The sequence below is a fragment of the Megascapheus bottae genome, chromosome 2 (genome assembly GCF_031878675.1).
Source record: "Megascapheus bottae isolate mThoBot1 chromosome 2, mThoBot2.hap1, whole genome shotgun sequence".
NCBI lineage: Eukaryota > Metazoa > Chordata > Mammalia > Rodentia > Geomyidae > Megascapheus > Megascapheus bottae.
In genome coordinates this window covers 88,013,484-88,148,328 of record NC_143510.1, presented here as the reverse complement: position 1 = coordinate 88,148,328, position 134,845 = coordinate 88,013,484, and the positions used below count along the sequence as shown (strand labels likewise).

Genomic DNA, 134,845 nt, shown 5'->3' with positions numbered 1-134,845 from the left:
TCTATGTATGTGGTACCAAGGAATCGAACCTGGGTCTTCGTGCATGCTAGGCAGGTACTCTACTACTAGGCCAAACTCCCAGCCCCATGACCCTTTCTTATTGAACATGGGGAACAGGGAACCCAAGATATGGGAACTGGCCCTGGGTTGTGCCCCCATTGAAGACAAAGCCTTCAGTGACCCTGGGGTTCCCTGGGATGGCCCAGAGTCTGCTAGAATCAAGGCCATGAGGAGAACTCTGGCGTAGAGGGGCCCAGGACGGGATGTTCCAGCTTCGTCCTCTGCCTGCCCTATGCTGAGCTGTGGCCCTCGCCAGAGCTGACTCAGCATCTCCACTTCCCTTTCCTCAAGTACTGGAATAATCCAGATGTCCGTCTTTCTCCAGCTGTGGTAGACTGAATATTAGACACTCAGATCCACTCCTGATCCCCCAGACCAGTGAACAGCTTTTCTTACATAGCAAGAGAACCTCAAGTTGAAGTGATGATCTTGGAATATCCTTGATGGACCCAGAGTTATCACAAAGTTCCTCATAAGAAGGGGGGAGCTGGGCGCTGGTGGCTCATGCCTGTAATCCTAGCTACTCAGGAAGCTGAAATCTGAGGATCACGTTCAAAGCCAGCCCAGCATGAAAGTCTGTGAGACTCTTTATCTCCAATTAACCACCAGAAAACCGGAAGTGGTGCTGTGGCTCAAGTGGTAGAGTACTAGCCTTGAGCTAAAGAGCTTGGGGACAGTGCCCAGGCCCAGAGTTCACGTTCCATGACTAACCAAATAAATAAATAAAGAGAGGGAGGGAGGCTGGATGGTTACAGACAAAGGAGGCAGAGTGGCAAGCTCTCTTGGGAAGGCCAGAAGAGATTAAAATATATTGGGCTTTGAAGATAGAGGCTACCCTAGGGAAGGCAAGCAGTCTCTAGAAGGTAGAAAAGGTGACAGAAGGAAAGGAACTTTTCCTGGAGTGACAGGAGAAGTTAGTCCAGATAACACTGGAGGCCTTGGGGGACTTTTGACCTTCAGAACCCCTAGAGAATAAATCTATGCTATTTTAAACCACAATGGCTCTGGTCCTTTGCTACTGTCAGCCTTCCACATACCTGACAGATTCTCCACTTTGGGAAGCAAGAAAGGGGACAGCCAGGGCCCCTGGGGACACTGGGGAGGGGGGAGGATATAGTACTATGTCCCAACAAGTTGCCTGGTGCTCCCCCATGGACGCTTCTCTGAATTGGTAACTAACTTTCCTCTTTGTTCCAGCACAGTGGTGTTGGAGATAGGTACAAAGATGGACAGGATAGGAGCCCGTGATGGCACAAGCATGCTGGCCTGAGGTCCTAATGGAGAAAGTCTGTCTGAGACACAGGGGAAGGACCCAGAAGCCGGCAGGGTGTTAGGAAACAAATTGAGGGCCAATTCTCCATCACAGGGCACAGAAGACAAATGGGTTACAGGGACTGGAGAGACGCCTTGTCTCTCCAGGACCAAGGTCCTCAGGCAGCCCTGACTGCGCCACACCAGCTCCTTAACTTGTCCTCCATAGCCAGGAGGTAGGGTTTGATCCAAGGTGGCAAGGATGCCCACGTCTGTTAAGACGTACACAATCACAGCTAGTTTATAAGCACAGGCATCAAGACTTTCAGAACAGAGCTGGATGCCAGTGGCTCCGGCACGTTAACCCAGCTACACAAGAGGCTGAGACCAAGGGTGACAGTTTGAAGCCAGCCCGGGCAGAAAAGGCCTTAAAACTCTCATTTCCAATTAACCACCAGAATCCTAGCCTTGAGTGAAAAGAGCTTGAGGACAGCGCCCAGGCCCTGAGTTTAAGCCCCCTGTTTAGGAAAGTTTCAAAACAGGAAAGATGGGGGGAAAGTCAAAGATAACTCCCCAGATTTTGATCTAAGTGACAGGAAAGATGGAGCCAGTGGTCTTTGTCTGGAAGTGTGGGAAACAGAGCTTTCTTTGCAAGCAAGGTACAAAGATTTAGAAATCAACCAGAGGCTTCTGACTTGTTCTAGAAGCCCCGCTTCCTGCTGCCTGAGGTTACAACTGCCCTTCCTCCTCACCCCCCTTCCCCATGGCAGCCGGGCGGGGTGAGGACGCCTGGGGTGACTCAGCACAATCTGCCTTCCTCCAACCATGACACAGCAGAAACGAGGCCTGGGGAGCCAGAGGAAAAGCCAGTCAGCATTCCAAAGGCACAGCCTGGCCTGGGAGCCACAGGGCTGCGGGGAGAGGCGGGTGGGGTGGGTGTAGCCCGGCTCCTGAGTCTGTGAAAGAGAAGAAGGGCCAAAGTCCAGAAAAACCAAGTCACAAGCCCCAGGAGAGTAGAAGGGGTCGGGGAAGGGGGTCTTTGGTCCCAGTTGAAGGGCAGCAGAATGGGGTGATCAGGGGTCGTTCCAGAGAGGACATTTCTGCAGGGCAGGGGGCCAGTGTAACTCCACACCGCCATCACAAACACACCCATGGCCCACACCCTCAGCTTCTGCTCCCCTTGGATGGCGAGAGACCCCCACAAACAAGGTGGACAACAAACTGCAGCAAACCACATCAGCAACGGTCAGATGATGAACATGGAGCAGGGAGACAGGACAGGACAGATGAGCCACAGTCACAGGAAAGAAAGCTGGGTCCTCCGGGCACAGCTGCAAACCCTCTCACACAGATACCAGAAGCAAGCAGGCACCTGTTCACACCTTTTTTCCTCCTGCCCGCTGACTTTGCAGGGAGGGCAGCTGCGGTGACTGGCCAGTCTTCTGGGTAACACCTTTCCATGCTGCCTGCTGCTCTGTATCCTGGCACAGCTGGCTTGCTAGGTCTCTCACACTTGTGCTTGGTGCTGTGGTCTCAGGGAATATCCACCAGGCCAGGCCATTGTCTCTGCAGGCTTTACTTGGGGTTCTCATAGGCTTGACTGCCCTCACGGTGTTTGCCTTTCAAAACTCAGGCCAGAAAACAAATCCTGTGCCCAAGAGGAAAAGCTAACCCAAAACTTAGCATTGGTGGCTCACGCCTGTAATCCTAGCTATTTAAGAGGCTGAAGTCAAGAACTGCAGTTCAGAGCTAGGCCAGGCATAAAAGTCCCTAAGAATCTTATCTCCAATGAGCCACTAAAAAGCCAGAAGTAGACCTGTGGCTCAAGCAGTAGAGTGCCAGCCTTGAGCAAAAAAAAAAAAGCTCAGGAACAGCACCCAGGCACTGAGTTCAAGTCCCAGTACCTCCACATTAACAACAAAAACAAAACTCCTGTATGTCCAGTATAGGGTGAATAAATCTCGAAAATGGACACTAGACAATTAAAGAAAGATATTATGAAGTAAACCTCTCTCAAAATGGTTATGCTGAATGAAACAAAACCACGGACACTTACTATCCATTTCCATTTGTGTAACATGACATATATAGAACATAAGCAGTCATGTGGATATCTACTAGAAGGTTTACCAAGGATCCTGAGAACACTTTTGGGATTTGTGATTAAGCTCATGACTTTGACTGACGGTGGAGATGGTATCATGGACCGCGAGGTATTTCAAAACTCACCAGGCAGGCTGAGAGCCATTGGTTCATGCCTGTAATCCTAGCTACTCAGGAGGCTGAGATCAGACAACCCTGATGCAAAGCCAGCTAGGGCAGAAAAACCTGAGAGATACTTATCTCCGAATAACCAGCAAAAAGCTCTAAGTGGAGGTATTGCTCAAGAGTGCCAGCCTTGAGCAAAGAAGCTAAGCAATAGCACAGGCTCTGAGTTCAAGCCCCAGACCCAGCGCACATTGTAGGCTTCAAGTGTGCAGTCTCTCGTATGTCAGTTCTATCACCATGCTCCTGTTTTCTGTTCACCTTTGGGGTCCTCCTCTGAGCTCCTGGTGTTCTGCTAGCCTGCAGTCCCCTGACTGGGAACACCTTGAAGGCAGGCAAGGTCGATCCTGTTGGTTCGTTCTCCTTGTTATGCCAGAGCAAACAGCAGGCACACATTCTCCACATACTTAATGGCTGAGGCCTGACAGGCAGAGGTAAATTCCCTGCCTGAGGTCACTGCTCACCTGGGACTTGAGGTGACTTGGATACACTCATATTCTAAACAAGGTTAACAGCCCTCGGCCTGGGCCTGGAACAGCATAATGAGCAATGGTGACTTCAAACATCATCCAGCCTCATTCAGCCAAGATCCAGGCATAAAAAGCCTACAGACTCTAGGATGAGGAGGAGATGGTGGCCCAGTCTTTGGGAATTACAGACTCCTGGCCAGATGGTCAATGTGGAGCCTGACTTCAGCGATAAGAATGGGGTGCCACCTGGTTTTTGTGCAGTTCAATCTAGGCTCAGGACTTGACAGCTGTGGACCTCGAAGCTTCTATTTTTACATTTGCAATTTTTTTTTTCCAGTCTTGGAGCTTGAACTCAGGGCCTGGGCACTGTGTCTTTGTGCTCAAGGCTAGTGCTATACCACTTTGAATCACACTACACTTCCAGTTTTCTGGTGGTTAATTGGAGAGTTTCATAGTCTTTTCTGCCCAGGCTGGCTTTGCACCATGGCCCTCAGATCTCAGCCTCCTGAGTAGGTAGAGTTACAGGGGTGAGTCACCCACACCCAGAGTTGTCTCCTCACACCCCTGCCTTAAAAACCAAGCTTCTTTTCTGAAATGATTTCAAATGCTCAGAGAAGGGCAGATAACTCCTGTACACTTCCATCCATTTTAAGCATTTGTCATGTGTTTTGTCATCTTCATTCTATATATTCCTACCCCCACTCACTTAAGTTTCAAAGCCAGGCATTTGAGGCTCAAGCCTATAATCCTGCCCAGGACAATGAGATCGGAAGATCTGATCCAGCCCAGGCAGGAAAGTCCATGAGACTCTTCATCTCCAATTAAACATCAAAAATCCAGAAGTAGACCTGTGACTCTACTGGTACAGGGCTATCTTTGAACTAAAAAGTGTTGCTGAATTCAAACCCCAGCACTGGCAAATGAAAGAAGGAAATAAAAGAAAGGAAGGAAGGAAAGAGAAAGAAGAAAAAGATTACCTGAAAACACAAACATTAGACACATATTTAACAAAACTATCCATCATTCAAAGAAATAGTTAGAAACTTAGAAGAGTAGTACACAGGAAAATGGACCAGGCCTGGGACATGGGCTAAATGGTGACATAGATGAGAAGCTGAGAGAAGAGGGGAGGTTTCACAAGGTTGTAGTACAGATGTGTCCAGGCTGCAACTTCCTGTGGCTGAGAAAAATGGTACCATATTTTTATCCAAGTTGAAGATGACGTCCTCCCTGTGGAAACTTGATTTCCTGCTTTTAATAAGAGAAAGAGAAAGGCCAGAACCACCTTTTTGTACTCAGTTTCTTTTATCTTTTTCTTTTTTTTTTTTTTTTTTTGCCAGTCCTGGGCTTGAGCTCAGGGCCTGAGCACTGTCCTTGGATTTTTCTCAAGGCTAGAGCTCTACCGCTTCAGCCTCAGCACCACTTCCAGCTTTTTTCTATGTATGTGGTACCGAGGAATAGAACCCGGGTCTTTGTGCATGCTAGGCAAGCACTTTAACCACTAGGCCAAACTCCCGGCCCTGTACTCGGTTTCTTAAAAATGCCTTTAGCTCAAAATCAACCTATGACAAGTTGTATATTTAGGATGATTGTTTCAAATGTATTTAGCTTAGTGGCAGAGGGCTTACCTAGCATGTGAGACACCCCTAGTTTAATGCCCACCACTGTAGGAAACACACACACGCACACACACTTTCAATTACCCACAAACAAACAGCCTTTGTGGCTGATTCCCCATTCCTAGCTGCAGTCTGAGACTCAACATTACGTTTAGCTGCCCTGTCTTGGTAGTCTTGTCTTGGAAGAAAAACCACACCGGTCCTTGAGATCCACTCGTGGAAACCATTTCAGGGAATCTCACAAACAGGAGAGCCATACAAGGTGAGAGTTTTAGGAAGGATTTAGTTTGGTTTAGAGAGTTAACTAGGGAGAGATGGGGAAAAGAAACATTTGCTGCTCTTCATATGGAAATGGGAGTTTAGGTCTCAAAAAATGTGTTTTTTTATTCTTTGTGAGCTGGGTGAGTGTGGCCAGTCTAAACGCTGGGAGGGTAAAATGGGTGAGGATCACCCTCAGGCCCTCGTAACCTTCAAGGACTTCTTGTGCCCAACAGGCCTTCTAGTCTTTTATGAAGAGTTCCCAGCTCTATCACTTCAAAGGGGGCAGACATAGAATCCTTTCTGTTAGGACGACCATGGACAGTCAGCTGTTCAGAAATGCTAGAGCAAGGCTTTATTCAGGCGGGCTAGCTCCGGGGCTTCCACACACAGCAGAGTCTAGGAGGAAGCCCTGAACAGAATTTCCACAGCGCTTTTAAAGGCAAAGACTACAGATTTACATCAACACAGCAATCAACTGTTGGAGTGAGATAAGGTAGGGGTTAAGGACACTTCAGGGCAGTAGAGTCCTCATTAGCTGTCTGAGGGTAGTTTTATGGCCTTAGAAAACAAATGCCATCCCTTGAATTTACAGGAGCTCTGCTTTAGAAAACAAATGCCATCCCTTGAATTTACAGGAGCTCTGCTTTAGAAAACAAATGCCATCCCTTGAATTTTGAGTTCTGGTTAATTTTAACACAGACAGGTCTGTTCCTGGGACTTAATGGCACCACAATTCTGTTTCTTTAATTTATGTGCACTTTTGGGTCACTCACCATTTACACAAACAACAAGACGGGTTGCTGCTTCAGAATGGGGGCGCTTTTTTTTTTTTTTAGCTCTTTACTGTCTTTTTTAAATTGTATTTTATTGTCGGGTAACGTATAGAAGGGGTTACAGTTACATTCATCAATTCATCAGGTAGTGGGTACATCATTTCCTGAACATTGATGCCCCTTCTCATGGTTTTGTCCCTCTTTCCCTCTCCCCACCCCCTCCCAATCATCTTGTTTTTCCCCTTCCCTATTTCAAACAAAGAAACGTATATACAATACACCAGGTAAACCAAGTCAGACACAGTAACAATCATCCTTCCTGTATATTTTATGGCAGATTTAAATAACCTCCTAACTCTCCTAATCTTATAACTTACCCTTAAAAAGAGAGCAAGGTGGGAAGAGGAGCCTATGTTTTTTGTTTTTGTTTGCTTCCTGGGTTTAACTTCTGAGTCTGGTCCTTTTGATATTGAATTGATATCTAATATATATATAAATGTATATATAATGTCTCTGTTTCATCACCTACGTATTCTCACTCTGTCTCAACCTGCCTCCTGAGCAGCTGACTCGCAGGTGACCCTCCTTTCAGGGGCACCCCACTTTTCAGGGGTGCTTGCTAACCGCCCTCCCCTGGGCCCTGGGATTTCAGATGTGGATTCCCTGAGGCTGGGGCAGGGGAGAAGGCCTGGGGGGGCCGGGGCAGCCTCCTCCCCACATCCTCCCTGCTGGACCTTGGCCCCGGGAAGGGACCTGCTGGGCCTGGAGGCCTCGCTGAGGCAGCAGGTCTGGGGACGAGGAGACCCGCATGTCTACCCGCCCCCCCTCACCGCCTGCACTTCGCCCCAGGGAGCTCCACCGGGGACGTGACTCAGCGAAATCAGAGCTGGGGACAGTGACTGAGCGAAACTCAACCCGGGACCGTGACTCAGCAAAAACGGAACCCGGGACCGTGACTCAGCAGAATGCCGCTCGGGGTGGGGTGGGGTAGGGGGGCTGCTGGGCCGCAGCAACCTGTGGTCAGCATCTGAAAAGACAGCCGGTGTGAAGAATAACTTAAAACCACCCCCAGCGTGAGTTCCTGGGGAGAACAGAGGACTCTGAGACGCTGTCCCTGTTTTCAAGGCCATCTCAAGGTTGCTGTTATAATCAGTATTTCAGGGGAAAATGGCCTCAGAAATTGCCCATCTACTTTGTAACCTCTCAGATTTCTGTGATCCTTGAATCCCCCCCCCACACACACACCAGTTCCCGGAATTCATTTTGCTAAATATTATTTAAGTGTTCAGAGGCATTGGGGTCCCTCCTCTAAGAGTCTCCTTACTTAGTCTCCCTGTGTGTATATATCCTTGACTTTTAAATGGAATTTAAAATATCACATGTTACTCACATTTACTTTTGTGCCATTGCTAGGGCTGGAACTGGCTTGGGCACTGCCCCTGAGCTTTCGTGCTTCAGGCAAAAGTGCTCTTTATCACTTGAGGCACAGCTCTACTTCTGGAACTTTGGGGTGGAGATGAGTCACAGATTTTTCTGATCAGACTGGCTTTGAATCACAGCTCTCACGTCTCAGCCTCTTGAGTAGCTAGGATTACAGGCATGAGCCGCCAGCACCCAGCAAACTGATGCATTTTATTTTATTTATTTATTTTTTTGCCAGTCCTGGGCTTGAGCTCAGGGCTCGATCACTGTCCTTGGACTTTCTCAAGGCTAGAGCTCTACTACTTGAGTCTCAGTACTATTTCCAGCTTTTTTTTTTTATGTATGTGGTACTGAGAAATGGAACCCAGGTTTTCATGCATGCTAGGCAAGCACTCTACCACTAGGCCAAACTCCCGGCCCAAACTAATACATTTTAAATCCATCAGTAAGGAAAGTCCTTAATACAACATTAAAATCTGAGATTCCAGCAGACAACATTATATGTAGTCTTTGCATTAAAAGATGGTAAGATTTACGGGGCCCAGAGTTTGGCCTACTAGTGGTGGAGTGCTTGCCTAGCACGCACCAAGACCCAGGTTCCATTCCTCACTACCACATATATAGAAAAGCTGGAAGTGGTGCTATGGCTCAAGTGGTAGAGCTCTAGCATTGAGAAAGCCCAAGGACAGTGCTCAGGCCCTGAGTTCAAGCCCAGGACTGGCAAAAGAAAAGAAAAGATGATAAGATTTTGACTAGGTGCCTGTGGCTCATAATTATAATCTCAGTTATACCTGCTCAGAAGTCTGGTATCTGAGGGTTGTGGTTCAAAGCCACTTTGGGCAGAAAAGTCCATAAGACTCTTAGCTCCAAATAAAAGCCCACACACATACTCACACAAAACTGGAGGTAGAGCTGTGGTTCAGGTAGTAATACAGTGCTAAAAAAGTGGTGCTGAGGGAAAAAGCTTAGGGACAGCACCCATCCCTGAGCACAAGGTCCAAGACAGGCAAAAACAAGCCAGGTTCTGGTGGCTCACACTTGTAATTCCAGCTACTCAGGGGGCTGAAACCTTGAGGATTGCAACCCAAAACAAGCCCTGGCAGAAAAAGCAACCAGACTATCTCCAAAATAACCAGCAAGAAGCCAGTACGAAATGGAGACCCTGAGTTCAAATGCCAGTACAGGTCAGTGCTTATGCCTCACAGTTGTAATCCTAGCTACTCTGTAGATTAAGATCTGAGGACCGCAGGTCAAAGGCAGACTAGGCAGACAAATTTGAAAGAATTTCAGCAAGAAGCTGGAGATGTGGCTCAAATGGGAAAGCACAGGCTTGTGGGAGAGCAACTAAACAAGAGGTAGAGACCCTGAGTTCAAGCTCCAACACCAGTAAGTACACAAAAACAATTCTAAACAACCCAGTATTATAAGAAAGGAATAATGATAAGAGATAGGTTGCTAAGCTCTGCATTGTTGCAATCATAATGTCTACATAGTATCCTTTTTTTCCATTAACAGAAATGTTTTCTCAAATTATTAAAGGCTCTTTTGTTTAAAATGTTTTTTTTTTTTGGCTTATGTGGTATGAAATGATCAAACTCAGAGCCTCTTGCATGGTAAGCAAGCATTCTACCACAAAGCCACACTCTTAGCCCTATTAAAGGCTCTTTGTAAACACTGTTTTGCATTCTAATAAATTACTTTGGGGTACAGAGATCCACTCAGTAGCCACAGTCCCTCATTCAGTGTACAGTGAACACTGCCCCAGCCCCGTCATTAAACCTTTGGATGAGCGGTGTGCTGGTATCTCATACCTGTAATTCTAGCTATTTAGAAGGCTGAGATCTGAGGATCATGAGTCAAAGCCAGCCTGGGCAGGGAAGTTTGTGAGGTTGTTTTTTGTTTTGTTTTGTTTTGCTCCATAGTGGGGCTTGAGCCTGGGCTTCGTCCCTTAGAGAGAGAGGCTGGCAGAAGAAGAGCTGGATTGGAGAGGCTCTGTGGAAGGGGTAGGGGAAGTAGTCCAAGGGTTTGTCTTAATTGATGATTAGCTTTTTAAAAGTAGCCTGCCTAGGGTTACATAGCGGCACAACTTGATATTCAGAGGTGTGGTGTGTGTGTGTGTGTGTGTGTGTGTGTGTGTTTTGTTTTGGGGGTACTAGGATTTGTGCTTACTAGGCAGATACTTCACTGTTGAGCCACACTTCCAGAGATTTTTTTGCATGGATTATTTTTGTGATCCTTTTTTGGTTTTGTTTTCTTTGGTTCCAGTACTGGGGCTTGAAGCTAGGACCTTGAGCTTTTCATTTGCTATTTTGCTCAGTCCTGGTACTCTCTAATACTTTAACCATGCCTCCACTTCTGGCTTTTTGTTGGTTAATTGGAGATAAGAGTCTTATGTAGGGCTGGGAGTTTGGCCTAGTGGTAGAGTGCTTGCTTAACATGCACGAAGACTGGGGTTCGATTCCTTGGTACCACATACATAGAAAAAAAGTCAGAAGTGGTGCTGAGGCTCAAGTGGTAGAGCTCTAGCCTTGAGAGAGAAAGTCCGAGGACAGTGCTCAGGCCCTGAGCTCAACCACAGGACTGGAAAAAACAAAAACAAAACCAGGAAGAGTCTTATGGACTTCACTGCCTGGGCTGGCTTTGAACTGCCATCCTCAGATCTCAGCCTCCTGAATAGCTCGGATTACAGATGTGAGCCACTGGACCTGGCTATGCAAGAGGATCTTGCCTTTTTCTTTGGTGCATGCCTGGACCTCACTCAGCCTATTTTATATTTCCTACCATAGCTGAGATGACAGTCAAAAGGCATCACTACATATAGCTACTTCTGTTGAAGTGGAGTCTAGAAGACATTTCTCCTTGGGCCGGCCTAAAGATCCTCCCCATCTGGGCTTGGATGATCGTCCTGTACTACTAGAACCTGATTTAAACATGCTTTCTTTTCTTTTCTCTTTCTTTTCTTTTTTGGCCATTTTGATTATTATAAGCATGTAGTTCAGTGCTGTTGAGTACATTCACATGGTTGTACAGCTACCATCCCATGTCCAGAACATCTTCTCACTTGAAACTCTCATCTACTGAACAACGGAACAATTAGATTTCTGACTCAGTTTGTAGGTGAGTGAGGGGAGGTACTGGGTGCCCATTACTGAAAGCATGAACAAGGACAGACCTGTAACCCAGGTCTAATTAGAATGGCCCCCGGTCTGAGGCCTTGCTCGTCTCCAGAACACACACTGTTGCTGTGGGCTGTGTTCTGAATGCCCTATGGACATGCCGTGACCTGCGGCTTCCTGCCTGGCAAAGGAGCTGTCCACTGATGCGGCCCATCATACCCTGTGTATCAGGCCAGTCTGGGTCTGGCGCCCACACTGGACGAGTTCATTCTCGCTCCTGCTTGTATACTATTACTTCCTAGAAATATCAAAGAGCCCCTTGCGTCAGCAAGGGAAGGTGAGCTGAAGGTTGTACACACACTGGAGGTTTGTCTGATCTGCTCACAGCCGTGCCCTTCCCTCTTCTTGACATCAGGCCCCCAATTTATATCTAGACCGAGGCACAGACCCAGACGAGGTGTGTGCTTGGCAGGAATGAGTCACGGCTGTGGAAGGCAAAGACTCAAAGCCATCCCATGATTATTCCATTGCTGCCGATGTGATCACCCGAGATGGATGAATGACGGATGGGAGGCTCTGAGTGACCTATTTTAGGTGACACTTCTGCTGTGCACAGGAAGATTAGTGAGTTAACTAGGGCAGGGAAGGCATGTACTAGAAGTAGGCATGTACAAAGGCCCTGTGCTCAGGGCCTGAGACTTCTGAGGTATGAAAGACATCCCAGGTGTTCAGATGGCATCAGGGGCCTTGGCCAGGAGGTAAAAGTAGGTAGACGGGTATATTAGGATTTGGAGTGTGAATATTGTAAAGCATGGTCAGATATGCTTTTTTTCTTTTTTTCCCTGTGTAGTGGTTCTGAGCTTTGAACTCTGATCTCAGCCTCCTGAGTAGATAGGATTACTGACCCTCTCTTGTTATTCTTGAGATAATGTGTCACCTTTTTTTCTCCCCTGGGCTGTCCTGGACTGCTGTTCTCCTGTGTATGCTTCCTTGTCAGAGCTGGGATGACAGGCCAGCTATGTTATGCTATGCACAGCTGCGCCCAGCTGTTGTCTGACATGAGCTGTTGCCTGGGCTAGCCTGGAATGTCAGTCCTGCTCTTTGTCTTATGAGTAGTTAAGATCACGGGGTAAGTCATGGTATCTGGCCTATAGCAAAATGTTTTGTAGACAATAACCAAACTGAAGTCTTCTAAATCCAGTGCCACCAGAAAACCATGCTATAGGAGTCCCTCAGGGACAGGCATGTGACCCGCTGGTGAACCATCCATGGGCATCCAGAGCAGAGGAATGGTACAGTAGGGGACATTGTGCAGAGAGATGCACTGTGTCCTATCATGTCCCACTCTAGCTCAGCAGCCTCAGCAGAAGTCCCCGTCTGTCACAGCTTGTTGGGTGGCCTTCAGCAAGTCTCTGCACTGAGGGAATCCTGCTCTTGGTGTTACCATCTGCCCACCTCCTGTGCCTGAATGGATTCCCAGTGTCTGTGTACTCAATGGAGCCAGCCAACCCAGCACACTTATTAAGTCCTCTTACAGGTATGTGCCTCCTCCCCACTTTCTCTTTCTGGCTTTTCTAGCCTTGGGATATCTCTATGCACACCCTTAGCCTCAAAATCAAATGCATTGTGTTCACCTCCCCTCCAGGGCCCCTTCTCTAGAAAAGAGGACTCAGTGATTCCACTTCCCAGCTTGGTGGCCTTGGCTTAATTGTCCCTTCTGACTTCATGTCTCTTAAAAATGGAACTGCCAAAGGCCCCAGTGAGGGGTCAGCCAACTAGCCCCTCCTCCACAGTCCTCTGCCAGCTTCCCCTTTCTGGGAGGGCCCTCAGGTCTTGGGACAAGGATGTGTCTCAGCCTGGGTTTCACTTCCTTCTGAGGCTCCCTGGCTCTTCACTCCAAAACCCCCCTGAGCCACGGCAGGAGTCCCCCCACTACCCCCTTGCCCCAATCCTGGCTGGTCTTGAGGTGGAGACAACCCCAGGCTCTGCTCCCCAGCCCTGCTGCTATTTGGGTTTCTGTCTTTGCCTTTGCATTGTGTTCTTTTCTGGAGGGGGTGTTATGGAGCAGGCATCACAGCAGAGCAAGTATGGACCTTCATCACTGAATTCACTTCCTTGCGTCAACAAATGGGGAAGCTGAGGCCTAGAGAAAGGGCCCCAAATCAAACAGTATGCAGGTGGCTGCCTGGACTTAAAGCTGGGTCTGTTGATCACCTCACAGGTGATCCTGCCTTTTTCGTGCTCATGGGATGGGGTGTGGGGGGAGGCAAGCTGTCACCTGGTGCCTCTAGAAACCCTGTGCTGGATCAGGAGATGGCACACTAGCCAAAAGCCCCTTGCTTCCCGGGCTGTGTCTGTCCATCTGTGTGCATTCCCTGCTTGCCTGTGACCCATCCGCAGGAGCTCAGGCTGGGGGAACGTGGGTCCTCCCCTCTGCTGGCCAATGCTGGAGATGCAGCTTCAGCATGGAGCTAGCATGGGCTGTGAGGCCCTGAGTACCAGCTGGCCTGGAGCAGGAGCAGAAGTGGCTTCCAGAGACCTGAGTTGGAGGTGAAGGGGAGGACGGGGTCCACCTCACGAGGCTGCTCCCTCTGGCGTTGCGCTTGGATGGGCAGAGGTGAAGCCTACCAGGTCAGGGCTACTTTAAAACATAGGTGGCAGTTATGGGAACTGGGGCGGGGGCCAGGGCCCAGCCTGTTACTTGGGCTGCTCTCCTCCACCATCTCCTCTGCTTCTGATCCCACCGTGGATCCTTCATATCCCATCCATAGCTAGGGAACTGGGCCAGCAAGCCACTTGCAAATGGGCTGCAAATGCACCCAGAAGGCTGGGTTCAGCATGGCAGAGCTATGATTTCCACAGAGCAGAACACATGAGCCTGGGAGAAAGGCTGAAGCCTAGAGGCTCAGTACATCTGCCCACCCACAGCCTGTGTTTCCCCAAACTCATGCCTAAGCCTTGACCACTAGGATCTCACAATGTGACTGGAGACAGAGCCTCCAACATTATGACTACGGTACAATGTGGCAATGATACCCTGAATAGAGGTTAGTGTCCCTCCAAGGAGAAACAGGTCACTGCCGTGCAGAAGGTGGCCATGCAGAGATGCAGGGCAATGATGATCCTCTGCAACCCCGTCACAGCTTTAGTGTGACCCCTAGCCTCCTGAAGGTGAGAGAAGCTTCTGCTGCCCAAGCTCACAGCACGGGGGTCTGAACTCAGCACCTTCTGCCTTCTAAGCTGGTGCAATACCAGTGAGCCATGTCTCCAGCCCCCTTCTCTCACACTGAGGATTGAATTTACAGCCTTGTGCATGTCAGGCAAGCCTTCTATCATGAGTGACACCTCTAGTCCTTTTATTTGCATTTTTTCCCCCTTCAAGTCAGCATGTTTCTACGTACTTTAGGCTGGCTTTGAACTCACAATCCTCCCACTTTTACCTCCTAAATCGCTGAGATTGCACGCATGCACCATCACTCCCAGTATCTGTGACATTCTGCCATATAAAAAGTGAACAGGTTGTTTGGAGGTACAAGTCCTAGTTTGCACATATGTGTGGATTGTTAGAAACTTGCACATCACTTTGGAGACTTACTCTAACACATTTAGTCAAAATAAAACCTCCCCCTTCTTTTCTTCTTTCTTCCCGTCCCACCTTGAAGCATTGAGATAAACGGCCTCATGAGGGGGGGATGAAGCCCTGTGGCCCAGAGGGTGTAGGACCTGAGCTGGGTCAGCAGTGATACCCAGCAAAGAACTAGTTGGTTCAGTGGAGGATGGTAGGGAGGGGAGGGACAATGATACCAAAAGACTGGTCATGATTGAGATTGAATGAGAATGAAGGAAGGACAGCAGTGGAGTTAGGGTTTAAATGACAGAGTTCAAATCCTAATATTATGCTTATAATGCTGGTAATTTCTGCATCCAGCACCCAGGAGGCAGGCTTTTGGGTTGTAGGCTAGCTTAGGTCAGGTATCAGTTAATACCCTGACTCAAAAAAGAAACTGGGTGGGGCATGCTGGTACACATCTGTAATCCCAGGCACTTGGGAAGCAGAGGTAGGAAGACTATGGTCTGAGATTATCCCCAGGGCCCAGCTCCAGCATGTCTGCCTGAACCCTCATCACAGCTAGAGTCTGAAATATGGAGGTACAAGACCTGGAACTGTCAGAGAGCAAGTCCTTCCTCCAGTCTCAGTGGAGTCGGGCTATGGAACAGGGTTAGTCCAGGCTCCCGTTCTCAGCCTCTAGGCCAATCACTCTGCATCAGCCTCTGTAATCCACTGATGTCCTGCATCACGCAGCACTGCTGCCACCGCGTGGTCACCCAGTCACTGGCCTTGAGCCCTGGCCAGAGGAAGGGCTGGACCAACCTCTCTCCACCTGGAGAAGAGTAAGGGTTCTGAAAGCCCCCACTTCCCGGCGGTAGAGCCTGATTCATCCAGCACTGCTCCCCTGGCTAGGCTCAAGGCAGCCATGACCACTTAAGAGGCAGCAGCCAAGCTTGGGAGATGAGTTCTGTCCCCTGGATAGTGTGCGGGGGGGGGGGGGTGGGGGGGCGGAGGCTGTGCAAATGGTATCCTGGAGGGGGACATGAAAGGCAGTAAGGAGGCCGAGGTCCCTAGAGACAGCCCAGGAGTTAGAGGGGCAGTACACTGACACGTGTCTACAGCAGAGGACACTCTGGACTAGACAGCAGTAACATGGTGTGTGTGTGTATGTGTGTGCCCCTCCTGGGGTTTGAACTCAGGCCTTGCCTGCCCCCTTAGCCTTTTCACTCGGGACAGAACTTGACCATTTAAGCCACAGTTCCAATTCCTGATTTCTGCTGGTTAACTGGAGATCAGAGGCTCAAGGACTTGTCTTCCTGGGCTGGCGATAAGCCTCGATCCTCAGATCTCAGCTCTGGGTAGTACCCAGAGTGACCTCAGCTCCTGGGTGGTGCCCAGTAGAGAAGTATTTTCTGTGTGGCAGGTGTTGTGCCGATTGTCTTCATAACATTCATAAAAAGATTACCAAGGAAATGGAGGCACAGAGAGATGAAGTAATTAACAGCTCAAAGGGGCTGCCCAGAAGGTGCTACACCACCCCTGAAAGGTCCCATTGCTGGGTACTGACGACAGACTGCCAGGAACTCTGGTCAGAGCTTTCCTGCAGGCCCTGGCCTTTCCTCCTGGGAGCTCCCCTCTACGTGCCTGGCAAGAGGCTGTTGGAAGACTCTGAACTAGGCTTGGATGAGGCCTGGATGGCTGATGGCATAGTGTCTGCAGGCTAGGCCTGGATGGCTGGTGAAGTGGCATGGCTGTAGACTCTGAGGCTGGCGGGGGTGTGTCATCTTGGGGCAGTGCTCCTCCCCTGATGGGATCAGCCTAAGGTGCTTGCTTTGGTGCCTCCCTAAGCTGCCTCCTATACCCAACTGTATTTGGAGGATGAAGCTCCACCTGGCCTATTACCGCCCCCCCTCACCCCCTCCCGAACGACAGATGGAGAGGGAGCTGCTCGCGCAGACCCTCCTTCACACCCAGGAGCTCAGGCCAGAGTGGGGCATGATGTTGCACACTGCTCTTCTTGGCCTGAACTTTAGGGCAGGCAAACTGCTCCAGCCCCAGGCTTCTGCTTTCAACACTCAGGTCTGGGTAAGGAGGTACCCAGAGCAGAGCCTCCTGGGGGCCTGGTATGCAGAGTACAGATCCAGAAAGGCGGTACCCCAAGCCCTAGGATCTCTGCAGGGGCCCAGAATCATAGGCTGTGTGCCAGGGAAGCCAAACTGAGCTTCACTGTTGTCGTCTACAAAGCAGGGACTGTGTAGTTATGCTTTTATGAGCTGGGCAGTTCATGGAACTGGCCAAGTCAAACCTCAGACGCCACACACTGCTGCCAGGATGGTTTTCTACCTTTATTTGCTGGTACCAAAGGCAGCTCTCTTGTATAAGAGGACCAATCAACAGCTGGGCCCCAGTGGGTGGAGCCCTGAGGAAGGACTGCGGTGGGCCTGGGCTCTCAGCATCCTCTAGGCCACACCTTGCTGCCTGGGCTCCTGAGGTCTGGCCTCACCACTCGCAGCTTTGCAGCTTCGTACCTGGACAGTGAGCAGCTCAGCAGGGGCCACCCCACCCTCAACAGCCAGCCAAAGCCTTTGGGCCCCATGAAGCAGGGGCTGGAGAGGGTGGGGCTGTAGCATGAGCTCCCTGTCACCAGCCACTAGCTGGCCTACCAGCAATGTGGACTCTGAAAAGCTCCTCTGAGGCAGGGTCTACCAGCGGAGACCCAGTGGGCCAACTAAGCGGCCAGGCTGTTGGGGCCTCCAGTTCTCAGCAAAGTCTTAGTGGTTGGCAGGGTGGCGAGGGAGGTAGGAGCAGCCATGATTCTGATGGAGGCTGACCTGTGTCCTCTGTTAATCTTCTTGCCCCCAAGGCCCCAGGCAGCATGGCCCAGCCATAGCTGGATCTGCTCCATCCTAAGGAGGAGAGAATGGGGTAACAGAATACCCCCAAAGCAGCCTTAATACCAAGGGAGGGGAAGAGGCCCCAGCTGGGGTATGGGAGCAATGGGGCCCATGGGTTGAGGGTACCAGGCCCCACAATCATAAGGCAAACAGCATGTCATCATCCTTCTCCTGGGTCTTCCTCCGAGGGGCTGCACCAGGACGGGGCCCCGGGGGCCCCTCAGTGGAGGGGCTGGCCAGATTGGGCAGCCGGTCAGCGGCTTTGGCGCGTTCTTCCAGGAACTTGTCAAATTCTGTGGGAAGATGGGGAGGGTAGGTCTGGTGCACAGAGCCTGGGGAGTGGTGGGGGCCAGGGTGGGGGTTCTACTACCTTCACTGGTGACACCTGTGGGCTCTTCTGTATCATGCCCCTAAGGATTCAGAAAGAAAGGAGCAGAGATTAGTAGTTACTGGACTGCTCCTGCAGTCCAAGAGGAAGCTAGGTCCTAAGCCTTGACTCACCCCCTCTTTGAGCTACAAGACCTGGGGTGTCTCTTCATCCTTTAAAATTGGGAGGCTCATGGTTCAAAGCCAGCCTGTGCAGAGAATCCTTGGAGACATTCCTCCAATTAACTAGCAAAATGCTGGACTGAAGGCATAGCTCAGATACAGAACCAGATGTGACAAAGAAAGTAGAGTGAGTACAAGACCTGCCTTGAGTTCAAACCCCACAATCGGGACAATAGCAACAAGAAAATTTAAAAGTGAAGTAAAATGGGAAGTCTCAGGCTAACTTGGTGGTGTTGGAAGCTAAAATGGGTCTACAGACTGACAAGTGCAGGGCACAGGTGCTAGTGGTCTCCAGTGCCCAATTCCTTTCCACTCAGTGTCCAGAGGGGTAGACCATCTGGCTCTGCGGAGGAAAAGATGACACCGACAGAGGCCTGGAGCTATTGAAGCTAAAGCTAGGGAGCAGAGATAGAGTAAGGTTTCTGACCCAGAAAGGTCCAGCTTCTGGGCCCTGCCTGACTTTGCCAGTAGAGGAATGCAGCCTCTGGGCATAGCAGGCCCAGTCTCCTTTGCTACTCCGTACCTGGGTGGGAAGGTGGGGGCAGAGAAAGAGCCCTCAGCATCAAAGCCGAGTCTGCCTCCACCTCTTCTGCTCCCTGGGGTCAGCAGTAGTGGGGTTGGAGGTCTTTGGGTACTGCCCTCCTCTGGGATGTAGCTGGGGGAGTACTGAGCTTGGGAGGGATGAGGACACTGACATACGCCCCTTCTCAGCAGCTGTTCACCTGGCCCAGGGGACTGTACCACTCTATTCTGGCCTAGTGGCCGTTCATTCTCCATGATAAAATGAAATCCCCAGACAGGCCCAGTGGCTCATGCCTGTAAAGCCTAGCTACTCAGAAGGCCAAGATCTGAGGATCGAGGTTCAAATCTAGTTCGGGCACTAAAGACCATGAGACTCTTTTCTCCAATTAATAACTAGAAAATGGGGCAGGGGTGGAGAGGAGGGAGGGCGTGAAGCCTTGAGCTGAAGAGCACAGGGACAGCACGCAGGTCCAGAGCATGCAGGTCCAGAGCATGCAGGTCCAGAGTTTAAGTCCCATGACCCACACACAAAAAAATGAGACCCCTATGTGAGGAAAGGGTGAGCTGGAACGTACCACATCCGTGGACAGCCACTGCTCAATGTCCTCCATGATTCGAGCCTGGGTGGCAGGGGTCTGGAAGGCAAGGGGCATGTTAGTCAAGGGTAGAAGCCCCCAGCTGGGCAGGCTGGGACAGCTGCCCACCCCTTGTCTTGAGCATCATTTTCTTTGCTTAGATGGCCATGTGTCCTGCTAGATTGAAGATCCTTGGATTCCCATCTTTGGCTGTCCAGAACCCACTGTTCTGTTCACTGTGTCAGCCTATTGATGAAGGGAGGCATGTGTGTGCAGGGCCAGGAGATCAGGCAGGAGTGAGGCTCTTAGCAGCTGGAGAAAGGGCAAGCATCCATGGGGGCCCTTAACTTTCAAAGAGGGTCTGCCCAGTTCTGACATATTGGGACAGAAGCCATAGACCTCTCAGCCTCCCCGAGGTCTCTGGCTCCCTATCATCTCACACTTCCTCTCTCATCCCCAGCCCACCTAGCCTTAGAATCCATCTACCATACCCTGCTTCCTCAGCATCTTCCAGCTCCCCTGCCAGCCACCTCCCACAGAGCTGCTCTGCTCACTGAAGCATCAGCTCTCACACCACCAGGTGCATGCTCAAAGGTGCAAGCGTTGTGCTTGCATTCTTGCAGTGCAGCAAACACGTGGCTGTGTTAGGCCTCTCACTGCCCTCCACTTGTGCTCTTACAGGTGGCAGGTCTCTGGAGAGCATTGAGGGGGCTGTGACAGGCACTGGACGCTGACGCTGGCTGAGTGCAGATGCGCATGCTCCCACACCGCCCACTGAATGCACAATGGCTGCAGCTGCTAGAGGCTCCAGGTGGAGAGGAAGAACCATGTTTGGAAGGATGGAAAATCTGCCTGAGGACCCACAGCTGGTATGTGACAGCAAGGGATGTAACCAGGGCTGCAGGATGCCAGCTCCTTGTAGCCTTGGGTCTGAGGCTGGCTGGCTAAGCATGGACTACATGACAACCTCTCCAGCCATCTCCTTGACTGTCAATTTGGAACTGACGCATTAGCCACAAGGGCCAACTTACAAAGGCTTGGCCTTTTGCATCTGTATGTGGTGGGTCAGGGTTGGGACCAGCCAGCATTGGGCTTCCCCCATTTCTTTCTGGAAGATCTGGGTGAGCCTGGACACTTCTGCTTACCGCACTGGTGCTCTGTTGTCGTGCGTCGAGGGCTCCAGCCAGGCCATCTGTGGCTTGGAGGGCTTCGTATTTCACCCTGAAACAGACAACCAGGGTATCAGATGCTGCTTAGGCTCAGCAGACCACCTGCCAGAGAGTGTGAGGACTGAGGGGACTATGTAGACCTTGGGGGGGGGGGGCAGGCAGAGAGGGATGGCTCAGGTCATATAATGACATAGGCTGGGCCCAGCTCTCCTGGGAATGGAAGGAAGGTTCTCATTTTCTGCCTCAGGAGTTAGGCTCAGGCATGCAATCTATGTGACAGGCATCAGCAAAAGCTAGTGAATTTAGGGAGAGTGGCCAAAGATCAGGAATAAGACCTGATGACTGTAACCACGTTTGGCCAAGTTAAGGGGCTGGAAATAGCTCCAGTGGCCAATGCACATGGGGCATTATCTATGGACCCTTCCAGCTCAGTGTAACACTTGTGGTTGCATTCAGCTGTGTCTGAATTGGGGAGTCCTGCTGCTGACAGTGAGGGTGCAAACTTCTGGGGGAGGGACCATCTGGCACTAGTTTGCCAGCAGGAAGATGGCTGCTTCTTACTGATCCACCTTCATAGCAGGGTGGCCTGGGAAGTGTATTCCTGGCTAAGTCTGGGAATGAGAAACTGGAGGGAAGTGATGCCACAGACTGAGGGTATTCTGTTCTCTGGTCTGTGAGGTCATGGCATGCAAGTGGCCACACTGCTGTCTCTAATAGGTTGGCATGTGTAGGAAGACATGGAAAGTATGACCAGTTCATACACTCAGAAGCCATCGGCAATAGCTAGACACTGGAGGATTTAATCTTACCTACTTAGTAGACTGAGATCTGCAGATCACGGTTTAAAGCCAGCCTGAGTAGACAAATCTATGAGACTCCAATTAACTAACAAAAGGCCACAAGTAGGCCAGGAATTGATGGCTCACACCTGTAAGCCTAGCTACTTAGGAGGCTGAGATCAAAGAATTGAAGCCAAGCCTGGGCAAGAAAGTCCTTGAAATTTTTTTTTTTTTTTCCAGTCTTGGGCTTGAGCTCAGGGGCTAAGCATTGTCTTTGGGCTTCCTCAAGGTTAGAGCTCTACCACCTGAGCCACAACACCACTTTTGGCCTTTTCTATATATGTGGTACCAGGGAATGGAACCTGGGTCTTTGTGCATGCTAGGCAAGCACTCTACCACTAGGCCAACCTCCTGGCCCAACTTGAGACTTTTTTTGTGTGAGTCATGGGGCTTGAACTCTGGGCCTGGGTGCTGTCCCTGAGCTCTTCAGCTCAAGGCTACCACCCCCACTCTTCCTTGAGCCTCAGTTCCACTTCTAGGTTTCTAGTGATTAATAGGAGATGAGTCTCATGGTTTTTTAGTGCCTGGGCTGGCTCTGAACCATGATCCTCAGATCTCAGCCTCTTGAGTAGCTAGGATTACAGATGTGAGCCACCCTGCCCTCCTTGAGACTTTTTTTTTTTTTTTTGCCAGTCTTGGGGCTTGAATTCAGGGCTTTGGCTTTCCTCAAGGCTATTGCTCTACCACTTGAGCCACAGCATCACTTCTGGCTTTCCTATGTATGTGGTACTGAGGAATCAAACCTGGATCTTGGTGCATGCTAAGGCTAGTACTCTACCACTAGGCCAAACTCTCAGACCTCCTTGAGACTTTTATCTCTAGTTAAACATCCAAAACCTGGATGAGCAAAAAAAGCTCAAGGACAATGTCCAGGTCCTGAGTTCAGGTCCAAGGGTGGGGGGAAGGCAAAAGTGGAGTTATGGCTTAAGTGGTAAAGTGCCAGCCTTGAATGAAAAGGCTAAATGAGAGTATAAGGCCCTAGTTCAAGTTCTAGTACATCACACACACACACACACACACACACACACAACTACCTGTCCTTCACTCTGGAAGAAGCCCACCTGACTTAGCACTGCAGACCCTACACAGAGTGGGGAGGGGGGAAGCACTTTCTTTCCTCAGATGGTTTCAGCGACGCTGCTGAGCAAGGCTACTTGTCTAAGTGATTCTTGGGAAAGAGGCTCCCCAGGGGGATGGTGGGAAAAAGGCGAGGAGGAAAGTCCTGCCTCTGGAAGACCTGCCTGAGGTACCCTAACAGCATGAGCGGGCCACCAGTATCCCAAATGGAAGGGCTTTGTCAGCATGATGGGCTATGATGCTGTCAGCTGTGGCTGCAGCAGGAGCAGAACTAGAAATCTCCAAGGTAAAGGCAGGGCCAGTTGTAAGCTAGAGTAAAGCAGGGACCAGGCTTTTTATTTTTTGGCCACTCCAGAGTGAAACCTTTTAATGCTATCTCTCCATATTCTGTGGGTCTTTCCAGGTTTTTTTCTCTGTTGCTTACTGTTTTATTCTTATGTCCCTGCTGACTTTAGTTTTTCACATGTAGTCAGATAATCAGAGATAGAAGGTCCAAAAGAAGTTTAAGGGTGGGCCAGCCAGGCAAGTAGGAGGTCAGAGGGAAGAGGCACTGGGGCTAGGGCACAGTCTTTTCCCTGGTGTTTTCTGTTAAGGCGCAGCCCAATTCTGAGGCAGGGCCTACAAGAGAACCAAAGGCCAGAGAAGGTTCTGGATATTATTTCAGGTGTGCACAGCTAAAGGGAATTTTAAAGATGCGATATGCTTCCTACTGATTACTACAAAATCTAGCTGCTGTGATGTGGCCTGCCTGGCTCCAGCTATCCTCTCAGCGTTCGTTCCCTTCTGTCTATTTGTGACCTGGGCAGAAGCCAGTGCAAATCTGAAACTCTGTACATGCTGTTCCAGTGGCTGAAATGCTTCCTGACCACCCACCCCTTCCATGCCTACCCCACCCTGTAGTCTGTGGAGCTGCTTGCCCCAGCTCTGTGTCCATGATGCTTGCACTGAGCACGTGTGTGTGATTACAGCCTCTGGAGAGCCAGCTCATCAACTGGAGCTTCCCCAGGGAAGCAACAGTGCAAGAGTGTTCCTCTGTCAGTTGCTCTCTAGTATGGCCAGTAGTGCTGCCCTGGGGGCCCATGCCAATGGCTGCTTTCTTGGCTGCAGATCCCCCCAGCTCATTAGGCTCCATGTGCACAGGAGTGTCAGCAGTGTCCCTAACTCCAGGACAGCCGTGGCCTGTTGGACCTGGGCTTGCAAGTACTGACTGATCAGCATGCGACATCTCTGGCTCATGGCCCAGACTGGTTCTGATAAGAGGGCAGGGCCACGCGCAGCCCCACTGACCCATGCCAGCCGCAGGCATGTGTGGACTCACGCTTGGGGAGCTGGGGCCAGTGCAGGGCGTTTCAGGCTGCTGAGTTTGTCCCCAAGAACAGACAGCGTCGAGGAAGGCTACAGTTCTGCCTTGTTGTGCACAAGGTTTCCCCTCTGGAAACTAAGAGAGGCTCCAGGACAGAAGTGAGGTGAAAGTCCCTGAGGATTCGCTACCCTTTGGGGTGGATATGGGCAGTAGGGTGCTGGGTAGTGGTGGTAGAGTGGGGAGGTGGACATACTATGTTTTGAAATCACACAGCCCTGAATTCTGAACTGTACCAGGGGTACAGACATGGTCTCCCAGTGCCTCAGTTGCCTGCTCTGTCCGTGCACAGAGACTGTGACATGCTGTTACCATGGACTTGCAGGCATTCCTGTCCCATCCCTGCCTATGGAGTATACAGTCTGTTCTCTGGCCACAAGGCTCTCCTGGCCACACTGGGCTGGATTAGGGGATGTGTGCCTTCCTCCCTGGTGTGTTCACCAGCAGGCCAGGAACAGGGGTCCCGAAAGGGGCTCTTTCCTCAATGGAAAGCCAGTACCTGCAGGACCAAGTCACTCACCCTTTCCGTTGGTCAGCCAGAGAGCTGCCCCGGGTAAGTGCAAACATGTCAAACTCATCTTCCAAGCGTCCAGAAGCCTCCAGAGACTGCAGACCAGCCCTCACACTGCTGGAGCCCAGGTCTACAGGGGCAGAAAAGACATGTGAAAGATTCTCCTACTGCCCAGTGGCTCCTGCTGAGCCCAGGGCTTGGTGCTAGAAGAGCAACAGGCCTGTGAGTATGTGGCAGAGGGAACGTGCCTGTGGGCAGAGGGTAACCCCTTCCATTCTTCTCCCCATGGCTGTTTTATCTGCTGGGAAAGCAGCAGAGACTTAACTTGTAGTCTCAGTGGGACTTAAAGTGGGATCTGAATGATTTCCTAGGTTTGCATGAAACAGGGAATCATTGATATTAAAACCAATTCCCGTGACAATGCTAACTACTATCATGTATCAAGAGTATAGGTGGCTGTAGTTGTGCATGCTTGTAATCGCAGCACTTGGGAAATGAAGGCAGAACTGTGGATTTTAGGCCAGCCTGGGATACATAGAGAGGCCTCATCTCAAACCACATTCTCTACCCCAACCCACAGGCACCAAAGAGGCTAGCGAAGTAGTTCAGGAATAGAGTGCTGACCTATCTTAGGCATGGCCTTGGATGGGTTCAATCCCTAGCATCCTCTGTCCCAGCCCTGCTCTCAGCCTGTTGCTGGGCTTAGCTTGCTCAGTGTTCCTGACCCAGGAGCATGCAGGAGGGCCCATTCCATTACTGAGTTTCAGTGACGTGCCCAGACTTGCCCAGATGATCTGAGTCATGGAGAATCAGTGGGGAGGGACAGTGGGATTTGTGGGGTCAGTGGATTCAGGGCCCGGATCCTTAGGGGTAGAACAATGTGCTTTCTTCTAATGATCAACCCTTAGAAAAGATTCCACTGCGGTGGGGTCTGGACTAGTGCTCCGCTACTGGTGAGGAATGGGAAAACCCCTGCAGGTGGGCGCTGCTCAAGCACTGGAAGGCGCCATTAGCTGAGCCCACACTTACTCATTCCTGCCAGTTGGGATGAGAGGTTGCTTGTGGTCGCCAGGTCAGGGCCCATGTCGATGAGGTCAGCTGCTGGCTCGGTCTCACGTGTGGCCTAGGAGAAGGGAGATGTCCTACTGCAGCCTCCTTCCTTCCCTTCTTCCAGAAGCACTAAGGCCCGTGTTCTCTGCCCCAGGATCTGTCTCTGGGGCCCAAGCAGTTCTGACTGGGAGTTAGGGAGTTGTTCCCTTGCCATTCTAGACCCAGCTCAGCCACAGCCCCCGGGAGGCTGGGAAGGCCCTGAGGTTCTAGCTGCTGGCAGAGCCTGTCTCTCTTAAAGGAGCAGTGGCGTAAGGAGTCAGAAGGAGACTGGGTGGGAAGAAGCACCACCATGTGCAGGGCATCAGGGAGAGGGGTAAGAACAATACCATTGCTTCTCCTCATCAACACTGACTTACAGACTGCCCCTTACCTTGGCAGTCTGGCCTGTTCGGAACCGTTCAAACCTACAAGACGAAAGACTCCAGTCAGAGAGAAAAGCGGGGGATGTAGGAAGGATAAAAGAAAAAAAAAAAAGAAGACCCCAGTCAAAGGGACAGAGGCCCCCAGGTAGAGCCCCACAGCTAAGCTTTTCACACTGCCTGTCTCAAAAGTCAACACAGTGGGTCACCGTGAGGGTGACAAGGCATCCTGGTCTGGCCTGGACAAATCCAGTGCACATCCACTGTCCCAAAGGATTGCGGAGAAGGATTTCAATCTAAATGATATCCACAGGAAGGCATAACACAAAAAGAACAAAAAGTATCCTCTGCTACAGACTTCCACACCTGGGGGGTGTGGTGGCTCTCCTAGGCACAGTAGGACACATCTCCTGCCTTATGGAACCAAAGTGCTGGGGAGGTAGGAGGAGCAGAGCAAGGGCTGGTCTTGGTGTCATCCATCACTTTTTTTTTTTTTTTTTTTTTTTTGCCAGGTCCAGGGCTTGAACTCAGGTCCTGGGCATTGTCCTTGGGCACTTTTTGCACAAGGACAGTGCTTTGTCACTTGAGCCACAGCACCACTTCCAGTTTTTCCTATGTATGCAGTACCAAGGAATCAGACTCAGGACTTTGTGCATGCTAGGTGAACATTCTACCACTAGGCCATGCTCCAGCCCTATCCATCACTGTTGTTTGTTCTGTGCCACGACTGGGCCTTGAACTCAGGGCCTTGCACACTCACTTGGCATACTTGCTTAAGGCTGGTGCTAGACCACTCCACTTGAGCTACAGCTGTCTAGGTCTGAGTAGCAGTGGCTAGGACCCAGAAAGCACTGGCAAACTGGGGGACGATCACATGGCTGCCTGTCTGAAACCACAAAGAGGGGACCTTTTTCTACTGGGCCAACAAGCAGGAGAGGCTGGGGAGATGTGACTTGGCAGGGTTCCATCCCAATCTGCTGATGAGTGAAGACAAGAGAAAGGCACCAAGGGCTGACAGTGGCCAGCAGAACTAGCACTGTTACCAGGTACACTGAGCACTTTACAGACTTTTCTCCACAACTTCTACTGGACCAGCTCTGTCACAGCACAGGGAGTGTGACAACCACAGCTTGTGGGGCCTAGCAGCCCTCCTCCCTCCCTGGCAACACACCTGAGTGTGCCTCTGGGGAGCTGCGCCTCCTGGCTACACCATCCTGGTGGGACAGTCATGGAGGGCACAGTGGAACGAAGCCACCAGTCCCTGCTGGGGCCCTGACTCTTGCACAGGAAGACAAGCCGGTCAAGTGTTTGGGGTGGATCCACTCGAAGGCAGCACCCTGGGGACACAGTCCAGTCCAGGAGGTTCTTGGCTTGCTCTGAGGACTTGCTTTGCTTGTGAGGAGGCTTTACTGTCCTGCTTTTCTTCGGGTTCTGAAAGCTACCTGTTTGTTAATAAAGGCTGTTCTCCTAATAAATTCTCCCCTGCCTAACTTGGGCAGGACGGGTATATGTAGCTTGCAGTCATAAAACTCTTGTCCAGGCACTGATGGTTCACAATTGTAATCTACCTACACAGAAGACTGAGATCTGAGGATCAAATACAATGTGGGAAGGAGTCTGTGGGATTCTTATCTCCAATTAACCAGTAAAAAATCAGAAGTAGAGCTGGGCTCCATTGAAGTAGTAGAGTACTAGCCTTGAGTGAAAAAGCTAAGGGACAGCTTAGACACTGAGGTCAAGCCTCAGTCCCACACTAATTAAAAAAAAAAAAAGAAACGAATGCCCTAATTAAGTAATTTGACTACACCATGTATGGGTACAGAGCTAACTCCAGGAAGGGATCACAGGAGTGCTCGAAGGAGATGGTCCATGCTATGTGCCCTCTGTGGCCCGCCTTGTGTTTGAGAGGGAGATGAGGAAAAGCTACAGCGGTGAGGAGGCCAGAGCGACAAGAACACGGGAGTGGAGGGCTACCGTTCGTGGCGCAGAAACACGTTGTTGAGGTTGTCATTGACCATGAGCAGCTCCTCTGTCAGCTGCTCGTTAGAGATGCGTGGGATGAGCTCTAGGACCCGCTGCTGCATGGCTCGGCATGTGCGGTTCAGCTCCTGCAGGGGAAAAGGTGAGACACTGCTCACACAGCCTACCAAGGGGGCTTTAGCCTAGGCCTGCTCTGGAGGATGGCCAGTTTCTAAACTGGTCTTTGGGAGTCCATGGAATGGCTCTGGGGGTTCTACAAATATGATCTGAATTTCACTTCCCAATAGCATACACAAAATTAAGGGAACCAATTAATTTGAGGTGGTGTTTCATTAGGCTGTCCAGGCTGGCTTCGAGCCACATGTCCTGCCTCAGTCTCCCCAGGAGCTGAGTTGAGCAGCACTGCACCTGGCTCTATGCTCAAATCTTAACCAAAATGCTAGTTTGTTCTTCTGGCTTAAGTTGGCTTTCTGAAAGTTCCAGAATAAAGTTTCTGCTGCCAACATTTTGCACTTGAACACCCTGATACTGTAGGGCTGGCTAAGCGAACTGTAACATGTTCTCTAGTGTATTAGAAACAAGCTAGATGACTCCAATTACTACTTATATACGCTGGTTTTGAATTTTTTCCTTGTCATTTCCTTCCTTCCTTTCTTCTCTCTCTCTCTCTCTGGCCTGAGCTCTGCCCTATGTGTCCTTTTGCTCAAGGCTAGCACTCTACTGCTCGAGTCACACTGCCACTTTCCTTTTTGGGCTGGCTTTGAGGCACAATCTTCATAGCTTAGTCTCCTGAGTAGCTAGGATCACAGATGTAAGCCACCAGTGCCCAACTACTTTCATTTAATAAGCTTGTTATTTTGGAATAATTTTAGACTGACAGAAAGGGTTCAGTGATAACATACAGAGTTTCCATGTACCCTTCACCCAGTCTGACACTTGTAAAAACTAAATAATAACACAGGCACAATACTATTAACCAAACTATGCACACTTTATTTGGGTTCCACCAGTTTCCCCAAAACTGTCTTTCTTCTGTTCCAGGATCCTGCTCTGCCTTTAGATACCATGTTACTGGCCTTTGACCATTTAAAGTTGTTTGGGAGAAAGAGGAAGAAACTGGAAGCCACAGCCTTAGAAGGTGACTTTCCTCAGGCACCTGCTGCTGAACAGGTGCCGGGTCCTGACTGCTGGCTTGGCTGTAGCGTACTTTTCTCCTGTAGAGATCACTGGGACTAGGCTAGGCTCCAGTATTTGCTTTGGCTAACTGTGAACCCTGCTGATCTTCCCCTCTCAGGGCATTCAGGATGTCGTCATCTGCTATAGTACCAGAGCAGGACAGTGCAGGATGGCTTTCAACATCCTGGGGCCTCCCCGTTTTTCCTCCCATGACCATTTTCTTTCCGCTTTCATGATGGCGACTGGCAAGAACACAAGGGCAGTATTTGAAGCTAGGCCCCCTGGATTAACTCCAGCTCTGGCTGTTTGCCAGTGACACGGCCTTTGGCATGTCATTTTGCTTCGCTTTGCCTTAGCTTCCTGACTTGGAGACTAGGCATAGTAAAAGGGTCAACTGAATGTACATCAAGTATGTAGAAAGAGCCTGGCACCTGGGAAGAATCCATTACATTGGAGCTGTCACCATGCCAACTTTGCCAGTTGGCTTCAGTCTCTGAGTCCCCAAGACCACTCATATTGCATGGCCTTGGCTAGGGAAAGGAAATGAGTTGCACAGTAGTAATTCTGATTTAAAACCTTTTCTTTTCTTTCTTTCTTTTTTTTTTTTTTTTTTTGTGGGTCATGGGGCTTGAACTTGGCCTGAGCGCTGTCTCTGAGCTCTTCCACTTAAGGCTACCACCCTACCCTTGAGCCAAGCCCCACTTCCTGTTTTCTAGAGGTTCATTGGAGATTAGAGTCTCAGGTCCTTTTGTGCCTGGGCTGGCTTTGAACCTTGATCCTCAGATCTGAGCCTCCTCAGTAGCTACGATTACAGGAGTGAACCACTGTGCCCAGCCAGATTTACAACCTTTTCTAGTCCTCAAATGCATGAGTCCTTCAACCTGACATTCCTGCTTTACCTCCTATCCCCTGTGTGGGCACCCCTGAGCAAGTCAGCTGCTAGACCAGTATAGCATGTAAGTCACAGTGACACGGAGACCTGCTCCTGAGGTCTCAGGCCTAGTGGGAGGGCATCAAGCACTCTGCCCCCTCAGGGATTCTGGTGGCTCTGGGCCTTGGTGGGCAGGTGGTTTCTAGTTTTCTCCATGACTTCCCTACAAACACATTCTTTTCTGCTCTACTGGCCCCTCAGCTGGGTACTGGATCATGAGAATAACGTAACACACAGGAATGAAAACCAACAGCTCCACCTGACTTAGCTAGATACCTGCTTATCAAAACTCATACCAGCAGGCGAGGTGACTCACACCTATAATCCTACTTTTCAGGAGGCTGAGATCTGAGGATCATGGTTCATATCCAGCCCAGGACTAAAGTCCATGAGACTCTTGTCTCTAATTAACCACTAGAAAACCAGAAGTGACACTGTGGCTCAAGGGGTAGGGCAGTAGCCTTAAGCTGAAGAACTCAGGGATAGCACCCGGGCCCAGAGTTCAAGTCCCATGACTGACAAAAACAAAACAAAACAGCAACAACAAGAAAAAACAAACAAAAAAATCCTAAAACCTCACACTGCTGGGCACAGGTGCCTCATACCTATAATCCCAGCTACTCACAAAACATATCTGAGGATTGTAGTTCAAAGTCTGCCCAGAAAGACAAATCTCTCAGATTCTTTTCTCCAACTGGCCAGCAAAATCCAAAACTGGAGGTGCTGGCCTTAAGCAAAAAACGAAAGAAGAAAAAAAAAAGTGTAAGGTGCTAGCCGAGCATGGGGAGCTCATGCCTGTAATCTTAGTTATTCAGAGGCTGAGATTTGAGGATTGTGGTTCAAAGCCAGCCTGAAAGTCCATGAGACTCTTATCTCCAATTAACCACCAGAAAATCAGAAGTGGTGCTGTGGCTCAAAGTGGTAGAATACTAGCCTTGAGTTAAAGAGCTCAGGGATAGTGCCCAGGCCCAGAGTTCAAGTCCTCCACTGATGGAAAAAAAAAAAGGGGCCGAGACTTTGGCCTAGTGGTAGAGTACTTGCTTAGCATGCCTGAAGACCTGGGTTCGATTCCTCAGTACCGCATACATAGACATAGAAAAAGCTGGAAGTGGTGCTGTGGCTCAAGTGGTAGAGCGCTAGCCTTGAGAAAGCCCAAGTACAGTATTCAGGCCCTGAGTTTGAAGCCCAAGACTGGCAAAAAGAAAAGTGTAAGCCCTAAATTCAGGCTCTAGTTCTAGTATAACACAACACAACAAAACAGGACAAAATGAAAGAAACACCCCATACTACTCCACCCTGCCTGCTGCTTACCTGCAGGTTCTAAGGGGGTAGAAATCTCACCATCTAGCTTTACCAGGCACAGGATGAGGTGGTCTACCTACATGCAAAACCTCACTCAAGAATCAAGTCCAGAATTCATACACACGAGGAACTTAGAGCACAAGGGGCTACTTGGTTCAAGCCAGCAAGTAGTATAGCTGAGATCTGAATTCTAATCAATTTGAAATAGTCCACAGTCCCCGTTTCCAACACCTTCCACTGCCCCCAGGAATTCCAAGTGAGCTCCGAAGATGCCTGTGGGCTGGGGAGAATTCATGTGTGGGCAGGTAGGGAGGGAGCAGTGGAGCCTGATGGGACGCTTCTAACTCACCTGTAGCAGCTCCAGGTCTGAGGGCTCTGCCTGGGTGGGTACCAGCTCTGTCAGCATCTCTGACATCACCCTCACATTCCCGCTCACCATCTCCAGCTCACTGCGTAGCTTCCCGATCTGAAACACACCATGGTGAGGAGAGAGAAGCCAGGATCTGGAGCCCTTGCTGCTCCCAGGAACACAGCTTGGTTCTATGGTCAGGTAGAGCCCTCAGGAGCCTCCCCATCAGCACCCTCTCCAAGCGGCCTCCCTCCTGGCTCCCAGGCACATCCAGCACTGGGCTTGCCATGCCCTACCGCCCCTCATAGAGATTCTACCAACCAAGGCCATCTCCAAACCAGGAGCTGGATGCAGGGAGAAGCTAAAGACTGTGACAAGCTGAGGGGAGTGTGGCTTCTCCTGGGGCCAGGGTAGCAGCTAATGAGGCCCTGGGGGTGAAGGGTCCACTGAGGGAGGAAGGTGGCTGCAGGTACCTGGTCTCTCCTCCCTCTCTCTCCTAGGAGGACTGAGATTCAGTTTTACTTCTGGATTTAGTGTCTCAGGCTCACCCAAGGAGGGTCCTAAGCCTGCCAACCTGCCCTGCGTAGGAAAGCTATTCACTTGCTCCAATAGTCAAAAGCCACCCAAGTCCATGGCCTGGGGAAAGACTGCCACGGAGGAGCTGCGTGGTGTCCTCAATCAGTGAGCTTGGAAAGGTCACTGTGTGGTGTCTACAGGGTGAGCCCTGTGGGCACGACTCTGGTAGGAGGTTCCCAATACTTCGGTCAAGTTGTTTCCTGAACCCCCCCCCCTTTTTTTTTTTTTTTAAAAATCAAGTTGGCTCATGGGTCTAGGAGCTAGAAAATGACATTTTGGGAAGTGCCAATATATTCTACAATGTGTGACCAAGTTATGATTGATTTTAGATTATGATTATCACTATACAAAGGCATCATTGTGATCCATTGACTTTTTTTCCTTTTTTTTGTGGGTCACAGGGCTTGTACTTGGCCTGGGCGCTGACCCTAGCTCTTCAGCTCAAGGCTACTGCCCTACCCCTAGAGCCACAGCCCCACTTCCCATTTTCTAGAGGTTAATTAGAGATAAGAGTCTCAGGTTTTTGTGCCCAGGCTGGCTTTGAACCTGATCCTCAGATCTCAGCCTCCTGAGTAGCTAGGATTACAGGCATGAGCCACCGTGCCTGCCTGCCAGCTTTGACTTTTTTTTTTTAGTGACAGTCTAGGGCTTGAACTTAGGGCCTGGGTGCTAGGATCATTTTTGCTCAATGGTAGAGGCTAGCTCTCTACCATTTGAGCTCTACTTCTGGCTTTTCACTGGTTAACTGAAATAAGAGTCTTATGGATTTTCCTGTCCAGGCTGGCTTCAAACCCTGATCTTCAGATATCAGCCTCCTGAGTAGCTAGGATTACAGGTATGAGCCACCACTGCCCAACTCAATGATCTCTTAGCAAACACTGAACACAAAACACGTACTGCCAACTTAACCTTTGCCACAGGTAGCTTTCGTTATTCCTTCTCCCTCACGTTAGCTGTTACAGAGGATGAAGTGGGATGCACACAACACTATGCCCGCCTCATGTCATTGACATCCACTTCCTGTTGGTATCCGTAGTTTGTTTAAGGAATACTCGTGTGAGGAAAAGTCCCTGATCCCCAACCTGCTACATCCAGACCTGATGGGACCCAACTACAGAGGAGTCTGAAGTTACAGTACCACTCACCTGACCATTCTAACATGTCCTAGGAAACAAAAGGGGACTGGGAAATGAAACAAAGATACTCTAGAACCTCTCTAGCAGCCAGGTGCTATTGGCTCACAAGCTATAATCCTAGCTACTCAAGAGGTTGGGATCTGAGGATCATGGTTCAAAGCCAGCCTGAACAGGAAAGTCCATGAGACTCTTATTCCTAATTAGCTCCTTGAAAAAAAAGTCAGAAGTGGAGCTATTACACAAGGGGTAGAGCACTAGCCTTGAGCATAAAAGCTCATGGACAGTGACCACGCCCTGAGTTCAAGCCCCTGTTCAGGCACGTGCGTGCGTGTGTGTGTGTGTGTGTGTGTGTGTGTGTGTGTGTGTGTGTGTGTGTGTGTGTGCATACCTGCTCACACAAGGGTATCTGTGTGTGCAGGGCTCCACTCCAGCCACGCTAGCTCCATGTAGAAAGTGATAGTATTCAGCTGCCACTGGCATGCCGTGGATGTGCCTCAGAAGGCAGAGTAGCCTGCTATGCTACATAACCAGCCACCAGTCACTCCTCCATTTGCAGGAGGAAACTGAGGCTCAGGGACAGCTTCAGCACGTTGTCTTGTCTGAGGCACAGGTAGCTATGGGACAGAAAAACTGCTCTGAACTCTTAGGCTGGGCCTCTAGGTTTTACGGAGCTTTGTGGGAAGCACCCAGGGGCCATGTACCTGGTGTTATTTATATGGACGTTTTGCAACTCTTTCTGGTCAGAACCTCCGTTCAAATGAAACAAGCATGCTATCACGTAAAGGAAGTGGAAGGGACCACCTCACAGGCATAAGTTTCCACTCCATGGCGCTCCTCAGAGGACTCCATGCACACCAGCTGAAGTCAGCTAAAGTACAGGATACCGCGGCCAGGAGTCACACACACCTGAGCTTGAATCTTATTGGACTTAGATGAGCTGTGTAACCTCTGGGTGAGTGACTGTACCCCCCTGAGCTTCACTCCACTCCAGGGGTTGCTGGGATGATAAAATGGCAATTCCACAGTCATGTCCATAGTGCCAGGGACCCCTTCCCAGCCCAGTTTTTTTGCCACGGGCCTGTCTGTACCTGTTCAGGAGTTGGCGTGATGGGTGTATCGTTAGAAAGCAGGGCTGGGGCAGGCAGAGGGGCAGTAGGCTGGCGCCCATCCCCTTGCTGGCTGGTGTCAGAGCCTAGAGAGTTCTGTCCTGATGGTGTCTCCGATGTGAACACGGTCTAGGGCAAAAGACAGCCAATGAGGCCTTGTGGGAGGAGCTGTAGGTTGGCCCGCCCTGCCCTGGTTTCTGGTGGTCTTCCCCTCACCCTTTGAGGTGTGTGGATGGGTGACAGCATGTCCAGGTCAGTCATGGGGAACTCCAGGCCCTTCCTCCGCAGGTCCTCGTAGACAGCGACGACACCTGTCAAATCGGGCGAGCTGCGGAACGCGTCAGCCCAGGACTGAGAGGGACAAGGGGACATGGCCGGTAACCACCGCTCACCTTCTTCCCTGGGAGCCCACCCCATCCCGGCACATTCTCTGGGAGCAGTTCATCCCGACATCTTGTTCCTTGTTTTACTTGCATAAGTCTTACTGCACATGTGTAGTGAACTTCTGATCAGGGGTCACCCCAGAGGGACACCCTGGGGAGGAAGTACCTGCACCACTGTCTTGCCTCCTCCCCGCCCCCCAGCACGAACCTGGATGAGATTCAGCACCTTGTCGTGCACCACGGTGGGAGGATTGTTCTTGGGCAGGATGGTCCTCACGAGCACGCCCTCTACGAAGTCCTGGCTGGCCACGAGCACGTGGAAGCGGTGTCCACAGTTCTTGACACATGTTTCCAAGACCTGGAGGACAAGAGGTGCATGAGAACAGCCTCGGCAGAGAACAGGAAGTGCTCAGCCGCACAGAGGGGCCCGGCAGAGGGCAGGGGACGTCCCAAGACAGCCTCTGGAGTGTGGAGGGCAGGAGGAATCCTGGGTTCAGCAACTGTTGCCATGGGTGGGGTGGTGGGTGAGTCAGCTGGAACTTTCTTCCCAAGGAATGCCAGGACCACTGGATCCTGACAGGCTGGCGTAGAGGTGCTGCCGCTCCCCGAGAAAGTCAAGGTCTGGGCTTTCTAGTAGTTACTCATCTGAGGTAGAGGACCGACACTTGCAGACAGAGCCCTCTGCTCCTCACTCTCATCCCAATGTCCTGAGGTCAGCATGCCCCCGCCTGTCCTGCCCACATGGACGCTTCAGTGCTGTTTGTAGTAAGTATTGTTAAAATGCCACAGTGCTAGACAGTACCGTTTCCCTGCACACACTCCATCCACATCCCTGTCACCCAGCAGGCCCTTTATCCTGGGCAGTTCACACCCGTGGTTCTGGAAGGAAGTGGCCTCAGCCCTCTGGCTCATGCAGGGGGCAGGGTGGACTTCCTTGGACAACCTTTCTTACCACCCCATCTACCAACGGTGTGACAGAGCAGGCTTTGCCCATGGGCCCTTCTTCGTAGCCTCCAGGGGAGGAGCCAAGGGTGGACATGAGTCTGACAGGAAGAGGGGAAGTGGCTTTCAGGAGACTGGTTCTGCCACAGGACTGTCTAATAGAGGGATAGATGGATGGACAGATGGATCGACATGTACTTACTGTGAGAGCCAGCATCACCTCATGGAAGTTTTTATTGCCCACGATTCTCTTCTTCACTGCTCGGAACGCATCTTTGGGGCTGGGCAGAAGGACAAAGGCAGGACAGTCAGGCATGGACACTTCCTTTTCAGCACTGGAGACACAGTATGGAAAGCTGGAAATGACTGGACCAGCCCCCTCCCTGTGCAGGCCTGGGATCTGTGTTCTGATCACAGCAATGTCCTGTTGTCCCACCCAGCCTGGGAGGGGCCCCGGCACCAGGCCCACCCCAGGGAGCTGCGAGTGCTACTAAAACATAGAGGTCGAGCCTCTCCTACAACATCTGGGCAAGATTCCTAGGGAAGGGTTTGGGGTCTGCACCCTTCCCATGTTCCCAGGAGCTCCCCTGTCAACTGTTAAAGTGGAGACAAGGCTGAGAACTGCTGTCAGGCACAGAGGGAGGGCTTTAGGACAAGGAGATATGCCCCTCCTCACTCTTCCCCTTTGTTTATAGTACTAGGGGTGGAATCCAGTGTCTGGTACCTCCGAGGCAAGTACTCCACCACTGAGCCACATCCCCAGACCTCCTTACTCGTGCTTCCTGGACATGAAGTGAGCTGTTTGTTCTGTCATCTACTCTTGCTGCAATGTGCTTGCCTCTCTAGAGGTCCAAAGTGACCTTTGAAACTGTGAGTCAAAATAAACCTTTTTTCCTTTTGAGCTGTTTACCTCAGGTTGGAACTTGTTCTAGAGAACAGGAAACAGCACTGGAAGTGGACTGGGTGTCACTGCTGTCACCTGCTATGATATGATTTTTCTATTACAACACAGAGTGTGTAACAAGGAAGCCCAGTGTATGACAATGTAGAGACTCTGCTATCCACTAAGGTTTAGACAGTGAGCTTGGTAGAAGCAAGGATCATGCCTGCCTTTGCCCACTGCTGGGTCTCTGATGCCTGGTGCAGTGTCTTGAAGACACAAGGTGTTCAGATGAACACTAACCACTGCGGCTGCACTACTTCCCACATGATGAGTGCAGAGGCCCCAGGCCTTTCAGGAAGCTCAGTTTTATCTTCTCTCCAGGTAGCCCTGCCACCTGCCTACCTGTCCACCACTCCCCTGCTCCCCTGCTGGTGAGCCCAGATGCAAGTGGGGTATGAAGCCTCAGCAAGGCTGAGGAGGACTCTTGATTGGGGCCTGGCCCTGACTGATCCCCTCCAGCTCCAGCGGGGTTCTTTGCCCTCTGCATCTCAGGTCAGCGCACACAGCATCACCTAGCAGTACAGAGCGCTCTGCACTGATGGGAGAGAACACAGAGAGGAAAACGAGGGCCTGCTTGAACTGTCGATTCTTTTACTGGAATGGAGGTCTCTGGCTGCATTTCCTCCTGTCTGTAGCCACTCTCTCTCATAGATCGTTCCTGGATTTCCTGAGTGACGGTGACCCCCACGTTCCCCCTTGGCCACCCTCAGGAACCCAGGCTTCGCTTGAGCTTTGCCTCTGAGGACAAAGACCAATGATCTTGTCCAAGGGCTCTTCACATGGTTGGTCAGCAATCATCAGAGATCACAAACTAAGACACAAGGCCTCCCCACACCCACTGCCCTGGCAGGGCTCCTGGGCACTGGGCAGAATACCATGGCTCACATACTCAACCTCCCAGTGGGTGCTGGCTCTGATCAGTCTCTGCTCTGCTTCCCTGTTTCTGCTTTCCATGTGCCCTCTTTCTGACCTGCTGGTATCAAACCTGAGTAAAAGTGTGCTGTTGCTTATAGAGAAGCCAGCCATCCCTAATGCACAGTCAAGCCACCTCCTGGTCATGAGAATCCCCAATGGCTTTGTCACAGAGGAGCTGCCGCACCAAGCTGGGGTTCCAGATCCAGGTGGCCTGGGCTGCTGCCCAGAGAAGCTGTGTGGTCACAGCTGAGGGAGGGGCCAGCTAGCCAGCTCCTACTCCATGGCTAAAGCTTTATATATCTAAGTCTCTCGTCTTCTTGATAAAGGAATTAGGCTGGATCATGCTTCAAAAATGTTTAAAATCTTACAGTTAGGGTGGGGCTCAACATTTGTACAGCCCCTTTTTCTATGGAAGGCCACAGCGGGGTCAGCCTAGTGGCTACAGTAGTAGCAGGCTTGGGAGGAGTTCTGGCTGGAAGCGGATAAGTCAACACTGGTGTTGAACATCTCCGCCAAGGTCCTTACCCTTCCTCGGTTTCGTTGATGATGTCGCAGATCTCCATGTTGAGAGCCCAGTCCTCACTCTGAAGGGAGCCATCGGTAGCTTTCTCTGAGGAGGAGAAATCATAAATTACATGGGTGCTGGAGTTCCAGATGGACAAAGGAGAGCACAGGGTGTGACGTAATTAATCTTGATTGTCGACTTGACTAGACTGAGAGACACACAGAGGATTAGTAAAGCGCATCTTTAGGCATTCCCTGAGAGGATCTAGTGGTCACAAGGGCGCTGACCTAGTCAATGGTTTGCCTTGATGGATTGTAAATGTGAATAGAAGGGCCGGGAGCGTGGCCTAGTGGTAGAGTGCTTGCCTAGCATGCACGAAGACCTGGGTTCAATTCTTTGGTGCCACATACAAAGAAAAGGCTGGAAGGGATGCTGTGGTTCAAGTGGCAAGTGCTAGCCTTGAGCCAAAGTGCCCAAAAACAGTGCCCAGGTCTGAGTTCAAGCCCCAGGACTGGGGAAAAAATGTGAATAGATAATTGGGAGGTAGTGGAAATTGGAAGGGGGCACCTAGCTGAAGCAAGGGGTGACTGGGAAGGGTGTGTTTCTGAAGTGAGAATCTGCTTCCTGGCAGCCATGAGATGAGCGGCCTCTCCTCCACGTTCTTCCTCCTGAGATGTTCTGCCTCAGCATAGGTGCAAAGTAATGGATCCAGCAGGCATCGGGCTGAACCCTCTGAAATGTGAGCCAAAACAAATCTCTCTTCCTTTAAGTGGTTTCTCACCAACATTTGTTACAGCAATGAAAAGTGTGACACACTGAGAGGTAGGGTGCAGGGAAGGAAGAGGTGGCAGAAGACAATGGATGTTTTCTGGGAACTCAAGACAGGCTAGTTTTACCAATGTAATTGAATTTGCCACTTGGGCTTTCTACTTGCCATAGCAGGGCCGAACAGATCACTATAATTCCGCAAATAAGGAAACCTTGGCTCAGACTTTCACAGGTGGAAGACTAGGGCAGGAATTGAGGCCAGCTTGGCCTCAGAGGGCTTGTTTTTGTTTGTTTGTTTTTTATGGGTTATGGAGCTTGAATTCGGCTTGGGTGCTGTCCCTGAACTCTTCAGCTCAAGGCTACTGCCCTGCCCCTGGGTCTGGGCGATATCCCTGAGCTCGTCAGCTCAAGGTTACTGTCCTTCCTTGAGCCAAGCCCCACTTCCCATTTTCTAGAGGTTCATTGAAGAGTCTCAGGTCCTTTTGAGCTCAGGCTGGCTTTGAACTTTGATCCTCAGATGTCAGCCTCCTGAGTAGCTAGGATTATAGGCGTGAGCCACCATGCCAGCTGAGGGCTTGTTTTTGACATGGCATCGATATTAAAATAAGATCAGAAAATACATAAAATCATATTTTGAAAAAAATATATAATTTTCAGAGACAGGATTTTCACTACATAGCTCAGGCTGGCCTTAAACTCTCAATCCTATCTTAGCTTTAATCTCTCTGTCCCACCCATTTTATATTATATTTCAAGTGGGTAACATTCACATGGTTCAAAATGTAAAACATTCCAAGCTGGAATACAATGAGGAGTACACTGTGCCACTTCCCAGAGGAACCTGCTGTAACCAGTTTTCTCTATAATCTCCCAGGGAAGCATCATACCCAAGGAGCAAAGACTACTCCCAACAGATCACCTGGCCTCCTGTCTCCGTTTGAGCCATGGGTTTTGTCTACAGATTGGCATTTGTACAGAATGGGTATGGAAAGGCTGCTGGTGACCCCCCTTTTACTTGATGTGAAAGTCACACTACATCTAATAATGAATCGTCTTGAAGTTACAATTCAGTGGTGGCAATGCTGTTGCACCACCACTACCTCTGTCTGGTACTCCAGCTCTCATGCTGGGATGATTCTTAGGTGAGAGTTCCAGGTGGACAGTCTGCTACAAGGGTCTCAGGGCCCATCAAAGCCAGGGGCAGCAGGGCATGATGGTGTATACCTGCTATTCCAGCACTTAGGAGGCAAAGGCAGGGAAGATTGAGAGTTCAAGGCTAGACTGGATAACACATTGCATCTGGAGACAGTCTGAGCTACAAACAGAATTCCTGTGTCAGATTACATAGCCAAATTCAGGAGCCAGCATGGCACCTCTGCAAGCTCCAGTAGGAGAGGCACTGAAAAATGTTATGGTTGATATGTGAGCAGGAATGGACTATGCCAGAACCTTTATAAGTGTTCTCTACAAATGAAGTACCAACCTTCACTTACAGGTAAGGCACATAGGTTAGTCTTTTAAGAGTCTCACAGACTTTCTTGCCCAGGCTGTCTTTGAACCATGATCCTCAGATTTCAGCCTAGGATTACAGGCATGAGCCACCAACGCCTGGCTGTAAGTCTTTCTAACCATAAATGTCCTTCTCTCTGCACAAGCATATAAGTCAGTCCTAAACACAGACACCCAGTGTCTTTGCACATCTGGAAATCTGTCCTCACACAGACCAGTTCGGCCGCACTGCCCACAGGTATGTCTGTACTCTGCTTCCGCAGGCTACCTTCCATCCCACCCATTTTTCTGGCTGGCACAGCATCTGAACACATTTTCACAACACTCAAAGGTGTATAGTAGGTAAGACTTTGGCTCCAGATGTGGTGCTCACACATCTGCTGGGCTCAGCGCACCTGCTAACAGGTCTGTCTGGCTAGTGATTCCTGTCCTGCAAGGCTCTCTAGCCTTCAGTGAGGGACTCTCACTGTGGCCCAGTCATTTGTATGCCAGGCCCATTCTAGGCAGTTGGGTACCTGGTAGACAAGAGCACACAGTCCCACCCCATGTGCCCCAAACAGACTCAGGAATGTTTTCCATCCAGGTCTGTCAGAGGACAAGGAAGATCAGAGGTCTCTGTGGGACTGTGGGACACCTCTTCCAGATGGGCCATCCTGCAGCCATGCCCCTGCCAGGCTGGGTGGCAGAGTCTGCTCTGTGGCTTCTGAGCCCTTGCCTTTGAAATGAGTCTCACTTTCAGTTCTACCATTGGTTCCTGCATTCAGAGAGATACCAGGTGGCCTGGGACACAGGCCAGGCAGCTGGGGCAAGAAGGGAAGTTGCTTTACCTCTAGATTGCAGTCAGGGCAGGAGACCAGGAAGGTCTTCCCTCTGTTGAAAGACCATAAACCTTTGCTGGATACAGCTTTCCTGTGCTCCACTCCCCACTTTCATGGACTCACAGGGAAGAACCAGCTTTACTGAACAGTGGCTGCTATGCTGGGGTAACTAGACAGCCTGGGGCAAAGGCTACTCAAACACACAGAGCCTGCTCTTCTTCCACTGGCCACACCTCAGGGCAGCACAAGTCATAGAGTCCTTCACTGGACCCATTCCTTCTCATCGTCCCCTGTTGCCCTCAGCCTCTCTCCTAGATCTGGCTCAGCCTCCTCACTGCCTCCTGCCTCACCTCACCACCAATGCTTCATGCTGCCCCAGTGACCCTGTCTGCCTAGGCCCCATCACTTTGCAGAGCTCCTCTGTCCTCAGTCTGACTCACATGCCTTACCATCCACGATATTTGGCTTCCTAATGAAGTCCAGCACCATTAGCTGTTCATAGAAAGTCTGAGATTAACATTCACCCCAAGAGGTGCACATCACTACTGGTAGAAAGACTGAACCTTGACATGGGGCATCTACCAGGGGGGTGGCCAGGGATGCTGGGAAAGACTCCCAGCAGCAGCTGCACTGCCCGCCTTTCACAGGGGCGGGGCTCCTGTGAAGACACTGCTAAGTGTCTTTCATGATCCCTATGTACTTGCCCCTCCCTGACCCCAGCCACCTTCTTCCTGCAAGCCTCTCAGAGGATGGCGGCTTGGCACCTCAGTGACGCCTAGTGTCCTCTGGAAAGCAGGGGCATCTGCCCCACCCCAGGGAGACTGCCAAGGTCCTGCAAGGCTTAAGGCTGATCAGAAAAGGTAAGTCAGTGGGTGTGGAGGGTACATGGAGGCACACAGGAAGGAGGTGGGCCCAGAGACCCTTCAAGCCTGAACAGTGCAAGTGAGGATGTCGGCAGGAGCTGGAGAGTTGGGGGCCAAGCAGGGGAAGAGGAGGTGAGACAAGCCCCATTCTGAGCAGTTCAATGGGAAGACAGCTGGGGCAGAACTCAGGATGCTTACTAGACCTTCACGCTTCCCCCAAGGCCCCTGGGGTCCAGGTGTGGTTGCAGGCCTGGGAGTCACAGACACTGGGGAAGCATGCCCTTTAAGGGCAAAGGTGTGTGTGTGTGTGTGTGTGCCTGTACACATAGGTATGTATTTGTACATGTGTTTGTGTGCCAGTACAGGGGCTTGAACTCAAGGTCCTCTCCCACCTGGAGCTTTTGCTCAGGGCTGGTGCAGTACTCCTTAACACTTGAGCCATACTTGCGCTTCCAACTTTTTGTTGGCTTTATTTATTTATTATTATTTCGTGGGTCATGGGGCTTAAACTCTGGGCTTGGGTGCTGTCCCTGAGTTCTTCAGCTCAAGGCTAGCACTCTACCAGTTGAGCCATAGTGCCACTACCCGTTTTCTGGTGCTTGATTGGAGAGAAGAGTCTCACGGACTTTAGTGCCCAGGCTGGCTTTGAACCGTGATCCTCCTGAGAAGCTAGGATTACAGGTGTGAGCCATCAGTAGCACGCCTGGCAGGACACAGATTTAAAGGTACAGGAACTGAGGATATGGGCGTGTTCTGTTTTGTAATTGCCAAAGTAATTCAGATTGCTATTTTAAGGAAGGGAATTAAAAACATGGCTGGTTGTTAGGAGTGACCCAGAGAAAGAAAACTGATTCCCTGGGAGCTGCCAACCTTCAACAGTGGCTGGCAGTGGAGAGCCCTGGTCTCCCAGCCCTTCAGCCAAGCTGTAGACCTCTCCTGTCATGTGGTGCTTGCTGCTGACCAGAGCTGGCAGTCTTACAGTTTCAGGTCACTGAGGACCTGTTTGTTCAACACCCTACTCTCTGTCTCTCTGTCTCTGTCTCTCTCTCTTGTTGGCAGTAAGGCTTGAACTCTGGACCTGGGTGCTGTCCCTGAGCTCTTCAGCTCAAGGCTAGCACTCTACCACTTGAGTCACAGCACCACTTCCCACCCTACCCTCTCTGCATATATCCTGGTACAGTCACGTCCTGCCCAGGAGGCTCCAGATACAGGATAAAGACTAGACATCCCCCCCCCCTCACACACACAATGGAGATTTAGCCTGCCTGGTCTCCCCTCCTAACTCAGATCACTAGGAATGCCCAGCCCTCGATGTCCCATGTCTAACTCTGTAGGATCAGGGTGAGTCTGCCTGCCTGCCTGCCTCATGATGGTGACTTTCAACAGGTCCATACACCAGCGGGTGGGGCAGGGATGAGCCACAGTGAGGCCCACTGTGATTCGGCCAAGGGAAGGAATGAGTGGTCACCGAACACTGCCATAACCTAGCCAAGCAGCTGGTTCCCTCACCTACTCCTCCTCAGTGGTAACCTGAAATCCTGGGCAAGACAGCTGCCCCTCTCGTCCTAAGAGAGCTCTGTTCTGCCAAACTTCGGAGAAGGCTGTCCTGTGGGTTCTCAGCGGAGCTGTGGACAGAGTTGTAGATATGCCCACTGCCCACCTGCTGCCATGTTGGCCATCTCCCTCCCACCAGCATGTTCCAGTGGTGCCCAGTGCTTTTGCCTCTCGGGTTGGCTCTAGTTCAGACCCTGTCATCTGCCCTGGCCTGTACTGTCATGCCATCAACACAAACACAATTCTAACAAGCACTCTTGTTAGAATCAGGGACACCTGATTCTCTGCTGCCGAGGGTAACAAGCCTGAACTCTTCAGGGACTGTCATTCAGGATATTCAGAGCTGTCCCTAATTTCCAGACCATCTTTCACACCCCTGGGTTCCATGTGGAATGTCAACCTGAAAGTATCAGGCATCCATCCAGTCTGAACTCTGGGTAAACCAAACATCTGACAGAGAAGGACTTTGTACCTTCATGCTCTCAAGGCAGAAGATGAAGAAAAACTGAGGGGACAGAGAAATAGGTAGCTTGAATATGGCCGCACTGTTTTTAAGTTATAGAGCATGGGTTTGAACACTATGCTGTCTGGCTCTCAAATCCACATCTTTATGTGTATGAATATGTGGATGTGTGTGTGTGGGGACATCAAACACAGGGCCTTGCATATACTAGGCAGGCATTCTACCACTGAGTTACATCAATAGCCTTTGTTTTTTTGAGACTGGGTTTCATCATACACCCCAGGTACTCAGAAATGAACTCCTCCTGCCTGAGTGCTAGAATCACAGGTGCTCAGTTCAAGTCTTTACTCTTAAACCATGTTAGTTTGGCTCTCAAATGACTTATATGTCCAGGCCTACAAAAATACTGGTGGGAAAAACCAGAGAGGTTCCAGCCCCAGCAAATGTGCAGTTGGGTGGAGGTCACACCAGACAGGACAGAGGGTGAGGCTGCCATGACACAAAAGGGAAGCACTGAGTCATCTGAGGGTTAGGACTAGGATGCAGGATGAGTTGGCTGAGCCTGGCCCAAGCCCCTCCTTCTGCACCATGACAACGGCATTGCAGAGAACAGGGACCAAATGAACATGCTGAGCAATCACAGCCTGTGTGTGACCCTCCTCGTCTGTCACCCCCATGATGTGTCTACAGCACGTGCATAGAGGAAGTGGAGGAGTGGCAGTGAACGCCGGCCTGCCCTCCTCTCCCGCCACTTCCTCTGCCAGGGATGGACTTTTCCAAGGAGATTCTGCCTAGCTGCCTTGCTGGGTGGACACCAAGAAGAGGGTCCCTATGTGTTTGTAACGAGATGGATGACTTTCCAGGAGGCCTGGACACTGTCCCTGTGCTTCTTTTGCTCAAGGCTAGCACTCCACCACTTGAGCCATAGTGCCACTTCCGGCTTTTTTTTTTTTTTTTCCAGTCCTGGGGCTTGAAATCAGGGACCCGGCACTGTCCTTGGACACTTTTTTGCCCAAGGTTAGTGCTCTCTCACTTGAGCCACAGCACCACTTCTGGCTTTTTCTATGTATGTGGTACTGGGGAATCGAACCCAGGGTTTCGTGCATGCTAGACAAGCACACTACTACTAGGCCATGCTACCGGGTTTTTCTGAATTGAACCCAGGGCTTCATGCATGCTAGGCAATCACTCTACCACTGAAACACATTCCCAGCCAGAAGACACATTTTAAGCATAGTGTCCACTGAGCACAAAGGAAACACCAAAGCAAATGTTACCTACTACAAAATATTAACCACTGGGGCAAGGGGTTTGGCCTAGTACAAGTACTTTTGGTAAAGTACTTGTCTAGCATGCATAAAGACATGGGTCACATATATAGAAAAAGCCAGAAGTGGTGCTGTGGCTCAAGTGGTAGAGCTCTAGCTTTGAGAAGGCCCAAGGACAGCACTCAGGCCCTGAGTTCAAGCCCCAGGACTGGCAAAAAAATAAAAATAAAAATCAGCCATGAAATAACTGAAAATTTTAAGCACTTAAATAAAAAGTCTTAAAAAATCACATGCATGCAGTAACTGGGTTTTCTGTTTTCTTTATTTCCCTCCATTTTCTCCCAGCCAGTAACTTGTCTTGAAGTCCATTTTCAAAATGAACAACACTTTTCAGACAGTGCCTGGAAAATTCCATCCGTTTCCTAAGCTGCTGAGCTTCCCTTCCTCAAAACCCTGGCTGCCTCTCCTCTGTCATTTTTTTAAACCACAGGACACATGAGAAACCCTAAAATACCTTACAGAGGTTATTGCTCCCAGCGGATGCGAGGAACTACAGGACCTCACCCAGACACTTTCTTTAGATGAAGGAGTTTCTTCAACTTTTCCACCAAGCAAGCAACCACAGGCAGAGAGGTGTGAGGGGACTGCAGGCAGAGGTGGCAATCCCTACACTGGGGAGGGGAAAAACTGTTACTGACAATCTAGGGGCTAGAATGGAGAGGGGCTCGCATTAGTTAGGATGCTCCCTAATACACACTATGTATGAATTTTAACTTTTAAGGAATTGATTCATGTGGCAAGTCTAGTATTTGCTGGATAGGCCAGCAGACTGGTGATGTGGGCTACATGCAGCTCAAGTGTGCTGGCAGGATTCTGTTTTGGGACATTGTCTTTTGGGATGAAGGCATTCGACTGACTGGAAAAGGCCCACCCACATTATGGAGGATGATCTGCTGTCTAAAAGTCTATGGATTTTAATGTTAATCTCATGTAAAAATCACCTTCTTGGAAACAGGACAATGTTTTACCAAATGTTTGGATAATATAACCGAGCCAAGTTGGCACATAAAGTTCACTGCCAAAGTACTGTACCAACTTAAATAAGTTCAACTTGAAAGTAGTCATCTCTGTCTGTCCTTAATTAATGTCTCTGATTTAGCCAGGATGTTCCCTTCTCCCTCCCTTCTTGTTGGATCTCCCTCCCACCTCTACTCTTAGGAACAAAGCCTGGTTCCTCTCCTTAGGGCTCTTCCACAAGTTCCCTCCCTGCTTCCAATGTGCTATGAGTTGCTGAGTTTCATGGCTCTGGGGGTGAGGAGGTTTGTCACTTGACTGGGTATCTTAAGTCCAAAATATGTAGCACTGGAAGATGGGCAAGTGGACAAATATAAACATATGGGTAGGGAGGCTGGCTATGGTGGCACAAACCTGCAATCCCAGCTGTTTGGGAGGTTCCAGACCAGCCTATACTACAAAGCAAGGCAGTGTCTCAAACAAACAAACAAACTAAACAACCAAATAAGCCAGGTGCTGGTGGCTTACTCCTGTCATCCTAGCTGTTTAGGAGGTGGAGATCTCAGCCAGCATGGGCAAAAAAGTCTGGAAGTGGAGGTGTGGCCCAAGTGGCAGAGCATCAACCATGTGTGAAAAAGCCAAGTGAGATCCTGAGGCCCTAATAAATAAGACAAACCAAAAGGGGTGATTTTGTAGCTGGTAACAGAGACTGTGCCTAGCATACACAGGGTCCTGGGTTTGGCCCTCAGGTAATTACGGTTTTATATTTAATGTCAATTAAAACATCAACAACAACAAACCATGAACTAGCCAGGTATGTGGCACATAGCTGTAATCTCAGCTACCCGGGAGTAAGAGGCAGGAGCATTCTAAATGGAGACCAGCTGCGGCAATAGTTTGTTTCAAAAACAAAACACAAACAAAAGGGCCAGGAGTGTGACTCAAGCTGTAGAGCACTTGTCTCGTATTTCAAAAACAAAAACAGAAAGCCACAAGTTAACTCACCACAGCTATGACTTCAGGGATATAATTACACAGGATGAGGCCAAATTAGTGTACCAATTAAAGAAAACAGTAGGAAAATAATAATAAAGGTGGCAAATGGGGCCACATACATCCTATGTGTGTGGGTAAGGAGGTAAAGAGTTAACTTATCCCTAATCCCTCTGCTTCTCAAGAGGGGGGCCCAGCCTCAAGCTAATCAGAAGACACTGAAGGTTTTTGTTTTTCTCTAAAGCAAGAGGAGCGGAAATCCGGGACTTTACTCCTATTTCTGTGAGCTCTGAGAGAGAACAAAACCTATTTACCAGATCCATCCAGAGTCAGGCAAAGGCCTTCATTCCCAAGGGGGAGCAGCTCCACCCACACCCTGAAACCTGACCTCGGGGTGCCTGTGGCTGCCACTCAGACTCAGAGACACAAAGGCTGCATGGGTGTCAGGGCTCCCCTAACATCCCAGTGTCCCGCGATGGCAACAGCAGTGAGAATAACCCTGGGGGTGGGGGGACTCCCATGGGCAGATCATTGATGGGTGGGCATCACCACACCACAGCCTCAACACAGCACTCCCGTCTCAAGGGTGCTGGGGTTAAGTCTTATTTCACGGATTGATAAGGCAACTGAAGAAGAGGGAGGTTAAATAACTTGCTCTAGGAACAAAGCTGTGCAGGTGCAGGCCATCTGGACTCGCTCTCACCCTGGCCCTTCTACCTACTGTGCATCCAGCTGATGTGGAGACTGTCTAGATGTTGTCCCTTGTCATTTTCAGTGTACAGCCCTGGGCTTGAATCTGGATGCTGTACTCATGAACCAGCAAATGGGAGCTTTTTTTTGGCCGGTCATGGGACTTGAACCCTGGGCCTGGGTGTTGACCCTGAGCTCTTCAGCTCAAGGTTAGCACTCTGCCACTTGTTGCCACAGTGCCACTTCCAGTTTTCTGGTGGTTTAATTGGAGATAAGAGTCTCACTGTCTTTAGTGCCTGGGCTGGCTTTGAACTGAGATCCTCAGATCTCAGCTTTCTGAGTAGCTAGGATTATAGGTGTGAGCCACCAGTGCTCAGCTGGTAACAGGAGCTTTAAGATGAGAGGATGTTCCAGGGCACACTGAAGGCTCAGGGGTCAGTGTCTTTATCACTTTGCCTCTGGCCACCTGCTCTGTCAGTATCCTAGGAGCATAGGGGCCAAATGCAGCCTGCTCTCGCATGAATTCAGAGCTACAGATTGTTCAAACTTTTTTTTTTTGTATATAGTTAAAAAAAAAGCCAAAGATGAAGACTGCACGCCATATGAAATGACATGAACTTCAATTCCAGGACCCATAAGTTGTTTTTTTTTTTGTTTTTTTTTTGCCAGTCCTGGGCTTGAACTCAGGGCCTGAGCACTGTCCTTGTACTTTCTCAAGGCTAGAGCTCTACCACTTGAGCCTCAGCACCACTTCCAGCTTTTTTCTATGTATGTGGTACTGAGGAATTGAACCCAGGTCTTTGTGCATGCTAGGCAAGCACTCTACCACTAGGTCAAACTCCTGGCCTATAAGGTTTTATTGGCACATTCGTTTCCCTGTTGTCATGGCTGCTCTTTCACAATAGTGGCCATGATGCATCCTTGCGACAGAGACCACATCGCCTGAAAAGCCCCAAGATTTACTATGTGGCCTTTATAGACTGGCTGTAGTTGAGTCCACACTGCTACGGGGCCCAGGCATCTCCTCTACCTCTGTGTAGCCCATAACTGGAGGCCCAATTATGGATGACAGGCTCTGAGCTGGCAGGTCACACTGGCACTCAACTATCTCCCTCCTTCCTCCAACTGCCTCTGCCCTTTGGTTTTGTGTAATCATTTCTCCTCTCTGAACAGTCTGTTTCTTCTTCCCTTTAGCACCAGCCTACCCCCACAGCCCGTCCCTCACTCTTGAGGACAGATCAGGTGGCTCCTCTTTGTAACTATGGGAAATGAGTGGGAACTTCAAACAGGTGGAGGCAGAACTAGGCTGGAACCAGCTCTCCTGCTTCCCATCTGGTGTCCACAACAGGGCGTAGATGCCCACTCTGCTTATCAGTCATCCCCAAGGGGATTCCTCATTCCTGTTTGTGGCTTCCTGGCTCATTTGTGGGCCCCCAAGTGACGCTGTCATCTTTTCTCTGTGCTCTAGGGCCCAGACTCAGGCTCTGAGCTCTTTTTTTCACCATCTGGCCACGTGGGGGCGGGTCCTGGGCACTATCCTTCAGTGTCTGCTGTCTGTAGCTTGCTTTCATCAATCAGCTGCAATTTAGATTCTAATTCTACCTGCTGGAGTGAGCTAACAGAAACAGACAATAGAACTAAGAGGTTGGCTTCTGACTTCTGTTTATAAAACAGAGCTAGGGAAGACCTAGGGAAGGGGTTTGAAATCCTGAAACATCCAAGGCTGGGTCGATCTTCTCTAGTACGGAGGGCCTGGATTCTGTGGGCTACCTACCAGCTGCTGCTTTCCTAGGACCAGATATAGGTGGGTGATCTGGACATTGTGCAAACACATGGGCCTGTCCGAAACTGGGGAGAGATCAGTAACATAAATCTTGAAATGAGGGACTAATTTAACTTCAAAATAAGGTATGAGGGGTGAGTGGCAGGGCAGTGAGGAGGAGCAAGAGAACCCTAAGGGAATGTCAGACTCTGAGCAGCAGAGAGACCCTGGGAAGTGCTCCTTCTCCTGGGGCTATGGAAGACATAGCAGGACTTCACAGGGCCACCCTGAAGATGAACACCTAGGTACTAGCACAATGTTTGTACACACCTATTCATAAAATCCTACCTTCCTTTCTTCCTTTCTGCTAGATGCCAGGTGCTGGGGGCCAGATAAGCAGGGATACTTCCTTCTCTCCCTAAGTCCAGTCTAGCAAAGAGGAGACACCATGTAAGACCAAGGGCAGAAGGGGACAGTGGTGTGTCAGGTGATGATGGCAGATGATGGCAGCAAGAGCAGATACTGTGATTCATGCTCACAAACTACTAGTGAGAGAGGCCCAGGTTATAGGATGTGAGAAAGCAAAAACCTAGTGGTTGGGTCTGAAGAGGTCTGGGGAATTCTTGGGGAGGAGGTTATATGGTGTTCTACACTCCTGGGATGAGCACGCTCTTCACAGGGACCCAGAAACAGGCACCCAGGCAGAGAGGTCAGCAGGTAGCAGGCAGATGAGAAGTTTGTGAGCCCAGTGGCTCTACTTTCAACAAGGGCCTATAGCAAAGACAGAGGCCTGATTTACAGGAATACCAGTAATTAAAACTTAGGCACCAGAGGAAGGTCACTTGACGTTATCTCAAAAACAAAATAATTACAGTACTTCAACCTAAACATCTAAAAGGGTGTGTGTGTGTGTGTGTGTGTGTGTGTGTGTGTGTGTGTTGATACTGAGGTTTAACTCAAGGCCTGACGCTGTCCCTTAGCTTTTTTACTCAAAGCTAGTGCTTTCCTGGTTGTACCAAAGCTCCAGTTCTAGCTCTTTGGTGGTTAGTTGGAGATGAAAGTCCTGGCTGATTTCAAAGTGTGATCCTCAGATCTTCTCCTCCTGAGTAGTTAAGATTACAGGCAGGAACCATTAGCCTCTTGCGTTTTTTCTTTTTGACAGTCTCCCGATGTTGCTCAAGGTGGCTTTGAATTTAAAACATCCTTGTCTCTATCCCCATAAAACTGGGATACAGGTATATCCATCACACTTAGCTCTTTCAGAGCCTCTTCAGCTTTGGTTCAAGTTTCAGAGGCAATGTATTTCATTTCAGCTTCACTCTTAATTTATTGGGGTCTTGGGTGAGGCAGTCTTCACCTTCTCTATTTTAGGCCTCATTCTTCTCTTGAATAGGGTCCGAGAAGAGATTTTCAGTATAAGGTCTGTCAGCTAGCTCCACAGCATCCCAGAGAACTTGTTAGAAATGCAAATTCTAGCAGGGCACAGTGGCTCAGGTCTGGAATCCTAGCTATTCAGGAGGCTGAGATCTGAGGATCAACGTTCAAAGCCAGCTCAGGCACAAAAGGACCTGAGACTCTTATCTCCAATTAATCTCCAGAGAACGAAGTGGGGCTTGGCTCAAGGGTAAGGCAGTAGCCTTGAGCTGAAGAGCTCAAGGACAGCGCCCAGGCCGAGTTTAAGCCCCCTGACACCCTCCCCCCTCACAAAAACAAATTCTAGGCATCTCTCCCAGCCACACCAGTCCAAAATTCTAAGGCCAGTGGCAGCCTAAAGTTCCTTAAGAAACCCTTAGGGGATTTGGATTGGGTTAGCAGATCCAAAGTAGGAACCTTCCAGCAGGAACAATTGCTCTGTGCTCTAAGCTATTAGGCTGTAGCAACATTCTCTTTGGTTAAACATATTTCTTTCCTAAGAAAGATAATCTTTCAGGTAAGAAGAGACGTTGAGTTTTCTATAAGCAGAGCCCAGTGAGCCTCAGAAATATGTGGTTGGCTTTGAAAGCTAGATTTATTTACTTCTTTTTAAAATAGGAAGTTTCAAATAGAGAGAGGAGATGAAAAGAGAGAAGAGGGGAGGAAGAGGAAAGAAGAACTGCCTTCTCTTTTCAGCTCCCAAACAATGACTCACTGTGGGGTGTGCACCTGTGCTTCAGGGCGAGTCCTGCTGTCCACGGACTACTAGACCTCAGGAGAACCAGGAGAGCTGTGGTGGCGATTATAACAGAGTTGGGTGGCACACTGTAGGGAGGTTTGGTTTCTAAGACATAAGAGCGGAATTTCTGTCTAAAAGATCTAACATTGCCAGGATGGTGTTAGGGGGCCAAAAGTCATCAGAAGGATGCACAGAGAATTTTACAGTGCTGCTCGGAGGGGGACCACACCCAGACGGTTCCTGAATGGTGGGTCTCGCTTCGTTTTTTTCAGTGCCAGTAACGCGCTTTCCGCCCGGTGGCTCCCGCCGGTAATTCTAGCGGAGATACACGAGGATCGCGGTTAGCAAGCCAGCCTGGGCGGAAACCTCCAGGAGCCTCATCTCCAATCAACTAGCAAAAAGGCAGACGTGGAAATGTGGCTCAGGTGGAAGAGTGCCAGCCTTGAGTAAGAAAGCTCAGGGACACAGCGCTCACTGGGGGGGCCGAGAGGGCGAGGGAGTCCCGGCAGGTGGTCGGTGGGTGGGGAGGGCCAGTGCCCCAGGGGACGGTCGGCGACAGAACAGAGCCGGGCGCATCCTGAGCCCGAGAAGGCAAAGCCCGCTTCCCGGCGCCGCGGCCCGCGCCCAGCCGCCCCGGCGCCCGGCCTCCTCCGTCTCTCCGGGAAGGGACTGCAGCCCTTCTCACGTATCCCTGACCTGAGAGCAAGGCGGTCCAGGAAGCGGCCTGCACGAGCCTGGCGGCAGGGCCACACGAGCGAGCTGGGCAAGGGGCGGCCGACGCCCGCTGATTCCCCCCCACTCAGTCCCTTTAACCCCAAAACTTTCTCCCTCCACTTGGGACCCCCCAGCACGTTCGCATTGGCAGAGCCGCGGTCACTCGGACCCGCCCCCTCTCTTTAACTATTGGTGACCATTAGCATCCATCTCCAATACAGGTCTCCTAATGGCCCGTGCTTTTGTCAATCAAGCATGGGCGGGAGAGTGGGCGGGGCCAAGCGGAGGCGCCACAGGCTAGCCGCACCGCCCTCACTGCTTTTCCGAGTCTCGACTGGAGATGTCCCAGGGGGTCTGGAACTGGCACGTAGCACTGCCGCGGAGCTGTGCGGGGCCCCAGGGACTCACCGATGCGTTGTCCCACTGGAGAGCTGAATGGGTTTCCCAGGAGAAAGTCCATCGTCGCGGCTGCCACTACCACCAACCCCAGGAATCAGCTGACAGCAACCGCCAGCGCCGCCGACCCGTCACGTGACTCGCCGGACAGCCCGCGGGGAGGTGCCGGAGGGGGCGGGGCTGGCGCTGTGGTGCGCAGCTACAGGTCCCGCTCCAAGGCGAGGAGGGCGCGGCTGGCGAAGGGCGAGAGCCCTGGGCAGCCCCTGGGCGGTGCCGTGTGACGTCAGGCAGGCTGTGGGGCGGGGCCAGAGGGCCCAGGTCTCTAAGCCACGCCCCGTCCGGCCACGCCCACACGAGCTCCAGCGTGACTTTATTGGCTAGATCGCAAAGGTCCACCCAGGTAGATGGAAGGTGGGGCTCAGGCCGGGCCGATTCAGCTCCCAGTATCTTCGTCTTCAGTCCTTTCACTGGCGGGGGTCTCCCACTGCGTGTGACAGCTTCCCTGCTCTGAAGCCAGCATGACACCTCTCTTTTACAGCCCAGATTGCCAGGAGTGAAGGGCTGGGTTTGTCTCTTGAGAGCATTAAGCCGACTTAATGAACTGCGGTTGGGGGCCAGCGCTCTGCAAGACTTTACCAGGTCCGGCTGTGATGCCAACAGCGAGCTCTCATTTCTTGTGTATACTGAAATTAGATCAATCACATTTTTTAATAGATAATTTTTATTTCACGTAAAGCTATTTTTTGCCAGTCCTGGGGCTTGAACTCAGAGCCTAGGCACTATCCTTGTTAATCACATTTTTTTTTTAATGGTCAGAGCTTCTTTATTTGAAAAAAAAAAAAAAAGCTGTGAACCTTTCTGAAAGGAAGAGAACAAGGCAGTGTACAATTCTGTTTATATCCTTTGGGATTTTCTTGAATCTCAATTATAACATTGGACTCCCAAATCACTTTCATTCTTCCCATCTGTGATTCTAGTATTTTCTTCAGCCATCCTGAAGTGCAGTCAGATGACACCCACACACTAGATACCTGATCTTTTGGTTATGGTTCTTCTGAAAAAACCCACACTTGATGTTTTGCTAGTTTGCCCATTTGCGGGGTAGTTTAGGATTTATTGATCATGATGTCTGAGCATTTTAAATCTGAAAGGCTAAGTTGGCTTTGCCCAAATTGTGGATGATGGAAACCTTAAAAGCAAATGCCTTGTGGGATTAATTTGTGTGTTTATTTCTTTGAGCAGTCATGAAGTCAATATTCTCACTGTACATTATAAAAAAGTGCTTTGGAGTGTACAGAGAATGGGACCTGCTCTTGTCCTCACGACTCGTTGTTTGGCGAATGCTGGAATACTGTGTCTGCTTTGCTCACCATGACGTAACACAACGGCTAGCAGAGGAAAATTCAAACCAGTGTATCATAACTATTTGAGTATAAAGAGTGTGTTATGTACACCGAAGATGACCTTCATGTTAAATACTTTCTCAATCTTCATTTAAACATACTGCTTGATGGTATAGAACTGAACATGAAATTGTGGATTCTTCCATTTAACCTTGAAGGTCTTCATTCTAGATTGTCCTTTTGCTCAGAAGTGTAGACAAAATGGAAGATGATTTTTCTTTTTTTTTTTTCTGGTCCTGGGGCCTTGAACTCTGGGCCTGAGCCCAGAGCTCTCTCCCTGAGCTCTTCAGTTCAAGGTGAGTACTCAGTCACCTGAGTCACAGTGCCACTTCTCATCCCCCACCCCCAGTGGTTAATGAGTCTCATTGACTTTGATGCCCAGGCTGGCTTTGAACCGTGATCCTCAGATCTCAGTTTCCTAAGTAGCTAGGATTATAGGCATAAGCCACCAGCAAAAATGGAACATAGTTTTGAATTCTAAACACAAATTAAACCTGAAAGTAGGCTGGATTGGAAACAGTGTAGTCTTTGGGGGAGGGTGGGCTATAATTGGGCATTGCCACATAACTTTCTGCTAGTTACATTTGATGTATGTAAGTCCTTCTCAGTCACTGAATGATATGATAGGGGGTCTCTTTCTGGCTGTCTCCCCATTAGAAATTAGCCTTTTATTTAGTCAGTCGTGGGGCTTGAACTCTGGGCCTGGACGCTGTCCCTGACCTCTTCAGCTCACGGCTACCACCCTACCCCTTGAGCCATAGCACCACTTTTGGTTTTCTAGTGGTTAATTGGAGGTAAGAGTCTCATAGTCTTTAGTGCCTGGACTGGCTTTGAACTGCAATCCTCAGATCTCAGCTTTCTGAGTAGCTAGGATTACAGGTTTGAATCACTGGCAACTAGGCAAAAAAAAAAAAAAAAATTAGCCTTGAAATGCCAACTTCCCATATACCCAATATTCCTATCATTATTAAACACTCATGTTAGATTGGCTGGCTGCAGGGGTGGAGACAGGTAACAACCCAATATTTTACAGACATGACTTTTTGGAAGCTCCTCAAAGGTGAAGTGACCTGCCCAAAACACTGATAAAGGGACAGAACTGAACACAGCATGGAATGTAGCAGATGTAGACTGATGGGTATTTTCTTGATTTAGGCCAGCACCATAATATACATCATTTCACTTGCCAATAAGTAGAGCCACAGCTATCATAGTCCCTGGTTTTACAACTTGCAAATGAGAGCAGAGAGCTTTGACAATGTAAAATTAGCAGAAACAGTAAGATGTCAGGAAAACGGCTGAGATTAGAAATTTAACCTCTATTTCAACTTTATTTACTTACTTACTTAGGGCCAGTATTGGCTTTGCACTCTTGTTTGACTCTTAAGCTTCCTGTTAGTGCTCAACCACTTGAGACATACCTCCATGTCTGGCTTTTTATTTGCTGGTTAATTGGAGATAAGAAGTTTCTGGGATTTGTTTGCATAGGCTGGCTTTGAACCATGATCCTTAGAGCTCAGCCTTCTAAGTAGCTAAGTTACAGGCATGAGTTATAGGTGTGAGCCACCAGTGCCTGGCATTTATTTATTTAAAGAAAATTATGAAGCCAGGCACTGGTGGCTCATGCCTGTAATCCCAGGAGAATGAGATCTGAGGATCACGGTTCAAAGCCAGCCTGAGTAGGAAAGGCTGTGACTTTTTGTTGCTGTTGGCTGTGGGACTTGCACTCTGGGCCTGGATATTGTCCCTGAGCTCTTCAGTTCAAGGCTTCAGCTCAAGTGGTGCTGAACCACAGAACCACTTCTGTTTTTCTGGCAGTTAATTGGACATAAGAGCCTCAAGGACTTTAGTGCCTGGGCTGGCTTTGAACCATGATCTTCAGATCTCAGCCTCCCGAGTAGCTGGGATTACAATGTGAGCCACTGCCCCCGGCTTAAAGCTGTGAGACTCTTATCTCCAATTAATTAACAAAAGTTGGAAGCAGGACTATGGGTCCAAGTGGTAGAGCACTTGTAGCCTTGAGAAAAAGAGCTCAGGGACAGCACCCAGGCCCCAAGTTCAATCCATACAACCAGAAAAAAAAAGGGGGGAAGAAGGAATTATGGTAGGGTAGTGTGTGAAAAACAGGTTTCATAATTTCATGGCAACTATTTTTATGTAAAAGACAACTGAGACTGGACTACAAATATTAAAAATGTGATCTTTAATAATGTAAGTACAAAATTTTGCTTCTTTATACAATGGTAATGGGATTTGGACCAAACCACTAGGATTTATTTAAAAAACAAAATAAAATGATATAAAACTGCAAGAAGGCCTGAATCCAAAGTTTTTTTTTTCCTCTAATAGTACCAAATACCACAAGGTACAGATTATTATACAAATGTGTACAAATCTTAAATACAAATACCATAGGGCTGGATTTCAAAGGAAAACAGTAAAAGGCAAGTCCTGACCAGGATATTAGGGACACATACAACTGACAATGGCAGGACCGACTTCTTCCTGCAGTACCCACGTCTTCCTGGCCCTGCGTACCCAGTTGTCCATCAGGAAGCTGCATGGACACTCGGGGGGCATGGTGTAGGATCTTCTCGATCTTAGTTCCCACACATGCCTTTCCTTTTGTGTTTTCCCCATTCAATCTCAAAACTCTGGCTGAGAAAAAGGCTGAACAACCAGCATAGCCTTGGGAAGCTGAGTGACAGGTCTGGTGGGGAGGCAGGAAGGAACTAAGTGGGATGCAGACTGGCTGCACCATCCCCAGACTCACTGTGATGCCATCTGTGCCGTTGAGGCTAGACCAGGGAAGAACATGCTAACTTCCAAACTTAGTTCAGTCAGGGTCTTCCATCAAGCTTAGAAATCACCCCAGTGCTCCTTTTCTGCTGGGAGAAGGTGTGGTTCTTTGGAAATCAGGGCGTTTTTTTTCCTTTCACTTTTAACATTATTGTTTCATTTGTTGGTACTGGGGTTTGAACTCGGGGCCTCGTACTTGCTAGACAGGTGCTCTACCACAGAGCCTTCCTGCCAGCCCTCACTTCACATTATTGAAGGCCATGAAGTTCCTTCTAGAGTTAGAATCCTAACATAATAACTCCTTTTTGAGGTATGCCTTGAAATGCAGATGATTTGGAATTTTCAGAACAGACCAGAAGAAGGGAGGGAGAAATGACAAGCCTGTATGTTCCACATGCTGCTGCTGGTGGAGGCTTTTGTAGTTAAATTATCTATACAGAAATTTACAGGATAAATTAAAATCTAAGAAAATTCAGAGTTAAATATACATAATTAAAACACACATTCACACGCACATATAAATAGACCTACATGAGAACTGAGTACTTCTTTTTTTTTTTGGCCATTCATTTCCATGTGGAATGTGGAATGTTCCTATCTGCCCACCAGGGGAACTGACAAGATGAACCCAAGACCCATCCTGGGCAAGACTGTCCTTCTATCACCACCTAGCTAAGCAGCGGAGTCTAGGGATTTGGTGGCCAACCCATTGCTGCCAAGGAAAGATACCAGCTCTTGGCTATGCAGATCAAATATCCTAGCAGATTCACTGGGTGACTCTGACAGCTTTGCTCACTTCAAGGTAACTCATTCTTTTTTTTTGTTGCTGTTATCAATCTTATAGCAACTTGGCCTCTACTGAGACTGGCAAGGGTACCAATGCTTACAACAACTGAGACCCAGAACCTGGATAGCCGGACTATAGTAAAGCCCTACTCAGCCTACCTAGGCCAGGTTTAAAGCTCCAGTGGGAAAGGTCTTAGCACCTCCCCCCAGGGCATTTCAAGTTGAAAGGCTTTGGACTCTTGGTCAGCTGTCAGCATCCCAAAATCTTTCTTATTACATTTCTGACTGTAAGACAGGTAAGGCAAATGGTCAGTGATGAGTCTGGAGGTACAACTGAGTCTGGAAACAACAACAAAAGTCACACTGTAGCTGTCCATAAGGAGATGTGTGTGCACCCAGAACAAGTCCCTAGGCCCCTTACACTGATTTTTTTTAAGGCAGATTTATCCACAAGAGAAAAAAGAATCCAAGCCCACATTCATGCCGAAGTTTCCTTGTGGCTAAACCTTTGCCCTTCCATAAAGGTATTAAAAGCAAAGTAGTTACAGTCCTATGTATATACTGTACATTATATATATATACACATATGTATAGATAAAAAACTTAAGAACCCATCCCCAGACGAAGGGGCCAGCGGAGGGGTCTGAACAGTCACGTCTATGCAAGCCAGTGGAGGGGCAGAAGGGCCAGGTCCAGGGTGGCTGGTGTCACAGTCCAGGCATGATGTAGGCAATGTTGTCTAGTGTGTTCGACTGTAAAAAAGGAGAGTGGGTGAGAGCTCCAGTGTGAGCGTGGTCCTCATGAGAGGGGCGAGTGGAGTCTTCTGTTAGGCTAGGGATTTTTCACGCACGTCTCCATGGATTTCAGTGACAAAAAAACAAGGCAGAGCACTGGGCACTGGTGGCTCATGCCTGCAAACCCACTCAGGAGGCTGAGACCTGAGGACTGGTTTGAAGTCAGCCTGGGCAGGAGAGTCCGTGGAACTCTTACCTCCAATTAATCACCAGGAAACTGGAAGTGGAATCATGGCTCAAAGTGGTAGAGTGCTAGTCTTGAGCAGAAAAGCTCAGAGACAGTGCCTAGGCCTTGTGTTCAAGCTCCACGACCACCACCACCAACAGAAAAGAGGCAGAGAGCCCATGCCAGGTCTTTGTATGGAGATAAACAAACAGGAAGACAGGAGTTATGCTGCCTCAAGGGTGAGATGCTTTCCAAGAACCACGGTAGGAAATGATCTGTTTTTAGATTTACTGAAGACACAGCATACATCTAATAACCAAGCACCATGTCCTGCAGATACTTTGAAGGGAGTGCCACATGCCACTAAGCTCCGGGAGTCTACTGACAGCACGCACCACTCCCAAGGGGCCCGGCTCTCAGTATCCAAGGAGAGCAAGGAAAACTCACCAGGACCTGTTTGGGACAGCCATTCAGTTCAGGTAGTTGTGTGGTCAGACATGCCAAGGGACCGAGAGCACAGATAATGGAATCCAGAAGCACTGACAAACTGCCGGAAACTGCCACCATGCCCTGCAAGAAGAAATACGCTTCTGATGTTCTCTTCATTTTCTGCCTGACTTCCTTAAAGGGTGTTGAAAGTCCCCATTCCTTTCTATGTCCTCTTATAGTTACTGGTGTCCTGAAACAGAGCGACTCTCAATAAGTATTCTTTTGTCTTGTTTGTTTGTTTCTTTTTTTTTTTTTTGGTGCTAGTATCAGGGTTTGAACTCGGGACCTTGCACTTGCTTGGTTTTCTTGCTAGGCTGGTTGCTCTACCATTTGGGCTATAACCTCTAGTCTATTATTTTTGTGCTTATTTTTTTTTCAAATTTTCAGTAACAGTAGTATTTATTTTTTTAGAGAATTTATTAACGTTGATTTTTACATCGTATTTTAAATGACAAGTTTAACATACAAGTGTTCAAGGAGGGAATCTCTATTTACAATCACTGTGTGCTTACTTTTAAATAAGGTCTCATTTATGTTTGGATCGGCCTGGACTGCAATTGTATTATTTTCACTTCCTGCACACCTGGGATAACAGGTGCGTGCCATTACACTTGGCTTATTGGTTGAAATGCAAGTCTCTCAAATGGGCCGGTCTTCAAGTGCCATCCTCTTGAGCTCTGTCTCCTGAGTAGCTAGGAGCGCCAGTCCCTGTACTGAGTTCTCCGTGTAAAAATGGCTTCAGTAGTCATTCTTAGTAGCTATTTTTTGGCTTAGAACTGAGAGTTAATCACCATAACCCTGAGTTAGCTAAGGGGTAGTACAGTTAGAAATGGAATAAGGTAACAGAAATGGAATGAACCAGCTTTGCAGGGTAAGTGATTTTGAAAACAAAGCTTAAAAGGGCAAAGATGTCTCTTGAGCACCTGACGCTGTCTAATTCAAGTGCATGGTAATGAGGAGGGGGAGCAGCACATGTCTCCATTTGCTACCTACTTGCAAACTAGGAAACTCCCCTATACAACCTAGGCTGCTCATCTAAAACCTGGAGGGAACTGCAGTGAGAAATTCCCACTCCTCGAGGCCCACAGGTCAGAACGGCAGGGGACCTGCATTCATCTTTTCCATTCCAGTTCTAAGTTCTGTGTGTGGTGAGGTTTGCACACGATGAGATTAGGATAAACTCTGAGAGCCACTAAACAGATTCCAAACCGTGGCTGTTCCTCTTACTGGTATGTCTTTACTCAGTTTAGCATGACTAGTTAGTTGCTCACTGAATGCTCATGAAAGGAGTCAATGCATCCCAGCACCGTGAGGACCAAAGGCATGCTGCTGAGAGTGGGGGCCCACCTCTGTCTCCTGCAGGCGGTGTCCAATGAGGCTGAGGGACTCCCCTAGCAGCTGGAGGTGAGCCGCGACATCGATGGGCTCCGTCTCAGGGGCTTTGGCAGGCGAGGCTGGGAGCAGCATGGTGGTAGGTGGGGACTTCTTTGGAGGTGACAGTATTCCCACAGAGGAAGCTGAGAAGGGGAGGGAGGAAGTCTGTTGACAGCCTTGAATATCACAAAAGTCCTGGCTTCCCCTTTTTATGAACTATACCAAGCATTCATAAAATGGCAGTATGTGGGACCCATGGACCCAGAGCCCAGGACCTCTTTTTCTGTGAATCCACAATAGTTTTCCTTTTTTTTTGGTCAGTTGTGGGACTTGAATTCTGGGCCTGGGCATTGTCTCTGAGTTTTTCAGCTCAACGCTACTGCTCTACCCCCTTGAGCCACAGCACTATTTGCCATTTTGTAGTGGTTAATTCGAGATGAGTCTCATGGACTTTGGCGGGGTTGACTTTGAACAGCAATCCTTAGATCTCAGCCTCCTGAGTAGCTAGTATTACAGATGTGAGCCACCACGCCTGGCTAAAATAGTTTTCAAGCCCCAGGACTGGCAAACTCAGGACCTAAGCAATGTTCTTGGGCTTTCTCAAGACTAGTGCTTTACCACTTGAGCCCCAGTGCTACTTCTGGCTTTTCTAAGTATGTGGTACCAAGGAATCGAACCCGGGTCTTAGTGCATGCTAGGCAAGCACTCTACCACTAGGCCAAACTCCTGACCCCCTAGTTTTACATTTTTAAAGAATTGTGGAACAAAACAATGTATTATAGGACCAATGATGCAGATGGCATGCAAAAGTCATACTTAATTTTGCCTCTATTTTTTTGCAGTACTAAGGACTGAACTCAGGGCCTTGCACTTGCTAGGCAGGTGCTCTATATTTGAGTCATACTTCCACTCATTTTATCTATTTTTTTTTTTTTTTTTTTTTGGTTTGAGTGCTGGGGGCTTGATCTCAGGGCCTAGGTGTTGTCCTTCAACTTTCTTGGTTGAAGCAAGTACCTTACCCCTTGAGCCACGGCTCCACTTCTGGCTTTTTGCTGGTTAGCTGGAGAAAAGTGTCAGAGACATTTCTGCCTGGGCTGGCTTTGACCCAGGATCTTCAGATCTTAAGCTCCCTCTTGAACTAGAATTACAGGAGTGAGCCACCCACACTTAGCTCTCCATTATTTGAGGTAGGGTCTCACTTTATATACTGGGTGCAAAATTTCTACTTGTGCTTCGTCATGTCACTGGGGATGACAGACATCTCCCACTTTCCCAGCCTGTGCTTTCTGGTAGCTGGGCACATACCACCACAAGCCATTGTTAAGACTTGTATAGTTTTAGGTCTAGGTGGGCCTTAAGCTGGAATCCTTATCTCAGCCTCCTAGATTGCCAGGATTATAGGCAGTAGCTGCAGTGTCTAGGTACTTCTAAATTTTTACGAAAAATGTTACACGAACTCCAAATCAATTTTCCCCATTGAATCTTTTTTTTAAATTTTGCAGCCTGTATTCAGTAACAGTGCCTGCTTCTAATTTGAGCTGCTCTTCCAATTTCCTAGAAAGGAATTAAAATTTATAGCACTTCAGAGGAAGAATCAAAAGCCTGGAGGGAGAAACAGTGAGCAAATGCAGCAGTGGTGCTCACCAGACACAATGTGGAAAATGAACTGTGTGACTTGTGGGTGGGGATGGAAGGGAAAAACTGGGAGAGAGCGAGGGAAGGGGTGACACTGTCTCAAAGAAATGCACACTTCACTGGACTTATTGTAATCTGTCATCACCTTTATAATTACAACTTAAAAAAAAGAAAGAGCCACAAGTAGGGGATGTGGCTGTTACCTCTGACTTTCACGCAGCCTTCCAGGCCCGATGCTTTTCTTTTCACAGTTGTAGCCTCAGCTTTGTTCTGTTTGTGCTGCAGGTACTGGGCCTTTTGCTTCCAAATCTGTAATCAGATCAGTGCACAATGAATTGGAATAAATTAAGAAACACAAAACAAAAAGGAAAGCAATCACAGAAGAAAGGGGACAGTGGGAAGGGATGGGATGGTTAACACTAACTTTTGGGTGAAGGTTAATGAATTGGCTCTGCTGACACCTGTTTTGATGACTTGTGTTTCAAGGCCCTCCTGCTCACTATTTGAGATACAATGCAACCCTTTTATTTTGATTTTGTTCTTGAAACAAAGCCTATTGTTACTGCGTCTTCTGGAATGGATTAAATTTATAACTCTCCTGCCTTTATAAGTGGGATTACAGGTATGCCTGACCCCTGCCATCTTAAGTGGGGCTGTCCTTTTAGATCATGAAAGGCTGGTAAACTGGGATTACAGGTGTGCCCTACCAGTGCTGGAGCTAATAAACTGCCATCCTAAGTCAGACTTTGGATCACAATAAGGTTGAAACATAAACTATAGAGCAAACATCTAGATCAATATGATATCCATGTGGTTTCAGCATTTTCTCAAACCTGCTGGTGGGCAGCACCAATAACGGGTAATAATGACAGGTAAACAGCGACAAGAGGTGGTCAGTCTTCCCAAACTACTTCCTATCATCCGGTAGAAGGGGGCTGTGCACATGTTTTTTGCTAGCCTCAGACCACAGTCTTCCTGCCGGTACCTCCTGTGTAGCTGGGGTTACAGAAAGGCCTACCTACATTCAACTTGTTCTTTGAGTTAATATGTCACTGACTTGTGTGCGCGGTGTGTGTGCGCGTGTGCCTAAAATTAGGCTCAAACTGTAATCCTCCTATCTATCTCTGTCTGAAACAAAATTTATTGGCTAAAGTATGATGCTCAGTTTTCAGATCATAGCTGACTAGTGTTTGTAGTAGAGGGCTGTGACATGATTTTCTTTTAATACTTAAACCTCTATCAAAGTTTGGTCTTTTTTGAGCTCAAAAGAAAAGATACAACACATAAGACAGTTATACTTTGCCATGAGCAATTCAACCCTGATACAATAATGCCCTGTTGGGATGACATTTTCTGTTGTGGGTATATTTTCTTTGCACTAGTCCAGTGTTGTCTGGCTGACTGTCTATAGGAGACTGATATATTTTAGAAGGCAGAAAGCAATGAGAAACATGTTTGAGGTGAATACGTACCAGCTTGTCCTTTTCTGGCAACTGCTTCCATACCTCAGCCAGTTTTTTACTAAGTTCTCCAAAATCTGACACAAAAAGAGTAACAAAATAGGATTATATTTAGGCAGACAGAAAAATTATGGGAGCAAAAACTAGAAAAAGCGTCTTGAGGATCAGATTAAAATATTACATGGCTTTCAGAAAACCAGAGGACTCAAGACCCCATCCTGTTTCCTGTGTGTCTTGGGCGGGAAGTGGATGGTCTGGTAGTCAAGAGCCAGTCTCAGACCCACACACATCAACTCTCTGTTCTCACAGTACAAAGCCTTCCAAGTTAGGTTAAATACCACATGTGACATAGAATTTGACAACAGAAGTTGGTTTCCCCCCCTCAGATTTCTGAGAGATCAGAACTGAAGAATGATTTCCTTATGACAGCCTAGAAGCAACTCTCCAGTGTGTAAGGATTTTTTTTTTGGCCAGTCGTGGGGCTTGAACTCAGGGCCTGGGCGCTGTCCTTGGGCTTTTCTCAGGCTAGAGCTCTACCATTGGAGCCACAGTACCACTTCCAGCCTTTTCTATGTATGTGCTACTGAGAAATCAAACCTGGGTCTTTGTGCATGCTAGGCAAGCACTCTAACGCTAGACCAAACTCCTGACCCCTGTGTAAGGAGTTAAGTTCTGTCAGGTACATTCTTGGTACCTCACAGCACTGTGGAGTGGGTGGCTGTCTTATACTTTCGGTCAGTGACATTTATATGGCTAAATGACCTGTGCAAGGTCTGTGAAACAGAGTTTTCTCATTTCATGAACTTGACAAGTACTGACAACATAACACAGTCACCTAGTTATATATATATATATATATATATATATATATATATATATATATATATTTTTTTTTTTTTTTTTTTTTTTTTTTTTTGCCAGTCCTGGGCTTGGGCTCAGGGCCTGAGCACTGTCCTTGGGCTTTTGTCAAGGCTAGCACTCTGCCACTTGAGCCACAGCACCACTTCCTGCCTTTTTCTATGTATGTGGTACCGAGGAATCGAACCTGGGTCTTTGTGCATGTTAGGCAGGCACTCTACCACTAGGCCAAACTCCTGGCCACCTAGTTATAATTTTATTCAAGGGGTGGTTATTATTATTATTTTAGCTTTGACATCAATTTTATTCTCAGAGCCAACCTGCATGAGTTAATAAACCTCCATCATTGCCAACTATTTCAGGAATCATGTTTGTTCTTACAAGTACAAAAAGCTCATACTCAACAATGAGTTCTGGGTTGCAAAAGAGGATTTACTGTTTGTTTGCATGTGTCCATAAAGCTTTGTTACAAAGTAAACACACACATAAGTGCTATTGAAGGCCAGTTTAAAGAAAGGGTTAACTGCAGAATGTTGGAAATAAACTACACATTCGTGTGTTTATCTGTGTACTCCTCTTCTCTGCTTGGAAACAGATCTCAATGTGTAGTCTACACTGGCCTCAAACTCATGATCTTCCTGCCTATCTCCTGAGTACAGGGATTACAAACATATGCCAACATGCCTGACTCCTAAGAACGGTTTATAAACATTTAATTTTATACTTTTCTCTCTTTTATCAGTTTAAGAGATATGTATAGAAAGCTCAACTCTTTTACTGGTGGGGTAAACTAAGGGAAAATCTAAAAGGATCTGTAGCCTGAGGAAACAAATGATATTTGTGCTCTAAGACTATGGGAAGAAGTTGCCAGCTGGCTGAATTAACTGATTATGTTGCTTCAGAGATACAATGGGGAATTAAAAACAAAAACAAACATCCTAAAACACTCCCAAACACCTCTTAAGTAGTAGAAAGGGTCTTACCTATGCCGGGATGGTCAGCCACAATGGTCACGCGGTACTCTTTACAGAACACCTGGTAGGCAGACATGTTCTTCTTTTTTGGCTAGTGCCACAAAGAGAACAGAACAGGAAATCAGAGGATGAGAACTCAAGTGCAGGACCTCCTATTCCATGGCAACGGAACACAAAGGGCAGCCATGCTCTTGCATTTAAAGGAGAGTTCCCCAGTCCTAGCCAGCTTTCCATGTTTAGTCAGAGATGAACACACACCAATGCTCAGTTCCCCATTATTTTTCCACTTGTTGCAGCTACATGCCAGTTTTCTGTGAATCCACTCACTCTTCCTACATCCCACCCCATGCTGCATGCTTCTTTCAGAACTGAGTGCTAAGACAATCTACCCCACACTCTGTTGCATATCTATCTAATTTGATCATCCTTGAAAACTAGGATCCATAAACTTTCCTTCTCAATTTGGGCCAGGAATCCAACAGCCAAGTCTGTATTCTTTTTTGTTTTTCTGGTTTTGATTTTGAATCTTACAATCCCAGGCCTTTTTCTGTTCTTCGTTCTCAAACTATGGTTTTATTTATTTATTTTTGTTTACGTGGTACTGAAGAATCGAACTCAGGGCCTCAGTGTTCTAGGCAAACTGTGTACCCACTAAGCCACATTCCCTGCCCTGTCCTTTCTTATTTATCACTATTTTCTCCTCACATGTTGGTGACTCAGAGTGAGAAGCAAATAACTGAAGACTGCTTTGTATAAAAGCATGTCCGCCAGAGTTCAAGCCCCACAACCCCCCCCCCAAAAAAGGCAGCAAATTATTGACTCTATTGCCAGGCACTGGTGACTTACATCTGTAATCCTAGCTATTCAGTAGGCTAAGATCTTAAGATTGAGGTTCAAAGCCAGCCCGGACACAAAAGATGGTGAGACTCTTACCTCCAATTAACCACCAGGAAATGGGAAGTGGTGCCGTGGCTCCAGGGGTAGGGTGGTAGATTTGAACTGATGAACTCCGGGACAATGCCCAGGCCCAGAGTTCAAGTACCACAACAGACAAAAAAACAACAACAACAAAAACTGGGCATGGTGGCTCACCCCTGTAATCCTAGCTATTCAGGAGGCTGAGATCTGAGGATCAAGGTTCAAAGCCAGCCTGGGACACAAAAGGACCTGAGACTCTTATCTCTAATTAACCTCTAGAAACAGGAAGTAGGGCTTGGCTCAAGGGTAGGGTGGTAGCCTGGAGCTGAAGAGCTCAGGGATAGCGCTCAGGATCAAGCCCCATGAGCCACAAAAAAAAACCAAAACGAAAAAAAAGAAGAAAAAAAAGCATGTCTGTCCTTTACTGTGTTAGGACAATACTGAAAGCAACATACAATTTATTCCCATTTTATTTATTTATTTATTTATTTATTTATTTATTTATTTATTTTTGCCAGTCCTGGGCTTGAGCTCAGGGCCTGAGCACTGTCCTTGGACTTTCTCAAGGCTAGAGCTTTACCACTTGAGCCTCAGTACCACTTCGGCTTTTTTTCTATATGTGGAACCCGGGTCTTCATGCATGCTAGGCAAGCACTTTAACCACTAGGCCAAACTCCCGGCCCCCCATTTTATTTTAAAATTATCTTTGAGTAGCTATTCAAAGGAGTTTCAATTCAACAAATCAATTTATAAGTACAATGTATCTTGATCAATGTTACCAATGTATGATTGTGTGTGTGTGTGTGTGTGTGTGTGTGTGTGTGTGTGTGTGTGTGAATTCTGGGGCTTAAACTCAGGGCCTGGATGCTGTCCTTGAGCTTCTTTTCCTCAAGGCTAGTGCTCTACCACTTGAGTTCCACTTCCAGCTTTTTGGTAGTTTAATGGAGATAAAAAATCTCCAAATCTTTCCTGACCAGGCTGGCTTTCAACTGCAATCCTCAAATCCCAGCCTCCTGAGTAGTTAGGAATACAGGCATGAGCCACAGCGCAACATCCAGCAAATTCTTATGTCCAATTAACCATCATAAAGCTGGAAGTGGAGCTCTGACTCAAGTGACAAAACACCAGCCTTGTGAAAAAGTTAAGAGCACAAGGCTCAAAGTTAAAGACCTAGTACTGGCACACATACATACATACACAAAAAGATTACTTTATAATGTTAATCTATAAACTGTGTTTTCTGTATAGTTTTTCTAAAGACATTAGAAACTATGCTTTCCCCATTTGCGATCATCCTCCTCCTAAGACATCCCTTTCTCATGCTGCAGTTACTACAATGATACAAATTATTCATGCTTTAGAAAGCTACAGGAACTACTGCTTGCCTTAAGAGTCATGTTTTATGAGGAAAACTCAACAGACCATACAATCCTGGTCTATAACATCAGAGGTGCATCTTGTTTTGATAAAGATTTGCTTTTTGTGCCACCTTAGTTCTTACATCTGTTTTCTGAGTAAGTATTCCCAGAAACCTACAACTGAGCTTTTGTAAGCTGGTGGATGGCTCTAACAACTCCAGAAGGACCTCTGAACTCCCTGAAGGAATGGAAACCTCCCTGGAGCACTGTTCAAATACTTTCACTGGATGAGACAGTACTCGCTTGGAAAATGGTGGCATGCTTGCTAAAAATTTAATTTAAAAAAAAAAAATGAGTACTGGGGCTTGAACTCTGGGCCGGGGTGCTCTCCCTGAGTTTCCTTTGCTCAAGGCTAGTGCTTTATCATAGCTCCACTTCTGGCCTTTTGTGGTTATTTGCAGATAAGAGTCTCATGGACTTTCCTGCCTGGGGTGGCTCTGAATTGCTATCCTGAGATCTCAGCCTCCTGAGGAGCTAGCATTATAGGCATGAGACACTGGTGTCTGGCTAAAAATTTAATTTTAATTGGGTAAGGGCAGATATATTACTGTTTCCTCATTAGTTTGGCATAAAGTTAAATGGAAGAGTAATGTGTGAAAAATTAATTTCAAAATCTCGGTAATTTTTACAAAATGGCTTGTCTATATGCCTTGTGAAAAAAAATTATTTATTTATTTTTGCCAGTCCTGGGGCTTGAACTCAGGGCCTAAGCACTGTCCTTGGGCTTTCCCAAAGCTAGTGAACTACCATGTGAACCACAGCACCACTTTTGGCCTTTTCTGCATATGAGGTATTGAGTAATCAAACCCGGGGCTTCACGCATGCTACACAAGCACTCTACCACAAGGCCATGCTCCTGGCCTCCCCAATTTTTTTTTTTTTTAAGTAAAAATCTTTACACCTGGTATGTGGTTTAGTGGTAGAGTCCTTACCTAATATGCATAAAGCCCTGGGTTTGATTCCTCAGTACCACAGAAACAGAAAAGGCCAGAAGTGGCACTGTGGCTCAAGGGGAAGAGTGCTAGCCCTGAGCAAAGTCCAAGCCCTGAGTTCAAGTCCCAGGACTGGTCAAAAAACAAACAAAAAACCTTTATTTCCGAACTGCAGAATCAATCTCACTACTATTGACATTATAATGAGAAGCATAGAAATAATATGTGCGTAAAAGATTTCATAACTCATTTGGCCATATTAAAACTTGCAACTGGGTGTGAAGTGGCTCATGCCTATAATCTTAGCTCTTCAAGAGGCTGTGATTTGAAGATTGAGATTGCTAGCTTGGGGAGGAAAGTTCCTGAGATGCTAATCTCCAATTAAACCAGCCAAAAGCTGGAAGTGTAGGTGTACCTCAAGTCCCTGAGCTCTTTAGCTCAGTGGAGCAACATTACCACTTCTGGTTTTCTAGTGGTTAATTGGAGATGAGTCTCATGAACTTTGGTGCCTGAGCTGGCTTTGTACTGCTATCCTCAGATCTCAGCCTCCCAAGTAGCTAGAATTACAGGCATGAGCCACCGGACATGGCAGAGCACCAGTCTTGAGTGAAAAAGCTAAGTGACAGTGCCCAGGCCATGTGAGTTCAAGCTCCAGTACAGGTACATAGAGACACACAGACATAGAAACCAATCCTCCAAAACAAAGAAACAAGTAACAAAGCATTTTAATAATGTTTTCTAAAACATAATACAATACTGTATATGTTTAAGCTCCCTATCCCTAGGCCACTCATATCTATAACCAAGTTAAAACTACCTTAAAAAAATTAATTGGCTGGGTATGGTGGCTCATGCCTGTAATCCTAGCTATGAACAAGGCTGAGATTTGAGGATTGTGGCTTAAAGGGTTCAAAGCCAGCTTGGGCACTAAAGTCACTAAAGTCTGTGAGACTCTTATCTCCAATTAACCACCAGGAAAAAGGAAGTGGGGAAGTGGTGCTGTGGCTCAAGGGATAGGGCAGTAGCCTTGAGGTGAAGAGCTCAGGGACAAGGCCCAGGCTGAGTTTAAGTCCCAGACCAACTGCCAAACACAAACAAAAAACCACAAATTCCCAATTAATGCTAGTTGGGAACAGTGGTTTACATTTGCAATTCTAGGTATCTAGGAAATAGAGATTAGGAGATCGCTGTTCCAGGTTAGCCTGGGGGAGAAGTGTTTGTAAATTTTACCTGAACTAACTGGTGTGGTGCCATGTACTTGTCATACCAGATATATGGGAAATTTAAATAGGAGGATTACAGTCCAATAGCCAAGGCATAAACTCAAGATCCTAAATGAAAGCTTGTCAGAGCAAAGAAGACGGGTTAGAGTGTCTGCCTAACAAGTGCAAAGTCCTGAGTACTGCCAAAAAGGTAATAATAATAATAATAATATTTAATCAATATACTGGATGTAATTTCACATATAGAAAAAGGAAGCCTTCCTCAAACTTCTTACCCAGGGGCTTTATTCAATTACACAGAAGATAAACTAGAATTTAGCAAATACCTTCTGGGTGTGGTGGTAGAACAGTTAAAAGAGTACATCGTGAAAGCCCCACAAAAATTAAAATTCAGGGTCAGGAGCATGGCCTAGTGGTAGAGTGCTTGCCTGGCATGCATCAAGCCCTGGGTTCAATTCCTTGGTACCACATACACAGAAAAAGCCAGAAGTGGTGCTGTGGCTCAAGTGGCAGAGTGCTAGCCTTGAGCTGAAGAGCTTAGGAACAGCACACAGGCCTTGAGTTCAAGCCCCAGGACTAGCAATTGAAAAAATACTAAAATTTAAAGTTTCATCACCTTGCCATGGCATACACCAAGAATTTGATCCTGAATAAAAAAACATATGAGAAGTAAATAGCTTTTCTGATGTATGATATTGAAAGCATGTCAGTGACAGGAGGGAACAGTGGTAGGTGCTTGTAATCCCAGTCTGAGATGTTGAGACAGGAGGACTGTTAAGTTCGCAGACAGCCTGGGCTACAAAATGAGACTTTTACTTTAAAAACAAAATCGTAGAACAAAATTTAAAAGAAGCAACAGCACTCCACCATTCACCTATTAATGTACTATCGACACTGGGAATACAGCCAAGAGAGAAGCATCTAACAGATAACACAGATAACAGTGGCTTTGTAATAAAATACCATGCTATTTCAGGGAAAAGACTAGGGTGCTACGGGAGCATATAATAGGAATACTTCACCAAATCAGAGTCAGAGGAAGCCTTGTAGGGGAAATGACACTTAAATTTAATCTAGATCTGAAAGCTGGGTAGAATTAGACAGATAAAATAATTAAGAGTGTTACAGGCCGAGGGAACGGTGCACTCATCCGATGGTAAGAAATGGGAATGAGGATGTCCAAAGCTGAGGTTTTGTGTCAGCCATTAAAGAGCATGACTCCAGGTGGAAGAAGCAGTTCCAGTATTTCCAACACTCAGGATTATGGAAATACACTGGAGAAGAGCAAGGGAAAAAGGAAAAGAGTATCTGGAGGCTGCTCCAGGGACAGGGAGCAAGCAGACTAGACAGAAAGGAAAAGAAAGGTGGTAAAGTAGAGATCAACAGAGCTGAGTTAGAATCCAACCATAAATGACTAAGACTTGTGCAAGTGGCTTCATCTTCCTGAGCTTCAGTTTCCCTCGAAGTAAAAGTCGGAGGGCTGTGGATATAGCTTAGGGGCAGAGAACTTGCCTAGCATGTGAAAGGCCCTGGGTTCCATCTCTAGCACAGGGGCTAAGGGACACAAAAATCTTTGGACAAGACCAAGGCGGGAGTCACCCAGCAGCGTTTTACACTTCAGGAGGTACCCAATGATGTTATTTTTGTGTGAAGAAAGAATTTCAGATGGCCCCATGGTTAATAAGGAATCAGATAAAGGAGTTACGACTCTGTAAGTTAGGTAAGGAACGTAATGCTTCTTGGACCATGTCATCCCTTCCTTTGCTTTCTCCCATTTTCCTGCTCTGGTTCCTACCCAGATTTTTACATAGTGTATATTAAAAACTATGAGTGGGGCCGGGAGTTTGGCCTAGTGGTTAAAGTGCTTGCCTAGCATGCACGAAGACCCGGGTTCGATTCCTTGGTACCACATACATACAAAAAAAAGCCGGAAGTGGTGCTGAGGCTCAAGTGGTAGAGCTCTAGCCTTGAGAAAGTCCAAGAATAGTGCTCAGGCCCTGAGCTCAGGACTGGCAAAAAAAATAAATAAATAAAAACCCGAAGTATAAACAATATCAACAACAAGATGCATGTTTCCATTTCCTGGAATTTGTTTTGATAGTGGTATTTTATTTTATTTTAAATTTTTTAATTTTTGCCTGTCCTGGGGACTGAACTCAGGGCCTGAGCACTGTACTTGTGCTTTTTCCTTAAGGCCAGCTCTTTGCCACTTGAGCCACAGCACCATTTCTGGCTTTTTTCTATGTATGTGGTACCGAGGAATCAAACTCGGGTCTTCGTGCACGCTAGGGGAGCACTCTACCACCAGACCAAATTCCCGGCCCATGGTAGTGGTATTTCAGATGTTCAGAGGAGTTATGCCTTTGGGCTCCTCTCCTACTCTTAGTCTATATGTAATTGCATAGTGGCTCCCATGACTTTGCTCCCTGGTGGACATGTCCTCAACTTACACATGCATAAGACTATTGAACACAAAGGTCATTAGTCCTAGGATAATAATCCGTTACAAGGCAAAGGGGATTTTGCAGCGGTCATTAAGATTCCTAGTGGGTTGAATCTGAGTCAGTCTAAAGGGAGAATATCCTGATTGGCCCTGACCTTATCAGATGAGCCATTAAAAGAGATAAGCAGGCCATTTTGTAGAAAACAACTGATTCTAAAATTTCTGTAGAGAAACAGAAGACCCAGGATAGCACAGCACTGAAGAAAATTAAAGGAGAAACACCACTTGATTTCAACACTTATTGTAAAGCTACAGTGATCAAGACAGTATGGAACTCAGAAAAACAAAACAAAACAACAAACAAGCTGGGTGCTGGTGACTCATGCCTGTAATCTCAGCTACTCTGGAGGCTGAGATTTGAGGATGAGGCTCGGAGCCAGCCCTGGAGGCTGAGATCTGAGGATAGAGGCTCCAGGCTTGAAAGTCCTGAGACTCTTATCTTCAATTAACCACCAGAAAATCAGAAGTAGAGTTGTGGCTCAAGTGGTAGAACGCTAGCCTTGAACTGAAAAGCTGAGGGACAGCATTTAGGCTCAGAGTTCAAAGCCCCATGACAGACCAAAAAACAACAAACAAACATACACAAAACAAAGAAACAAACAAAACCCAACAATTTTAATGGAGGACCTAAAAACAGACCCAAATCAATCTAGTCACCTGGCATTTGGTTAAGAAGCAAAGGAGTAATACAATGGGGAAAAATTGTCTAGTCAACAAATGGTGCTAGAACAAATGGATATCCACAGACTGGAGATTGGGCATTACAAAAAAAAGAGGAGAGAGAGAGAAAAAAAAAAAAAAGAGAAAAAAAAAGAGAGGAGAGAGAGATCTAACAACTTCCAACATCCTTCATGAAAACAGTCTCTCAAAATGAATGACTTAGACATAACTACACACGAAACTGCTGGTAGATGATTCAGGAAAAAATTGTGACCCAGAGATTAATTGATCACTTTTAAGATTCATGAAACTAAGCTGGGTATTGGTGGTTTATGCCTGTAATCCTAGCTGATAATCCCAAGCATCTGAGATCTGAGGACTGCAGTCTGAAGTCTGTGGGGCAGGAAAGTCCAAGAGACTCATCACCAATTTAGCCCCCAAAATACTAGAAGTGGAGCTAGAGCTCAAGTGGTAGAGCCTTGAGTGAAAAAGCTAAGGGGCAACACCCAGGTTGTGAGTTCAAGCCCCAATACCATCATGAGAAACAAACTTTGAATGGCAAAGGAATGCAAAAGGCATTCTCTAAGGAAGACATATAGATCATAAACTAACATGAAAGAGAAAATGCAAATTACACTGAGAATGGCTAAAATACAGAATGATGACAATGAACTCTGATGAGGGTATGGTACCTTCACATTCACTGCTGGTGAGGATGCAAAATGGTTCAGGCAGTCTGGAAGACTGAAGGTTTCTTATAAAAAGAAACCTTGTTTGGGGCTGGGAGTTTGGCCGAGTTTGCCTAGCATGCATGAAGACCTGGGTTTGATTCCTTGGTACCACATACATAGAAAAAAGCCAGAAGTGGTGCTGTGGCTCAAGTGGTAGATCTCTAACCTTGAGAAAGCCCAAGGACAGTGCTCAGGTCCTGGGTTCAAGGCCCAGGACTGGCAAAAAAAAAAAAAAAAAAAAGAAACCTTGCCTTGCCAGACAGTCCAATCCTTCAGTCCTTTGTTTTGGTTTTTACCCAAAAGAATAGAAAAATTCATCTTTACATAACCATTACATTGATGTTTATAGCAGCTTTATTCAGCCCCCAAAACTTGAAAGCAACCCAGATGTTCTGCAGCTGGTAAATATATGAACTGTGGAACAATTAGGCAATGGAATATTACTCAGAGCTGAGAGAAAAACTGAGTGATCAAGACATGAAAAGATATGAAGGCAACCTAAATACAGTTACAATGACAGAAGCTAATTTGAAAAGGCTATGCACAAGGATGAAAAGACAAAACGAAAAAGATGAGTGGCCAATAGAGGAGAAGATCTTCAGGGCAATGAAAAGCTCTGTATGATCCTAAACTAGGAGGTACCCATCAGTGTTCAAATCCACAGAGTGGACAGCCCAGGAACACACTCCACGTAAACTACTCAGCCATAACAAATGTGGTTGCTAGGGATGCTGATAATGGAGAAGGCTAGAAGAGTGTGAGTGTGTGTGTGGGGGGGGGGTGGCGGTATGGGGAAGTATATGGGATATGTCTGTACTTTCTTATCAGTTTTGCTGCACTCTAAAAATAAAACTATGTGCTACAAAAATGAAGTTATACAAGCTTCCTGCTAGTTTTGGGGACAAAGAATCCTAGCACCCAGGAGATACAACAGGAGGATCTCAAGTTCAAGGCCAGTCTGGGATACATGTGGGAATTTGTCTTTACAAAAAAAAAAGTGGGGCACTGATGGCTCACGCCTGGAATTCTGGCTACTCAGGAGGCTGAGATCTGAGGATTGTAGTTCAAAGCCAGCCTTGGGCACTAAAGTCCATGAGATTCTTATCTCCAATTAACCACCAGAAAATCAGAAGCATCACTGTAGAGTGCTAGCCCTGAGGTGAAGAGCTCAGGGGCAGTGGTCAGGCCCAGAGTTCAAGCCTCACAACCGACTGACCGAGTCCCCACCCCCCTCCCCCCAAAAAAGGAGAGAGAGAGAAAAAAAGAAAGAAGAAAGTTCCTGAAATATTTCAGATATAATAGAAACCATGTTAAACTATAAATCTAGGGCCGGGAGTTTGGCCTAGTGGTAGAGTGCTTGCCTAGCATGCATGAAGACCTGGGTTCGATTCCTCGGTACCACATACATAGAAAAAAGCCAGAAGTGGTGCTGAGGCTCAAGTGGTAGAGCTCTGCCCTTGAGAAAGTCCAAGGACAGTGCTTAGGCCCTGAGCTCAAGCCCAGGACTGGCAAACAAACAAACAAACAAAAAAACCCCCTATAAATCTAGAAAAACCAACCTCCTCTGTCCCCCACCCCCACCCCAAGAATTTGCTGGCACCGGTGGCTCACTCCTGTAATCCTAGCTGCTCAGGAAGCTAGGATCTGAAGATTGTACTTATTAAGGTCAGTCTGGGCAGAAATGTCTGTGAAACTCTAATCTCTAATTAACCAGCAAAAAGCTAGAAACAGAGCTGTGGCTCAAATGATAGAGCACCAACCTTGAGTGAAAAAAAAAAAAAACAAGATAGAGCTCAAGACCCTGAATGCTAACCTCAGTATTGGTATGTCAAAAAGAAAGAAAGGAAAGGAAGAGAAAAAGGAAGAAGAAAAAGAGAAAGAGAGTAGAGAAACAAAGAGAATAGGGTAAAATTGGCTGGCCTAAATGAGACAAAGAAAATAGCAACAAGCCATTCATTTAAATAGTAAAATACATACATATTTGAAGTATTCTTACTGGTAAGCTAGTCTTGCTTAGGGTTGTTAGAGGAGTGCTAGAAGCTGTATCCCCTTTATTAACTTCTAGCAGCTCTACACCTCTGAATGTTTATGTGGTCTAACCAATTGTGGGCTCAAGCAATGGAGAAACACACACACACACACACACACAGAGAGAGAGAGAGAGAGAGAAAGAGAAAGAGAGAGAGAGAGAGAGAGAGAGAGAGAGAGAGAGAGAGAGAGAGAGAGAGAGAGAAAGGGAAGGAAGTCTTTACCTTCAAATCAAACACAGGATTTAAATGTATAAGTCTGCTTTTCCTAGATAGTTTCTATGTATTTCACCTTTAACTTTCTGTTGGATTCAATTTAGACACAATGAATTCTTAAGAGTGGTCCTCTGAGCTTCAAGACACTCAGGCCTGTGTCTTCATGTATATTTTCTACTCCTTGACTGAAGTGCCAGCTCCTGTTCCAGTTAGTACTTCCCACAGGGCCTTAAGATTTGGTTCAGAAGGTACTTCTGCAAGGACGCCTATTCTAGCCTGGTCTCCACGTTTCCCTTGGCATTCTGGGAAGTCCAACACATGGACTACTTGCCAGTCTCTCTTACCAGAGACCCAATACCCTTTTTTTTGGGGGGGGGGGTCATAGGGTTTTAACTCTGGCCTGGGTGCTGTCCCTGAACTCTTCGGCTCAAGGCTACTGCCCTACCCTTGAGCCACACTTCCTGTTTTCTAGTGATTAATTGGAGATAAATATCATGACTTTGCATAGTCCAGGCTTGAGCCACAGTCCCACTTCCTGTTTTTTCTTTTCTTTTTTTGTCAGTCCTGGGCCATTAGCTCAGAGCACTGTCCTTGGGCTTTCTCAAGGCTAGAGCTCTACCACTAGAGCCACAGCACCATTGCTGGTTTTTTTTCTATGTATGTGGTACCAACGAATTGAACTTGGGTCTTCGTGCGTGCTAGGCAAGCACTCTACTACTAGGCTAATCTCCTGGCTCCCACTTCCTGTTTTCTAGTGATTAATTGGAGATAAGAGTCTCTAAACTTTATATTGCCCGGGTTGGCTCTGAACTGTGATCCTCAGATTTCAGCCTCCTAAGTAGCTAGGAATACAGGCGTGAGCCACCCTGCCCAGCTCCAATACTCTTTTGATGACAGGGACTGCACTTTGATTCTCTTTGTATCTTTGACTCCAGAAAAATATCTGGGACTACGTAAGTGCTACATAAATCTGTACTGAATGAATAACAAGGTGTCAGAATGGTGTGGGATGAAGTGGCATTACCTCACCTGTCTTTACCACACCCTTGTAAGAAGAGGCTGTAAAGGAATGCCATAAGCCAGTGGCTCACACCTATAACCCTAGCCATTCAGGAGAGTGAGATCTGAGGTCAAAAGCCAGGCCAGGCGGAAAAGTCAAAGAGACATCATCTCCAAATAACCACCAAAGAAGCTAGACTGGAGACATGGCTCAGGTTGTGGAGTATCAGCCAGGAAACAGAGGTCCTGGACAGTCACAATATTCCTTCCCTGCTGACCAGGAAACACTCCAATGAGTTGAAGGAAGCTCATATTACAATATCGGCTTTGCTGCTGCTGCTTTTTATTTTTTTGGCCAGTCCTGGGGCTTGAACTCTGGGTCTAGGCTCTACCCCTGAGCTTCTTTTGTTGAAGGCTAGCATTCTATTACTTGAGCCACAGCATCACCTTTGTTTGCTTTTACTTCTTAAAGACTTTACTTCGGGCCAGGAGCTTAGCCTTGTGTTAGCATACACGATGCCCCAGGTTTGATTCCTCAGTATGACGTACACAGAAAAAGCTGGAAGTGGTGCTGTGGCTCAAGTGACAGAGTGCCTAGCCTCGAGTAAAGTGTCCAAGGACAGTGTCCAGGCCCTGAGTTTAAGTCCTAGGACTGGGAGGGCAGGGGAAGACTTTATTACTTCTTCTGTTTTCCAATATATGAGATCTGGCAGAGTCTGTTTTCTTAAAGTCAAGTATAACGCTGCTGCACGGTATTAGATGCATAAACAGTCTCCTTGTCAAGTTGGTTTAATATAGAAAAAGAGTAGTTTTCAAGTACATTTTCTGCTTTTGCAGAATTATAAGATGTAAGCAACAGTGACTGTAACATTAGCCAGGTTGTAAGCTACACCCTGTGCTAAGGTATGACATGTACCCATAACGGAATCTAATCCCCCTGTACAAAGGAGCAAACAGGAGGGGGGAGCACACAGTCTCAGGGGACATAGTAAGCAGCAGTCTGCTGAATTCTTCAGACAAGCTTTGTACCATTTACTAAAGTCTACTTCTTAAATTACAAACAAACAAAGAACAATCAATCTTTACATTCACTAAAACCAACTTCATATTCCAGGACAGTGAGTTGGTTTTCTTTTCTCGAAACCCTTCTTCATTATCTTTCTTTCCTCTTTTAAGACAGCATCTCACTGTATAGCCTAAAACTGATCCCGAACCTCCTGCCTTGGCTTGCAGAGTGTTGGGGTTACGGGTATGTGCCATCATGCTCAGCTTTGGTTTTTGATCTAGAATCTAGTTTGAGTTTTGCCAGGGCACCGAGTAACCATGTCTTAAACTTTCAGAAAGGCAAAGAAAGATCTCAGGAATGGGGTTAATGAAATCTGTACTAAAGTTCTCGCTTCACATGTCAATGGGGCTAATGATACTCTCAACCAAGACTGATAATCCCATGTCATATGCCTATGGAAGTCTGGACATGGCAGGCATCAATAGATGGTGGCTAATTTTTACCATTTGTTGATGTTCAACCTCAAGTTTGCCAAAGAGAGAGAGAAAAAAGAGAGAGCGAGAGAGAGTCCAACCTTATGTAATACGATCACAAGTCTAAGTATGTCTTATTAGTAGATCAACAATGCAGGAGTGTGCCAGGTCCTCACCACCTGAGCCAGCCTTAGGTTGCTTAGAGGACTTGTACATATTCTGGGCACATTTCTAAAGCAGCAACACGACAGGACACTTTTGGGGTGATAGTGAATGGGCTGTTTGCGATCTAACTGTGTTCTCCTCCTGAAATATGATGGAAAAACCATCATATGGATCCACTCTGATGGGATGACCCCCCATTGGAAATCAAGATATGATCATACCTTTGCTTAGAAGGCAGGACTCAAACAAAAGGCTGCATGTGCGATACAAACAAAAAGTAACAGCTACTCTTCATCAGGCCGTGCAGTTTTCTCTTTTTTTGCGTTAGTCCAGATTCCCCACCAAGAGTCCACCCTGTGTGTTCACATCCATACCACCTCACCCTTTCCTCATGCTTCATGGGAGGTCTGCAGCCCTTTAGCATGACACGAAGTTATATGAAGTTGTCTTTTTCTGCCCTTCTGTTTCTCCTCCAACGCAAGTGCCACCTCTTTTATCTCTCCTTCAAGCACATAACCAGGCCTGATGGGGCTTAGTTTCCAAGATCAGAAGAAATACAGGATGCCTTCACAGAGGGATGGTGGGAGAGCGTCTCCCCCACAATTACCCCAGTAGCATTCTACAACCTTTTTGCTCTGGGCTCATTTCTGATCTATTTACACATTTCACGTATTAAACAAAGATACACAATTCCAAATCTACGTTCCAATGGTTCTGCTAAGTTGTAGGCTTTCTATGATTCAAAGATGAAAGTCCCCAAATTTATTTATTTTTTGTGGGTCATGGGGCTTGAACTCTGGGCCTGGGTGCTGTCCATGAGCTCTTCAGTTCAAGGCTACCGTCCTACCTCTGGGCATGAGTATTGTCCCTGAGCAGTTAAGCTCAAGGCTACCACCCTACCCCTTGAGCCACAGGCCCATTTCTGTTTTTCTAGTAGTTAACTGGAGATAAGAGACCGGACTTTAGTGCCCAGGCTGGCTTTGAACCACGATCCTCAGACCTCAGCCTCCCGAGTAGCTAGGATTACAGGCATGAGCCACTGTGCCTGTTTTATTTTTTTTTTAATTACTATTATTATTTTATTTTAAGGAAACACTTAAAGACATTGCCTTAAAACACAATAGTAGGAAACTTTCTTGAATTGAAAGAAATCAAACCTAGGTAATTGATTTCTCATTCCCACAGACCTCATGGACAGTGAGCACTCCAAGAAATCAAGAACTGTGGTCTTGTTCATCTCCACCCAGCCTGGCCCCTACCAAAGCATAGAGCCTAAACACTTGGATGGTGAGAGCAAGCCAGAGCTAGCGAGTGGGGGGGAGGGGCAGAAAGAGAAAAAGAGAAAATGCCCAGAAAGTCCTTTTTTTATAAAGCCATAGCTCATTTGGTTTGTTTGATAAGTCACCATTGTGCTAGTTTTGAAAATCTCTCTCTCTAAATGAACTCAAAGGACATCTCTTCACAGCTCTCAGCTGCCCTGGCAGTCAGGATGCTCCTTCTATAAACGCCTTCTAAGAACCAGTTGGAATAAGTAGTCATGGTATTCTCAGTACTGTGACCAGCACCACTGGAGAACAACACTATTAAGAAAAGCCACACAAAATTTAGAATGCTCTTAAGTTTGTACCAGACAGACTTGGCCGCTGGCAATGTTTTACGTTTTAACTTATTCCAAAGACCCCCTGACCCTGGCCAGATGCCAGCAGCATCCTCAGCTGCCGAGCAAGTTCACTTGCTGATTGGCCTGTTCCTGAGCACCACACCCCACCGCAGAAACCATCTTACCTTTTCTCCTCGCTCTCTCTCTCTGTCCCTCTCTTCTTTTTTCTTTTTTTTCTCGCTGTGTCCATCCATGTGGAGGGCAGGAGGTGCAGGGGCTGGGGCAGAGGCTCCAGTGTACGGGAGGCTGGGGGGAGGGCCAGCAGCCATGGGTGCCTCTCCTGCTGCTGCCACTGACAGTCCTGAACTTCTCTTAGACTTGGAGTGTCGCCTCTCTTTATGCTTCTCCTTGTCCTTCTTCTTTTTGCTCTTCTTTGACTTCTTCTTCTTCTTGATTTCCCGGTAAGAATCATCTATCACCAATTCACCGGCCTCTAGCTCTCCGCCAGAGGATGAGTCCGATTCTACTAGAATGGGCTCAAGCCCTGAAAGGTCAAGGTTAGCACTCTGGGGTTCTGCAAACTGGGAGGCGTCGGACGCACAGCCTTCAGGGCCAGGAGACGAGTGTGGGTCTGAGGATGACCTGTGCTTTTTCCGGGCTGTTTTCAGAAAGCTCTGCAACTCATGTCCTAGGAGTAAAGCACCTTGCTCATCCCGAGCTGATTTTTTAGAGGATTTCTTCACAGCTGCTTGCTGGGAAGGGTACTGAAAAGTCTCCTCCTCAGCTGAGCCACTTCCCTTCTCCTTTGGTGACAGAATCAATTTCATCTTCAAGCCATCGGGCTCACGAAGGGTCAGTGTTTCTGTGTTCACATAGAGCGGCTTCATTTTTTTGGACTTGTGGGTGCTGTCGTCCTCCAGGGACAGCTCCCCACTGCTTCCACTGCCCTTTTTCCGGTGGTGCTCCTTTTTACTCTCTGAATGGCTGGAAGAGCTAGATGACTTCTCCCCTGCCTTTTTGGGGGGCTTTGAGCCGGTGGCCAGGGGGGAAGTGATAGCCTTCAACAGGTCCATAGCTGTATCGGCAGGTGGCGGGCTGGACTTTTTCTTTTTCTTCTGTGATGATTCCAAAGGCGAAATGTCTAGAAATAATCAAGAGAGGTACTGTCAACTGGACAGGAAGCAACCTCCAGAGCGTTTTCTCTCACCCAAAACAACCAGCTAACAAGAGGAAGAGGCTCGAGAGGAATGACTTGAGGGAACTCTCTAGCTCCTAATGTTTGGAGATGACACTCATATGTACTTCTTGGCTTGGCATATTTTGCCTTTGAACCTTGAGACCATTCTTGCCACTACAGTTGTTTCTCTTCGCTGAGTCTTCACAAGCAACCAAAGAGAACACACCCAGAAGAACAGACTACAGCTGTTGGATTAAGGGTAGTTGTTTAATTTAGATTAGAACTAATGAAGTATCATTTGTTTCTGTTGTTCAGGACAAACTCTTTCTGGAGAAAGGTTAGATATAGCTAAGAAAACTGGTTTTGTGAGTGTGGATATACACTGGCTAAGAAATGACTCAGACATGGGCCAGAGGGTCCAAGGATTGTATTTGGCAAAAGGATAGCGCTAGATAACAATGGCACAGATAAGTGGATGGTTGGGGGGAGAAGGAACCTGGTACCTGGTATATCACAAATGAAGACTGTTCTTCTATGCTGAATCCTCCAAAATACCAGCCCTCCACCTCTCTCCTCCTTCACAATGGTTTATCGGCACTCAGAACAAGAACCACTGTCCTGTTAAATAGGCCACTGAGTCAGCAACATCTGGATCCTTTTCCCCTACCCCGACTCCAAGAACCAGAGATGGGCCTATCCCACCTACCGCCCTTACCTCCATAGTAGTAATCATCGGAGGAGTGCTTTCTCTTCTTCTTATGTGTGTCCGTGCCCAAGAAGTAAAGTTCACTATCCTGCAACACAAGAGCAAGAGTTATAAGAAGATGAGGAGGCAAAGAGTTGTGCATGATTCTTGTTCTCTGATTTTTAACTTCAGGGAACAAAATAAAGGACAGGGGATCATAAAAATAGATGTGAGGGATAGTTTTTAAGGTTTTAAAAAAGACATTTCTGTCTTCCAATACTTGGAAACACAGTTAAGACACAGTTTAAAACATTATTCTGTTTAGAGCATACCTTTAACTTCTTCTTGGAAGAATTCCTGACCTGAGCAGCGATTTCTTCCTCTTCCCTTAAGAAGTCTTTGTAAGAGCGTTTCTTTTCTCGTTGGCTTCGACCAGCGGCCAGTCCTACGTCCTCAAAGCTGTGATCACCATCAAAGCAATCTGGAAAGCAAAGGTGTATTTGGGAAAGGCAATGAGAAGGCCAAGCAAGTAACAAGACAGCGAGACCACCCCATTTCCAAATTAAAGCTATGTCTCAGGGAGTCCACTGGAATCCAGGGCTAGACCCAGAGGGTAATGGATATTTCTTGATGACCTGCTGCAAACTGTAAGCATCCAACCTGAAGAAACAGTATTTCCACACTACGCAAATGTGCATCCTCAGACATGGTTTCTTAGTTGTGACTGGCAGTAGACAGACTTGCAGAGGTTAAGGCTGAAAAGAATAATGATTCGTGTGCTGCACTGCTCTGTGGGAGTCCAGTGTGTGATTCCCATCCCCAGACTCCTGCACACGGGAGCTGGCAGGGACCAAGAGTGCTGCAGGGGAATCACCCCAGTATGCTAAGAGACTCTCAATTCAGACTTTGGTGTTGGAATCCCTGTCCTGGTGTTCGTGTCCATGGGCCCAGTCTGGGGATGATGGAGGCAGAGTGTCTTAACAGTGCCCTGGACCATCCCTTGGGAGTCCAGGCTGAGGTGCCCGGTCCTGGTTTCTACATCCATGGGCTGTCAGGACTGAAGCGATAACCCCCTTTGCAATGCTTCTCTGAGTCAGGGGCCATACCTTCTTTCTTCACGGAGTCATCATAAGCCATGGTGGATTCTGCAGGGCCTTTGAGAATGTGTCACTGTGTCCAGGCTCCTTCCCGTCTACAGGGCCAGGTCTGAGAAACAAAGAAGGAAAACCCTCTTGTAATGCGAAATCTCTGGAGAAGCAACCATCCTGGTGGTGGAAATTCGAAGTGATCCAAGGGCTGACGGGAAGGGCCCCAAGAGAGACAGGTGTCTTGTCATCTCCTCATTCTGTCGGAGTACACCTGGGTAGAAACTGCAGGAAGCATGCGAGCTTTAATGTGATTCCATTCTGGAATTAAAGTTGTTCCTTTCTAAGATTAAAAATACTTCCAAAATTAATGAGAATTTCTGGAATGCCAACATGACTATTAACACAGACAGGCAGGGTAAAAACTTGACATTAAGTCAGGGTGTAGGTTTAGTCTTGGTGACAGGATGCACAGGTAAAGCCAGATGCAGAGGAAGACAGACCACCAAACACCTGAAGATCACAGAACCCTACTAGTTGATGAACTGGTAAAATTTGTTGTATTGTAACTTAAGACAGAAATGATGATAAAAATGATCACTTAGAGGGCAGCATATTAAAGAATTTTTAATGTTTCATTTGCATTCTGTTAAGCTGTTATGAATCTGCTACAATTCACAGAAGTGTTAAGGTAGGTTTACTTTTTGCCTTAGCTGGCCATATGAAAGCTTGTGACACTATCAGCCATTCTTGAAGGCTAGGTGGGAAACAGAGAGACTTGGCTACTGTTCATACAATTTTTATGATTCTAAAGTTTTTCCACTAGTTAGACGTACTGTAATTTCAATGTTTCCAATACTGCATTGGATACTTAAACATTATCTTAGCTTTTAAGTTCAGATGTCCACACTGACTTGGAAGATGACAAAAGAATACACTGCACCTTGAGACAAAGGTCTCCAAATACCTTAAAGGACATGGGAAGCCAGTTACTGGTGGCTTGTGCCTGTGTCCTCATTACTTAGGAGGCTGGGGTCCAGAGCCAGCACAGGCAGGAAAGTCAGTTAAGACTCTTACCTCCAATTAACCAGGAAAATATGAAAGTGGAGCTGTGGCTCAAATGGTAGAGCAGCAGCCTTGAGTTAAAAAGCTAAGCAAGCCCCTGAGGCCATGAATGCATGCCCCAAGGTTGGCATGCACATGCGTGTGTGCGCACTCGCGCACAAACACACAAACATACATTATGCAAAATACTGTGAAAATATCCTCATCAAGTTATCCAAATGTTTAAAAGTTGATCTGACCGGTCATTTATTCACATTTTTACCTTCCCCATTACAAATGTAATTTAGAAAAATTGAAGGGCTCTTTAATGACACACTATTACTTCCTTCAGTTAGGTGTGGACACAATGAAGGATATAACTTTTGTGAACAAAAAGACAAACTGGATCGACAAGGGGAACTTTAATAAATTAACATCTAAAAAGCACAAAAAGTAGAAAAGACTTATGCACAGTCAGCAAAAATACAACAAGTGCACATGTAGGCCCAAGCTGAAAAGGGGGTGGGGGAGAAGTATTGCCAAAAAAACAATTTACCAGCTTAAGAAACACACAGACACACACACACAGACACACACACACAAAAGTAAAATGAAGGGTGGGCTTACTCAAGGCAAGAAAAAATACAGAGTAAGTAAAGAAATAAAATAAAGTTTAAAGATAAACTGGAAGAAAGCTGCTGTAAGGGGCCTAGGCACATGGTGGGAAGGGATGTAAGGTCAGGCCTTATATAAACACTTCAGGAGGCAAGATACACAATGTAGCAGTTTCTCAGGTTTCAGCCTTGAAATAATAACCTAACTTAAATGGTACTTCCCTTTACTTCCACTTGAACAGGGCTCCAAAAGGAATAGAGGTTAGTTATGGAGAATTACTTCCATTCATTTAAACAGAGCACTTCCTCTCACTGATGCTGAAATACTGTGATTACAGAAATACACAGATCATTGTATTTCACAGGCTGATAATACTAAGAACTACACTTAATTGCTTTTCATGCCCGGTGATTTTCAGCAAAAAATGAGAAAAATCCTCCAAAACAATTAAAACCCCAAACACAAACACATCAAGAACTAAAACTTGCTTTGTGTCATAAATATAGCTGTTATTAGCTGGAAGAGGTGACTCACACCTATAATCCTAGCTACTGAGGAGCCTGAGATCTGAGGATCAGTCCCAACTCTTATCTCTAATTAACCACCAGAAAAAATGGGAAGTGGGGCTGTGGCTCAAGGGGTAGGGTGGTAGCCTTCAGCTGAAGAGCTCAGGGACAACGCCCTGGCCCAAGAGTTCAAGTACCATGACCCACCAAAAAAACAAAATAAAACAAAAAATATAGCCATTATTCTGTGGTCATCACCACACACTTTTAAATTTAAGCAAGGGCAGGCCTAGACATTTCTAAGTAGTTTTTCCTTCTGAGACCATCAAAGTGGACAATAGTCAGGCAGTTTGCAGACAATAGGAAGAGATGCCTCCGTAGATACCATGAGAAAGAAAACAACTGCGATTTAGTGGACATGAAAATACACTCCATGTCCACAACTAACTGCCCTGAAAAACTTGTGGATTTAAAGAAGCTGTGAAAATGGTAAATTAGAAACAGCTCCTTAGAGGCAGGCCAACACAACTCACATTGTATCAGCAGTATGTATCAGAATTAGGCCTACAACACTGAGTCACATTTTATATGTTTCCACAGGATCAAATTCTATAGAGAAAATGAATGAGATCCAAATCCAAGTCCAATTCACTAAAGAGGTGGAGTAGCCAAGAACCTAAAAAGCCCCATGGGTGGCACCCTCAGAGAGTGGGATGACTGATGGGTCCTTGATTTCTAAGTTAAGATCAGGGTAATTCTGTACTTCAGGGGTTAATTGTGCTGGCTGACTCATACAAGAAAGATGATTCCAGATAAAGAAGTCTCAAGCAATAGTACAAAAGATAGGCAAAGTTCAAGCAACATCCATGTTAAGATCAGATGAATGAACCCCTGATTATTCCTCCATGTGGTGAATTATTATCCATGCTTAATGTTAAGTTCAGGTTCAGAGTAGGAAGCAGATTGGAAGGGTTATTAATGAATAGGAAAAAAATTCGGCTTAATCTTCATACCAGAAAACATTAAACATTGGCAAATATAAAGCAGGCGTTAAAACCCATTTTCCTGAATTCCATAATTTTGGAGTTTACAAAATTTAGTGTTTTTAACTTCAAAAAGCAGGGATGATTTTACAGTGATGTTTGTCTCAGGACTAAGGTAAATCTTCATTATAAGTAAAAGTTCATGATTTAATAATGTTTATGGAGGTAAGAAACATACTGCCATTAAAAAATGCATACTTGGGTAATGTAAATTTGGGTCTTTTTCTTCAGAGTATGAGAAATGAAAGAGTTGCCATTCAACTTGAAGATAAAAATACAAGTTATTTTCAGACACAGGTTCTTAGGATGACCAAAGCAAGGGGAAAAAAATTAAAACCATTTGATGTGGGACTTTTGTTATCTTGAAGAGTCAAAAAAAAAAAAAAGCTTTAGAAGGCGATTTTTTTTTTTTAAAGGTCATCACTAACTGCAATTACCATCAACCTTCACCACCCCACCTGTCAAGTGGGCAGTAAGAGAGACCCTAAGCTCCAAGTCTAAAGCTTTGTCCAAATGGTTCATTTTCCTCTTCCTCCAACATTCCTTTCAGGAAATCAAATTGCCAGTTGGTGCCGGTAAAGGAAGACTGCACATCTAAGAGCTGCTTCTGAAATTTTGGTTGTTGATGCTTCTAGGATACAAGCAGGAGAGATCTTCTCATTTTCGTGGGTTTCTTCCAATCTCTGAACATAGCAATTGTGAATTCTGCCACTCCCACCTCCAAGGTACCCACCAGTGCAGCACTCACAGCCCCTGCCAGCTCAGGGAGCCTGCAGAGATCCCGCCAGCCAGCGATGGGGATAGATTCCTCAGATTGCAGATCGAATTATCCGGACCACGGCCACGGCACAGATTGGTTGACAACACACATTTCCAAGAGACCAGCGATAACCAATTCTGACCAGGCTCAGGCGACCAACAACAGGCAGGCATTCCATTGAATTCAGGTTTTTGTTTTTAATTTTTTTTTCCAATTTCTTTTACGATGCGGGAATATAATCAGCCGCCAGGTTAGCCATCAGAAAGAAACAAGGATGGCCGTTTTCTTCTCTTCTGCATATTATAAAATAAAGTGAATCTACAAGTAGTTATGGAGGGGGGGGAAAGGGCCTGGATTGGAAGAGACTCCTCGCTATGAATGCAAAGTTCAAACTGGGTCTCAGCAAAAACAAAACAAAACAAAAAAAACCAGACACAAATACACACAATGCTAGGGCATCGATACCAACAGCCAGACCCCCACGACCACCATTCCTGGGTCCCCCCAAGGCAAGTCAATGGGGCTCCCCCCTGCCCGGGGGTTGCTCTGCAGCATCCACTAGCTCCACGACGCTGTCTTCCAGGGAAGGGAAGCGCGCTCCGCACACCTCCCGGGGAGCCAGACACCCAGCGCCCCCCGTGGGCGCCGCCCCGGCCCCCCGCGACCGCCCCGGGCACCCCGGATCGCAGCCACCCCCGGCCGAGCTCGGCCCGCCCGGGTTCCCGCGCCCCGGCGGTCCCCGGCGCCCCCGCGGGCGGAGGCGGACGGGCCGGCAGGGGAGGGGCGGTGGCCCGCGGGCCCCGGGGAGCCCGCACGCCCCCTCCCGGCCCCGCAGCTTTCCCGCCTTCCCTGTTTGAACAGCTCCCGCCGCCTACCTCGGGCGGCCCCGCTCCAACCCCTCCCGGAGGCGGCTGCAGCCGCTACTCTAGTCCCCGGCTCGGCTCCCGGGCTAGGCCGCAAGGGGTCTGGGACGCCCCTGAGGCGGTGTCGCGGGCCCCGAGGGGCAGGGGGTGGCAGGGCAGGGCCGTGGCCACCTCGGGGTGGGGGCTCGTCCCGGTCTCGTGGGGGGTCTTTGCTGGCCGCTACCTTCACTCCGTTCGCCCGGATCCCGCCTTGGCGCCGCCGACCGCCGCCATCTTGGAGAAGGAGAGAAAAGCGCGAGCGGCCAGGGAGCCTCAGTCGAGCCCAGAGCGCAGGCTCCGGCTAAAGTTGGGGGAAATCCCTGTGGGGAAGGAGCGCCGAGCGCATCGAATGAGAAACCCAGCTTGCAGAGCTGGTGTGCTGGTATGGATTGATAATTTTTCCTAGTGCTGGGCTTGGGCTAGACCCTTTCTGGGCATTCTGTTATTTTTCAAGTCTGCAGGTCAAGATATTCATTGCATGGAGAAATTATTATCTTAGTCTTCATGAACGATTAATTAAAAATGCTTATCTTACTCAATACATTATGATTATCTCAGAAGATCCTGCTACTCTTTCAAGGTATTTTTATACAGTAAATACAGTATTTCTCCTCTCAGAGGCATGCACATTAATAATACTGATTTTTAGTGTGGCTATAGGGGGATGTGGGAAGAACATATCTTTGAAACAGTGCACTGTAAAAGAATGTGCATGTTTAGGCATACATTTCTTCCCCATGATGAAATTATTTTCTTGATTTTCACTTAAAAGGATCGTCACAGGTATGAAATTCCATTCGGATACCATAGAGAGCCTGATTTTTCTAATTTGCAGCCAGAGAACTTGGATCCTTGGGTAGATAAGACAACACTCAGAAGTTGGTTTAATACAGTGAGCTAGTATATTGAACTTCTATATGGACAGTGAACTCTCCATCTTGGGAGGAGTTCTAGCACAAGATGGCATCTTCCTCCTGTAGAACAGAGGGGTAGGAGGGGTAGATTGGCCTCTAAACTCATGCCTGTAATCCTAATTACTCTTGAGGCTCAGATCTGAGGACCAAGATTCAAAAGCCCAGGCAGTTCATGGAAAAAAATGCTGGAAGTTGAGGAGTGACTCAAGTGATAGAGTGTTAGCCTTGAGCAGATAAGGCATAAGATGCAAAGTAAAATTTAAAATGCACAGTCAAGTTAGAAGAAAACGAGAAAGAGAATGCTTGCATTGGGATGTGTTTCCCTTCATGCAGTGACTTTTTCTTTCTTTTTGTCGGTTGTGGGACTTGAACTCTGGGCCTGGGCGTTGTCTCTGAGCTCTTCAGCTCAAGGTTACCACCCTATCCCTGGAGCCACAGCGTCACTTCTGGTTTTCAGGTGGTTAATTGGAGATAACAGTCTCGTGGATTTTAGTGCCTGGGCTGGCTTTGAACCTCCAGACACAGATCTCAGCCTCCTGAGAGGCTGTGAGCCACTGGCACCCGGTACGCAGTGACTTTTTCTAAAGTTGGTTGAAGGCCTAGGAGTCAAGGAGGTGCTGGAGGCATTTGGAGATGGCAAACTCACTTCAGTCTTTGGAGATCTGCAGGGGAGTTCACCATCCTTCCTTTCCTCTAGTGTAACTGGCCTTGGGTGGTCCATCTGGAGTGGGGAAATAAGGCTTCCCCTCCCCCAGAGTTGACTTGGGCTGAAAAAGACATCAGTAGCCATACATTTTCCTTTAAAAAGGACTTACAAATAAAGGCCCGCACAATCTTTTTTTTTTTTTTTTGGCCAGTTGTGGGGCTTGAACTCAGGGCCTGAGCACTGTCCTTGAACATTTCTCAAGGCTAGAGCTCTACCACTTGAGCCACAGCACCACTTCTAGCTTTTTTTCTATGTATGTGGTACCAAGAAATCAAACCCAGGTCTTTGTGCATGCTAGGCAAGCACTCTACCACTAGGCAAAACTCCCAGCCCACAATCTTCTTCTTAACGAGGTTTTGTTTTTAAAAGAATCAAGTAAGTTTCACTCTGTAGCCCAGACTGGCCACAAGCTCTCAATCCTCCTATCCCACTTCCTAAAGTGCTGGAGTTATAACATGAATCATCTGATTCTACAAGGCTACAAATTTATTTACAGAAGGGGAAACTGAAGCTTAGAATGGTACAGTTATTGCCCCACATTAAAATACTAGTCACTACATCTAGATGCTGCTGTCCGAGCCTCTAACAATAATTATACAACTATGCTTAGAAAGTCAGGATTTGGTTTTAGGTCATTTAAATGAGGCTTAAAGCCCGTTTAGCTCTGGGAGGCCTTCCTCTGTGTTGCCACTAGAGGACGCCACCTGCTTGGCTCATAGGAGGCTTTGATTTTCAAGGGTAAGAATTCCTCTAAAAGAACTCTAGCTTGGGGCTTCTCACCTGCATGGACCCCTTCTACCTTCATATTTAATTTTTTGCATTTTTAGTTTGAGGATATTATTTTTCACAAATGCTTCTTGAATAAACTCTATGCTTCTCAAATCTGGATTCACCCCTGCTTATGCAAAAACTTGGGCAACTCAACAGTTGTCAGACTGGGACCCTGAGGGTCCTGAATAGCAGGGGCTTTGGGGCTCTGGGCTCTTGGAGAGCCTGTTTGCCCTTGATCCTCTGCTACATAGGTCACAGCTGCCTGAAAATGTTTGTTGAATGAATAAAATCAGGGAGGTGAACAAGCCCTAGGACACTGCTACTGCTTTTATCTTATGGTGATGTGTTGGGCTGGAATTGCTTGAAGGCTCTTCTCTCCCCATTGTAGCTCTGCCACTAGCCAGTTCATCTCTGCCCTCCCTCTGCCCCTACCTTAGTTCAGGATGACAGGCTAAGGTCTTTTGGGATCTCTGGATCCCTGCGGGGGTGTGCTTTGGGGTTTCTGTGGTTGGGAAGCCGGGGCAGTTCCATGGAGCCACAAGCGACAGCCTCCTCTTGCCCCATCCACTTCTGCTGCATCTGTGACTCACCCCGTCTACCACATCCTCTGTAGGCCAGAGCGGCCTGTGAGAAGTCAAGGACTGACAATCTCACCCTCTGCCCTCTCCTTCAACATTGTGTCTGATTTTCCATCATGGCGCTAAGCTCATTTGCAGTCTCCTTTCCGAGCTTGTTTCATAGGTTTGGGGGTTGTCTTCTGACTTCTTTGCTCTGTGCATTTTCTCTAGTAACCCTGCCCACTGCAGGATGTTATGAGAAAGGCTTCCTGACAGCCCCCACCCCTCTGAGACCCACCTGCCTCTGCTACCCCCATCACATCCCTCTCAAGATGAAAGGCTTTGCATAAGTTTCCCTCAAAGGCATTTATTCCTTCTTTTTAAAAAACTCATTATTTATTCTTGCAGTTTGTACTCTTGGGAGATGTGTAATTTATCCATCTAGCTATCTATCTATCTAATCTAGATATGATCTCCTTATATCTTTTGCCTGTATGCGGGCTGGAACTCAGGGTCTGACCACTGTCCCTTTGCTTTCTTATTGAGCCACAGGCCACAGCTCCACTTCTGTTTTGGGGGGGTTCAGTTGGAGAGGTAGAGACACTCTTGATCTCCACTGCCTCCCTTCCCCCCCCCCGGTATTTAATTGGAGAGCCTTTGTTTTTTCCTCAGCCTGACTTCAAATCGTGATCCTCAGATGTCAGTTTCCTGAGTAGCTAGGATTGCAGACTTGAGCCCCTGGAGTCTGGTGATACACAGGACCTTGAAGAAGCAAAGCTCACAGGGTGGTGGGGGCGGGGCATGGTCCTTGAAGGAGCCCCCCAGCTACTTCCTCTTTCACTGTAACCAGGCCTGGAGGTGAATGGGTTTCACCACAAGCCGTCTGTCCACAGACTCCCAGACTACCGGACCAACTGCTTATGGAATGAAACCCCCAAAACTGTGAGCGGAAATAAGCTTCTCCTTTTACATAATTTGTTACAGTAACAGAAAGCTGATGAAGACACAGGACAGCCAGTGTGTGAGTGTTGCATGCACACCAGTCCTGGGGCTAAGACTCTGTCTGGGCACTAGTCTAACTTTTTTCTGGCTTTTCAGTGGTTTTGAGAGGTCGAATCGGGAGTCTTTATTAGAGTCAATGACTGTGAGTGGACAGATGTCCCCCAGAATCTTGCAGCCTGAAATATACTTAATACTCTTAGAAAACCACCTCAGCAAACCTGATCAACTCTAATGGAGCACTGAAGAGGGGTGCCGCATTGGCCTGAGGAGAGTCAGGAATCACAAGGCACGGCACTAAATGGCAGCGGAGTTAGTTGGGGGACCTAAATAGGGTGACAGGGAGGTGGAGAGTTCAAAGAGTCTCGAGTTCATGGTTCATTTCCAGCAAGTCCAGTAACCTGTTGTCCAAGTTCCCACCTCTGCCTTTTCGGAGTTCAGCATGCCGATCACCTGTGGGTGGGACTTCACCACTTAGATCCAACATCCTATCATCCACCATGTTGCCAAGATGATGCCAGTTAGATCCAGTATCCCTATTTCAATAAAAGTCCCAAGACTTTCTTGTCCAGCTTGGTTTCCAACCATGATCCTCCGAGCTCAGCCGGGACTACAGGTGTGAGACGTTAAGTACTTGAAGCAATTTTTCCCCCAACAGGCAGCCCTTTCTGTGGACACTATTCCTGGTATTCAAACCCCAACACTCCCTCCCTGGGGGGAGAGGGCTGGAGGCCAGTTGCTGCCAGTCCTCTTCATCCTCATTGAAACTGGGCACCACTGCCATCAACCCAGATGCACACTTTATGTATCTCTATGATGCCATCAACTGCCCATATAGCATAGAGAATGTACTTCTCCACTTTTGAATGCTGGTTAACTTAATTTATGGCCATCTATTCCCCCCAAAGCAGACAGTAACTCAACTGGTGAGAGGAGGGGGGAGGTGGAGTTCCTAGCACCCAGCACCATCTCAGTGCTGGTGATCAAAATGCTAATGCATGGGATCATGGAATAGCTTTCTGCTAGTAAATAGGCTTGGTTGGCAGCTGCGTGAGCAGAGTTAAATGCCTTTTAAGTAAATCTCTGTGTGAGTTATGGGAGGCCTGCCCCTGGGAGCATGCGCAGAAGCTGCTGTGAGGCCCCTGTGCCTGTGTGTGGTACCTTTCAGCCAGTGTCTCACACTGACATTTTTTTTTTTAACTATTCAGTCAAAAGGGACTATATGTTTTCTGATCACTGGTTACTGGTGTCCACAGTGTGAGATTGAGATATTCCTTTATTCACTCCTTTACTCATTCATTCACTTGTTATAAGGTAAGAAAACAGAGAAACCACATTTTGATGCTCAATAGAGCATCAGTGGTCTGCAGAAATACCAAGATGGTATTACTTAGGTCCAGTATCCTTATTTCACACTCACCAATTCATGCATTCACTCATCATTTCAATCCCATGCCTTTGTAGGTTCAAGATGTGACAGTGGAGACACAGTGGAGAGCTTGCCACTCCACTCACTCTCTTGGGCAAGATGCCTTAGTTTCCCCTGGGAAGGGAGGATGGAAGTGGCATTTGCTGAGAGTAGATGTGAGGGTCACACGATGTACCAAGTCCGTAGCTGAGTGCTTGTAGAAGAATGCCAATTGTATGTAAGTGCTCAGTGCTGAGTACAGGGAATGCTAATGGAGCTTTACCTGTTGCTGTCGTTATTTGTGGCATCTGTACAGGGGGCATTGTGCGGAGGAGGCTCGAGGATGCTTTGATGGAGGAAGCCATGCTTTTGGCTGAGGCTGGTACATTTAAAGCAGGAAAGGGATGATGATTTTTCATTTTGTGCCAATATTGGGGCTTGAACTCAGAGTCTTCCAGGCTTTTAATTGGAAGATGTGTGTCCCTATGCCAGCTCTGCACACATTCCCTGTGCACTTGGCCAGGAGCCTCAGCGTGTGTGTGTGTGTGTGTTGGGTCTGGCAGGCATTGTACCAGAGGGGAACTGTTTCACCAGTGTTGTCTCTTAACATTGTGCATGTACGTTAGCCACTTCTTCTTCCTTATAAATAAAGGTGGCCCCATCAGTTCTGTGGCCGGGCAAAAAATATCAATAACATGGCTAATTATGGAAATTGCATAATGCATCATTAGTTAGTAATTATGACTTTGTCAAGCGCCTGTTAATTCTTATGTAAGAATCATTCAGAGTGTGACATGGAAATATTAGCTTGTCACCGCTTGCCTTTCTGATGGGGGAGAAGGATCTTGAAAGTTAGGTTAATGATGTGCCAAGGAAGGAGGAGGAGGAGAGGGAGGAGCTGGAGGAGGATGGGAAGAGGGGAACAAAGTAGATTAGGGGAGGAAGAGGCAGGCGGGAGCCCTTCACAGGAGATGCAGTTGGGAGGATGGCGAGCCGGGGTCTCAGAAGGCCAATCATGTCATCCCTCCTGGCTTTCTGCTTCTATCCTGAGAAAGCCAAAGAGTTTGTGTGGGGTGTTGACACATTTCCCTAATAAGAAGGCATTATCATTTCACAGCCTCCCCGGAGATTCTTGGCATGTCTCATTTTGCTTGAATAAATTTTTAATTTGGTCTAATTAGGCTCACCCAGCAGCTGGAAAGCGGGCTAAGCGACTTCAGGATTCCTGTGCACCCTGCCTGTGTGTGCCTGGTTGCCTAGGGGTGTGGGAGGGTAGGGCAGGGCAGGTCCCCAAGTGCTAGGACCCTCTGTATTTATGCAGATACTTGGGGTCTTATGGGAGCAGCAGATAGCTTCAAGTTGTTCCTCAGTCTTGTGTTCAAGATTCTTCTAAGCAGCATCAGGACTCACCGAGTCCCTGGGACCCTGTGGCGCTCAGGCAGCTCATTCCCTTGTCTCTCATGTTTTTTATGGGTCTGTCTCTCAGGCAGGGCACAGAGTTGCTTTCAAGCCAGGAGCTGCATCCTTTCTAGGGGCCGTAGCTTAGTGGAGGGCACCCAACAGTCTTTCTGAAATTTGTTGATGAATAAAGAAAATACCCTCAACAACATAGCCACAGTGACTGTAATTTAATCTAGCTTCGGTGTTTCTAGGCTCTTGTAATACTTCAAGGCCAGCAATTTAAATCAACCAACAAACATAATAACATCATCCTCTCTTCCCAAGTGGCAGTTTATCATAATCAGAGAATCAGAAACTACTCAACTCCCTTGCACTATGAAGGAAGAGACCAAGGCACATTCAGTAAATTGGTTGGACATTTTCTTCCTTTGTCTCTCTCTCTCTGTCTTTCTTTTTTGCCAGTCCTGGGGCTTGAACTCAGGGCCTGAGCACTGTACTCCAGCTTTCTCAAGGCTAGCATTCTACCACTTGAGCCACAGTACCACTGTTGACTTTTTCTGTATATGTGTTTCTGAGAAATGGAACTCAGAGCTTCATGCATGCTAGGTAAGCTGTCTACCACTGTGCGCCCGGTCAGCCCACTGTCTCTCATTTATTTTTAGTTTTTGAGTTTGAACTCAGGGCTTTGCTCTTGCTAAGCAGGCACTCTACCACTTAAATTATGACCTAGTTAGAAGTTACAGACATTTGCCATCACAGTTTTGAATTTTATGTTTTTGAGATTAGGCCTCACTAAGTTTTACCAAGACTGGCCTCAAACCATAATCTTCCTATCTCTGCATCACACATAACTAGAATTATAGATGTGAGCCAACATGTCCAATCCCGGTCTAACATTTTTTTCTTCTTTTTCTTATTGTTATTATAAAAATAATATGCAGCGGGGTTACAGTTACATAAGTCGGGTAAAGAGTACGTTTCTTTTTGGACAATGTCACCTCTTCTCTTGTTCTCTCCCAGTCCCCCCTCCCCATCCCACCCACGAGATGTAGAGTTCATTTCCACATGGTGTCTACTGAGTATTAGTGCTGCATTTGTTTGTTCTGAGGGTATCTGACTTTTCCATTGATCTATGTTTTGGATTCCTTCTCCACCACTCATGCCAAGATTGCTGCAATTTCTTCTGCTGGCCTTCCTGCTTCTAGTCCCTTCCACCTGAGGCTTCTCTGTTCCAGGGAGACACATTCTCCTGGAAGAGGATTTCTTCATCTTAGTCTAACTTTTTCCTGCTGACTCCTTGTTTGAGAAAAGAAAAATCTACCCATACTAGATCAGGGAAAGATGAGTGTAGCTAGATGCTGGTGGATCATGCCTGTAATCCTAGCTATTCAGGAGGATGAGATCTGTGGATAGTGGTTCAAAGCCAGACTGGGTAGGAAAATCTGAGACTTTTATCTCCAATTAACCACCCAGAAGGCTATAAGTGGAACTATCCCTTAAGAGGTTGAGTGCCAGCCTTGAGAGAAAAAAACATTCAAGCCCTAAGTTAAAACCCTAGGACCTAGGGGCCGGGAGTTTGGCCTAGTGGTAGAGTGCTTGCCTAGCATGCACGAAGACCCGGGTTCGATTCCTCGGTACCACATACATAGCAGAAAGCCAGAAGTGGTGCTGTGGCTCAAGTGGTAGAGCCCTAGCCTTGAGAAAATCCAGGGACAGTGCTCAGGTCCTGAGCCCAAGCCCAAGACTGGCAAAAAAACAAAAAACCAACCAAAAAAACCCCCCAAAAACCCTAGGACCTGTATGCATGTGTACATATGTGTGTGGACACAATACACACGCACACACAGTACCTCTTCATGTTTGTAGAATTTTATCCGCTATGTTCATAAATGCTTTTACTTCACCTTTCTTTTTTTTTTTTTTGGTCAGTTGTGGGGCCTGAACTCTGGGCCTGGGCCTGGACCCTTGAGCACTTCTGCTCAGGGCTAATGCTCTACCACATGAGCCACAGTGCCACTTCCAGTTTTCTGGTGGTTAACTGTAGCTAAGAGTCTCACAAGTTTTTATGCCCGGGCTGGCTCTGAGTCATGATTCTCAAATCTCAGCCTCCTGAGTAGGTAGGATTACAGATATGAGCCAACAGGGCTTTAAGGGGAAATACAGTTTTTGAAATAGATTTGAATATTGCATTGTAGCCAGACAGTTACATTCAGCAATTTGACGATGTTATTCTCTTTCAGCTTTCACTACTGTTACTGTCAGTTGAACATCCTTATTTGTTCATAAGCATTTCATCTCTTATCTCTTCTTAAGCCTTCCCGTGTATTCTGTCCATTGTATAATATTCACTCCGCCCTGTGGGCGCATCCTCTCATGGAACCTACAGTTTAGAGTCCTTGGAATTTTGTAATTTGCTCCTGGTGTTTGAAGATATTTATTAATTTTATCCCACTCAAGGCTGTCTTGGGTGGGGTTCCTCCAGTCTTGGTTTGATATCTCTTGTTGGTTCTGGTACGATCGTAGTCATTTTCTTCTTATCTCTTCCAGTACAGCTTCTTTCTAATTCCTTCTCACGCTCATTCTGAATTCTAATTAGATTATAATTAATTACAGCATGCTCAATCTTTTCACTCTATATTAATATCCTTATTTGTTTTTATTTTCTATCTCCACTTTCATCTCGTGGGTAATTCTTTTCAAGTTTTTTCCTCTTTCATTGATAGATTCTTTTGTTTGTCTGTTTGAGTCAGTGTCTCTCCATGTAACCCTGTGTATTCTCGTAGTCACCATCCCCCTACTTCTGTCTCAGTAGTGCTAGGATGCAAAGTGACGGCCACTGACCTTGCCCAATGATTATTTCCTTAGCTAGTTTTAATGAAATAGAGTTTTAGATTTGTTTATTTGCAATCCTGGGGTTTGAACTTAGGGCCTGGGTGCTGTCTTGTAGCTGTTTTATTCAAGGCTAGTGCTCTACAGTTCCATTTCTGGCTTTTTGGTGGTTGACTGGAAATAGTAGTCTCACAGACTTTTCTGCCTGGGCTGGCCCCAGAGATTTGTTCCTTGAGTAGGTAGGATTATAGATGTGAGCAATGGGGGGTCTGGTGACTCATTGAATTTTGAAAAAAAAAATTTGTGTGTGTATTGGTCTGGGGCTTAAACCCAGCGCCTGGGCATTGTCTCCGAGCTTTTGTGCTCAAGGCTAGTGCTCTACCACTTGAGCCACAGCTATATTTCCAGCTTTTTTTTTTTTGTCAGTTGTGGGGCATAAACTGTGCCTGGGTGCTGTTCCTGAGCTCTTTAGCTCAAGGCTAACACTTTCCTACTAAGCCACAGTGCCACTTACTTCCAGCTTTTTGGTAATTAGTTGGAGATGAGTCTCATGAGCTTTCTTGCCTAGGCTGGCTTTGAACCACAATCCTCAGATTTTAGCCTCCTGAGTAGCTAGGATTACAGACATGAACCACCGATACCTGACCGAGTATTGAATTTTAATTATTATATTTTATTTCTTTTTTTTTGCCAGTCGTGGGCTTGAGCACTCTTCTTAGACTTTCTCAAGGTTGGAGCTCTACCACTTGAGCCTCAGCACCACTTCCAGCTTTTTTCTATGTATGTGGTACCAAGGAATCGAACCTGGGTCTTCGTTCATGCTAGGCAAGAACTTTAACCATTAGGCCAAACTCCTGGCCCTATATTTTATTTCTTTATAGAAATCTTTATTTCCCCCTATTTCTCCATAATACCTTTTTTTTTTTTTGCCAGTCCTGGGGCTTGAACTCAGGGCCTGGGCACTGTCCTTGGACACATTTTGCTCAAGGCTAGTGCCACTTGAGCCACAGCGCCTCTTCTGGCTTTTTCTGTGTATGTGGTACTGGGGAATTGAACACAGGCTTTGTGCACAGTAGGCAAGCACTCTACCAGTAAGACAAACTCCTGACCCCAATATTTCCTCTTGTCCTTGCTTACCTCAGTGGCACATTATCTTATTTTCTGTAATTTTATGGTAAATCTTGGAGTCATGTACTAAAAGTTCTTCAAAGTTATTTTTTATCTTTTAAAATCTTACTTTTTTTGTTAATTCTTCTTCTTCTTCACTGTCTTCCTCTTCTTTCCCTTCCTCTTCTTTCTCTTCCCCTTCTTCTCCTTCTCCCTTCCTTTTCCTCCTTCTCCTCCTCCTTCTTCTTCTTGCCAGTCCTGTCCTGGGGCTTGAAATCTGGACCTGCACACTGTCCTTGGTCTTTCTCAAGGCTAGAGCTCTACCATTTGAGCCACAGCACCACTTCTGGTTTTTTTCTGTGCGTGTGGTACTGAGAAATCAAACTCAGGGCTTTGTGCATGCTAAGCAAGCGCTGTACCCCTAGGCCATGATCCTGGCTCCACAATTCTTCTTGAACAATGTTATTTTTCATCTTAAAGACTCTGTAGTTGTTTTATGTGTGTGCTAGTCCTAGGGCTTGAATTCAGGGCCTTGATGCTGTCCCACAGCTTTTGTGCTCAAGGCTAGTGCTCTCCCACTTGAATCACAGTTCTACTACTGGCATTTGGGTAGTTAATTAGAGATAAGAGTCTCATGGTCACTTCTGTTGGAGATGGCTTTGAAGCACAGTCCTGAGATCTCATTCTCCTAAGAACCTAGGATTACAGGCTTGATCCATCAGTGCCAAGCTAGATTTATTTTTTAGTAATTTTTGATGTTATTTTAAATGATGCTGATTAAAAAATTAAGAATCCCATTGCTTGTTTAATTCTTTGTGTTATATTTAATAGTATTTTCTCTTTTTTTTTTTGCCAGTTTTGGGCTTGTGCTCAGAGTCTGAGCACTGTCCTTTGACTTTCTCAAGGCTAGAGCTCTACCACTTGAGCTTCAGCACCACTTCCAGCTTTTTGCTATGCATGTGGTACTGAGGAATCAAACCCGGGTCTTTGTGCATGCGAGGCAAGCACTTTACCACTAGGCCAAACTCCCAGCCTTCATACTATTTTCTATATGAACATTCATTTGTGAATAAATATCTTTATGTCTTTCTTTCTAAATTTTTTTGCCGGTCCTGGGCCTTGAACTCAGGGCCTGGACACTATCCTTGGGCTTTCTCAAGGCTAGAGCTCTACCTCTTGAGCCATAGCACCATTCCTGGCTTTTTGCTATGCATGTGGTACTGAGGAATCAAACCTGGGTCTTCGTGCATGCTAGGCAAGCACTCTACCACTAGGCCAAACTCCCGGCCCCTTTCTTTCTAATTTTTGTGATTGCTACTTTGCTTTTTTCTTTATTGCACTCGATAGGATTTCTAGTACAGTGATAGATATAGGGAAAGCAGGCATTCTCAACTTGTTCTTCACCTTAAGGATAAAGCTCATTTTTTCATCTGTATTACTATGACACAATACTGGAATCTATAACGACTAGGGTGGCTCATGCCTATAATCCTAGCTACTCAGGAGGCTGAGACCTGAGGATCATGGTTCAAAACCAGGCTAGGCAGGAAAGTCTTGTGAGACTTTTGTCTCCAATTAACCAGGAAAAAGCTGGAAGTGGAGTTGTGGTTCAAGTAGTAGAGCACTACCTTTGAGCACAAGAGCTTAGGGGTAGAGGAGGGGGGGAGAAAGAATGGAGGGAAGGAAAAAAGGGAGGGAAGGAGGGAGGAAGAGTATGCAGGAGATGTCTCATCTTCGCTTCCACAATGGTCCTTGGTAAATCCTCCGGGAAGGAAGGTACATCATCTTTACATAGTGGCAAGACAGAAGGGCACGGAAGGCCTGGAGTTCTACCCCAAGCCCTTTTGTCAGAGTCCTAATTCATCCTGGAGAATGGAGGCCTCACTACGACTCACCCTACCACTTCATGCAGTTGCTTTGGGAATTAAGTTCCCACATGAATTTTGAAGAGGACACAAACATTTAAAACTTTATAGCATCTTTGTCCCCAAATGCTTTCATTTCATTTCTTTTCCTGAAGGATATTTTCATTGCATAATAGAAATCTTGGTTGGCAGATTTATTTTTTTTTCTTCTAGCACTACGAAGGTGCTGTTCTACTATTTTGTATCCTACTTTGTTTCCATAGGAACATCAGCTGTCACTCCTATTATGTCACCTCTGTATATGATGTGCCATTTTCCCGTGGATACTTCAAAAAAAAATTCTCCTTATCCGTTTAGCAGTTTGACTATAATGTGTTCAAGTAGAGATTTATTTGCACTTATCCTGCTTGAGGTTCACAGTTTTCTAAGATCTGTGGGTCTATAGTAAACTTCTGAATTTCCTATAGAGATGAAGTTTAAAACAAAGTTAAAAAATTATGAACTGTAAGATGGGTGTGGTGTTTCATGCCAGCAACTCAGGAGACTAAGGCAGGAAGAAGATTTCCACACTATCCTGAGCTAGAAAATGAGACTTGGTCTCAAAACCCAAATCATACCACAACCCTCTACAACTAAGAACATCCCCAATATCAATCAACCAACCAGCCAACCACAATCACACTTGCACTCTCCCTCCCTCTCCCTCTCCCTCCCTCCCTCCCTCCCCCCCCCCTCTCTCACACACACACACACACACACACACACACACACCCATCAGACACTGGTGGCTCATACCTTTAATCCTAGCTACTCAGGAGGCCAAGTCCTGGGAAACTGTGGCTCAAAGCTAGCCAAGGCAGAAAAATCTGAAAGACTGAACTTTGAATTTATTAGCAAAAAAGTTGGGTTCCTGGCGGGCATGGCCCATCAGCCATGAACTGAGTGCAAGGCCTTGAGAATCAAGCCCTGGAACTGGCAAAAACAAACCCAGAAAGAAAGAAGGAAAGCAAGCAAGCAAGAGGGGGAGGAGGGAAGAAGGGAGGAGGAGAGTGGGAGACAAAGAGGGGAAGAAAAAAAAGTTTGAACTAGATGCTTGAATTCTTTGATTTATTTAGGCCAGCAAAGGTTGCACTGGTTTGTGTCTTGCGATCCAGAAGCCATTATCTATTTTAATGCTTGGTTGCTGTTTTTAGCCATGGCTACCCATTTTAGACAAGAGTCAGTTGAGAAATCCTGTGGGGAAAAGAAGCTCAGTAGGGAAGATTCTAGCTCTTTATTTGTGCCACTCCTTTCTACCTGGAACACTTCCCTGATCAAGCTCAGAGCATTGTGTATTATCATTAGCCTATACATATGTCTCCCACCTCCTCTCATCCCACATGCTAGAGGACATGGATATGGGGAAGAAAAGGGAGATGTGGTTAGAACCTTGATTTGAAACAAGATCAGGGGAGACCTCAAGGCCATTGAGAGTTTTAAGCCTAGGAGAAACTTGCAACAGCAGTGTTTGAAGGTCATCAGTCTTACTGGGTGCCAATGGCTTGCCATATAATCCTGTCTGCTCAGGAGACTGAGATCTGAGGATCATGGTTTAAAGTCAGCCTGGGCAGGAAGTCCATGAGACTCTTCTTCCCTCCCACCCTTGAGGCCTGAACGCAGGGCTTGGGTAGTATCCCTGAGCTCTTTTTGCTCAAGGCCAATGCTCTACTACTTTGAGCCACAGAGCCACTTCTTGTTTTCAATTGGTTAATTGGAGATAAGACCGAGAGACTCCTATTTCAAATTAACTAGCACAAAGATGGAAGTGTAGTTGTGGCTCAAGTGACAGAATGCCAGCCTTGAGTGAAAAAATTCAGGGGCATCAACCAGGTCCTGAGTTTAAGTCCCAGCCATTGTTGGCACACACACACACACACACACACACACATACACACACACACACACACACAGATTAATGTTATTAGTGGGTTTTCTTTTTTGATATTGAGATAGCTAGGCAACCAAAATAAAAGAACCAATTTTAAAAGTCTAGATTTTTGTTGCCTTTTTTAGGAAAAAGTGACCAATTATGTGTATGGACCAGGAGACCACATAGCATCTAACAGCAATAACTCTGCATCCCTCAGCCTGTGGTAAGATCTGTCCATTCTCCCTGCCCTCTGATGCTCCCATCGCTGCAGGCCTTCAGTGATGGTGCCAGAACTCTGTCAGGATGTTAACATCCAAATTCATTGTGTTCTGCAAATGCTTCCTTCCCCTGAAAGGCATCTTGGACTTTTCTACCCACTCCAGGCTCCCACTGCAATATTTATCTGTACCAGGTTGAAAGCTTCTAATATTTTCTCACTTTGAGTGAGAGTTAATGGTTTGGTCTTATCTCTCTTCCCAGACCATGAGCTTTTTGAGGGCCTGGCAACATTTTATCTCAGCCTCACAGTGGAGAATCAAAATATATTTGTTAAGTGATCTCATATGTGTAAACCACTGGGACTTAGGAATTTTGAGAGGAAAGGAAGACCACGCATGCTCATGGCAATTTCAGTTAGAAGTGTACTTTCTTGTATGTGTGCTTTGAAGAGAGATTTGGGTAGGTATAGGGAGGGGAGTTTTTAGTTCTGGTGATAGTGTGGGTGCCACACGGGGAAAAAGTGTAAAGCTGGGCGCAGTAGCTCATGCCTGTAACCCTAGCTACTCAGGAGGCTGAGATCTAAGGATCGCTGTTCAAAGCCAGCCCGGGCACTAAAGAACTAAAGAATGTGAGACTCTTATCTCCAATTATTACCTAGAAAACTGGAAGTATGGCTGTGGCTCAAGGGGTAGGGCAGTAGTCTTGAGTTAAAGAGCTCAGGGACAGAGCCCAGGTTCAGAGTTCAAGCCTCATGACCCACTAAAAAAAAAGTGTAAGTCATCTAGGGTCATCTATATAAGTAATATGAACTTGGAACTGGTGGCTTATGTCTGTCACCCTAGCTACTCAGGAGGTGCTGAGATCTGAGGATCATGGTTTGAAGCCATCCCTGGAAAGAAAGTTCATGAGGCTCTTTTCTTCCACAAACCATTCAGGAAAAGCTGGAACTCAGAAAAAGCTACTCTTCCTTAGCTTTTTCACTCAGGGCTGACATTGTGCATTTTGAGCCATGGTTCCACTTCTGGCTGTTTGATAGTTATTCCATTTCCTTCCTGATACAATGGATGAGCCATCCCAGCTCCTGTTCAAGGCCACTCCTCACCTGTGGACTAAATGCCCACCCCTTCATAGCAATGTCTCTGTGGCTGCTCTCTCTCCTGTGTCCCCTTTCTCCTGCAAGTGCTGGATCATTCCCATCAGCATAGAAATATGCTGTACTCTTCCCCATCTTAAAACAAATCCCATCCTTCTCCCTTCCTCCCTCCCTCGCTCCCTTCCTTTCTTCCTTCCCTCCTTATCAGTACTGGTGGGGGGTGTGCTTGAACTCCTTGTCTCCCCCATTTTACTCTATAGTTCTTCTGTCCACTCCTTTGTCCAAGTCAGTGACTCAGAACCCACACATCCGATCTGTGTGGTTTTCTACAATCGCCAATTTGAGATGCACATGCTTCTTAAAGCTACCCTCTCTCAATGATTTTTCTCTTTCCTTCCTTCCTTCCTTCCTTCCTTCCTTCTTTCCTTCTCTCTCTCTCTCTCTCTCTTTCTCTTTCTTTCTTTTTCTTTCTTTCTTTCTTTTTTTTGCAAGTCCTAGGCTTGAGCTCAGGGCCTGAGCACTATCCTTGAGCTTTCTTAAGTCTAGAGCTCTACCACTTGAGCCACAGCAACACTTCAGGCTTTTTCTATGTATGAATCGATCCCAGGTTTTCATTCATGCTAGGTAAGCACTCTACCACTAGGCCAAACTTCCGGCTTTCTCTCAATGTTTTGTTAGCCAGGTGACACTGGGAAGTTTTGCCACTGTCTTTCTTGCATACTTGCTTGTGGATCCATTGCTCAGGTGGATCACCTGGGTTTTTGTCCTGAGGTTCTAGTTTTCCCTCCCTCTTTTCCTCCTTCCTTCCCTCCCCACTTCCCTCTCCCTCTCCCCCTTTTTAACAGTAGCCTTGCACCTCTTCTGTGCCGGAGGCTGCCTGTAGGGGCCTCCAGGGCAGTGTTCTTTGCTTCCTCTCTGTACTGATTCTAATTCTGTCTGGTTTTCCACTTCAGTGTCCACATCATCTCTTGTGTGCCAGGTATTCAAATCAAGATCTTGTTTGTGAGTCAGGTGCTGGATCTGTAAGGTGGGGTGTAATCTAGGACAGCCAAGAGGAGGAGGGAATAAATGATGACTGTGAATTGAGGTCAAAATGAAGGATTCCAGGTGAGTCATCAAGTCCAAAATAAAACCAAAAACAAATGAGGTGAGCTCAGAAACAAGGCGCTTTGACAGTGTGTTCAATTGCGTGGCTGTGGACTGTGCAAAGGCACCACTTCCATGCAGGAGGAGTAGAAGTGAGGACTGAACCTGGATATGGTACCTCCCTTTAGGGCTAGGCCTATTTTCTGATTCACACTCAGGTGCCACATGAATTAACTGATAGCCTGGGGCCTTCCATGCTCCTCCATTTTCTACTCTCTCCCTCTTTGGTTTTCATAGCTCTTGTTTGGTTTATAATTATACCTCTGAGTGTTTTCTTGTTTTTATCATTGGATTCTTGCCAAGCAGAAGGCCGGGCCCCCGCTCTTTGATTTGAGATGTGTATCTAGCACCTGTTGTGCTAGTAGCTCCTCCATGCTGATGAACGGCCCAGCAGAGCCAGGATAGAGGATGGCACTGGAGATGGATGAGAGGAAAGGGGAGCTGCTGGTGACTGAATGTGGGCTGGCTAGACAATGTTTTGCTTTCTTAGTTGGCTGCATTGTGTCTGCTTCTCAACAGCTCAGAAGTAACAGAAGTTACTCAGCCTCCTACCAATGCCCCAGGCTCCTGCTCCACTACCCTTGTCCCATCTGGCCCTCATCTTGAGCCTACCTTGTGCTAGCCCCTGTGAGGATCTCCCAGTATTAAGGGAGAAATGAGGCTTACAGAGCCAAGAGACACAGGAGCGGTACCAGGTGGGAGAATCAGGTCTAAGGGAAGAGGGGGCATTGCACTGGATTGAAGGAATGATGCAACCTGTCCAGGTGAAGCAGGGGAGAGGGACATTCTGGCCTGAGGGTACACAGCTGGGTTGAATGACCAGGGGTATTTATGGAGTCTGACTCAGGTACTGTGCAGAACAATGTAATGCTTCCCACCACTCTGTGAAGTCATTCGTTTCCATCTTATAGATGAGGAAACTGACTCAGAGAGGTTAATTCATATGGCCAAGGCCATATAAATTTCTCACACAGTGAGATTAGGAAAGTAGGAAGGTTAGGAAAGTAGGTAGTGGAAAAAGGGGTTCTCTTTAGACTAGGCAAGTTGGATCAGAACGGGTAGGGAATGGAGTGGATAGAGCAAGCCTGCTGAGGGACCCAGCTTTGTCTTGTTTCCAAATATTGGCAGTCCCTCTCAATCTGGAGAGAATGAGGAGGTGTCCGCCCCCCACCCCCTGAGGGAAGAAGACTATGAACCTGACATAGATGGACACAAATGTTTTTGAGTTATATCCTCACTTTCCAGCCGGTTCCCACACCGAGCCTGGGCCATCTTTTTCTCCCAGGAGACTAATTGATAATCTAGGGTGATAAAGGATGATCACTGTCACCCCCATTGAAATGCAACAGCAATGGTGGCATCCATAAATCTCTCAGAGCTCAAGAGAGAAGAGTGAAGTGAGCGTTGCATTATAAACCACAAAGCCCATTAATCACGAGGCTACCGACCGGAAATATGACAAGTACATCCATCAATCCCACACCTTTCTTTTTGCTCTGAGAATGCACACATTAGCAACTTAATGGATTTAGAAACATTTTCTTCTATGGACTTGAAACAGTATTTTATTCCTAATCTCATGTGCCCAAAAGGAAGGAAAAAGGAGTCCCCTTTCCCCATAGTATTCAGGGGGTCTTTTTTTTTGCATGTCTGAGTGCCAGTGGTTTTTCCTGCATTTCTTTTCTTTTCTTTTGCCAGTCCTGGGCCTTGATTTGGGAACCTGAGCTCTGTCCTTGGACTTCTCTCAAGGCTAGAGATCTACCACTTGAGTCACAGCACCACTTCTAGCTTTTTTCTATGTATGTAGTACCAAGGACTCAAACCCAGGTCTTTGTGCATGCTAGGTAAGCACTCTACCAGTAGGCCAAAATCCCAGCCCCATTTGCCTGCATTTCTAAAGTCTCAGAAGCTTTAGAACCTGGCTGGGCAGCCACAAATTTCAGTGGACATGACTTTCCCTGTGCTTTCTCCACACCCACTGCTCCTTCATTGGAAAGTTTGGGACAGCGCTAGGCTTCTGGCCCCAGATCTTTCCCTGGGATTGGGTGGATGTAGGTAGCACAAGGTCAAAATCCTGAAATCCACATCTTTGTCCTGTTCCAGTGTCTTCTTTATGAGTTTGGATCTTGGCCTTTATCTGTAGGTGAGTCATTATGCACATGTCCGCTGTCCTTGGCTCCATTTCCTAGGAGTCCTTATGGTGTAGGGGAGGACCCAGAGGCTAGCGATGGTGAGGGGCCTGCTCTTCCTCTTGGTCATGGGGGCCTTACTTACCCATCCTGCCCTGACCTTGGGATGTAGTTGATAGATTCAAAAGGGTTCAGAAAATAGGCAAAGAGATGGTTCCACACCTGCATAGGTTGACTGGGGATGTTGGGGGGGAATCTATGGAGGGGGGCCTCCAGCCAAAGCTAGAGACTCACTACTTGCTTAGAGTGTGAGATATTTACAGAAGGCCTGAAGGAATGTTAGAATTGTTTGGTGGGAGCTGGTATGAAAATAACTAATGGTAGGACACAGATAAGGTACGAAATGGGTCGCAGCTGGGGAAAAGGGAGGGAGGAAAGTGGGGCGTCAATTCCAAGCCCTCTTCTGTTCCAAGAGCTGGTCTATTGCCAGCCAAATGGGTCATAATTGGTCAAGGAGAAAGGGTAAGGTGGAAGTGTTCATAAATCAAAGCACTGGTCTGGGGCCTCAAGATAAGGACATTTGACTATTTGGAACTAACACTAGTCTCACTGCATTTATAGATGACAGCCTTTTGCCAGGATCATCCCATCTGCTTGACCTTTCCAGGGACTGTAGGAGGGCCCCACTTCTCAGCGCCTCTGGTGCCTGGGTGCCTGCTCCCTCCTTCTCTCCCGGAGCCAGCCGGCAGCAAGTTGGGATTCCTGGTTTAGGGGGTGAGGACTAGAAAAGAAAAAGAAAAGACAAGTAATAGATGGGGTCAGGAGGGCTACAGCCCAAGATTACAGCCTAAGGCTGTAAGCTTAAGACTGCAGCTCCGTTTATTTCCCGTTCGGGTCTTATATAGTCTCTATAAAACAAGAACTTGTCAGGTGTTACATCGATAATCAAGTCTCAGCAGAGAGTGATTCACAATACTGACAATATAGCTCAAAGTTCATAGGCATGGCGTCATACATGACAGCTCATTTCTTTGTGTGGTTATCTTACTCAGTGGTGCAGATTCATGGGCCAGCCTGACCCCGCACTCAGCTCCCAACACGTTTCCTATGATGGATGGTGAAGTCAGACTCTGGATTGAGTAGGACCACAGGTTTCGGGGTCACACCGATCTAACTTTGGATCCCAGCTGTGTGACTGTGAACCTGTCACTTCGCTCATCCGACCCTTGGCTTCCCTTCCTCAGGTGCACAGGCCTCTCTGCGTCTGAGTTGTGGTGCTAGCGGCTGATGTGCTTGACCTATGGCCAGGCAGGTGATTGGATCGCGCCTGTGGTAGTCTCTCAGCCAGGGGTGCACAGGCACTTAGACTTGGCAGGCGCAGGAGTGGCATCTGAGGAGATCAAGATCTCCAGGAAGGGCTTCTCAGTCAGGGAGATTGTTGTGGCTTGGAGGACGCTGGCAATTTCTGGAAGGATCTCTGTTTGTGACCAATCAGGGGCCAGCAGGCTGCTAAACATCCTTTGGCGTATGAAGTCACCTCTCCCATACCCATGAAGGAGGGCCTGTCCTATGGAGTCCACAGGCTGCTCTGGAGAAGCCAGCTCACCCTGCCCACGGGGTCACAGCTCCCAGCTAGCTCCGCAGAGGGGAGCTCTGACCAGGTGCAGAGCCCCAGGCCCTTGTGGGCGGCTGGCACTGCCTTTGCTTCATCTTTGGACCAGTGGGCTTCCTTTCCTGCCGTTTCATCTCCTCTTCCGGCTATCTGAGCAAAGGGTTAGCAGCGGGCGGGACTCCCTAAGGGCAGGAAGGAGAATCCCTGCTTGGGACCATGACTTTGTAGACATACTAGAGGTGGACTGGACCTCCTTCCCTTGGCACTTAGCTCAGCACCACGAGCCCAGGATGCTGTGGGGATCTGTTGCCTTGCCGTCCTCTGGCAGGCTGGTTCTCGCCCTTTACCATGCCAGCGGACGCTGGACACCCCAGCAGTTCCAATGGGAAGGAAGTGCTAAATGTGTACCGATTAGTATTTGTTTTCCTTGCCCCTTTTCCCTAAAAGATGCAGTGAAACAATGAGCTACATAGCACTTATGCCGTGTTAGCGATTCTAGTCATCTGGAGAGGATTTGAAGCACATGAGGAATCACAAAGTGTGCAAAGATGCCACTGTTTTGATATGAGGTCCATAGACTTTGGTATTCTGGTGGTCCCAGAAATACCCACCCCCCCAGTGGACAAAGACAATGTCTCTGGTTTTGCACATATTGTTTCTTTCTCTTAGGTCAGTGATCACTCTCTCATTCCAGTAGTTCCCTTTCCATGACCAGAAACCCAGCACACAACTCCCTGTTCCTCCCTTTCCTCCCCAGATGCTGTCCCTGCTCACTTTTCATTCCCTGGTCTGTTTCCCTTCCACTGGCCTGGAAGCACTGCGAGAGTAAACACAGCAGCCTCCCCAGAGCAGAGCTGATGTCTGTTAGAGGAGCAATAGATATTATATAATGACTGGGCACTGCTGAGCTCTTGTGGTTCTCTGGAGGACATGGGTTTCAGGAGCTGCATTTCCATGCTTTGCAGGATGCATACAATGTATCTGTTTCTTGTTGCTGCTGTAACAAAAGTAGTTAATAACACTGCATTTCTGTGGGAAGTCCGAAATAAGCCTGAGAGCTAAACCTCACATTAGCAGGGCAGCATTCCTTGTTGGCGGCTCTAGGGAACCATCTGTTTGCATCTGTTTGCCCTTTTATTGTTGTTGTTGTTGTTTTGTTGGTCATGAGGCTTGAACTTGGCCTGGGTACTGTCCCTGATCTCTTTTGCTCAAGGCTAGCACTCTACCACTTTGAGCTACAGCATCACTTCTTGTTTTCTGGTAGTTAATGGGAGATAAAAGTCCCATGGACTTCCTTGCCCAGAATAGCTTTGAACCTTGATCCTCATCTCAGCATTCACTGTAGCTAGGATTACAGGTGTGTGCTGGGAGCTGAGTAAGGCCATGTCTAACTTTGAGCTATATCATCGGTATTGTGAATTACTTTCTGCTGAGAGGCAAGGCAACAGTAAGAGGCAAGGGGCAAGAGACAGGGTAGGGCACAAGACTTGATTACCATTGGTTACAAATGTGTTATTGCTTTCTCACTCTCTGCTGAGACCTAGACTGAGGTATATTAGCTGGAGGGACTTCCTGAATGGGGTTTGTTGAGGGTTAGAGATTCCTGCCTTGATGAAGCTGCCTGATGCATCTGTTTGTGCTCCGGGAAAGGAGGGCTGGGTGCGGGTGGTCAGTGGGCCGTCTCCTCTCTTGGCTGGTCCTGGTTGGGGCATGTTTTCCCTATCCCTCCTACTGATCGAGAGGGACTGGGGACGAAAGACCCCAACAGGTGTGAGCTACCAGAACTGGGCAAATGTTGGTTCTTTCCTTCCCTTCCCTTCCATTCGCCTTCCTTCCTTCCTTCCTTCCTTCCTTCCTTCCTTCCTTCCTTCCTTCCTTCCTCCCCTCCTTCCTTCCTTCCTTCCTTCCTTCCTTCCTTCCTTCCTTCTTTTTTTCTCTCATGCTAGTCAATGACCAGGACTTGAACTGGGTACCCAGAGCCACTTTTACTCATTGACTAATGCTCCACCAACTGAGTCATGTCTCCAACTCCCGTTTCCTGTCTTTTGCCAGTTCTTGCCATCTGCCACTTCTTTGCTCCCTGCTCTTTCTTCAAGTCCATCAGTTTCTTGCGTTTCTCAGACTATGCTGATGAAGTCACATCTCCCTTTCTGACCCCAACCCGAAAAGGCTCTCTCACTTTAAGGAACCATGTAATTACCTTGGAGCCACTTTAATAACCCAGGCCAGTACTCACATCCTCTTCATAAATGGAGCCTGGCCATATGCCCTGTCCTGAACCTTTCATTTTATTTTTAGCAAGAGTTGAATTAGATGCCCTGTGGCTGACTTGAGGTGGTTCATGTCCCTCTATTTCCGCTTTCTCTGTCATTCCTCACTAATCATTCCATGTAACTTTGCTGTCACCTTAGGCCTTGGACAAGCTTAACTTTTTCCTGGAGGGGCCGAAAAAGGGGAGATGACTTCTATCCTCTCCATTTCCTTTGGGAATTCTGGTCTGTTGGATGTTCTAAACATGGCAGCTCTTAGAAAGGGATTGGATCTGACCAATATGAGAAGATACAGGCCCAGATTGTTGGTGATGAGACATTGCTCCAGCAGTGAGGACTGAACTAGTTATACCCTTCCCCAGGGGAGGTGGCAGGCAGAGGAGTTGGTATCCAGCAGTGACCTAGGATGCATGATCCTACCAGGACAGCAGGTTGTGGTCACAGCCCCTGATCCCTTCTCTCTGGGTCTCAGTCTCCTCCTCTACAACCTTAGGGGTCCTAGAGACTTTAGGGTTCCTCTTTGGGTTCCTATTCTGGGCTGTCTGGTACAGAAGTAGGTGTCCTGTGTTGCTTCATTGGCTCTGGAGCTTGATGCATCTGGATTCTGTTACTTTCTGATTCTGTGAGCCACACTGGCAGGACAGGAGTGTGGGGAGCTATGGAGGCCCCTCAGCAAGCGGCTCCTGGAGGGGCCTCACCACACTGCACCTGGTGTCCAGGGCAGCGGGGACAAGCTCACGGCTGCTGTGTTGTAAAGGTCTTTCTTCTCTGGCAAGGCTGAGCTGGCCTTGGTCTGCACCAGATCTTCTAAGTGCACCACAGTCGCCTGAAAATGTTGCTATCCATTCACAGCCCTCAGCCACAGTAAACTCTTCCCAGACTCCAGGCTCTCTTCCTCCTGATTGACTGGTTGTCAGTTCAGCCTGGGTGGGCCTCCTGGGCCCCATTCCTAGCGTAGGTCAACCTCTTGTCTACTGACCACCTTTAAAATCGTTTGCATTGTTATTATAAAGCTGCTGTGCAGAGGTTACAGCCATGCAAGACAGGTAGAGAGTGTATTTCCTTTTTGACAATGTTACCTTTTCTCTTGCTGCTCCCAGTTTTTCCCTCCCACCCCCACCCACAAGTTGGATAGTTCAGTTCATCTTTAACATAATGTCTGGTGATTATCAGAGCTGCATCTGTTCATCCTTTGTTCCTCCATTTCTGAGCCCTTCCTTACCCTCTCAAATCAGATACATGAACAAACAAGATGAAAAGAAAACAAAAACAGCAATAAATTAAAAACACCTCTTTCTTCCATTTTATGAAAGTTCATTTTTTTTTTTTGGTTGGTCCTGGCGCTTGAACTCTGGGCCTAGGCGTTGTCCCTGAGCTCTTCAGCTCAAGGCTACTGCCCTAATCCTTGAGTGCCACTTCCAGTTTTCTAGTGGTTAATCGGAGATAAGGATCTCATGGTCTTTAGTGCCCAGGCTGGCTTTTAACTGCAATCCTCACATCTCAGCCTCCTGAGTAGCTAGGATTACAGGCGTGAGCCAGGGTGCCGGGCTTAGAAGTTCATTTTGATAAATATTGTTTTGTTTGATCAGAGGCACATAGGCTTTAAGTCTTTTGTTCCTCCCTTAAGAATATCCTCCTGAAGTCTCACTGTGTGTGAATGCCTAGTCTTGCATACTTTATCATGTCATATATTTTAGATGTAGTTTCTGCATATGAGAAGAAACATGGGCTGTTTTTCTCTCTGAGCTTGGTTTACCTCATATGATTTATTCTAGGTCCATCCATTTCTCTGCCAAGATATAACATTATTCTTTCTATGGCTGCATAAAATTCCATTGCGTATAGATACCACATTTTTATTTTTGCCAGTTCTGGGGCTTGAACTCAGGGCCTGGGCACTGTCCTTGGACACTTTTTGCTCAGGGTTAGCGCTCTGCCACTTGAGGCACAGTGCCACTTGCTGCTTTTTCTGTGTATGTGGCTCCAGGGAATTGAAACCAGGCTTCATGCATGCTAGGTGAGCATGCTACTACTAGGCCACACTTCCAGTCCTAGATACCACATTTTTCGGATCCACTCATGTACTGTAGGGAATCTGGGCCATTTTCACAACTTGGGTATTGTGAATAGTGCAGCAGTGAACATGGCTGGCAAGTGTCTTTACGGTATCCTGCCTTGTGATGGTCTGGTTAGATACTCAGGAGTGCTATGACTGAGTTGTGTTTAGTTTTTAGAGGAACCTGCAGACTGATGTCCAGAGTGTTTATACTAGGTGGATGCTGGCCAATTGGACTGGGGCAAGATGGAATCTCAGAGGTGTTTTGATTTGCATTTCCTTTATGGCCAGGGATGATGAGCATTTCCTCTATCTTTCTGTCTTTCTCCTTCCCTCCCTCCTCCCCTCCCTCACACCTCCCTCCTCCCTTCCTTTCTTTATGTCTTTATGTTTTTTTTTTTTTTTTGCTATTCTTACCTTTCCTTCTGAGAAGTCTCTCCGTAGTTCCTTTGCCCATTTAATGATTGGTTTATTAGCTTTGAGAGGGATTCATTCCTTGAGCTCCTTGTATATTTTGGATATTAGGCCTTTGTCAAATGTATTGCTGGTAAAGATTTTCTCTCAGTCTGAGTGCTATCTTTCTAGTTTAATAACTAGTAACGTTGTGTGCAGAAATGTTTAATTTTGATGTAATCTCACTTGTCAAGTCTCTCTCCTATCTGCTATGCCCTTGGTACTCTTTTTGTAAAGTTTCTGCCTCTACCTTTAAGTTCTAATATTTCTCCTATTCCGTCTTGCAGTAATTTCAGAGTTTCAGGTCTGAGGTTGCAATCTTTAATCCACTTTGAATTAATATTAACACCTGGCGACAAACAGGTTTTTTGCATATGAATGCCCAGTTTTCCCAATACCAGTTATTGAAGAAGCTATCTTTTTCCATTGTATCTTTGGCTCCCTTATCAATTGTTAGATATCTGCAAGTATATGGTTTCATTTCCAGGTCTTCTATTCGGTTCCATTGATCTTTGGTTGAGCATCTTTTTAAAAAATGTTTTTTTAATTGTATTTATTTTTACTGTAAAGGTGATATACATAGAAATTACAATTACAATTTGAAATTTGATAGGGAATGGGGGAAAACCAAGACGGGTGGGGGGTGTGGGGGGGGAGGGAAACGGGTACCAAGACATGTGAAAGGGTATCAATGTATGTGAATTAATGCACCTTCTATCTGGCAAATATCATGTAACCCTTTTATTAATTACAATAAAAAAATAAAAAAAATAAAAAAAGGGGCAGAGGTAAAAAAAAAAGAAATTACAATTACATAGGTCAGGTAATGAGTACATCCTTCCTTCCTCCCTCCCTCCCTCCCCCCTCTTTCTTTCTTTCTTTCTTTCTTTCTTTCTTTCTTTCTTTCTTTCTTTCTTTCTTTCTTTCTTTCTTTCTTTCTTTCTTCCTTTCTTGCCAATCCTGGGGCTTGAACTCAGGGCTTGGGCTCTATCCCTGAGCCTCTCTGTGCTCAAACCTAGTGCTCTACCACTTGAGCTACAGCACCACTTCTGGCTTTTTCTGTTTATGTGGTAATGAAGAATCGAACCTAGGGCTTCATGCATGCTAGGCAAGCACTCTACGACTAAGCCCAACCTACATTTCTTTTTGAATAATGTCACCTTTTCTCTCCTTTTATCATTTTTTTCTCTCTTGAAGCCTCTCACCCCAAATTGCACAGATCATCTTCAGCCTAGTGTCAAGTGAGCATCACTGCTGAATCAGTTCACCCTTTGTGGCTGACCATCTTTTTATTTCTCTGGGAATCTGAGGTGGCTTTTCTGAGAGCTGAGTCAAAATGGGGGCAGGTTTGGGGGTGCCATGGACAATCTGCACGAGGGATTTGGGTGACAGGAGCCCAGGGAGACCCTGTGTCAGTGACGCTTGAGTATCCTTGTGCCAAGTGGCCTGACTGTCCTCAGTGTGGTCAGTATATAAGGTGGAGGCCAGAGGATGGACAGTAGCTCCCCTGATGACACCTGGCCTTCTGCAGCTTCCAGTCCTGGCTCTGGCCTCTGATGCTACCTGGCTGCTCGTGGCATGTGGCAGAGGAGACTTTGCCTTCCTGATTGACTTTTGTGTCCCCCTTAGGCCACACCAGTTCAACAGGAGCCTGGGACAGAAGTATGGCCCAGGACTGCAAGGGGAGGGACAGCCAGAGACTTGGGCTACTTGATATGGGGCAGGCAGAGCCAGCAGTATCACTTCCTCCTCATCCTTGAGGTGCATCGGGGATCAGTCACTGTTTCCCCTTGCAGGAAGGATGATGACAAAGGAGAATTAACAGGGAGTCTCCACGGCTCAGCTGCCCCAAAGCACCTCGTGCCATGACCCAACTGTGCCGCTCTCCAGGGAAGCAGGCAGAGTGGCAGCACGTGTGCTTCACCTGTCCAAGCCACAGAGTCATGTGTGTCACGGACTGCTCTACCTGGCCCACGGTCACCTCAAGGGACCAGGCCCCTCCTACAGTCTCACAGAGCAATTCCTTTGGAGCATCCTGCTGCTGTGCAGTTAGCACTTCTGACCACCGCTGGCGTCTCTTTGCAGTTCCCCCTCCCCTCCTCTTGTCTTTCGTTCTGCTTTTCTCATGGAGAAGCAGACCTAGATTAAAAAAAAACAAAAGTAGGGCCGGGAGTTTGGCCTAGTGGTTAAAGTGCTTGCCTAGCATGCATGAAGACCCGGGTTTGATTCCTCGGTACCACATACATAGAAAAAAGCTGGAAGTGGTGCTGAGGCTCAAGTGGTAGAGCTCTAGCCTTGAGAAAGTCCAAGGACAGTGCTCAGGCCCTGAGCTCAAGCCCAGGACTGGCAAAAACAAAACAAAACAAAAAAAAAACCAAAAACAAACAAACAAAAAACCCAAAAGTACTGGGACTGGGATCATGGCCTGTGGAAGAGTGCTCGCACAGCATGCACAAAGCCCTGGGTTTGATTCCTCCATACCACATACACAGAAAAGGCCTGAAGTGGTGTTGTGGCTCAAGTAGTAGAGAGCTGGCCTTGAGCAAAATTTGTTCAAGGACAGTGCACAGGCCCTGAGTTCAAACCCCAGGACTGGCAAAAAATAACAAACAAAAAGTACTTAATGTGTTTTGATTTTTTTTTTTTTTGCCAGTCCTGGGCTTAAGCTCAGGGCCTGAGCACTGTCCTTGGATTTTTTCTCAAGGCTAGAGCTCTACCACTTGAGCCTCAGCACCACTTCTGGCTTTTTCTAAGTATGTGGTACCAAGGAATGGAACCCGGGTCTTCGTGCATGCTAGGCAAGCACTCTACCACTAGGCCAAACTCCTAGCCCTTGATTTTCTTTTCTCACTCCATTCTTTGCTGCCTCTAGCTTCTCTAATGCTGATTGTACATTCATTCAGTCATTCATTCAACAAATACCTGTTGAATTGAACACTTGCTGCCAGGTACTAGGAATCTAGTGATTAAAAAGACAAACTAAGATGCTCAATGCTAATGGCGCAAGCCTGTAATCCTAGCTATTCAGAGGATGTGAGGATCACAATGCAAAGCCAGCCAATAAACTACCAAAAAAGTGGGAAGTAGAGCTGTGGCTCAAGTGGTAGAACACCAGCCTTGAGTGAAAAAGCTCAGAGACAAGGTACAGGCCATGAGTTCAAGCCTCAGTACACACACACACACACACACACACACACACACACACACACACACACACACACAAAAGATAGGAGAGGGGACCACTGAGAAATGTACGTGGGTGAAATCAATCATGGGACTGGGGATGGATGGTGTTAGAGACTCTGCTAGCATACTTTTGAGAAAAAAAGAATATTGTGACTACCTGTCAGGAAATTGTTTTGCTAAGTAGACAGATTAAGTAGACAGATCTGAGATGACAGAGTCATGAGTGGCTGTCCCTCTTAGATTGGGGAGACACAAGAGGAACAGCAATGAGGCAGGTATTTTCTCATTCTTTACTGATCTTCTCTTGACAGAAGCACGGGGAGGGCTCAGCATCAGGGTGAGTAGAGGAAATCACTTGGTAAAGGTCACCAGAAAGATAAGATGAGAATGGGAGACTTTTTTCAATCTGTCACAGAGAGACAGGCATGTAGTTGTTTAGTGAGAACAAGAATTTCAGATTTGGAGACCCATGGACCTTCTGCTTGGCCATGATAGGGGTGAGTGGCTTCCATTTGAGTGTCTTCCTGGGAAGGTGCCCATCTCTTGTAGAGGTGAGCTGAGGACCAGAGCAAACCCCACTGGGTAAGTCAGAAAGCTGCTTTCTGGTGTCCTTCTGTAGGGAGACTGGAAGCAAACATGGTTTGAATTTATGAGCATCAACAGCTATGCCAAGCACTAGCCCCTGGGGGCAGAGAACGCTGGTACCTCTGATTCATCATCTCATTTCTGCTGTACAGAGCGGATCTGAGGTGATCTTGGCCGTCCAAACTAAGTGTAGCCTCACCTTCCTCCATATAGCTGGTGTTTTGGGTACAAAGATACAGGGGATGTTTGTTTTTCCATTACAGACAAACGTAAAACATGAAAAGGCCTCACCGAACAGCTTATTTCTGGGATGGGCTGGTACCGGTTCATGAAATTGCTGTGTGGTACTCAAGATGCCACCAGTGGGCCTAGAACTAACAAGCAGGCCATTCCCTTTTGACTGGGTGAGATAGGAAGTCTGGCTGGTCTGGGTTCAATGTCATTGCCAGGAGAGTCTCTGGAGCAGCTTGGATGTAGGACTTACTGTGGAACCTGACATGTTGTAAGCATTCCAGCTTTTCCTGACATTCTTGCTTCTGTAATGAATTTAATTTAGTGAATTTCATGAATTGGGCTCTGGAGGCCTGGCTGGAGGGGCACGTGCTACCATCTCTTACAAGATGTGGCTGATCAGTGTCACTTTTCTATTTTCCAATGTCCTTGTGGCCAGGAAATCCCTTTCTGCATTTTATGCCCTTAGTATCACTAGCTTCCCTGGTTCCAATCCTCAAAACTTTAGTGTTTCTTTCTGTAAAATGGGTAAAAACAAAAGGAGCACTGTAGAGATGACTCAGAGGGTAAAATCAGGAGCCTACAGGGCAGAGTCAAGTTCTGATCAAGGGAGAGACCATCTGTGCTGGACTGGATTTTATCATTGCTGTGGCCCAGAGTCCTCTTTCAAGTCCCTCCTTTAGAACAGAGATGGTGGCACTGTCTGACATGGGCTGGGTGTTTCGACTTTAGGTTCCACTTCTTCAGATGAAGATTGTGTTTGAGGAACTTCATCTGAGGATTGTCACCAACTTCCTGGATTTCTAGTCAAAACTCAACAGAAATGGAACTTCTGTAGGCCACTGAGAAGTGGTGAAGATTTTATTTATTTTGTGCTAGTCCTGGGGCTTGAATTCAGGGCCTGGTGCTTTTTGTTCTGTTTGGTTCAAGGCGAGTGCTCTACTATTTGAGCCACTGCTCCACCTCCGACTTTTGTGGTGATTATTTGGAGATAAGAGTCTCATGGACTTTCCTGCCTGGGTTGGTTTCAAACCACTGTCATTGATCTCAGCTTCCAGAGCAGCTAGGATGAGATAAATTATTTTGTGTGAGGGAAAGAATGAAAGTAATTTAAATAATTTGTGTCAAGAGAACAGATTGGGAATGTATATATACATGCATGTACGTATATATTATATCTAATAAATAGATATTGGTGGTATTTTAATATATATAATTATATATGTATATATGCATACACACATAGGTATATACAGCATATATTTCATGTCTTTATGTATAATTATATATGTATAAACACATATATTTCTCTATATTTTGTAAATTCTCTGGTATGCCTTCCCCAAAAGAGTGGAGCCAATTTCCCTGTTGGCTCTGAGGGCTGTGTTCAGTTTCTGGCCTGTAATGAATAGAAGTGGTAATGTATGATTTCTAGGACCAGGTCAAGGAAAGTGTTGCTAAGCTTTCTCCTGGCTCTGTCTTAGGTCACTTGCCTGCAGGAAGCTGGCGGCCATGTTGGGAGATGCTCAAGTAGGCCTGGGGCTTCAGCGCCCTGAGCAGTGATGCCGCTGTGTATGGCTATGGGAAGGAGTTGTCGCCATCCTTGGACCTCATCCCGGATTCAGGGTGAGTGGAGACAAGGTAATTTACAAAGAGGAAGAGGTTTACTTACTTCATGGAAGTCTAAGTACCTGGTGCCAGCATCTGTTCAGCTTCTGACGAGGGCCTTGTGCTGCACGTAAATATGGTGGAGGGCATCACATGGTGGAAAAAGCAAGTGTGTGTCATACCGGGTCTCTTCTTCTTATAAAGCTACCAGCCACTCCATTGTGAAGGACCTACTCAGACGACCTTGTTATCTTAATCACTTCCCCCACCTTCAATGTTTAATTCTGAGGGATGATTTTGCTACTTGCAGGAAAAACAAACCCTGCATTGCCATTGTTTCCACACGTTACTAGAAAGGACTACAGTTGGAAGCAGGGAAAAGTTTTTCAAGAAAAAAAAATGCTATATTCTCCTTCTAAGGGGGTGAAAATATTTAGAATCAAATCACCACACTTCCAACTTCTCAGCTTTTTTCCACCCACCCTCCTAGAATGTTTGCTGATGTAGAGTTACTGCATCAGGACCTGCTGGAGACAGAGGAAGGGGGAAAGAGCCAGACACAGGCCAGATGGAATGAGCACAGTAACCTATCTGTGCCTTTAATAACGTCTTAGCCAGGGGTACCTGTCACTAAGAGCAAAGGGAAGAGAGAAGAATGAGCCAGTCCATTTCTAAATGGCTCTGTAACTCCGGGGTGCTATCGAGCAGAGACAAAGGATACCCCATCATTCTTGGGAAGGAACCAGGACGTCTGGGAAGCAGGCGCAGCCTCTGTCCATGGTGCTAAAGCCTCCTGCCACTGTAGAATCTGTGTTCCATAAATAAGCTGAGAGATGGATCCCTGGGCCCCATTGATTTCCCCTCACCATTATTGATTGTGTTCTTAGATGAGTGGAGACTTTTCGACCAGAACTAAGCTCTGTGTATCTTTCTTGGAAGTCTTTGCAGTGCCAGGAGGAAGGAAGTGGAGGGGGGAAGCTCTGTGTCATGTTTTTGTCTGATGCTGTCCAGCAGCTACATCCTGGGAGTGGGGAAATAGGAGATCTCTGGGGGTTCCAGAGGTCAACTGGGCAAGTTGTGTTTGTACAGTTGCTAACTTGGTCTTTCCCAGTGGCTCCTGAGATGGCATTGCTGAGTTCCAAGGGCAAATCTGGTGCTGCTGGCGGGCGCACCCAGGGGGCGCACTTGAGTAGATGGTTTTCCCCCATCCTCAATCCCTCATCCCCAGTCTCTGAGGCTGGGGTTTAGAGCTTCTGTTGTCCTCTATAATTTCCCTTTCTAACACATTGATCGAACACACTCCTTAGCTCTTCCTCTGGGCCAGGGGCTGGAAGGAATCACATTCATCAGTCAATGTGAATGTACCTCAATGGCTCTTCCGAGAGGAGGAAGGCCCTGCTGCAGGCTCTTCTCAGGGTAGGGGCTGAGGATGGTGCTAGGAGGCCTCGGGGAGGTGATAGTGAAACTGGGTATTGAATCTTGAGTAGAAGTTTTCTGGAGGTGAGGATGGAGGCAGGTTGGATAAGTAGACACGGGTCTAGAGGTTGTAATGTGTTGGCCAAGATGAAGGACATGAGGTACTGGTAACAAATGCCCTTACTCAGAGACAACTGAATGCTGTGGAGTGTGAATCCATGTCCACACTGGACTGGGAGCTGTTTGAGGTCCAGGGCTTCATCCAGTTTATCTTTACACCTCAATTCTGGCAAATGATGCCCAGAAAATACTTTCCGAAACCAGAAAGAAGTTGTTTTGTTCATTTTGACAGAGAGTTCATATTGCAGTGTGCATCAGAATCCCCTAAAGGATGAGTAGAAAGAGATTCATGGGCCCCTACTCCAGAATGGGAACTTGAAGGTCTGGGCTGAAGCCTAGAATTTGCATTTCTAATATGTCCCCAGCAGTCAGTGCCACTGCTGCTGCCAGTCTGGGTATTGCTATATTCTGGAATATCCATCAGTATTTGATACCACTGTTTCTGAGTGAGAACTTAATTCCTCTTTGGGGAGGGGAGGTGGTTTGTGTAGGGCTCATGGATTAAGATGGCCTTAGTATTGCATAGCTGGGGTTCTACCACCTGTATGATCTTGACCCAGTACTGGACCCCATTTTCCCATCCAGAAAATGGCACCTTGCCAGCTGCCATGTATTGTTGAGATAGGACTTTGCTTTTCTTCTACTGACAGTACCTATTGTACATTGATGAGGAAGTGACCTCAGCAGATGAGGATGTCACCTCACAGCCTAGAGTTCTTTGCTGACTCACAGCCAGCTGGTTACTGGTTTCTAGGTAGGTGATTTCTGGTAAGGCTACCTGCTGTCCTTCATGAAGAGTAAGTAGGGGAGGGGGCAGTAGAGACAGGAAAGGAATTGATTCTTCATGTGGCCACTGGGGAGAAAAATACTCTAGTGACTGCAAGTCTGTTTCTCCAAGGGTCTAAACAAGAGTCTATAGAGTTCTATGTCAAGGATTTGGGGGCTGGCCTAATTGGCAGTGTTGGTCAGGCCATGGTCTGGTTGGTTATCATCTCAGGATGGTCAAATGGAGCCTTGTCAGAGTTCAGAGAGACGCTAGTAGGGTAGGGAAAGTTGATCTGGTCATGTCTATCCATTAGGCTTGTCATTCCAGTTCAGAGGTAACTGTAGCAGAAAAGGGACAAGGCAGACATGGCAAGCGTTTGTCTGCTTTCATGACCCAGCAAGTATTTGCAGAGTCAAGTGAAGAGTATGGATTCTTGTTTCCAGTCCTGGGGCTTGAACTCAGGGCCTGGGCACTATCCTTGGATACTTTTTGTTCAAGGTTAGTGCTCTACCACTTGAGTCATAGCGCCACTTCTGGCTTTTTTCTGTGTATGTGGTACCGAGGAATCAAACCCAGGGCTTCATGCATGCAAGGTGAGCACTCTAACACCAGGCTACACTCCCAGCCCAAGGATTTTTTTTTAAAAGCAAAATTAGCCTCTTGCTCTTTGTTCATTCACAGCCTGGCCTCATTTCATCTTTGGTTTGTCTTTTCCCTGTATCTGTCCCATGTCAGGCAGTTTCCCTTGAAGTAGTAGCTAAGATGACCCAGGCAGCCTCACATCAGAGAATCTTAACAAAAGCCTTCCTTTGCTTAGCACAGTGGCTCATGTCTATAATCCTAGCTACTCAGGAGGCTGAGATCTGAGGATCAAAGTTCAAAGTCTCCTGGGCACTAAAGACCAAGAGACTCTTATCTCCAATTAAACACTAGAAAACCAGAAATGGGGCTGTGGCTCAGAGGGACATGGATTTGAGCTGAAGAGCTCAGGGACAATGCCCAGGTCCAGAGTTCAAACATCATGACTGACAAAAAAAAAAAAAAGCCTTTCTTTGATTGGCTTTTCTTTGGTTATGTGACTCTTCCTGAGCCAATCACTGGGCTTGGGAAACAGAGCTCTGATGGCCAAGCCTTAGGCATCCTTAGTGTGCATGTGTGACTGTGACTGTTAAGATGATACAGATGGGGACGCTGTTCTGCTGCCTGAGAAAAGAAGACAGGGAAAGAATTCTGGGTATACCCTATAACTTCCTAGATTTCAAAGCCTCCTATAATTTAGAGCCTTCATTGTTTTAAACTTCCTCTCATCTGCCTGGCTTTAATGAGGTGTTTAAGGACTTAAGAATACCTCCCATTAGTCTAATGCCTTACACATTTTACATGTCAATTCACAGACTCTTTCTCAGAATCTTCTGAATGCCTAACCCTTATGTACACACAGCCTCTGAGGACCTTGGAGTCTTATTACTGGAAAATGAACAGATCTAGAGAGGAGAATTCATTTACCAATGGGCATGTAACCTGCTAATGACGCTTGAGTGGGAAATCCTGTTTGTTGTTCTCCACACACAGGCCGTGAGCTTGCCGCTAACTGGGACCTGTGGGCGTACTGTCCATCTCTGTGGTTTCTTGTGACAGCAGAAAGCTTTTCCGTAGGTGTAGCATGGCTCAGTTCTCTCTGCAGTTGAGACTGACAAGTAGCGTGATTGAGGCCAGCATTGGGAATGCCATTTTCCCCTTTTCAAGTGGGCTCCGAGGACTTCCAGGACTTGCGGAATCCATTGTGGATCTGCTGAGTCAGAATCTGCATTTCCACAAGCTCTCCCAAGGAAGCTGGGCTCAGGACTTGCTAGAACCTTCTTTGTCAACAGGAATCTTTTCCTGTCATGGAGAGAGGAGAAAATGGCCACTAGATGGCAGTATTGTCTGGGCAGAGACTAACAGGGCAGGAATCTGGGCCTTGGCAGGGGAGAAAGAGCCTCACTCCTGCATCTTTGAGCGGAACACGTTACCTGTAACACCCAAAACTTTTAGGGGTTCTGAGATATTTCAAACATTCAAACGAATCGAGAAAGAAGACTGGAAGATGTTACTAGCCCGGCAGCCATCCCAAAGGCAAGCCATCCATGCCTCCCTGATAAGGAGGCAGAGGGGGTGGGGGAGACCCTGGGGGGAGCCCCTGAGTCTGGAACCTGTCCACCTATCCCAAGCTTGTGCTCATTCTGCACCTTCCCATGGCTCCATGAAGCCCTCCAGCATTGGGGGCATGTGAGAGTGAACGTGCCATTTGTGATTGGGGCTTCTTGGAAGACTGTGGGTGTAAAGTTGAGTTGTAAAGGTTGGTAGTGTAGCTCCAGACATCCCGGTTTCCCACAGACCTTTGTTTTACTGTCTGCCTTTTGTCATTGGTATTCTTCCACTCTCTGGTTCTATCACAAACTTGCTGTGTGTCCTTGGGCAGACATTCAACCTCTCTGAGCTGGAGGCAGGGAGGACAACATCTATTTCTCAGGTTTGTTTTTCCAGATACAAATCAAATGCCTTTTTTTTTTGTTGTTGTTGTTTGTCATGGGGCTTGAACTCAGGGCCTGGGAGCTGTCCCTGAGCTCTTCCGCTCAAGGCTATCACCCTACCCTTGAGCAAAGCCCCACTGCCCATTTTCTAGAGGTTAATTGGAGATAAGAGTCTCAGGTTTTTTTGTGCCCAGGCTGACTTTGAACCTTGATCCTCAGATCTCAGCCTCCTGAGTAGCTAGGATTACAGGTATGAGCCACAGCGCCTGGCTGCCCTTGAGCTTTTTTTTTTTTTTTGCACAAGGCTAGAGCCTTTATCACTTGAGCCACACACTGTTCCACTTTGGTCTTTTTGCTGGTCAATTGGAGATAGGGGTCCCATGGTCTTTTCTTCCTGAGCTGGCTTTGAACCTGCAGAGTATCAAGCATGGTAAGCATGAACCACCAGCACCCAAATCAAATGCCATTTTAATGCAACAGTGCCTTTCCATGTTATGGAAAGCTGCACAAAAGGAGGAGAGGTTGGAGTTTTGAGTTGTTAAGAGGAGGCAAAGGGATTTAGGGAACAGGATGGACAGCCATTGATAACAGGTCATCTCAGCTTCTGTCATCTCCCAGCTTCCTCTTTGGTTCCTTGATCTGCTCTTTACACAGGAGCCAGAGAGTAAACACAAATTAGCTTATGGCCCCACTCTCTCCTTAGAAGCCTCTGACCATTTCCCTTTGAGTAACATCAATTCCTGACCTGAGTTCCTCACCCCACGCTGGCCTCCTGATTCCTGGCCTTTACTCATTCCCTCCTCGGTCTCTGCATTTCCAGTCCCCCAGTCTGGTTTCTGTGTGCCTAGCGCTCTTTTCCCTTGGATCTCTGTTGAAGTGTTACATCCCTCGAGAGCCTGCCTGGGGCTGTGAGATCTGAGGTAGCAACAGAGCTCAGTCTTAGCATCACTCATTTAAATTTCTTGCACAAAAATGGCATTTATTTATATGCCCAGTCCTCTCTGACCAGAATAAAACCAGCATAGTAGAAGGAGGTCTTGCCTGTCTGACCACTGTCTCCCTCTCCAAGACCTAGAATGATTAGTGCCTGGCACAGAGTCAGTGTGCTTTGTATATTTTGGTTGCTGAATGAAGACACCTCTGGTCCTGTCTGCCGGGGGACACTGTACCCAGAGGAACCCCTGGATTGTCTTCTCAGACACAATGTCCTGCTCAGGGGCAGCCCTGTCCCCCTGCCACCCTACCTCTTTCCTCAGCCTACTGCCTGGAAAGGCTTGGAGGATTAGGAGGGAGACACCTGCTTATAAATGGCTCTGTAGAGCATGTGTTCACTCCAAAGCCTGTTAATTCCTGTGAGTTGAGAGAATAATTAAATCCTATTTCATAATGCTTCGGTGTTATCTCACACTTTGGGTTCTGTTGTAATTATTAAGCAGAATGGGAAAGAAAACATCTAAATACTATAATTAACTTTCAGATCAGAACAGATGGCCGCCCGGGGAGGTCTCACCTCTGGGGCAAGCTTCTTTTTCTTCGTTCTGCTGCTGCTTGCTCTTCTCCTGCCCCTTTCTACCTAGAGGCACACTTCTTCATTTCTGGGCTCATGGGGTCCGTATAGATTCACTGAGCACAGATTCCAGAGAATGAGAAAGAATAAGAACTCCTACTCATCCTTCGAAGCTGGGCACAGGATCAACTTGTGGGAGTTAGGTACTTCCTCCCCGAGCAGTTAGACACATGCTCCATACGGGCAGTGCAGGGCATGGGCAGGGCACGTGCATGGCATGTGTAGGGCCAGCTCCTGCAACTGACGGGGCTGTGGGGACCACGCCCATTGGAATATCACTATGGTGACCGTCCTCCTAGGACAGAGCTTGGTACTTCAAGTTACTCACCACAATTCGTCCCTCCCTCCCTCCCTCCTTCCTTTCCTCCATCCCTCCCTTCTTTCCTTCCTTCCCTCCCCTTCCTCTCTCCTTCCCCTCCCTCCTTCCCCTCCCTCTCTTCCTTCCTTCCTTCCTTCCTTCCTTCCTTCCTTCCTTCCTTCCTTCCTTCCTTCCTTCATTCTTTCCTTCCTCTCTTGGTTGTGGGGCTTGATTTCAGTGCCTAAGCACTGAGCATAAGCTTTCTGCTCAAGGCTAGCACTCTACCACTTTGAACCACAACTCCACTTCCAGTTTTCTGGTGGTTAATTGGAGATAATGGTGTCATGAACTTTACTGACTGGGCTGGCTTTGAACCGTGATCCATCCTCAGATCTCAGACTCCTGCGTAGCTAGGATTACAATGGTGAGCCCTCAGCTCCTGGCTGTGTATCACATGCTTGTTGGATGATGACGTTCTGATTCCTTTCTCTACCTCCAGGAATATTTGAGTCTGCTGTCCTGCTCAGGAAGTATCTATACAATAAATAAATCAGTCAGAGATGGGGCCTGGGAGGAGGAAGAGAGAAGCAGCCAGAGGAAGAAAGGAGGGTGTGCACTGTGGGTGGTGGTGGTGGTGGAATCGACATCGATCTTGGTCAGCAAGGGTGCAGTCATAGATTAGCACAGACTGGAGGGGGCAGGGGCTGAGCAGCGTGTGGTCTCCATGTTGTGCCAGCCTGCAGCTAGAGGTCCGTGACTGAGGATTGCTCCTGAGGTGGTGGTGAATTGGAGATGAGAGTCTCACAGACTTTCCTGCCCTGGCTGGCTTTGAACTGCAGTCCTCAGAGCTCAGCTTCCTGAGTAGTTCGGATTAGAGGCCACACACCCAACTATTTGTAAGGACAGCAACCATACTGGACTAGGACCTTCCCAATGACCTTGAATTACCTCTGTTGTCTCCTGGATGCCTCCATCTCCAAGCGCAGCCATGGTGTGACCTATTCGGGTTCAGGCTGTAGGACAAAATGGAGCCCATGATGGGGTCCAAGGTCCCTTCTGTCATGACGATGGGAGTGGAAAACTGACCAAGAGACGCTAAAAGAGGGAATCAGCATGAGTTGAGGCAGCGTGGTTAGCCAGTCGGTGGTTGCAACCCCTTTCTTGGGATCCTCCATGTTTTCCTCTCTGCCATCTTGGATGCTGGGATTGCTATGGCGCATCAGCACTTTGGCCAATAGGGGGAGACAGAGCTCTTAGCACCAGCACTACATCTGGAACCAGGTCAGTCAAACATAACGGGAGCTGTTAATGTCTGTAGAAAAAACCCTGTCTTGTATGGTCAAGGGTTGTGCACGCGCGCGTGTGTGTGTGTGTGTGTGTGTGTGTGCGTGCTTGTATTCTGTAACCATAACAAAATACTACAACTTGGGTAATGTAAAGGCAATAGAAGATCCATTTGGGTCCTATTTCATACTGCTGTCACAATACCGATTCCAACCACAGCAGTTGGGAGCCCAGTGCATGCGTGTGTGTGCGTGCGTGTGTGTGTGTGTGTGTGTGTGTGTGTGTGTGTGTGTTTGTGTGTGTGCTTGTATTCTGTAACCGTAACAAAATGCTGTAACTTGGGTGATGTAAAGACAAGAGAAGATCCGTTTGGGTCCTATTTCATACTGCTGTCATAATACCGATTCCAACCACAGCAGTTGGGAGCCCAGTGTGTGTGTGTGTGTGTGTGTGTGTGTGTGTGCGTGTGCATGTGCGTGTACACGTGTGTGTGTGTGTGTGTGTGCGCGTGCACCCAGGATTTGTCACTTGCTGGCTCTCTGGGCTACCCATCTGTGAATCCATCCCTGGTGTTCTGTGTGTATGGAGGGTGGGAGAAAGGTGGATGCTGAGCCCCACCTGGGGCTGTAATCTCCAGCTGTCACAAGGAATAAAAATAGCATGTTGATAGCCACAGCTAGCTGGTGTGCTCCAGAGTTGGGGAGAGGTTTCCTGATATGATCAGGATTATCTGGTAAGCTTAATGAAGGGTCTCCTGTGCCTCCAGCAGCAGCTTACCTTAAGCCCTTGCTAACCTGCTGAGGCACGATAGAGATCACACCAGTCTGCCACCTCCCCGGCCACAGAGGCGGGCCTCGGGTCTGGCTCCTGCTGTCAGGCCTGGCCCTGGCAGGCAGAGACTCAGAAGAAAAGGGTACCGAGGGCCCTCTAAGAGACTGAAATGGTTGGAAAGACTACTGGGCTTGCAGGAGGGGGCTTACCCCAGTGCTGCTGCTAATCTTCTGTGCACTGGGGAGTCAGTTGTCCTTTAAGCAGGGGAAAATGGCAGAGCGGGGATGTTTTCTTTCATTGGTTGGGTTTGATTCTATGCCTGAAGGTCATTAAGAAGGACTGGATGAAATGAACTCCAGAAAATGGAAACAAGAGGGCTTCTCTCACCCCTGTTGTTTTTGTTTCTTTTTTTTTGCCTTGTTTTAAGGGGCAGAAACAGAGGGACAAGGGATGAACAAATGCAACAGCGGCACTCACTAGACACTGTTGAAAATGAACTAGACAACTTGGGAGTTGGGAACCGTAGGGAAAAACTGGGAGAGAGTGAGGGAGGGGGTGACAGTGACCAAAAAGAAAAGTCTTTACTTGACTTATGTAACCCCTCTGTACATCACCTTTATAATAACAATAAAATATTTTTAAAAGAAGGAGTGTATCCAGGTGCTGGTGGCTCACACCTGTAATCCTAGCTATTCAGGAGGGTGAGAGCTAAGGATTGTGGTTTGAAGCCAGACCAGGTAGAAAAGACCCTTGTCTCAAATGAACTGCCCAGAAAAAGCCCAAAGCTGCATTAGACTGAGCACTAGTGACAGAGCACTATCCTTGAGCACAAAAAGGCTCAGGGACAGTGCCAAAGCCCTGAGTTTCAAGACCCAGGACCAGGAAAGAAAGAAAGGAAGAAAGAAAAGAAAAGAAAGAAAGAGCCACATTCATTAAGAATTACAATTGCTGGTGGCTCACGCCTGTAATCCTAGCTACCCAGGAGACTGAGATCTGAGGATTACAGTTTAAAGCCAGCCTGTACAGGAAAGTCTGCGAGACTCTTATTTCCAATTAAACACCTGAAAACTGAAAGTGGCGCTGTGGCTCAAAGTGGTAGAGTGCTAGCCTTGAGCAAAAGAGCTCAAGGACAGTGCTCAGGTCCTGAGTTCAAGCCCTATGATTGGCCAAAAGAAACGAAAAGAAGAACCACACAGCTGGGTGCTAGTGGTTCATGCCTGTACTCGCAGCTACTCAGGAAGCTAAGATCTGAGGATAGTGGTTTGAAGCCAGCTACGGTAGATAAATCGAGAGATTATTACCTCCACTTAGTAAAGAGCCAGAGGTGGAGCTGTGGTTCAAAAGATAAGAGTGCCAGCTTTGAGTAAGAAAGCTAAGGAACAATGCCCAGGCCAATACTAGCAAGAACTCCCCCCCTCTCTCTTGCTCTCTCTGTCTCTGTCTCTGTCTCTGTCTCTGTCTCTGTCTCTGTCTCTGTCTCTCTCTCTCTCTCTCTCTCTCTCTCTCTCTCTCTCTCTCTCTCTCTCTCTCTCTTGCTCTTTCACAGAACAGAAACTCTGGAACAGAATAAAGCAAATCTAGACCCAGATTCAGAAAGTCCTGGTTTTTGTCTCAGCTCTGCCACTCTCTTGCTGGGTAGCCTTGGATGAATCACTTTCTTGCCTGGGTCTCATAAATGGGGAGTTTGGATAACTACGTTCTGGGTCAAGGTCCCGGAAGCTCCATAGCTTTTCTCACTCACCTGCAACCTCGATCCTGATTGGGCTCTTTACTAATTTCTGACTTCTCATTGGCCCTCTTTGGATCCATCTTTTTTTTCATATATTTTTTATTGTAATGAATAAAAAGGTTACATGATATTTGCCAGATAGAAGGTGCATTAATTCACATATACTGATACCCTTTTACATGCCTTGGTCCCCATTTCCCTCCCCCCCACCCCTCATCTTGTTTTCTCCCCTTCCCTATCCAATTTCAGATAACCAAATACAAATATATCAGATAACAAAGTGAGATACTGTAACAATATGAGATAACCAAGGGACAGCAAAAGAGATGAGAGATAACACAGTACATTAAGGACAACAATCCTTCATTATATGGCTTTTGTTTCTATTGGATCCATCTTTATACACCCCACTATAGGCCCCGAGGTCCTTAGGAGATAAAGGAAGGCAGTTTATCACCATTTCCACCATGCCTAGCTAAGGGCCAGGTGAATGCCCAGCATCACCACTGGAGGTGCTAGAGAGCCACTCCAGGTTCAACAGGCTGCACCCTGGTGCATTCTATCCACACACCCCCTCCCCACCCCCACGTGCACCTGTGTGCAGTGCACAGCCTAACAGAGACACTGTCAGCTCTGGCTTTGTGCCCAGAGCACAGCCCAGGTTCACCCACCTGTTCACACTCTGCAGCTAGGCCCTGAGGCCTGATTCTGGGGAGTCCTTGACCTTAACCTTGACTTCCTACTTAGCAGCTTGCCCAATGTCTTCTCCAGAAGCCCTCCAGTTCCTCCAAAGAGCAGAGGTGTCTTCCCAGGGTTAGATGCTTTCCCCTCCCTTGGTCCCTGTGTTCAAACTCAGACAGGGCCACTCTCCTCTGAGAAGACCCATGCTCGGGTGCAAGGTGTGTGACCATGGCAGGGACTGGATTCGTCCAGCTAGACCTGGTGTTGGCTGCAGGCCAAGGGCAGAGTGGCAGGCCCAGGGCAGACAAGGCCTCTGCCTTGACAAGTGGACCTCCTGCTATCTGTTTTCCAGATAAGTGGGCTGACATCTAGTATTCACTCACCCACTACCCACCCCAGGTCTGGCTAGACCCCACGGTAGAACTAGAGCAGAACCAGTCCTCACATCCCTCCTCCCCAGATCAGAATTCCAGTGGTACAGAACCCTGGCTCCGCCCTCCACCTTTTCACCCTGTGGCCTGCGGGTGACCCTGGTTTATGGGCTGCCTATCTCCTCCTACAGCTGCAGGCTCCCCTCTCGCTGCTCAAATACACCCAACAGGGCACAAACAAACACCGCCCTGTGGCAGGAGGGCAGCCTGGGGCTCTCGTTGTGTTACTAGGCTTTCACATTCAGCCAGCACAGGACCTGTTTCCAAGACTCTCTGTCCAGCTACCTGGGGTCAGAGGTCAGGCCCTTGTGGTCTTTCTATGTGTTGAGAACAGTTGGCTCCCCTATAGCCAGATGGAGACCCCATTTCTTTTGAGTCTACCTGACAGACTTGTACCAGGCAAGGGGCCAGCAGGCTTCAGGGGAGCTGCCAGGCAGAGTGGAGAAGGATCCGGAGAGAAGAGTGCAGATTGCTCCCTCCCCCAACGCCAGACTGGGTTCCCTAGGCCATGGGTGGAGGAAGCTGAGGTTGGGGACACCAAGGGTCCTGCCTGGGACAGATAAGAATGCTAGTGCCTTGCCTGTCCTATTTTCAGGCTCAATTCTCCTTGCTTCTCTCTCTGCCTCTGTGCTGTTTCTTTGGTTGTCCCTTTCTTTGTCGCCCTCTGTCTGTTTCCCACTCTGTTCCTCTCTCTCTCTGTCTCTCTGTCTCTGTCTCTCTCTGGCTCTGTCTCTCACTCTCTCTGTTTTTCTCTTCACGTCTCTGTCTCTGTGTCTCTATCTCCGTTTCTCTCTGTGTCTCTGTCATTTTCTCAAGTCTTTATTCATGTCACTCTGTCTCTAGTGTTTTATTAAGTGCTTGTACAAAGAAGTTTACTTTACTTTTTTTTTTTTTTGTGGGTCATGGGGCTTGAACTCTGGGCCTGGGTGTTGTCCCTGAGCTCCTTAGCTCAAGGCTACTGCCCAACCCCTGGAGCCACAGTGTCATTTCCAGTTTTCTGGTGGTTAATTGGAGATAAGAGTCTCCCGGGCTTTAGTGCCTGTGCTGGCTTTGAACCATGATCCTCAGATCTCAGCCTCCTGAGTAGCTAGGATTACAGGCACGAGCCAACATGCCCGGGTAAGAGGTTTTAATTCTATAAATCAGATTAGGACTATAACACATCTTGATCCATGAACCCCTTCTCCCATCATTCTCCATCATCTTTCCGTATTCTATCCCTACTCTCATAGTTCAGTTTTTACATTATATATGTTGGATATGATAACTATATTTGTTTCTCCTTCTTCCCTCCATTTGTGTGTTCCCCTATTTGCTATCCTCCAGTCATATTTCCACTTCCTGGTGTCCATTTTGAAAAACAGTGCTTCAGTTACTCACCATAGTCGTCTTCTCCTTAAGCATACAGTTCTTCAGTTAGTTTGTGTCATGTGATATATGTAAATACTATATATGTTATCAGATATGTTGGTATTTTAGCTCTGACTTCTTTATCTGAGAGAAAACACGTACTGTTTCTCTGAGCCTGACTTCACATATTTTTTTCTAGATCTATCTATTTCCCTGCAAATAGATATAATAAATAATGTTAAATAAATAATATTATTCTTTCTGATGGGTGAATAAAATTCCCTGTGTATAGGTACCATATTCTCTTGATCCATTCATCTATTGTAGGACATCTGGGCTATTTCCATAACTTGGCTATTGTGAACAGTGCAACAGAGAACAGGGACATGCAAGAGTCTTTACCACATCCTGGCTTGTGATGTTCTGGTGGATTCCGAGGAGGGGTATGGCTGGTTGTAGGGAAGATCTATGTTTGGTTTTTAGAGGAGCTTCCAGACTGCGGTCCAGAGTGAGTGTACTGGTTTACATTCCCACCGGCAATGCAGTAGGGTTCCTTTCTTCCCCACATCCCTGCCAGCATTTGTTTCTGTTCATATTCTTGATGCTGGCCAATCTTTCTAGGGTAAGATGGAATCTCAATGTTGTTCTGGCTCTGTGCTGCCTGTTCTTGTGATAGCTCCTGGATTTGTATCTCACAAATAGGAACATTCTGAAACAATGGAGATAGTAGACACTTTGCACTCTTGTAAGATCTGGAAGTTTCTGTTTACCAATGGCAGAATGGCTTTATTTACTTACTCAATCTCGACAGCAGAGTTCTCTATTGGACCTGCAGGTTCTTGTGAGCTAGACTTTTCGGTGTGGTTGTTGTTTTGTTTTGTTGTTAGAAAGTTTGCAGCCGATTGAGTGGCTAGGGCCTGGGATTTGAGCACAGCACCCAAAGTCACATTTAAACCCACTCTTCCTTTACTTTCTCTTTGCTAATTTTATAATGCATTTGCATATGCTCCTTAGATATTTGATCCTGCTGTCTAACCTATCTTGTGTCAATGCCTCTGTGGGACAAGACAAAGGCAGAAATAAATGCAATGAGTTTAAACTTACCAGACCAGAGCATAGCAAAGTCTATTCACACTACCAAGAGGACCCACTGAGGCTTGGGTACAGTGGCTGCTCAGAGGTGGACTGAGAGGTCCAGTGATTTCACAAGTGAAAATGTGTCAGTCACAAAACCGATCAGACATTCCAGCTGTGACCCTCGGGGCCTTAGGTCCCCACAGATCCAGGCGCTGCCATAACCGGCTCTCTAGCCTCCTGGTCCCTGGCTTTCAGCTCTACACTTATGCTTCTGTTTTCTGTAGGAGTTTCCTTGTGAGCTGAGCACAGTCTGAAAAGCCACATGATTGGACATCTCTGGGGTTCTCTCAGGACTTTTAGGCATAGCATGCTTGAACCATCCCATCCAGGACCCTGGGGCCTTTAGTTCTGGGCTCCAGCTATGGTAAATCTGATGGAGTTGAGGACGCAAATTAAGAAGATACATGCTTTCAGTGCTGGGCAGAAGCTGAATGTCATGCATTTATTCATTTATTTTTGATGATACTGGGTTTGGCCTCAAGGATTTATGCTTGCTAGGTAGGTACTCTACCATTTGAACCATGCCCCAGTCCCCTTGGTTTTAGTTATTTTTTTCAGAGAAGGTTTGTGCCTTTTTTTTTTTTGTCCAGAGATAGCCTTGGATCTTCATTCTCCTACTGGGCTTCCTGAGTAGCTGGGATTCTAGGCCTAAGCCACGGCAACCACTGAATATTTGTTCAATCAAGAGGTAGATTATTTGGGAGAATGTGGGTGTACCACAGATGGGAGGAGTCCTGAAGGCTTCACGCCTTGAAATCCAATGACATGAAAATATTTGGCTGTCAACAGTATAGCAATAATGTCAAAAATAAGTTAAGTGGAGGAACAGAAGTTGTGAAATGTGAGTCATTCTGTTCTATATTCATGGCAAACTTTTCATTTAAAAAAGATGGTTCTTTGGTGAAGTGTGATGCTGCACTTGACTAGATCTGGTGGAGCAAATCCATCCCTGCACTGGGGACAGAGCTACCCTGCCCCCCTCCAACCTCCCTCCAGCTGCCAGTGAAGTTATGCAAATGAGTTTCCAGAGAGACTTCCACAGGAGCCAATGAGAACAAAGCTGCCCTCTGTGTATACTGTGCCCTATGCCCTTTCCCTCTCCAGTACCTCTCTCTACCTTCCCACCTGATCATGTCAGATGTAGCCTTTGTTTCTCAAGCTCAATGTCTTTTCATTTGGATGTCTGCTTGGAAGCCCCTTCTCAGGATGGTTCTAGGCATAGCAATGAAGTTATTGTCAAGAGCATTAGCACAGTCTTCTCTTCTTTCTCTCTCTTTTTTTGTTGGTCATGGGGTGTGGACTCATGGCACATGGTTCCTGCCCTTGAGCTTTTATGCTCAAG

At 47.3% G+C, this 134,845-nt stretch overlaps 2 protein-coding genes and 1 pseudogene across 4 annotated transcripts; all 3 read right to left on the bottom strand.

Moving 5' to 3' along the window:
• Window positions 1-17,118: 17,118 nt before the first annotated feature.
• Window positions 17,119-53,100, bottom strand: Tom1 (target of myb1 membrane trafficking protein). The gene is made up of 15 exons (XM_090328593.1): window positions 52,973-53,100; window positions 38,017-38,101; window positions 35,836-35,914; window positions 34,900-35,049; window positions 34,525-34,659; window positions 34,291-34,437; window positions 31,491-31,607; window positions 27,727-27,860; window positions 25,764-25,797; window positions 25,313-25,406; window positions 24,293-24,413; window positions 20,473-20,548; window positions 19,328-19,387; window positions 18,052-18,091; window positions 17,119-17,974 (listed from the first exon to the last, which is right to left on the bottom strand). Exons 1-15 carry the CDS (start codon window positions 53,022-53,024, stop codon window positions 17,820-17,822), a joined length of 1,479 nt encoding a protein of 492 aa, XP_090184719.1. The 5' UTR covers window positions 53,025-53,100; the 3' UTR covers window positions 17,119-17,819.
• Window positions 53,101-56,549: 3,449 nt separating this feature from the next.
• On the bottom strand, window positions 56,550-88,644 carry Hmgxb4 (HMG-box containing 4). 3 transcript variants are annotated; one of them, XM_090328590.1, is made up of 11 exons: window positions 88,571-88,644; window positions 83,538-83,637; window positions 82,764-82,912; window positions 82,462-82,540; window positions 80,755-81,710; window positions 65,708-65,789; window positions 63,879-63,943; window positions 62,610-62,715; window positions 60,745-60,914; window positions 59,356-59,478; window positions 56,550-58,700 (listed from the first exon to the last, which is right to left on the bottom strand). In XM_090328590.1, the coding sequence occupies exons 2-11, from the start codon at window positions 83,566-83,568 to the stop codon at window positions 58,656-58,658; spliced, it is 1,806 nt and encodes a 601-aa protein (XP_090184716.1). In that variant the 5' UTR covers window positions 83,569-83,637; window positions 88,571-88,644; the 3' UTR covers window positions 56,550-58,655. The 3 variants fall into 3 exon arrangements, with proteins under 3 accessions (XP_090184716.1, XP_090184718.1, XP_090184717.1); XM_090328592.1 differs by lacking the exon at window positions 83,538-83,637 and having other exon boundaries at window positions 88,571-88,625; XM_090328591.1 differs by lacking the exons at window positions 82,764-82,912; window positions 83,538-83,637; window positions 88,571-88,644 and adding an exon at window positions 82,250-82,364 and having other exon boundaries at window positions 82,462-82,542.
• Window positions 65,091-65,212, bottom strand: LOC150067486 (small nucleolar RNA SNORA40; annotated as a pseudogene).
• Window positions 88,645-134,845: the final 46,201 nt, after the last annotated feature.

What these genes read in the sequence shown, in the direction of transcription:
- Hmgxb4 (XM_090328590.1), bottom strand. Translation starts at nt 83,568, where the DNA reads ATGGCTTATGATGACTCCGTGAAGAAAGAAG. An exon ending in AGAGAGAGCGAGGAGAAAAG is followed by an intron (nt 65,790 to 80,754) that starts GTAAGATGGTTT and finishes TTGTGGCACTAG; the next exon opens with CCAAAAAAGAAGAACATGTC. An exon ending in ACCGCCTGCAGGAGACAGAG is followed by an intron (nt 59,479 to 60,744) that starts GTGGGCCCCCAC and finishes TTCTTCTTGCAG; the next exon opens with GGCATGGTGGCAGTTTCCGG.
- Tom1 (XM_090328593.1), bottom strand. Translation starts at nt 53,024, where the DNA reads ATGGACTTTCTCCTGGGAAACCCATTCAGCTCTCCAGTGGGACAACGC. An exon ending in GTGTTTCTGCGCCACGAACG is followed by an intron (nt 25,798 to 27,726) that starts GTAGCCCTCCAC and finishes TTCGTCTTGTAG; the next exon opens with GTTTGAACGGTTCCGAACAG. An exon ending in CTGGCTGACCAACGGAAAGG is followed by an intron (nt 20,549 to 24,292) that starts GTGAGTGACTTG and finishes TGTCTGTTTCAG; the next exon opens with GGTGAAATACGAAGCCCTCC.